This window comes from Dipodomys merriami, unplaced genomic scaffold, assembly GCF_024711535.1.
Source record: "Dipodomys merriami isolate MVZ:Mamm:240054 unplaced genomic scaffold, mDipMer1.0.p SCAF_17, whole genome shotgun sequence".
In the NCBI taxonomy this organism is placed as follows: Eukaryota; Metazoa; Chordata; class Mammalia; order Rodentia; family Heteromyidae; genus Dipodomys; species Dipodomys merriami.
The window spans coordinates 36,108,346-36,252,524 of NW_027203048.1; the positions used below are offsets into that span (position 1 = coordinate 36,108,346).

The following is a 144,179-nucleotide window of genomic DNA, read 5'->3' on the forward strand; positions in this document are numbered from 1 at the left end:
GGTTAGGCTCTCAATCAGAGATGACACTTCAGATACACCCTAGCCTTTGATCCATGCGGCAGAAGATAGGTGGTACTTTGCCCCTTGGCAGGAGAGTCATAAGACCTTGAGAGAAAGCTGTCTTTCACCACTACCCTCCAACAGAGCAAGGACTAAAGGAAGACCTCCAACCTTCTACAACAGCCACAGCACACCCTGAGCAGAGCAGTAGGTAGCCATTTAAAAGATGAGAATGTGATGATAGATTTACTTTTTAAGCAAAAGTCATCTCCACTTTTTTCCCTAAGACAAAAACTCATAAAGAATATGAGCCAGGCATTTGTGGCTCACACCTATAATCCTAACTACTCAGGAGGCTGAGATCTGAACATCACAATTCAAAGCCAGCCCGGGGAAGGAAAGTCTATGGGACTCTTATCTCCAATAAACCGCCAGAAAAACCAGAAGTGGCGCTATGGCTTAAGTGATAGAACACTAGCCTTGAGCTGAAAAGCTGAGGGACAGCACCCAGGCCCAGACAGAGTTCAAGCCCCATGGCCAACAATAAATAAATAAGTAAATAAATAAATAAATAAACCAATAAATAAATAAGAATATGGGTTTACTATCCAAAAGCAAAGGAAAATTTACCTTCTAGAATGATGGTCCACAACCCCATGTCTCCACAGCCCTCAAGACTGGATATCAGGGACTAAGGGTATGATTCAAGGGGTAGAGTGCCTGGTTAGCATGCATGAGTCTTAAGTATAAGTACCAGTACTGCAAAGGGAAGAGAAGGGAAGGAAAAGGGAGGGGAGAAGAAGAAAGGGGAGGGGAGGGAAACTGTATATCAGTACTCCCAATCTCAACACTAAATGACCCATACTGTGGGTTGTTTGTTGTCGCTGCTGGGTGCTACTAGGAAGTAGGAGGGAATGGCCCAGTCCTTGAATGGGGTGAAGTTTAGAAAGGGGCGGTGATGACTCCAGGATTGCAGTCCCCAGCTATGGCCTCAGAGACCAGCACCAAGAGCTCAGCCTAGACTGAAAAGTCTGAGGTCATTGGGCACATCAGCCTGTGTCAGAGCAGAAAGAAAGCACACATTTAGAGATGATGTAAACTAGAACCATAGTGGCTACAGGCAAACCAACACAATGGGGACCACTTTAAAGGGATAGCTCTTGTGTTCCTGAGTTCTGAGCATTGGGGTTGTTTCTAAAGAGGAGTATTTGCATTTTGGTTTCCCCTTTGTGTTTAGTTTCCCCTTTACAACAGGCAGAATCCATCACTCTGACATAAAGGCAGGAGCAACTGCAAATCCTCAGCCAAAAAGAAGATGAGCTCTGCAAATTTGCAGTTGGCATACAACATGTCTCTCAGAAAAGAGAGGACGCAAGGAAAGAGGGCCTAAAGGGTCAGAAAGAGCAACCAGAAGTACATATTCTTAAAAAAAAAAAAAAAAAGAGTCATGGAGAGTGTAAAGTGTTTATGGATGAAGGGAGATTGGACAAACTAACTACTTTCAGAATCTTCAGCAGAAACATTTGACTTCTTGCAAGGGTCTAGAAAGGCTGCCCATGATCTACATGCCATTCCATGGATGTTTGCTTGTTCTAATCAACTGCAGTACATAGCTTGCAGCCCCATTAGGCTCTAAGATAGAGTCCACCCACATTCTATCCAAGAAGTAAGTGTGAATCAAGGAGTGACTGGCAGCAAAAGAAATGCAGCTGAACACAGGAGATGAAAGAAAAGAGTGAGCAGAATTCCTTCATCTCTAAACAGGCAGGAACCCAATTCAAAGGAAAAATGAGGAAGGTTTTGTCTTGCAGAGAAAGAACTTGAGGTAAATAGTACATTAGATGGACCGATTCTTGGAACCCAGAGTTGCATGTAGGCCTCTCCATCAGCCTCTCAGCCTAGATCATTGCAACTTCACCACTTCCAAATTCAAAATTGAATATTCCCAGTAACAACATTCAGGTTGTGCTACACCCCTGAGAGGATGCAATGTGGCCTCGAAATTCAAATTAAGTGAGTGTTTCTCCTAAATCCTGTCTAGAGAATGGAACAGATTGTGAGATCTATTTAAGTCATTTGAGATGAATTTGGCTTGATGAGTAGCTTTTTTATGCCCTTTTAGCTTTAAAAGCCATCTCTCAGCAATTCTTGGTCCATAAGTTTATTTCTACCATTGGAGGAACAAATTAAAGAAGAATTCTTCCGGGAAGTGACCTAAGTATTCTCTGTCTTCAGAATCTTACTTAAAAACTCTTGAAATGTGGGACTGGCATTCATGCCACCATCTAGGACTGAAAAAATCAAACTAGCCTTTGATTTTGCTCTTAACTCCTTTCAAGGTGCACACTTTTTCTGCCATGATAATTTCTGAATTTAATGAGTCAATAGGAAAAGATTTACCACCTAAATTTTTCTGCCCACGAAGTAGGAGGCTTTGGGTTCCAGCTCTGCTCAGTCCTAAGGAGCTGGGTTTCCATCTTGGTCCTAACTTTTTTATAACATGTACTTGGATATTTCCTTATCTCTGGGCCTCTGTTGCCCAATATGTAAAATGAAGTTTGCCATGACTCCTTTCAGCTTTAGTCTATTCTTTGCCTACCTAATTTATAGAATCACAAGAAAAGTTGGTTGTATCATGTATATGAAAGTGTTTTTATGACCTTTAGGTATTTTCTGTAGTTTAGCAATGAGATTTGGGGGGTTGGCGGGGGGGGACTGGACCTGGGGCTTGAACCTAGGGCCTAGGTGCTATCTTTCAGCTTTTTTGCTCAAGGCTAGGACTCTACACGCTCTACCATTTGAACCACAACTCCACTTCCAGTTTTTGGTGCATAATTGATCTCATGGACTTTCTCTCCCAGGCTGGCTTTGAGCCATGACTCTCAGATCTCAGCCCCCTGAGTAGTTAGGATTATAGACATGAGCCACTGGCACCAGGCTAGCAATGAGACATCTTCATTTACAGTAAGATAGGGAGGAAAACAATCACTGCTTCTGGATTTTGCCAGAAGTGAGTTTTTGGCATGATGTAAGCCCAAAAATGTACAAACTCAAGAGTATTTCCACTGAGGAATCCAAGGGGGTGGATAGGGAACGTAATGCTAGTGTTTTCCTCCAACAGGATGAATTTTTGAAGGAATAAAGGTATGCTTTGAAACGTGCTTTTTTCTTATTCTGACCTTTCACCAAACTTGAAATTCCTTGTTTTCCCCCCTCAAATTATACCCAATAAGGAGCTGGAACTATGTGATATACTGCAGGAAAAGAACAAACAATATTCAAAATACCCTCAATTCTAACCTCTGCCACTACTTTCAAGACACTGATTTAGAAAAATAGGATTTTTAAAATAGAAATAAACATAATACTAATGGTTTTTAAATTCTATATTAATATTAATGGTGATCCTCAAAGTCATTCTCTAGCTATCAAAAAATAAATAAAGCTATAATTTTTTCCAAGTTTTTCCATTTCCGAAGTAAGCCAGGCCCAAAGAAACATAGGTCCCATGGTTTCCCTTATTTGTAATATCTAGTATATGTATGAGTCAAGCGGAAAAGGTCAGATAAATGTAAGGTCAGGAAAATGAACCCTTAGATATGTATTTTAATGTTTTTTTCTTTCATGCATGTGTTTCTAACGCATTTATAAGATTATCTCTTTGTTGCTTTGTATGTCCCTCCCCCACAGTATAACCCCTGCTTTCACTATATTTGATGTCAGTATAACTTGTAGAGGAGATGGGGAAAAACCAGTTGTTTAAGGTTACAGGTGGACCTGTTGCAACAATGAGAAGTACAAGTTGTCATGTCCAAAACAAGCTTTACAACGTCGGTGCGGGGGGGGGGGGGGGGAAGGGGGGGAAGCAGAAGGATTGGGATTGTGGGGGAGGGGGGAGGCTGGGAAGGGATGTGAAGGGTAAACAAAGGAGGAGGCTGCAATGCTTGGTAAGAAATGTACGCATTATCCTGCCCATGTAATTGTAACTCCTCTGTACAGTATGTTCACAAATAAAATTAAATAAAATAAAATAAATAAATAAATAAATAAAGCTAAAGCCAAATGCTAGTGGCTCACACCTGAAATCCTAACTACTCAGAAGGCTAAGAGCTAAAGATCAAGGTTGAAATCCAGCCTGGGCAAGAAAGTCCATGAGACTCTTATCTCTAATTCACTAGCAAAAAAAAAAAAAAAAAAAAAAAAAAAAAACATGTTTCAAATAACAGAGAACCAACTTTGAGCAGAAAACTCTAGGAAACAGCACCCAGATCCTGAGTTCAAGCCTCAATACCAGCATAAATCAAAACAAAAGCAAACCAAAATATTGATAAATACAATAGCTGATATTCCTGACCACTTGAAGAGCTTGGTTTAAATTCAAGTACTCTTGAAAACTCCAAGCTAAAGTAGCCAGGAAATATTCTGCCAGGGTTCAGAATACTCAGACCTCAGCAGAATCCAGACTTGCTCTCCTTGCCTAAGATTTTTCTTTAAATAAATTACTGGGGTTTGAGGGCTTTTCTTTGAAAGCACTGCTGACATTCAATAGGCTGCATATGTAGGGGTGATAGGGAATCTGAGGCACTCTCTACCATCATAGACCCCAAAACCTACAGATCTGCTAGTGTGACATCTGGGCAGGTCACAAAATTATGTAGACCAAGGTTGATAGGGTAAGGGTAAGGATAATGCTCATATTTGGTCTCCAATGTCACCAGCCTAGTAGCCAGCACTGTCCTCTAATCTGTACTCAGTGCATACCAGGCAACTCATTCATCTTTCTGCAATTTGAAGTTCCTTACTCTACAGAAGGCATTGTGAGAACTCCAGTTCCATTGGCCAGTTCCTTCTCCTGCTTGCACTGTTCTCAAATAACCATGACCTTGACGTATTGCACAGAAAGATGACTTCCCACATCACCAGTCTTTTGTGGGGTTTTGGAAATGACAGCCCTAGTATAATGCCATTTCCTAATGAATCTTATCAATGAACTTTGGTTTTTCTTTCGAGTAAAAATGGTATTAGTGAAGACAGGAGAGCGTTTTGCTTGTTTGAGTGATGGTGAAGGCTCTTTCTTCTCCAAGAGAGTAAAAGAAAATAAAAGGATATCCTTTGTATTCTTCCCTCTCCTCTAATAAAACCACTTCTAGAGATACCCATTTAGTTAGAAACTGACCCTAAGAAGAAATATGAGGTAGGAGTGGAAACGCAGACTAAATTTGAAACCATAGAGAATATCAAATGTATTTTTCAAGCCTGAAATTGTCTCCTTGTGGATATGGATCCACTCTTTCTCTGTATCAGTAAGGAGCTGAACACATTTATTTTTTGGGGGGAGTGGGTTTAACTGTATTTTTTTGTCTTTTCTTTTTTGGTACTGGGGATCGAACCCAGGACGTTGCACTTGCTAGGCAAGCGCTTTGCCACTGAGCTACATCCCAGCCCAAGCTGAACACATTTAAAGAGAATGCTATCAAATAATTTCAAATGGACTTACGTTTCCACAATACAGAGCCCAGGGCAGGGAGAGGGTTTCTTTTTTAAACAATTTCTTGTCTTACCTAGGAACTCTCAAGAACCTCTCACAAAGATCTGTACAATCAGGGTTATTTATTTGTCATCAAAAGCCACAAAGAAGGAAAGGGCGGGGGATGGGGGAGGGGGTGGCGCTTGATTCATAGTCCCTTGTGCAGTTCACACAGCTGTTGGGGAGAACTCTGTGGCTCTACCAATGGACCTCCTTGGGTCTTTATGTACATAAACCATGTGTGTTTGTGAACATGTACAGCTTGTGTGCTAACAGATGAAGAAGCATTCTTAAGAGAAACATCTTTGATCAGTTAAGCAGGGTTCCATGGGATTAGCTTTGGATTTGAAATCAGAAAACTTGGATTCTCTGCTTTTCTTCTTACTGACATGTGGCCTCAGTGAGCCTTGGTTTCCTCACCTGTACAGTGACAGTCGTGAGATTTGTCCCAGTAAGGGTTGGATGACACAACGCACATGAAAGCAGTGTACAAATAAGGTAGAACGCTATTATTTATGATGAATAAGCAGGATGGAGTCCAGATGCCAATTACTTGCTATCTTTTCAATAGGTTGAGTAATCTAGCCAGAGGGTGAATGGTAAAATTTTCCCCACTTAGGTTCACAGCCAATATGTAAATCTATGACACACAGGTGTCTGGGTTCTATTATTTATAAGACTATTTTTATATGCTATTTTGTTTCCAATTCTCTTCTGGATCCCTCAGCAGAAGAAAAACAAATTGAGAAAAGTTGTTGGCAAATTAACTAGGCCAAAAGGAATTTTTAATCACCTGTTTGTGGACCTCATTTACTTACTTGTGTCCCTAATTTGTAAGGTACAGGGTAATACTATGATTACAATGGCCTATTGGATGTGAACCTCTTTCCTCCTATCATTTTACCCATTTGTAAAATCTGCCCCAAATATAAGCTCTAAAGAAGTTTTATGTCTGTTTGCTTGTCTGCATTAAGATGTATTTGCTGAAGGTTTAAGAACCTAAAATTCGAATCTTTAATAAGCAACTACTGACATTTATCACTTCCTGTAGGATTTACCACTCAGACAGTGATGTTATCTTTTTTGAACTAAATTAAAAGACAAATTCAAATCCTGCCTGGTAGCTACCAAAAGCATATATTTGAAAAACGGGACTCAGAGTGCCATATTATGCATTATTTAATGGTATGCAAATTATAAGTCAGACAGTTAGGAAACCCACACTTCAGCGTTAATAAACAGCAATACTACTACTGCATTAATTATGATATCACTATGATTTATTCTCAAGTTTTGCATGTTGATTCTCCTTGAAAATGTATGCCATCTGATAAGCAATAACCTAGCTCCTCTGACACAGCCTACTCATTCCTCAAATGGGTCTCTCTAGAACCCTCCCAATGGGCATCTGCAGGAAATGGGTATAGAAATACAGTCCTAAGCAGCCGCATTGTCTTAGGAACATTAAAAATTAAAGAACAAGCAAACACCACCTAAAGCTCCAACATTTATTGTGTCAATGTTAAGCACACTTTTTAAAAGACAACATAGAATGTATAGAAACAAGGGGTCAGGAGGGGGGCTCATGCTCATTTCCACAATACGAGTAATTAGGTTAGCTGGTTTTAAAAGGGCAGGACATCGCTCGGGACAGCAATGGTCCGAGGACCCTCTGTATGGGATTGATTCACTGTTCCAAGGTGGATCTGTTTTTTTTGTTTTTACTTTTTATTAAAAAATATAAATAAAATGGCACTGCAGGCCCAGGCTGGAAGGACTCGGCAGGATTCTTGTCTTCGCACAACGGCTTCTTGGAGGCTACTGTCAGAAAACATCACAAACTAGCAGGATGACAAACCACGCTGACGTCGGCTGGGCGGCATGTGCCCACCCCGCCCCGGGGGTGGGGGGTGGGGGGAGGGCTTCAAATTTTCTCAGAACTTAAGGGCTCTCGAGCTTCCATCCGAAAACTGCCACACATCTTGAGCTCTCTGGGTACTACGCCGAATGGGGGTGTGTGAAGAACCTAGAAAGAGGTTGGAGATAGAAAAAGAAGGAGGGGGGGAGAAAAAGTACAGGTGTGACTTGGCCCAGTGATTTGTTTTTTTCTGTTCTCTCCCTAGCTTTTATTAAAATTATGACTTAAATCAACCACAGATTGAGCCACTGGCATGATTACAAAAACCATCTCCCCTCCCCAGATATCTGCCTTCTGCGTGGCTTCCCCATGCCACCCCCACCTTATATTCATTCCCCAGGAGACCACCCCCCAACACCCCATTATATGATAGTCCTAGAAACTTGGGACACACCTGGAAGGAAACACTTTTCCTTATGACTGAGAAAACTTAGTAGGAAACAATCCTTTGGTTGAGGAGAGCGGGAAAGGGAAGAGGGAAAGGGGGACATTTTCTTAAAATAATAATAAAATTATAAAGGAACAAAAAAATCAAAATTGATGTAAAAGCAGCACAACAAAAACATGAAATGTCATCAAGGTTCAACGTCAAAGCAGCCAACGATTTACAAAAGGCGAACAAATCTCAGAAGAGAAAATCAGAACCCAAAGTAGTTGCTCTCAAATTGCACCCCAAACTGCCTGTAGTTTCTTTCAAGCATGCAGGGTTTGTTTGTTTTTTCTTTTCTTTTCTTTCTTTTCTTTCTTTTTTGTCTGTCAGGGGGGAAGGCAATGGCGAAGGAAAGAAGGGAGGTTATTTTCCTCTGGGTTTCCTCCCTTGCCGTGTGTGGACAGTGACTTGAAGCAGCACAACTGCGAGTCCGGATGTGTCCAGGAGGGCTACACAGTGGCATTCCAGGCCTTGTTGCCATGGCGACTCAAAGCAAGGGCCTGGGGCCTCCTCTCCCCTGACTCCATGGGGCAGGAGGCTTGGGGTCTGGAGCTCAGCTGCTCTCATGAATTCTTCCCCTTCCCCCCACTGAGCAGTGGAGACCTGGACTGAGGGGCCTGCTGTATCCAGGTGGGCTCTGGGAAATCCCATTCCCAGTCCAGCTCTAACTGTCCTTGAGGTCCCTTAACTGATAACCCAACCACCACCAAACCCCTTTGTCTGTATCACTATGGATATGTAAAGCCAAAACAAAGTATAGCATGGACATGTATCACATCTGTGGTTATTTTAAAGCACAGTCCCCTAGGAGTCTGGGGGTACCTGCTTTAAGAAAACCCTTTAGGGAAATTATTTAATTTGCCTTTTCTGCTGTCTCTGTGAAAGATCTAATAGATATATGTGCTTCCCTCATACAGTTTTTGCCACGTTACAGAAAGGAAAAACAGTATTTGAATCAATCATTGTGTTTGGCCAAGTTTAAATTCTTAAGTTCAGTGATTCTCATGACCTATTATTGGTCTCCTTTCCCACTTGGGAGGAATTAACTGGATCCCATGATCACCGGCGATGACACTGGGAAAGAGAGAGAGAGAGAGAAGCAGGCCTGTCCCCCTGAAGGCTGATTCCCTGGCCATGTGCTGCAGTAAATGGAACAGCAGGGCTAATGGGGGAACAAGGTGCTAGCAAGTAGAAGTGCGCAGTCAACCACCGTGTCTCTAGTTTGTAGCTGTAGCAGCCCTGGAGTAAATGTGTCTGTGTTCTAGTGTCCATTTCTCCAAAAATGGCCTCATTTATTCTCCACTGGGAAGGCCCCTGGGCCTCAGGAGGCACTTAGGAAAATTTGCTAAGTGGCTCATGCCTTTTAAAAGCAATTTTTTCAAAAACAGTATTCCCAAGCAGGTTGAAAGAACACTGCCAACCCCATCCTCTTATCAGCAAAATCCCCACAGTTTGTTTGTTGTGTTTTTTAAGGAAGTTGTCTTTGAAAACCAAATTGGAAGGCTATATTTGTAAATAGGCTAGGCCAAGGGGTATGGGGTGTCATTCTTAGTGAAGAACAAACAACAGTCATCAACAAGTGTGTGTGTGTGTGTGTGTGTGTGTGTGTGTGTGAGAGAGAGAGAGAGAGAGAGAGAGAGAGAGAGAGAGAGAGAGGGAGGGAGGGAGGGAGAGGGAGAGGGAGAGAGAGGGAGAGAAAGGGAGAAGAGGTTGTTCTGTTTCTTCCCTCACTATGTGAGAAAAGTGTTTAAAGCCAGACAGGACAGACCCTGCAGCTTCCCAGATCCTTTTCAGGATGGCCCCAAATAATCCCAGTACCTTTCGGCAAACTTTCAGTGTCTGTGAATAAACCACTTCATTTCCTGATTTCTCCAGTTGAAATTCTAGCTAATTCACCCCTCCTCCTGTCCCTTTCTTTCAAATGCTCTCTTCAAGCATATGGACTTATTGCATATACAAAAAAATGGTATTTAAACAAACAGTTCTATCCGCAGAATGTCCTGGGAAAAACTCTCAACTACTTCATAATTCCTGCCATGGCTGGTACACTTGAAGAACCACATTTACCCCACTTCTTAGCAACATTTAAAACAAGTTCATTTCCATCCTTCTGTGGCCCCTAAACAAAAAGAGTTAACAAATGGGCTCGAGAAGGAGGCAGGACATATTTTTGCTGGGAGAGTTTATGAGTTAAAATCTGTGATAGCATTTGCCATATTCATGTGTATTACGATCTCAAAATAAAGATAAAAGTGAACCTCTTAAGCATCAATAAGTTCAAGTACATAGAGAACATTCTAGACTGTTAATAAAACTTAACTGAAAAATTAGAAATACTGTTTTTTAGTCATTTCCTCACTTTAAAATGTATCAGGAATTCATCTTAATATGGGAAATGTTTCCATATTATTTTATACTCAGATTAAACTTCAGGGTTCAGGATATATAATATCACTTATAAGTCATATTCTGGCGGGCTAAGTTTCCATGCTTCTATTGTTCACTCAGCTGAGAGATATTTTATCAGCAGGCTTCAATAAGTCAGGAGACAAAGTAACCTGAAGAACCTGTCTCCCAATAAATTTATTTAACTTTGCACCATGTAAATCAAACATAATCTATGATTTATCACCAGATGGTTGCACCCCTACCCATTCCCCATTTGATTTAAGAAATCTGAACATATAAGTATACCGTATCCCCCATTAATTCCGTCTGACAGGATGCAAAACCTAATTACACTAAGAGCATCATATAGTGAGAAATTAAAATGAATACTGTCTATAAAACCTACACAGTTATAATCAGAGCTCCTAATAAATGGGCAATAGGGGCACGCAGAAAGGCTACAGACATTTAATATAGTGTAGCACAAGTCACCATTTCTAAGACCAACATGGCCCCGGGTAATATTGGGATCCACCTCAAACAGCATATGGGATTCAGGTTTGAAGTAATCTAATCTAAAACACAGATATCTTTTCTTCATTCACTCACAAACATTAAGTACACCATGCCCCATCTCAGCTCCTAAGCAATGTTCTCCAAATTCCTCTCTTAGTGAATTCCTCTGTTCCCCACCCAACTTGGCTTAAAAAAAAAAAAAGTAAAGTAAAACACCTACTTTCTCTATATTTTCAAAAGATAATAACTCTCCTTGCATCAGATAAAAAGCATTACATGAAAAGGCCACCTCACAGGCAGTAAAGCCTAAGAATTGAGCGACAAAATGCTACTACAAGAAGACAACGAACAGTTTTTGTTTTGGTTTTTTACAAAACTAAGAACAATGTCGGATCCATTCATCTACACTGGGCACAGGGAGACAGTATCACAGAGGCATGTGCTGTAATAAAGCAAATTGATGCTGTAACATGCAGAATTTATAAAACTGACAACACAGAGTTCTAAGGAGGGCTTTATAAAATAGAACTAACTTGCTTTTCAAGGCATTTCATAAATCTGTTGGTTGGTCAAAAGATAATTGAAGGGTATCTCCATCCTCATTTTTTGTCAGTCAGGTAGACTCTATAAAAACAATCTGTAGCATCTACATCCAGAGAATTTCCACAGGTAAACTATGATGCATCTCAGGGAATCAGTTCTAGATTCCAGAGACTTGGCTATGTCTGGCTACCCCTGATTGCTACTTTCTGGGTTTTGGTTGGTTGGTTGATTTTGTTTCTTTGTCTCCTTTTTCCATCCCTCCTTTTCTGTTGTTGTTTTTCTTTCTTTCTTTCTTTCTTTCTTTCTTTCTTTCTTTCTTTCTTTCTTTCTTTCTTTCTTTCTTTCTTTCTTTCTTTCTGTTTAATCAGATGCCTTTGTTTCTGGAGTTTTAGAGGTGAGAGGTGTGTTGTTTTTGTTTTGAGGAAAAGCTGCGGTACAGAAACTAAAGAGCTGATTTTGTTTTTTAAAAAAATGCTTTTACATTACATGCTAAGATAGGGCAATGATGGGAGAACTGAAAAGAACTTTTAGACAGTAAGAACAGCAACAATTCTAAAGGAAATAAAAGTTTAAGATGCTATCACCAGCAAGTCTTTCCCTTATATCTGAATGGATTTCTGCTAAGAGATGAAGAGAAAGTTTTGAATATCTGATGAAAATTATTTTAGAACTGTAAAGATTATAAGCTAGTTCCGTGGTTTGAGGTATGCCTATTTTAATATAGTAAGTACTTTATGTTCCTTTAGGGTATAATACACACATCAAAATACCCATACAAATCACTCTGAAAAAGACTGACTGGCCTTCTATTAAAACCTGCTATTTTCTTGGAAGTAATTTACAGAGTGTGTCAAATGAGGACACAGGAAGCTTACGTTGTGTACTTTAATTTTTTTTATTTTTTTCAATAAAGGGACAAAATGGGTGTATGAACAGGTTAATGCAGACAACTGCCAAAAAAACACAGACAGTGGTTTTTCCAATAGAACTTAACAAAGACCAGAAACAAATACAATAAAAAGCCAGGTTGTAATGACCTTTGGTCATCCAAATAAAAAAAAATAATAAAAACAGAGAAAAATAAAAGATCAAATTAAGTGCCTCTGTTTTGAACAGGGCACCTAAGCAATAATAAATAGTGACTCCCATAGTAAAAGATAAAATTTCAAGTTACGACAAACAGCTTTCATTACAGGAATAGAAAAGGCCAATAACAAAATATTCTGCATTGCCATTTACAAAAAAGTATTGACTAAAGCGGGCTTTTCTCTTTAATATGCTTTGCATATGAAATTCTTTCCAATCTAAATATAAAGCACCATTTAGTTTTTGGCAATGAAAAAAACTGCAAAACATTGGTTTTATTTTTTTCCTTTTTTTTTTCTTTCTTTCGTTTACTGCATATGAAGATAAGATGCTGGAATGTAGGGGGGATAGAAGGAAAAGGGACAAGAAGCACACTACAGAACAAACCAACGTTATTAGCTTGCAGTACTGCATACAGTATGGCAGCAGGAAAAAGGAACAAAAAGGATATGTACAACCTCTATGACAGCCATCCGTGTGACATTCTAGCAGGCTCCCCCAAACTGCCATTATATGGCTTCTCATCTGTACAATGTCACACTTTTTTGTTTCTCTTTTTTTTTTAAGCATACAAATAATTTGCACTATATTATCCTGCCAAATTAAAAAAATATACTGTGGCAGCCTGTCTTTTTTTTTTCCACTACCAAAAAAAAGGTACATTGATACCTTTTAAGAGAACAAGCAACAGTTAAAAATACAAGCTTCAATATAAATACTATAGTGCCTAACACTAGATGAACATTTAATTCAAATACCATTCTAGAAATACAGAAAAAAGACCATAAATGTGTTTTAGCATAGGAATCAACATGAGTGTGCATTTTCCTATATTTAAGTACTATATAATCTTAAACCTTTCCCCGGTGTATGGTTATTTTTTTTTTTTTACAACCTGAAGAGCGGTGTGTAATCCAAGGCATAGAATTTCCACTACCATTTTTAAATGGATAACAAGTCTTGTAACACCACCAAGACAATGGAACCCTAAAATGTAGTTTCCCCCCTAAACATAATGAAGTGTTTTTTAAAAAAATTTTTTCTTAACATTTATACTTAAAAAAGTTTTGTACAAAAAAAAAATCCTTGCACTGTAGAAGCGAAAGCAATCATTCATTTCTATGTTAAGTGTATTCTGTTTCCATTCACAGCGCTTTGCAATGTTGCGTCCAAGTAAGTAAGCTCATTAGTCAAGTAAATGGCTGGCAGCGTTTTGTAAATTATTTTTTATGCTCATCAATGAGATTGTGTTCAATTTTTTTCCAGCATTCTTGCAACTTTTCCCTTAAGTATAGACCTGTAAACTGGGAAAATTGTACAGTGCACTTCATTGTCCTATCTGAGCAAGGTTATTTTATACTCAACCTCTGTATCTCTGATTAGAGAAAAGATACAGGTATCACAGGCAGAGTCAAGTGCTATTTGAACACCAACTGGGGCAGATGCTAGCTTCATTTTTAAAAAATAAAAAAATAAAAAATAAAATAAAATCAAAACAATGAATCTTCTTCCATGTTAACACAAATAGCACACAGTGTATGGAAAAGAAATGAAGTACAACTTTTAGGGAACACAGACATATATACTGCTACTCTTTCTCTTCTTTTGTTTTTTTTTTTTAAGAATGTCACATTTAAATGCAAGTCTTAAGAATTCATAGTTAATCATCATTGTATCAGTATTAGCTTATACACCTGTTCTAGTTTTAAAATGGCAAAGAGTACCACCTTGTGCTAAGAAATCACTTTTTTTCCTCTGTTCCCCTCTGTCAAACCTTCCTGTCAGCCTCTTCTTTTTAATATGGTATACAAGGTCTTACGCTTATCATTTGATTGTCCTCTTGACAACCAAGTGAATCTGGATCTATTTCTTTTAGTGCCAAAATATTTAAAAGATATTATTTAAAACAAATATCTTCATAAAATTAACTCCCTACTAATGTATTTCATCATATTCCAGGGCTTTTGCACATTACACATTCAATTTAATCATCATTAAAAAAAAATAAAACTTTGGGCAAAACAGCCCATTTCTTTTAAGCTCTCACCAGGAGCAAAGTAGCTTTTATACTGGTATAATCAGTTTTTGTTCACAAAGTTAAACTAAAGGGAAAATGATGATTAACTAGGACTTAATAGATCATATTTTTAGGTAGCCATTGTTGTGAGAAATACAATATAGAATTATTATATGCTAGGTCCTAAGGTTTATTACCTCACCCAATGCTGAATTCAGCTACAAGTTTATAACAAGTAGAAAGAACCATCAGTGTGGTTTTAATAGATCCAAGGCACTCATATTTTAAAACCAAATGATAGAATAAACTTGTTCTGTTTTTCTTTTCTGTTAATATGTCAATTCAAGGCCTTTTTTTCCCTTTCCAATTGATACATTTAACCCTTTAGAGACAGACATTTAGCTCATAGAGTTTTCTTTTTCAGTGCTATATATTCTGTCTATAGAGGATTAATCCAAAGACTGTTTTTCCTCCTCACGTTATAAAATAAAACTGTACATGATATGTATTACAGAATGTATGCAGCATGGTTTTTTTTCCTCTCTCTCTCTCTCTCTTTTTCTCTCAGAACGGAACTGGAAACAGCAACATGTTTGCTCAGCAATGAATTAGGGACAATTTAAAATAGCCATAACATACCATACATGCTGTCTAAGCTTAAAAAAAAAACATACACAACATGTAAATTATTGCACAAGAGAAAGGCTCAAAGTTTGCGTAAAATGCAATAGTATTGCCCCATACAGATCATGCATTCAAACGGTGAGAACATAAAGGGGGGGAGGGGGGAAAGAAAAAGGAAAAGGAAAAAGAAAAAGAAGAAAAAGAAAAAAAAAACAGGTGTGCTGGTGACAAGCACTCTCATAATCTTAGCTTTCCTTACTTCTGTTTGTTGTTTGTTTGTTTGTTTAAATCACATGGGACTAGAAAAAAATCCTACAGGGAGTGGGGTTGGAGGACTATGGGGAAGGAGGGGTGAGAGGGGGGCTTGTCAGGTGGGGCCGAGGGGAGGAATATTAATATACCTCTATTCCGTTTTTATATCATTATTCAACACTCGATCACTGTGCCATTTTTTCATGTGTTTCTCCAGGGTACTGTACACGCTAAAAGGCATCTTACAAATTTCACATTTGTAAACGTCCTTCCCCACCTGGCCATGCGTTTTCATGTGCCTGGTGAGCTTGCTACTCTGGGCACAGGCATAGTTGCACAGCTCGCATTTATAAGGCCTTTCGCCCGTGTGGCTTCTCCTGTGGACAGTGAGATTGCTACAGTTCTTGAAGACTTTCCCACAGTACTCACAAGTGTCGCTGCGTCTGCCCTCTTTTGAGCTGGGCCTGCCCGGGCCCGGACCACTAATATGGGGCGTGCTCCCTCCACTTCCCGTGCCGCTGCGCCCCGAGATCCCTCCGTCCAGCTCCCCGGGCGGCGTGGAGAAGCGCAAGCTCCCATTCTCCGAGGAATGCTCCGACGAGGAGGCAAAAGGCGATTGTCTGGAGTCTCCAAAGCTAAGGAAGGGATCCTTGAGCTGCCTGGAGGCCGCGTAGCCCGCGAGCCACTGGGAGTACACGTTCTCCGTGTTGGGCATCGCGGCGGGGGGCAGATCGAACTCCTTCTCCAGCTTGATGCGCTTGGAGAAGGGGCTCAGCGAGCTGGGGCTGCCCAGCAGCAGCTTTTTGGACAGGCCCCCCGAGGCCGACTCGCCCGGGGAGCAGCCACGGCCGTTAACAGTGCCATCGTCTATGCGGTCCGACTCGCCGGCCACCGAGTCTTCGTCGCAAGTGTCCCTGTGGCTCTCGGCCTCGGCCAGGTGGCCGCGCTTATGCTTCTCGCCCAGGACCTGGTGGAAGGCCTCGCTGAAGTGCTGCATGGAGCTGAGCACCATGCCCTGCATGACGTCGGGCAGGGCGCGGCCCTCGTCGCCCACCACGCCCACCACGGCGCCCCGCGAGCTGTTCTCGTGGTGGCGCGCCGCCTCCAGGCTCAGCCCGAAGCCGTAGTCCACCCTCTCGCTCTCCGTCAGCTCCTCCTCCTCCTCTTCCTCCTCTTCTTCCTCTTCCTCGTCGTCCTCCTCTTCCTCCTCGTCCCCGTTCTCCGGGATCAGGTTGGGGTCGTTCTCGCTCTTGAACTTGGCCACCACGGACTTGAGCGCGCTGCTGGCGCTGCCCACCAGGTCGCTGGTGCCGGGTTCCGGGGAGCTGGCGGTGGAGAGGCCATCGTCAGACTTGACCGTCATGGGGGACGACTTGTGCATGTGCGTCTTCATGTGGCGCTTCAGCTTGCTGGCCTGCGTGCACGCGTGGTCGCACAGGTTGCACTTGTAGGGCTTCTCGCCCGTGTGGCTGCGCCGGTGCACCACCAGGTTGCTCTGAAATTTGAACGTCTTGCCGCAGAACTCACAGGACTTGGACTTGACCGGGGGCTGGGAGGGAGGAGGGGCAGATTGTAGAGGAGGGAGGGGGGGCGTCGCCAGGAAGGGCGGCTTGCTACCTGGCTGGAATGGTTGCAGTAACCTTTGCATAGGGCTGGGCCGGCCTGGGGACAGCGGTGGGCTAGACGTGTTCCCTGCCAGCTCTCTAAGTCTCCTAGAGAAATCCATGGCGGGAGGCTCCATAGCCATTGGATTCAACCGCAGCACCCTGTCAAAGGCACTCGGGTGATGGGTGGCCAGGGCCATCTCTTCCGCCCCCAGGCGCTCTATGCGGTGGGGGTCCAAGTGATGTCTCGGTGGTGGACTAAACAGGGGGGGAGTGGGTGGAAAGCGCCCTTCGGCCAGGCCGGAAGCCTCTCTCGATACTGATCCTGGTATTCTTAGCAGGTTAAAGGGGTTATTGTCTGCAATATGAATCCCATGGAGAGGTGGCTGGGAAGGACATTCTGCACCTAGTCCTGAAGGGATACCAACCCGCGGGGTCAGGGGACTTCCGTGTTCGCTTTCTAAGTAGATTCTTAATCCATGAGTGTTCTGTGCGTGTTGCAAGAGAAACCATGCACTGGTGAATGGCTGTTTGCAAGTTGTACATGTGTAGCTGCTGGGCTCATCCTTACCTGCAAAATAATACAACACCAACATCAATGTTTAATCACGCAGGTGGACATCTGCAACTGCTTATTCATGTTCTACTTCCAGCTTTCCCCCGCCCCCCACCCATCAACTTCTCACATAGCTACCTGGCACATCTGGTGGTTGCTACCCAGTGAATGTGTCAGACTAGTTTTCCTGCCATTAAACTCGGTTCTGAGGATTCTGTATCCAAGCCCCAACCAGAAAACATCCTGGCCATTTCAAGCTCTAGGATGAGAGAGAAACTTCGTACTCGGGACCTGGGTCTTCTGAACATTTTGAGTTCATCCGTTGTGATTTGGGACAAACCACTTCATCCCTGCAGGCCTCCTCATCTGTTAGCTAAGGGACTTGGACAGGCAAACTCACTTTCTAAATCCTATCAACCCACTCTCTTCTTCCTGAGGTGGAAGGTGAACTTCCTAACTAGACAATCATTCCACAGAAACACCAAAAATTAAGAATAAGGAAATCAACTCAACTACAATTCGCCATGGATCTACAGAGGCCTAACCTGAAAACACTAAATGTGGAAATCATTAAAATGAGAAGGGACCAAAAACATTCTTCAGTGGGAGAGAGACTAGCAAAATTCTCATATCCTGCCACATGCGTGAGTTCTAAATTTGGAGTCCATAACAACTTACAAGGACACCCATGTCTAATCTCAAAGGATGTTGTGAAACATCTCAAAAAGAAAATGGAATTCAGAGTTAACCAAAAGGCCGTATGAAATCCCGAGGAACTGTCCCCCAGTGCAACAAACACAAGCCTGGAGAAGTTAGTTGGGAGTGGGTGGTGCCAACTTCAGCAGACACAGTATTCAGGCTGCAGGAACAGTTAAGGCAGCCAGCAAGCACCATGACAGGCAGCAGGCTGAGCAATGTTACCCTAGCCTCCTCCTCATTATTTTGAGAGGCTAACAACGTGAACCAAATTATACAACATCCTGCGCCCTCGGCTGAGACTCGGCTCCAGTTGAGAAAGAAACAGAAAGATACAGTTCAGCTAGTCGACTCTTTGGCCAGTAGCCAAGCCGTCTGGAGAGGGGCCCTGCTTAAGTCACATTATTTCTCTCTTGCTGAAAAGAACCCGAGAGTGGTAAAATGCCACGTTGGCAAAGAGGGGGCCAGCTTGACTTTACAAAATCATTCATTTCTGAAGATAGCTAAATTGCAACATATATGTTTTATATACATATATTTACTCCATCTACATGAAGTCACTAACCAACAGTTTACTAGTCAAACTCGAGCCTTTAAAAGGGCACAAGTGATAGTAGCCCAGGGACAAGGATGCGAGAAGATAATGGCCCTAAGGTTAAAAGAAAAGAAAAGGCTTAAAATGTAACTGAGAAATAAACTTTCTCCCTCCTTTAAGAGGGGCTGGCAGTGTTGCTCAAGCCCCCAGCTAGCTTTGTAAGTGGTTTAAAATGACAAAATTCACCAGGGAGCTAAAGAGTGGGAATGTGGAATCAATTGTATGATTCCTCCATTGAGCACGTCAGAAAGAGAAGCTGGCAGGGGCTTCTCAGAAGCCCTTTACACTCACATTCCAAAATAAGCCAGCCTCACTGCAGTACTAGTCTAAATTATGGACTCCTGTCCTGACCTTGTATTTTACAAAGCATTCATAATCTCACTCAATACACCCCACTCCTGGGCAAATCTCTTTAACACGATTAGATGATAAGATACCAAAATTAGGTTTGAAACATTTGTCTAATGTGGAAAGGTGGGGGGGGGGAGGAATTAAAAGACAAAGGAAAACACTGACATTATTATCACATTATCTGCCTATTTTTGTTTTCCTCCCCTCCCTCTTCAAAGGGAAATAAAAAGCTTCATTGAGAGTATTTTCATAATTTTGTTGTTGTTGTTGAACAATAACTTGGGTCCAAAATAGGCATGCTTCCATGTCATGACCCTCTGTGGCTTTTTTCCTTTGCCTAGGTTATCATCATATATTTAGCCTGACAATCAGAATTAGATGAGTAAAAAGGAAATTTGTCAGCTGAGGCCAATCCTCAACACTTTCATCATTCCAAATGCCTTAAAATAATATTTTACCCTTAGAATCTTTTCTGGAAACTCAGGACTATAGCCACAATTAGCGACTCTGGCTTCTCTTGTGCCACTATTTGGCCACTGATAAAATGCCGAAATCTGTGGCATATGAGACTGCATCAAGAATCCCATTTGCATCCTTCCCACAAAGCTTAAACAAGATAAGTCCATTTTATTTTGCTGCCTGAGCCTCCTAAAAAAAAAAATTTCTCAGAGGCAGTTATGTGATTATGCTACAGTATGTTAACACTCTGATGGTATCTGTCCCCCTTCATACATCAGGTCAGGGAAAATGGCATTTTATCTTATAATGAGCACACAACATACAGTTCTCACTATCGCATTTTAGTATTCCCGTCAACTAAATATTCTAGATCATGAGGGCAGCTAGTGTAATCATAATGTCAATGAGAAGGGCTGTTACGATTGAGACTAAAGATTACATGGAAAGAGCTGCTTTGAAACTGGTAATTATTACCAGTCCACTAATAGCAAATGATGCATTACAATTTCACCATATAATCTGTATTTCACTTGGCTCATGCCGGTGCACCATATTATATTACAGTGCTCACAGATTGGAAATTCCTAAACTGCACTCATCAATAAATGTGTTACTTGCCATAATTGGTGAAATTACTTTGTTCATAACATCTTGGATGGTTTAGAAAGACCAGAATTGATTTCCTGGGTGGCAAAATTAGGGCTACATTGATTTATTGACATGTAAAATATAATAATATTCTTCATTTACTCTGATGAAAATCAACTTCTCAATTTGAAAGCCTCATTGGGCATTCACCAGGATTGTTCTGATTTAAAGCAATAATCTGAGACCTGGGCCTCAAGCATAAGGAATCGGAGGCACTAGAAGGGTTAAAAGCAGTTGTTGCCCACCTTATTGGGATTTGTCTTATTTCATTTTCTCTTATGAGAAGAAATGACTTCCATACCTAGTGTGTCACCAATGTAAAAAAAAAGTCATGTGACTAGTACCTCCAAATATGGAAGAACAAGGAGGTCTAAGGCTGGAAATCCCAGCTCTGTAGTTTACTAGCTTGTGACTCTGAGATTGTCATTTAATTTTCCTAAGCCTTAGGATTCTTATCTGTAAAATAAGCATAAAAACAGCACCTTCAAAGAACTGTGAGGGTCAGGTGACAGATGCATATAAAAACCCTGCATAAACTATTAGGTCCAACACACATGCGCTTTTTCATTACTACCAGGCGTGATTAATTACTGAGGGTAATCACTAACCACATTACATGCCCAGCAAGGCTTGGAGAGAAGGTCCAAGGCAGGACTCACCCCAGGCTCTGGTTAGAGAAGGTAGGATGGAAAGGGAGGAGATATTAAGTCATTGTTCTCAGTTTCTCTATCCAGGGGCTCCCTAAGCTAAGGGCTCTGAAAGCCTAGAGCAGCTGGTCAATGCAGCTGAAGGGGGAGGGCAGGTGGAGATTGGCTTTGTCCTAGAGCTTTCTGGAACCCTACTGCCCATTTCCACATACCTTCCTCTGGTCACTCCTAAACTGGTCCTGCCAGCCTGGACATCAGCAAATTATGTACTATGTGGATAGGGAGGAAAGAATAGGAGTTCTCTATCAGGGTCCCACTTTCCCACCCATCCTATCAACTCCTTGTCCTCAGGAAAACTAAGCCCAAGAGAGAAGGCAAAACTGTTTGCCTGATCCATAGATCTGGGCTCCTCAGCTCCACCCTCCTCTCCAGTGCCTCACTCCCTCATCTCCCTTCCCTCCTGTGTAGCTCTGTAGCTCAGTTCCCACAGCCAAATGCAGGCCCCAGGCACCCCCAACAAAAGGAGGTGAGTACTCCCCCACCCAAACAGCAAGTAGGGACTGGAATCTGTGAGGCCAACTCCCTAAACTCTGCAGTCTGTGACCTAACCTAGGCTCAGTCCCAACCAGGAAGAGGGGGCAGATGAGGTGCTTTAACCCCTGCACCACCCAGCCCTCAGGACCCAAGGGCTTGTGAAACTCCTACAATAACTCTTTGTTACCTAGGATTACCTAGGAGTTAATGAAAATAAACAACTGGTTTTGAATTTGGTTTCAGGGTGTACCACCTGCCCTGAAAACAACAGTCCACAATATGAATAAGGCTACTTTCCCTCCCGTATTTTTTAAGGCCCCTTTTATAGCTTAACTCTTCCAGCTTTCTATTACTTTTCCCCTTCCCATGGCAGGTTATTTTTCATTTACTTTCAAAATCAAAACTAGATGTCACACATCCTTTTATCTTGAACCTGCTTTTTTTGTGTTTGGGGTAGAAACAGTCCCTCCCTCTAACATATTAGCTATGTGTGATTCATACCATGTGTGTTTCAACAGAGAACAGCCCACTGAGTTACTTTCTAAAACAATATCTTGCAGAAGACATGCTTATAAACAAACAAATCTAAATTTCATAAAAAGGTCCCCTTTAGAATTTGGCATGAATAAGTAAATAGATAATGGTGTGGGAGTGGAATCTTTACACTTCAACTTCGATGCTCTGCTTTTTACCCCAAAACTAGAAGAAAAGCAAGCAGAGATTGTGTGTATGGGTGTATATATGCATATATATGCACATATATAATGCTCCATGTGTATATAAAAATATACACATGTGAATGCATATACAACATGCATTAGAATAACTCCAGAGTAATTATATACTGACTCCTTGTAATTCTGGCCTCTACTAAAGATGTATGTCATTCATTGCTGGGCATCAGTAGCTCACGCCCGCCTGTAATCCTAGCTACTCAGGAAGTTGAGATTTGAGGATTATGGTTCAAAGCCAGCCCGGGGCAGGAAAGTCCATGAGACTCTTATCTCTGCTACCAAAAAACTGGAAGTGAAGCTATTGGTCAAATGTTAGGAGCCCAGTCTTGACTGAAAAAGCTAAGGAACAGCACCCAGGCTCCGAGCTCAAGCATTACTACCAGCACTAAAAAGTGCCAGCCTATACTGGTATATCCAGTCATCCGCCATGGAGCCAGAAAAGATTTTAAGGAGAAGATCCTTAGGGATGATGGTGCCATTAGCTCCAGGCCTCCAATGAGGAAAGAAAATGAAAAAGGAAAGGAAAAGTCATTCTCAGGGCTGAATGGGCCTGGGAATTGGGTGCCAAGAGAACGATGGAATAATACTGATGTGGTGCCAATCTATTTTGGAAGTAACTCCCTTCAGTACTTAAAAAGTTAAGGTAATTTCCAGAAACTCTCATCTCTAAACACATGGACATTTGTAGAAGAAAGAATGTTCAACTTACAAATACCCTGCGGGGCGTATTCTGCACTCATCCCAGGCGTGGGGATTAGAGCTCCGTGTGCAGATCGAGGGGAGGACAGGCCCCTCCAGTGCAGAAGTTTATCTGTGAAAGAAACCCAAAATCAAGTACTACAGCCATAAACAACGTGCATCATAAACCACAGGACATCACATTTCAATTCCATTAAAATAGATGAACATCATTACAACAGCCTTGCAGATAGTTAACAGGCCCAAGGCCTGAAACAAAAGAGTGGTGAGTTGTTTCCCACAGTTTTTGTTTTGTTTTTAATGGTGGTCTTTTTGGACAAAAGTGAAGGGGTATTTTTAGGGGGTTGTTCTTCATTTTTTATTTATTTGTTGTTACTTGATTGTTGTCTTATTATAGGTGATGTAAAAATATCAAGGAGGAAATTAGTAATATTATGAAATGGTATTATCTGCAAGGCTGGTTTACAACTATATACATACATATATGGGTGTGTATGTTGGTGTGTGTGTGTGTGTGTGTGTGTGTGTGTGTGTGTGTGCAAGCCCAAGCCAAAAGAATATTTAAAAAAGAAGAAGAAGAAAGAAAGAAAAAGATTACTAGGAAATAAATGGGTTTGTGAACCATTTTTTTACAGGACACTCCAGCTCTGCTTTCTCCCTCCTACATCTTTCTTCCATAAGATTATCAAATAAGGAAACCTCAAAACACTGAATATGTCCAGGCCACAGTCAAGAATTCTATCAATGGCCGGGCACCAGTGGCTCACACCTATAATCCTAGCTACTCAGGAAACTGAGATTTGAGGACTAAGGTTCAAAGCCAGCCCCGGGCAGGAAAGTCCATGAGATTCTTTTTAAAAAATTTTTCTTCTTTCTTAATATATATTTTTTATTGTAAAGATACTGTACAGTTTAACCACCAGGAAACAGGAAGTGACGCTATGGCTCAAAATGATACAGCACTAGCCTTGACCAAAACAGCTCAGGGACAGTGCCCAGGCCCTGAGTTCAAGCCCCACACTGACCAAAAAAAAAAAAAAGAAAAGAAAAGAAAAAGAAAAAGAAAAAATTCTATCAATGGGTACCCAGTATAAGAATGCCTACTTAAAATACAATGCAGTAAAAAATGAAGATTGGACTCTGGAATTAAAATAACTTTGGCTAAGTCCTACCCTTGAGCATGAAGAATCATACCATTAATTGACAACAGCAGCACCCAGAACCAGAGCCTATTTTCCTCATTCTACTGCACACCTGGAGAGGTAATAAGACTTCTCTCAGTAAATAAATCCAGCAGTCAGTTAATCAACCACTTCTAGCATTGGGATTTTTGTAAGAAAGGAAATTTGGTTTGTGTAACTGGAGAATTGTTTGGTTTCTGTGGTATGTGTCTTGTTTTTCCAAATTCACCATCAGCTAACTAACCAGGGAGACATCACCCCTGAGATGGAACAGAGGACAGATGGAGTAGAAAACATCCCATGTGTTCTAGAGGTTTGGAGTTTGTATTAATCAGGGGAAGCAGGGAAGAAAAAAAAAAAAAAAAAAAGGAGGTTCAACCCAGCCTGAGACCAGTTATGGAGATATTTCCTTCTCTCTGACCCCAGAAAAATATAAAACCACTGAATGAACCAACAGAAGTAAGAAGACTAGCCTCAAAAATTAAGTGTGTCTGCTTTTGATGGTTTATATTAAATGAATTCAGGGCTGGGGATAAAAATCAACTACAGGTTTAGTCCTAGTTTTTAAGGAGAAACCTGAGAGTCGACTTCTATACCTGTTCCTGTCTCAGCAAGTTTATTTGTTGCCAAGACTGAAATTCTTTTCTTCGAGAAGCCACACAACTCAGGTATTCCTGGGACCCCCCCCACAAAAGCAACAAGGCCCTTGTATACTTGCCGGGGGGGGAGTCTAATTTCAAACTCCTTGCCCCTTGCCACTTACTCTGAGAAGAGACCCTAGGGTGCTTTCAGAAATGGAAGAGGACTGCAGCAAGAAGGAGGGACCTGCTAGCTGGATTCTGTCTTAGCCACTTTCATTATGCGCTGTTGGTAAACTAATTTACTGACCTGTTACCACAAAGCAAACAGCTCAGAACAGCAGCCCAGATCCACAAGACAATGGTGAACTTTCATTGACCAGAACATCTGCATATCTAGCATCATAGTTTATTTGGGGTTTTCTTTTTGAGTTGTAAAAATCCTTAGGGATTACCAAGTTTATATCTTCATTTTACAGATAGGAAAAGTGGGGCCTTGAAATTAATGATTTATCCATGGCCAAGTAGATGGTGAATCACAAAGGGAAGACCAGAGTTAGTTTCTCAACTCTAAGTTCTTCCCTGGGACACCTGACTCCTCCCCTCTGCTATTCCTTCTGTGGTCTTTACTGCCCAAGAAGTGCCAATAAAGAAGGTTCTCTTCCTACCCACCTACTAGGCGCACAACCTTCTAGGGAAGAGTCCAGCCCAGTGCAGCCACATGGAGGGAGGATTTCAAAAGTTCCCATGCAACAACTAGAAAACAGAGCCAGCTCTGCATCCAAAACCTCCTGGCTTCAGCTTCATGGTTTTGTCCTCTATCTATACTTCCTGAGCTGAGCAGAACTGCTATCAATTGCTTTTAAAAAAAAAAAAAAGTACACTTGATCTTTGTGATAAAGATTGGGGAGGGTTGGGGGGGGACGGGGGGAGAGGAGGGGGGGAAGGAGAGGGGAAGACTGCATTTCTCTTCCTCCAGGAAAAGGGTCAAAGCCCAGCCAATTGGGAACCTGACTGATTCTGTCACTTCTTCTACTAAACATATCCTTAATATTCTCCTTGCTAAGAAGAATCGACATTCCCACAAGAACTAGAAATGCTAAATTGTTAATAGTTTCCCTAGGGTTTAACTTCTTGCTATGATGCCTTCAATTATTTCATCACAGCTTAGGCAAAGTATCACAATTAATGCTTCTGAGCATCAAACTCGAGGAGCAGCTCTACTTTTCTGAGCTGAGAGGGAAAAAAGTGGTTGTGGATAAGGGCAGCTTTTCTTCCTATTGCTTCTGTTCTCTCTGCAGAGAGTGGCTCAGATCCAGGTGCTATGGCTCACTTTGTAATCCTAACTACTGAGGAGGTGGAGATCTGAGGATTGCAGTTCAAAGCCAGCCTGGGCAAGAAAGTCCATGTGATTCTTATCTCCCATTAACCACCAAAAAAGTTGGAAGTGGAGTTGTGGCTCAAGTGGTAGAAGCCTTTAGGACAGTGCCCAGGCCCTGAGTTCAAGCCCTAACACTGACACAGAATGAGAGAGAAGGAAGGAGAGAGAAAGAGAGACCGAAACAGAAAGGAAGAGATAGGTTCAATCACTGGCTGAGAAGTGGTGGTCTTTACAGCTATACGGATTCTTTATTTCTTTGTTGGTACTCTCAGAGAAGTGGTTCCCAAAAGATGGACCCAGGCCAAGACCAGCATCATCTGGGAGTTGGTTGGAAACACAAAATCTTAGGCCCTACTTTAGATAATGAGTCAAAAACTGCAGGTAGGTCAGGGAGTAGCAGTCTGTCTTAAATACATCTTGTAGGTAGTATGATATACAATCAAGTAAGGGTAGGTAAGAAAGCTGGAAACTTTGATGTTCCCTGGGCAGAGAGTCATGGGTGATGAGGCTGCCATCCCTCTGCCAGGACCCACTTCCTTGAGGACTGGGGTAATAAGGCTCAGCTCCCTCCCTGCCACATTCCATCTTCTGCCCTCCATCTGCCCATCACTGACACAGACAGGGAACAGGTGCAGACTCATGATCCAACAGGAAGCCCTCTTAGCACCAATTACTATTGGGAGAATGAGGAATACAGTGTCTCTTTGGAGATTGATTATGGCTTGAAAGAGTGAACCTTTATACCCCTGAAAAAGAGTGCACACCCAAGGCAGGAGAATGAGCACGACTGCAAAACAATTACAGAAAGAAAGGTTTCACAATTAGCAATTCAGACTCATGGACTAGAGACAACATCCAAACTAGCTAATGTCAGGCAGGCATACAGTCACTGCTTCGCTACAAGCTAAAAGGTTGACGCCTGCAGCTGTAGCATGCTGCAGAGAGTATAAATTGGGCTCTCAAATGTAACATGTTGCCAACATCTGAATCAGTCCTTCCAAATGCCTATGCTTCCTCAACTGAAGGTAATTCCACCTGCCCTGTTTCAGAAAGATCTCTTTAGACATAAGTGCACGTGGGGGTGTCAGAAAAGCCTTGTGCATTGTTAACTTGCAAAGTTTCTTTATGGCTGCATAATGAAAGAGCGACTCTTACTTTTCAGATCTCATGAAAGCTCTGCACTGAATCAGGAAGGGGTTTGAATTCATGTTATACATGGGTTACTTTACATTTCTATAAACATTGGGTACCAAAACTTTGGACACAGTGGGATATCCCAGAATTTAAGATCATTAAATCAAGTTTTTGGCTTCCACAAGAATACCTCAAAGATTCCTTAACGGTTAACCTGCTGTTTCTGCAACTAATCATTAGCTGTCTAATACAGCCATATGAGTGTCTAATAGGCAACAAGTGATACTGCTTGTCTCCCAGTGTGCCGAAACAATGAGACACAAAGCGTTGTTGCCAACACACTAATGACTGCTTTGAAGCTCAGTTTTTAATCAAGTATAAAAATCCTAGAGCAATGGGCTGAGGATGTAGCTCAGTGGAAAAGTACTTGCCTGGCATTTTTGAGACCTGGGATTTGATCCCTACCATCAAAATAAATAAACAAAAAACTGGGCCTTTCCATAGGCATATATAGTTTACTGCTCACTAAAATCTTAAGCATAAATCTGTGATGTACACAGATATATCCACTTACATGTTAAATATACATATACATACATATATAAATATACATGTTTAGATTATGTGCCCACAAATGGGATTATCTTGTGACTCTTTAGCCTTGTCCTCATTTTGGACCTTAAAGAAGAGAATGGATGGTAAGTCACCAGGACCAAGAAGGGTCTTTTGGTGACAGTACAAATGAAGGGTATGTACAGTCCCTGCCAGCTCCATAGTTTTCAAACTACCACCCTCCTCTTCCAATTAGGCACCTTCTAGACTACATTTAAAAATGTATCCTGCATGTGAAGTTCCTTAAAGGAACCAATTCCAGCTCCAAATCCAATCACTGGATTCAAGCCACCCAAATAACAACAGTGCAGCTGGTCTAGAAGCTTCTTTATCTAACTGGAAAGCAAATCCTCTGAAATGTCCTTTGTGGTCAGCCACTTTGAGCCCTTGACCCTGCGTTTACCTTGGCTTCCTTGGCTACCAGCACTCCTCTGAGAGCTTCTGACTTATCTCAGAGTATTCTAGAGCAAACATTAGCCATGCCTGTGTCTTGAATTATGTCAATCCGGACTGAAAATGTGCCAGTTTTGTCAATGAGAATAGAATTCCTAATTAACCTTCTGATAATTGTCAAAAATCACATTCTCTTTTGTTCTAGAAAGGAGCATTTATATGACCATTTTTTTCCTTCTTTGTTTTTTTTTTTTACACTACCTAAGGTTTTGTCAAATAGAAATGCTATTTTAAAAAATACATTCTAGCCTTGTGTGGTGGCACATACCTGAAATCTCAGCACTCAGGAAGGGAGGGATGGGAAGGATCTCAAGTTCAAGGCCAGCTTGAGCTATACAACAAGGTCTGTCTCAGAAAACAAAAGCTGAGGATATAGCTCCATGACAGCTTGCCTATCATACACAAAGCCCTAGATTTGATCACCAATAATGAAAAAAAAAGAAAAAGAAGGAAGGAAGGAAGGAAGGAAGGAAGGAAGGAAGGAAGGAAGGAAGGAAGGAAGGAAGGAAGGAAGGAAAGAAAATTTTCTTCAAAAACAGAAGCAAGGATTCTAGATACCATACCACCATATTCCAGCATTTCTTTGCTGAAACTTGCTCACTATCTTTACATTTCTTGGTAGTTTACCAGTGATTTTAATTATTTCAGTCACTCATTTAAGTGCCTGCCACACACACGCACATACACACATATACACACACATGTACATGCACATATCTCTCAGAACTATGATTATTCAAACAGGATACTAAGTTCACCTTTTAAGAGTTCTCATTCTAGGGCTTCTCTTGACAAGGGAAGGGAGAGAAATGACATCTTTCATGCCCCTTTATCTATAAAAATGCAAAAATTACAAGCCACCAATCTGTCAGGCCTAAACAAAATTTTGTGCAATCTGTGTCTTTAACATAAGCAAAGCATATAATACAAAAAAAAGAAAGAAAGAAAAGCTTGCTTTTCTGAAGAATAACTAAACCAAAGACATTGTGTTCCATCTTGTGTTGAAATGCAGATTTCCCACTAAAAGGCAAATCCTTCATTTCAAAAGGTTGAATAGGATGGTACTTTAAAAAAGAATTCCAGCTGGTTAAATTTAGGGTGTTGAAAAAAGTTCACTCCAATAATATTTTTTGGCTCTGGGCCCAAAGTATTTTTACTTGATTGTGAATTAGATAAATTTTTATTACACTTTAAGCGTTTGCCTTAGAATGGTGAGGACTTACCATGTAGACTAGAATGGCAGCTACACAACAAGATAAATTGTCTTTGGCCAATTTTTGTGGTTGTTTTCTATTTAACCATGTACCTTGCTATTCAAAAATGTGTGTGTGTGTTTGGAAAGCAGTATGGAGGTTCCTCAAAAGACTCCACATAGAGTTCCCCTATGACCCAGCAATCCCACTTTTGGGCATTTACCCAAATGATCACAAACAAGACCACACTAAAACTATGTTTATTGAAGCATTATTTACTATAGCTAAGATATGGAACCAACCCAGATGCCCCTCAGTAGATGAATGGATCAAGAAAATGTGGTATATATACACAATGGAATTCTATGCCTCCATCAGAAAGAATGACATTGCCCCATTTGTTAGGAAATGGAAAGTCTTGGAAAAAATTATATTAAGTGAAGTAAGCCAGGCCCAAAGAAACATAGGTCCCATGGTTTCCCTTATTTGCAATAACTAGTATATGTCTGAGTCAAGCAGAAAAGGTCAGCTAAGGGGATGTTAGGGAAATGAACCCTAAGATATATATTCAAATATTTTTTTCTTTCATGTGATTATTTCTAACACATTTATAAGATTATTTCTTTGTTGCTTTGTATGTCCCTCCCCCACAGTATAACCCCTGCTTTCACTGTATTTGATGTCGGTATAATTTGTGGAGGGGAAGGGGAAAAACAAATCATTTAAATAGGGATACAGGTGGACCCATTGCAACAATGAGATATATAAGTCGTTATGTCGAAAACGAACTTTGGTGTGGGGTGGGGGAGGATTGGGGGGAGGTGGGGGAGGATGGGAAGGGATGGGAAGGGGAAACAAAGGAGGAAGCTACAATGCTTGATAAGAAATGTACTCATTATCTTGCCCATGGAATTGTAACCCCTCTGTACAGTATTTTCACAATTAAAAAAAGTCTTTAAAAAAAGTGTGTGTGCGTGTGTGTGTGTGTGTGTGTGTGTGTGTGTGTGTGTGTGTGTGTGTGTGTGTGTGTGTGTGTGTTCTCTCCCAGGACAAATTCCCTTCATTCAATTTCTTCCATGCATTCATTCAACAAATATTTACTGAAAACCTACAGTATCCAAAACAATGGTCCAGTCATTGTGCATAAGGCTGGACAGATAAGGCTGGACAGAAATTACCCTATTCCAGCACAGAAAATGTGTTGTAAGAAAGGCACTGTGGAAATCCAAAGGAAAACAATTATAGTGAGTCCTTGATATCTGTGGGGAGTTTCAGGACCCCCTCAGATACCCAAGTCTACAGATGCTCAATTCCTTCATGCACAGCAGTATATTCTTGAATCATCTCTACATCATGACTCACAGTATATAAAGCAAGGCAAATATTTAAGTAAGTAAACCATTGTATTGTTCAGGAAATAATGACAAGAAAATGTCTGTACATGTTTCAGAAATATTTGAGAAATATTTTCAATTCAAGGTTGGTTGAATCCTGAATACAGAATTGACTACGCTCACCTTTTGAAGGGAGGACAGAGACCTCAGGAAGGAGGTCACTAATGAGCTAAACTTGGAGAGCTAAGAGGAAAGCTTTCTAGACAGAAAGAAAAAGCAGTATGGATGCTTCTCAGAGAGAAGCAAAGCCCAGAGTTCAGAGTAAAGGGGTCTCAACAGGCAATTATATTCAAATCAAGTATTGTACAGACATCTAGCCAGTTGAAAGCAGTGACTGTGGTCATCTAAGTAAGTCCTCTGGGGATTTTTATGAAGTCTTTAGCTTTTACAAGTTCATATTTTCAAATACCACATTTCTTAAAATAAGCAACACAGCCATGTGGACTATTGCAAAAATCATCTGTCCTGTTTTTTTTTGCCCACCCCCCCCCCTTGAATTTTCCTTCCCCTGTTGTGTGGTGGGTGGTCTGCTAAGGCAGAATCCACTGTTTTATTCCTCTGAGTCAGACAAACAAGTGTTGATAGCCATGTTCTTCTTTGCAATACTGCCTCCCTGACTTAAATAATCTATTTCAGATGTATCACTGCCAGTTTAAGATGGGCTTGTTCTTGCTAAAACATTTTCAACAAATGACTGGGCGAGAAATGTTGAGATTTTCCTACACTGCTTTGTCTTTTCTATCATCAGCTTGACCTTCCCTCCAAATTTCCCCCTTTCTTCTCTTCAAAGCCAAGGGAGGTGGTAGGAATAGTGGGGAACCTTACTTAGTTCTGAACCTTTATTTGAAGTGTGTGTGTGTGTGTGTGTGTGTGTGTGTGTGTGTGTGTGTGTGTGTGTGTGTGTGTATTTCGGAGCTATTTTTCATCTTGTTTGAGGAAACTTGGAAACCAGTTTTAATGATACCATTGCCCATGCAATAAATCTCATCACTCCCCCTCCTCAGATTCTTTCCTTCCTGAAGCAAAGACAAGAACTTTGGGTTTTCAGTCCTAACCAGCTCTGCCAGACCAGCTAGTCTCAGTGTGAGTAAATCTCATGCCCTTTCTGGCCTTAAGTCTGTTCTACTTTAAAAGAGAAAGCTGGATCAAGTGGGTGACCTCTCCCCAGTTCCTAGGCCAGGCCAAATCTCCTTGGCCCATGCTAGAAGTTGTTGGGGATGGGCAGATTACAAGGGATGCCAGGCCAGGATTGATAGCTGTACTAACTATAGACTGTGACAATGAGCCTGATGGTGGATTTCAACTTCTTAGGGCCTAGATCTATAAAGTTCACCTGCCTGAGTTTCAAGAAGGAAATCAGGTAAGTCCTAAGCCAATGAGACTGAAGGTCAGAGAACCAGGAAGAAACTTCCCACACACCCAGGCTAAATGTCAAGGGAAAAGGTCTTTGCAGCTCTTGCCAGAAGGCCAGTGGCAAAGCTCAGCCTTCTGTCAGAGACTGGCACCACTGCCCACGAAAGCACATACAAGACTCTAAGAAACCCGAGTTTTCTCCCCAGCTACATCTTCTAACCTAGGTGGCAAACCCCAAGAAACTGTAGTCCCTGCCTTCAATCAGCTTGGAGCGTTCCTGAAAAGCCCGTGGTGTAAAACAAATTTCTGTTAACTGAAACACATTTACTAACTGACATAACTTCAGAGAAGTTTCGTCATCCTCCCTGGCTCACGGAAAATTGGCAAGGCTTCTAACATGTTACCTTTTAAGTCTGTCCCTCCCCTCCCCCAACATCCTCACTGTCAAGCAGTTAATGATCTGTAAACAAACACTTTAAATTCAGTGGGGGAACTCACTATTAAAGGAACCCTGTGGTGAAACCTTTTGAAAAGTTAACAATCTTTCTGTAATGTGAAAAAGCACCCTCTAATTTATCAGTGTCTATTGATGAAGTTTTGGTGTTTATTGGGTTTTCTGAAAGTGGGGTACAACTGAAGGCAGTGTCTCTGTGAGTACAAAAAGAGGTGAATAGTAAAAGAAGTTGCCTTGAACATGTTTAGGACACCCACATCATCCCGTCTCACGCAAACAAGTTCGAAGACACTCTCCCCAAGAAATTAAAAAGGGGGGAATAGGAAATCGCCCAGGTAAGTAGTAGATGCCAAAAGAAGGTGGAATGTACACTTTCAACTGAGGAAGAGGGGAGGAAGAGAAGTATGGGCTGTGAAGATGAATCCATGAAGAATGAATGACCATTTGCTTAACAAACGTTATGTTCTGATAACACCTGCCAGGGCAATGAAGAGTTTGTCAATCAAAGCCAGCAGAACACACAACTCCCAAATTACTTTGAAGCAGCCAACCCTAGCCTTTTTATCTGTATTAACTCATAACAAATGCTATTCACACTTCTGTATCACCATTTTGAACAATATGAAATAAGCTAAAAGAAAAACTAAACTTACAAGAAGGATGACCCTTACGATTTTGGACGCTTACTGAAGCTGAGGGAAATATGGATAGGCGATAAAAACAGGGGCAGATAGCCCATGTAGCTGAGGAGTTTCCATTCACAATCTGGGCAGTCCTTCAATGGATAATGAGGGCCAGAAGAATGAGCAGCCCTAAGAAGTCTCAAGCAGGTCTCTTCCACTGCCAACAGGTCCACAGAATCCTGCTCCCAAGGCTTGCCCTTCTCAAAGCCCATCTCCTGGCCTTTATGGGAGGCTTTATATCCTTTCCCCTTGCCAGGGAGGAGATGGTAGTCCTTAGAATTGTCCTGCAAGTGGTAAGAGCAAGGCTGGATGGCAGAACTCAACCTAACTACTCAGAGACCTCTTTCACTCCTCATCACCTTAGCTCCCAAGAAGGGCCAGAGAAGACTGCTATCATGGCCAATTAGAGGCAATCACTTGATCTTCTGGGACTATAATGTGGGGTGTGTGTGTGTGTGTGTGTGTGTGTGTGTGTGTGTGTGTGTGTGTGTGTGTGTGTGTGTGTGTGTGTGTGTGTGTGTGTGTGTGTGTGTGTGTGTGTGTAGTTCAGAGAAAATGGGGAAACACGGACAATGGTTTTACTACTCAGTGACCTTCTTGGCCAAGGGATTCTTAGAATTAGAACTGGCCATTCTCCAGAATTAAAAACCTATTATGTTCTATGGTTAACACAGAACTACTAGGGAATTATGAGAACTAATTTAAGGCTTCAAAGCTCAAAAAAAAAAGGTCTAGCAGGTCAGGCTCTGACATTTCTTCAGGAACAAAACTAGGCTGCCCTCTCGCCTGAGGTGAGGTTGAATCAAGGAGGTTCTGATGCTTCGAGGCCAGACCTTGTCCCTTGACAGAGTCCTTCTTTCCGAAACAGGCCTCTGACAGGGATAGGCAGCAACTGCTACATCTCCAGTCCCTGAGCACCTTCTCGCCTCCCAGGCACACAGCAGCCCTAATCTCTGTGACAGAGTTCAACAGAACAACAGACAGGCATAGTTTCTTGGCTTTGTGCTTAGTTCCCTGGCTTTTTGTCCAATTTCAAATCCTTATTTATATCACCCACCAATCTGGACAGAGTTCCTTGAACAAGAAAGACATGTCCATAGATACAATCTGCAAGCATTTTTAGTCCCAATCCACATGTGCTATGACTGTTCTAGGACTTATGAACTCTGCCAGTACAATGGGAAGTAGCATCCCAGGGTCCCAGATGACTCCAAACTCTCAAGCCAGGGATGCAGCATGGTCAACTCTTTTCTATCCATGAGATAGGTCCATTCTGGGTTTCCTTGGTGGAGACCTGACCTCTTGGGGCAATGGGGCCATACTCAACAAGCATCAAAGAGTCTTCTTCTTCTTTTTCTTTTTTTAAAATCATCTCTGAGTCTGGTAGAGGAATATGGCCTGAGAGGTCTAGCATTCCAGAAACCCTCAAATCCCATGTAGTCCTAACCGGGAGTCTGACTTGAGACCACCTATGTCAAGATCTCTCAGGTTTACTAGGAATGTCAAAGACTCCACTCTCCCTTAACAAGCCCCTTGGGATGAAATCCTTTTGCTTCCAGAGCCTCAGCGTTCAACTGCTGGGTAGAAAGCCCCTAGATCTGTCACCAGTCCACAGATCTCTGCCGCCATGGCGCTCAATCCCTGTCAGCCAGTGGGGAGTGTGGACAGCGGTTTCAAAGAGGCCGACCAGGCAAGAACCGTCCTGTACTCCTGCCCCAGCTCTAACGCAATAAAATGTCTTTTATCAATGTAATTCAAGGCAAAGAGTCAAGGGTCTGTCACCATTTTAAAAAGGCTTATTACATGGCCACAAAAATTTGCCTCAGGCTCAAACCTGGCATGTAAGGTATCAGCGTGGGACAGGTTCTTTTGATTTGATTTTATTTTCTTACAAAAAAAAAATCTGAAAATGAAATGCTTCTATCCCTTCCCTTCCACCAACCGTTTTTTGATTTATGGAGAGGAGGAAAGAAATGTGAAGTTGACAGGTTGGGACAACTCCACTCAGCTTTCTCACTCAAAAGCCGCTTTTGTTAAATCAGACTTTGCATTTATGGCCTGCGGCTCTTGGCTCACTCTGGCGGCTCCTCCAGCGTGGAACAGGCTGTGTGTGGACTTCCCCAGGAGAGGCCCCACTCCCACTCCTGCCCCCACCTCCAAACCCAGAGTGGGAGCCTACCCAGAGTCCTGGAGCTGGAGACAATGAAGGCCAATGGTTAGACAATTTAAGGAACTGTAAAGGATTTGCTTTTTTTTAGTTCTGACCCCCCACCCCTTGCTCCCACATGTCTCTTAGATCAAGGTGTCATCAGCTAGTGTCTACTATTGGTTCCCAAGCAAAAGTTCAAGACTTCTGATAACCACAACTATACTGTCTACCTCTGATGGCCAGAGGTAAACACTTAGAAATCCAGCACTATGCTATGGACTTCTCTTCCTGTTGGCAAGGTATTCTAAACCAGCAGCTAGACTGACCCAGACACAGAATAAGCAGTTGACGGAGGGGAAACCTTTCTTCCCTGAAGGCAGAGAGGTCTCCCTAGTCAATGATTCACTCACCAAGGAGCCTCCAGGTCAGCCTTGAACCAGGAAATGATTACAGCCCCTTGGAAATGGCTGCTGCCCCATCAGTTCACTGTACGATTTTGGCAATCTGTAATTGTATATTTACTCAGTGGTTGTTATGGACAATCAGGTTAATAATTCACTTTTCAAATGCTGTATAATTACACAGAAGAGCCCAATCGATGTCAAATTTCCTTAAGTCTTTGATAGATTCCTCCCAGTTACTAGTCTGGGTCACTTTCCTCTCCCCCTCTCATTTTTTAAAGCAATCCTCCATATGTCTTTTTTTTTCTATTCTCATCTCCCATCTGCACCCCCACCTTTTTGCCCCCAAAGTTGAAACCATGCACAGTCTAAACCATACACAATCAAACAGTCCTGTTTGGACTAAATAGGACTAAATAGTTTCACTCCACTAAAGGAGTTCACTCCACTAAAGGAACTTTTTTTAAAATAAGGGCAGAAAGCTGACCGTGGAAAGTGCATTAAAGGCTGGCTGGATGCCCTCACCCTGCCTCAGATGCAGGTAGAACAACTGCAGAAGCCTACACCTTGTCACTCAAGTTGCTCCAGATCCTGGCACAGCCTGGTGGTGACAAAGTACAGCCAGCCTCGGAAAGAAAACACACAAAGCCAGGGTATGCGCTGGGAGGTCGGGGCTGCCCAGTTAAATGACTGCCAAGGGGCCTGGAATGGAAAACACTGCTCTGTTATGGGAGACCCCTTTGGCAAGATTCCTTTCTCCCCAGGCCCACACCTATGCCACGCCAGCCACACCTCTGCTCTGGACATGCTAGAACATATGAATAGAAAAACATGTGCATCCACTTTTGTAAGAGCCAAAGCAGAACAAGAATCCCAGAAAAAGTAAAAACATTCAGAATCTAATGCCTTACCTCTGTCTCCTAAGAGCTAAGCCGAGCCTTTCACACCTCTGTCTTGTAGTTTCTACACACTATATCTCACTCACCACAACCATATAAACATACTTTCAAGGGTCAAAGTAATTTCTGCCCCAAATAGGGTATGAGATCAAGCTGGCCCTGTGGTCCCTGGGGCTGCAACTGAGGCCACCCAAGCCATAAGCTGGGGAAGGGAGGATGTCTCAAAACACAGCTAGTAAAACAGGAAACGAGACAGGTGGCAAGCCTGACCCTTACTGGTCTCTCACAAATGTGTTTTCTCCATTTTGATGGCTCATGGTTTGTCAAGTCATTTCTTTTTGGCACTCGACCCTTCTTATTTTTCTCTCTGCCATATTCTTTGACACACACAACCCAGGTCTCAAGTATGTTCAAAGCCTTCCTCTTCTTCTCTTCCTCCCCCGAGATGAGATTAATAGACTCCTAATACATTTTGTAAAATAGTGGGGGGAAACTTGGGACCACCAGCGTGCCCTGGTGTGATAAGAGTGAGCTCTGTGGATAACGAACTGAGAAATGCCACAGACAGACAGCTCCCACAGAAGATTCTTGAGGGGAAACACTGGGATCTAGAGACCTTTCCGGCAACATCTGGTCAGTTCTATCTAACCTTGATCAGAAAGATGGGGGTGAACTGATGATCTTCAGCTGAGGGCATGGTTGTCACCTCTGGATCTGACATCCAGCTTCAGGGACACTTGGGACTCACAGAAAGAGACAGACTTAGTAAAGGGGGATTTTCACATGCTCAGTCCAATTAGGGCCATGTTCTGAGTCGTTTGGAGATTTTGTTGTTGTTTGTTCTGGTTGTGGTTTCTCTTCCTCCATTAAAAAAAATAAAAATAAAAAGTTGGAACTGCATTTTTGTTTCCTGTTCATGGAGCGGACAGAAGGAGGGTGTGCAGTGGAGGAGGTGTGTGGGGAGGAGGCTGAGAGATGGAGCAGGGCCGAGAATATCCGGAACTGGAGAAAAGTGAGAAATGGAGCTTTTTCTTGGCTTCCAAACAGTTGTAATTTCCACGCCACTGCTTAGTTCCTGGGCACCAGGCATAGAGTGGGAAAGGGGCATGTGACAAGTTTGCCACAAATCAAGGTTTGGCATTTAAATCCACAGGAAGCAAGAAGAATAGAGGGACAGCTTATTTATAGATTTGCAGATGAATTGAACGAGATAACCAAAATGCACTTCTCATGTCTCTGAAGGAGCAATTCCATTTTCAGACTTGGAAAGTTCCCATAATTGAGTACTGCCCGACCCCAACAGCACACTCCATCCCAAGGTTAAGATCAGCTTCCTGAAAGCAGGGCAGAAGGCTGCTGCTTCTGTGGTAGCTCAAGAATTCTACTTTGAAGGACAGGTTGGTCCCACACTACATTTAACTGGATTCAGTTCATCTGATTATACAGTGCCTAGCTTTCTGGAATATGTAATCATCTCTTTCTGATGACATTTTAAATATCCAACTAGACAAATAATTGCAGCAATAATTGATAGCAGAGTCAAGCTGGAAGATCATTGATTGGCAGAGTCCCCACCAAAACAAATCTTCTTTCTTTCAAACCTTACAGGAATGATGCTTAAATCTAACTTTTGCTGATAAATGCTTGAAATCTGATTTACTGATAAAGGCACTGCAAAAAAAAAAAAAGAAACCTGCACTTCAGCTATGATTACTTTGTGAGATGCTTGAGAAGAATCAGGCAGTGTGATTTATATTATTTTATTTTCCATGAATAATTATAAGAACAGAGTGGGGTGTACAGAAAGAAGCAACACCAGAAGATTGCTCCTTAATGCTACACTCCCTGCCAATGCTGGCCAATAATCAGGGCTCTCAGCTTTTTACCCCCTAATGTATAACCTATAGCAGAGAAATGGTCTCTATTGATGGGGGGACAATGCCCAGAAAAAGATGACACACAATTGATCAGTTCCATTCAGGCTTTCAGAAACTAGTTAAATCATGCCTTAATTAAACCAGGACTCAAATACCCCTGCTTGGTAAAACAGCCTCAACCAGGGTGACAAAGCTTGAATCCAGGCAAGTCCCGAATGCTTTCAGCCAAGTCCTGAGGTACAGCATCTCTTCATTTTAGACCCAGTCTAGTTCTCCACTCTAAGTAAAACCAAAATCAATTGTTGTCTGTCTCATGTGTTCTGATTGTAATATTTAAGTTGGCACACTATGCTCAACCATTCAGACCTTGTGGAATGTTACAGTGGTCAGAAATAACTCACAGAGGATGCTCGTCTCCAGGAAACATCACATGAATGAGCTGGTATATTAGACGATGTAGATTACAGTAAAAAAAAAAATCTAAAACAGAAGAGGTATCAGAATGCTTCGGCTGGCAACAAAGGAAAGAATTCAGGGAAGGGCTCTCAACATTCACCTCAAGCATTAGAGTACAATTGCTTTTCTTGCTTCCTGCCTATTTCTTTTCTTTTTGTTCTTTCTTTTCCCCTTCCTTCTTTTTCTGTCTTGGTTGGTTCTGTTCTCCCCCCTCCCATCCCCCTTGCCACTGAACTGCATTATAAGTGAGTTGGTCTGGTAGCTTCTGCTGAAAATCAGAAGCTTGTTAGATGTAATGATTATCTGCATCCTGACACTTACCGTGTGTGAGGGGGCTTGTCGAGCCGAGTTACTCTCATTTAGAGCTCCTTCGTTAATTAGGAAGCCCTCAGATTTTCTGCAAATGCAGGTCACTATCGACAGCTCATGCTTTTGATGCTTCGCCTGTGACAGTTGTTGGGTCGCCCTTCCAGGAGCTGGCAGGGTTGTCCAGACTCTGACAGTGTCAGAGAACTCAGTTGCCACGGCCGTTTCACAGGAAGTTACAAGAAGGTCCCACAGTCTGTTTCCCCACAGCCATGAAGCCTGATGAAGTCAGCCCTCACGTTCGGCTGAAAATAGCTCATATTCTTATGCTCTCTCCTCCCTCTGCCTTTTCACTCTCCCCTCTTCTCCTTTTTCCTGTACTCTTTCCTACCATCAACCTGTTCTCACTTCCACTCCCCTCCCCCCTCCACTAAAAATAAACAAAACAAAAACAGCCAAGGGTACTTTGCTATGAGAAATGAGCACATTCATCAGAAAGGGAAGTTAGTTTTACAGATAAACCAGGCTGCTTTTATTGAAGCAACAGTGATTGTGGAACAGAAACTGTCCTCCTACATCCTTTTAAAATATTACTTTCCTCTTTTTTTTTTCTCTGCAGTGGTCAGAGCTGCACCTGATAAGGTTAAGGTCAAGTATCTTCTGCCAGTATGTCTCACACAAATTTCTTTCTTAAGGGAAGAAAGCCTTGGAGGGACAGAATAAAGGGAAGAGAGGAAGGAGAGATAAAACAAACCAAGCAAAACATGTACCTAGGCCTGAGGTCTCGTGTCCTCATCACCAGATCAACCTAAAGCCTTAAAATTAGCAAATCCTTACTTGGTAGTAGCTTTAGTGTAAGATGATGTGCTAGGGGAAGGAGTGATATGTCTACAACCACATGTGTATAAACTTCACAATTTAATCAAGGTCAATCCCCAAAGAAATCCTCTATGGCATTGGTTCAGAATGGGGTCTAAGCCAGGTGCAAATATTCACACCTATAATCCTAGCTACTCAGTTGAGATCTGAGGATCATAGTTCAAAGCCAGTCAGGGCAGGATTCATGAGATTCATCTCCAATTAACTACTAGAGAAACCAGAAGTGAGCTATGGCTCAAGTGGTAGAATGCCAGCCCTGAATGAAAATGCTAAGGGACAACACCTAGGTCCTTAGTTCAAGACCCTTCCACTCACCCACCTCAAAAAGCCTATTCCACCACTACCAACAATAAGGCACAACCCCAGCAAAACAAACTAGTGCTTGTGGCCAGAGCTCTGAAATAGAGTCACCACACCAAAGCCAAGTTCCCTATGCCAGGTCTTTCCTTCTTGAGGTCTTGGCAAACCAACAGGACTCCAGGCTGGCAAAAGCTGGTTTTGGATATGCAATGATGGGGGAGGGGGGAGCATGGTTAGAAGTTCTAGAGCCTCCTCTATGCATTCACACAAGCCCTGAATTTACTGTGTCATAGGTGTATGCAAGGTGAAAGAAGAATGGTATAGACACTCTCCGAGCTGCCGCTGTGGGCCTTGAACCCTAGCACAGCTATGCCTCCTTGGACATTCTGTGCTGCCAGCTTGGCCATCTATTTCTAGGCTCTAGTCCCAGAAAAGCCCTCGGTGCCTTTAAGCTAATGAAAATACAAACCAACAAACATGATTGTATATTAGGGCAGATCACTCATCTTTTAGAACCTGACTATGAAAAAAAAATGAACCTAGATCCAGTAGCAAACCCTCATCAATTCATTTAAGAAAAACTGTCCATCCAACGTCACAGAGCTGCTGAATATTAGGTTCCTAGGAATATGTCCCAGCAACCTAGATATGAGAAACAACTCTTGCTATTCTGAGGTGAGAAGTGAAGTTGCCTTTCACTGGGGACTGTCACACATAGTCTATAAATACCAGCCATGCCCCTTGTGAACAATGGGCTGAGCTCAACCTAGAGAAGGCAAGTGTCTCCCTAAAGCCACACAGCAATTACACATCCTCCGGAAATACCCTTTTGTCCTCTTGGAAATACATGAGACTTACATTTGAGTCTCATTTTCAACGTGAAGATAAGGACTGAGATTGCTCATTTGAGTGTTTCCTCTCCCACCTGCATCCCCCCCTCCCTGGGCTTTTTTTCTCCAACTTTCAGCTCTGGTTCTCCTCTCATGAGCAAAAGAAGTAGATCCGTTTAGTATATTCAGGGAACTATTTCTGTATCTACTTAAAGACCTTTGTTTTATCATCAAGCCAAGAATAAAAGAGACAAGCTCATCAATATTCTGACATGGGTTTGAGCTGAATGACTGTTGGAAGCAGGAAGTTCTGCAGGGGCTGTCATGGGGCTCTCTGGGTCCTTGTTCTGTTGGGTAGACCTTGTGATTTGTTCTCTCTCCCAAACATCATATTGAAACCTATCACAGTTCTACTACTCCACCTTTCCCCACCTCCAGCTGACAACTGTGCCTTTTCATACAAGGGAGAGGAAGTGGTACTGTGGTTCAAGTGGTAGAGCGCTAGCCTTGAGCTGAAAAGCTGAGGGACAGCGCCCAGGCCCAGAGTTCAGGCCCCATGACCAACAACAACAAAAAAAAAGTAGTAGTTCATACAAGGGAGGAGAAGCCTAATTCTAGAGCCCATTTTATTCACATATATAGTCAAACACTGAACAAGAAACTATTATTAGACAAATACATACACACATGCACATATGCATACACACATACATATCTAAGAAATAATTTCTAAAGATCTATCCATCTAAGGTGTTAAAGAAATTGGGAACTGACCACTGATATCTCATACCTATAATACTAGCTACTCAGGAGGCTGAGATCGAATGAATCATGATTCAACACCAGCCCTGGAAGAAAAGTATGAGATTTCATCTCCAAAATAATCAACAAAAGGTCTGGCTAGAGGCATGGCTCAAGTGGTAGAGTACCAGCTGTAAGCAAATAGGCTGAAAAAGCATGAGGCCCAAGTTTGAAACCCTTTAGTTCAAGCTCTAGTATCAGAAAAGCAAAGAGAGAGAGAGGGAAGGAAGGAAGGAAGGAAGAAGGAAGGAAGGAAGGAAGGAAGGAAGAGAGGGAGGGAAGGAGGGAAGGAAGGGAGGGAGGGAGGGAGGAAGGAAGGAAGGAAGGGAGGGGAAATGAGCATTGGGCTCAAAAAAAAAATCTTGATATTACCACAGTCCCCAGTGTATGGCTCGGTGGTGGACATGAGAGCCTCAGACTTTACATACACACAGAAATTGGCAGCATGTTGGATTAGCTAGTAGATTAACCATGACACGTAGAAAGTCCAATCCAACATCAGGATTGAGCCTGGACCTTCTTTCAGGAAGATCTTAGTAGCAGCAGTTGACCAAGGCATGAGAGTATAACAAAGAAGTAGCCCAGTCTGAATGATCAGACCCTTCCTTTCCTAAATGACACTTCAGCAGTATCCTGTGAATGCTACTTATCAGCAGCATAAGATGCATCACTATGTCTCTCAAACCTGCCCCTATTCTGCCTCCTACCAGAGTTAGCCTCTTTCCCTGCTAATATATATGGAAGCAGGGCCAATTAATATTTAATTTCAAGATGAATATTCCATCAGAATGAAAAAGACTCAGGAAATTCAAGGCTGAGGCAAACAGCCCTCCTACAAAGCTAACTTGGGTATTTAGACATTCAAAGCTGGATGAACACTTTGCCTGCCTTCAAACCGTTATCTGCCACAAGGCAGAAGGGGGAGAGACAATCTGACACTCCTAAGTGCGCAAACTTCTAACCTTTTACCCATGTAGTAATGATCTACTTAATATAATATTTTGTCTTTAATCAGAGGAAGTGTAAGATAATTTGATATCCCACAAAACTCCCTAACCTATATTTTGCAAGTCAATTAGTCAAGTTCCTCGTGTGAATGTCAGCGCAACCATACTGTTCCTCCAGCCAGTCTTTGGGATCTCTGTGCCCCATGACGCCTCACATCAAGAGTGTAGGAAGAAAACTCCAGGAGGGGTGGGGAAAAGCAACAGTGCAATGGGCAATTACATTTTTTGTCATCTGTATAAAAATCTCAAGTAGAGATGATCTTTCCCTGGGATCCTTCTGGGAAGCTATACATAATAGAATATACTAATCATCATTAAATATTGTAAAAATTAACATGGAATTAGAAGAACTAGATGATGTCCTTGTAAATAAAATCAAATGTAAAATGGGCATAAAAAAAAAAGCATCTTAACTTATTCCCCTACTGTCTGGCAACCAACCCAGCCTTTAAGGAGGTCTTCTGAACAAACAGTTTCTCACTCCCTTATTTATGAGCAGTGGAATGTAAAAAGCAAGAGGTTTCATGTTAATGCAATGATATTCCCATCAACCATTCTGTCTAAGAAAACTGTGGAGAGGTGAAGCTGGGAACTTAGGAAGCTTTCATAGAGAGCTGAATAAGAAGTTGGTCTACATACATAAGGAAGGGGAGGAAGAAGAGGAGAAGGAAGAGGAGGCGGGTCATATGGAACAACTCCAGCTTCTGCATATCTGCTTCTCAAGGCCAACTCCTGACTCAGTTATCCCCCATCTCTAGAATGGAGTCCCTAACCAAGTCTGTGGAAAACAACTAGATATTAAAATCTTAGATCCTTCTCTTTGCTATTAGTGTGTGTGTGTGTGTGTGTGTGTGTGTGTGTGTGTGTGTGTGTGTGTGTGTGTGTGTGTGTGTGTGTTTGTATGTGTTTGCCAGTACTAGAGCCTGTTCTCAGAGTCTAACACTCTTATTTAACTTTTTTGCTCTAGGCTGGCACTCTATACCACTTGAACCATACATCTACTTCCAGTTTTTTGTTAGTTATAGATAAGAATCTCACAGACTTCGGCCTGGTCTAGCTTCGAACCTTGATGCTCAGATATCAGCCTCCTGAGTAGCTATGATTACAGGCATGAGCCATGTGGTTCCCAGCCTTTTGCTATTATTTTTGTCTTTGGTTTTAAAAACACAATAATAATATACAAAATTCATTCTTATTGGCTGTCTTGAGAGTGTTTCTTTTCTTCTAGGAATGCAAGGAGTTAATGTAGCCATTTCATCAAAGCCTGTAAAAGATATTTGAGTCATGATTTTAATTGGAGAACTTCTCCAAGAATTTAGCCTATGAGAGGGGAAAGACCATCTCTGTGGTGTGTTGGGTAATGCCATTGTATTCTCCCTCATTCTTCTCCTCTGTCCTTGGAAATCCAGTTATGATTTGACAGCATTTAAAAATGACAGTACTTGAGGTAATAGGACAATGCCATAACAGGATTACAGCAAATGTGAAAGAAAGGACACACGTAGGTACTGTCATTTAGGTAATGTCATCTATGATCAGTTTTTGTTTCATTTTTTGCTGACACAGAAGTCAGTATCACTTATACAATTCATTGTAAACTCTGTTAGGGCTGTAAATAGTTTGGTTCCCCCATGAAAAGAAACACTTATTACACTGCAGTGGGATTTAGTGAAAGTTCCTAGCTTATGTTGTTGTGAAAATAATAACAGAAAGATCTCAAATCAATACTCAAATACTTTTAATGGCCTAAATCACTGTCATTCCAAATGAATTTATTTGCAAAGAAAGAAGAAAAATATTCCTATCAGTCACAGACAATAGGTAGCCAAAAGAGTTCCTGCAACTATTTTAGCCCTCAGTGAAACAGCTACTTCAGAGAGTTTTCAGAAGACAAAGTAAAGACACCTGTCTAGATTTATGTTGAGGCAATTGGCTACCAACCCTACCTGCCACCTTGCTAGCCACACTATTTCTCATTTCCTCGATGCCATTTTACCCACCGCACATCCATCCACTACCAGCCTTTGGAACCTAGTACTCTATTATCTAAATTCTGCCACTCAGTTTTTCCCCAAGCCACCAAGTCTTCTAGAAGCCACTATTCCTTTGTAGTGAATACATAGCTATCTATGTGGCACTGAAACAACTTCCTCATTGTCTGGACAAAGTCCATACTTCACACCAAGTGATCAAGCACAAACGAAGCTCATTTGCTCAACACCTGTCTCAAAAGAAAATTCTGGCTAGAAGAGGAACTATGATAAAGGAGGCTAAAGAGAAGTTCTCTAAAACATTTTGGGTCGTTTAAGTTTTCTGCTTTCCTTATTCACTGGCTAATCACCTGAATTCTCAGGAACTGCCCCCTTTCCTTTTTTTAAGCCTTTTTTAAACCCCATCCAAAAAAGCTAATTCCAATTTAAGCCACCCTGATAACCCCAAGTAGGAGGATGCTACTACCAAACAGAGTTCATAAGCATGCAGATTTTGAAGCTTGCCTTGTTTCATAACGCATCATCTGAAGAATAATCACCATCACAGAAAACTATCCTGGCCCTGAACAAGTCCCCAACATAATGAACTGGAGGAGAAGGACAAGGAGCCAACGAGAAGCTTGATGGGTTTTTGCTTCTAAATTTCATTCCTGCCCACTCCCCATCCACACCAGGGGCGAAGTGAAAACTTTCTCAGATTGAAAAGTGCTAGTCTCCTACAGTGCTTGGCTCCATTCCACTTGGGAAAGGAAACACTGCAGTCAACCAACTCCATCGTCTAGAGCATACAAGTCAACTAGAGAGAACTCAGCATGACAACAGAGGATTTCAACAACCCACCCAACACCCTGCACAGAGTCCTCTGTGTGCATCTCCTGGAATGCTGCCTTTGTTCCCTGCTCAGAACATTTCAGCAGCCTCCCATGATCTACAGGATGTGGACCAACTCCTGCAGCTCCATTCCAGAACTCTGTAACCCATCTCCAAATCTCTATTCTGGTCTTAACTCCCTCTACCCATTAGTGACAATGTTCTGCTCAAGTGAAAATCCATTCCATCCTCACTTCCTTTCTGGCTTTTCTTCTTTTGCTCTAGCTTCTTAGACTGCTGTTTGTACAAGCCCGATTGAACATCTACCCAATGACCCTAGCACGAAGAAACAACCTTGTCCACAGCTAGAGCACTCAGGCTGTTTTTCATTCCTTCACTCATAGCCAGGCCAGGCCTTCTGTTGTGCTGACTTCTCTGCCTCTGGTTAATTCTGTGTCTTCCCAATGTACTTGTTATGTGCAGCCATTCTATCTTCTCCTTGTTTATATTTTATTACAAGTAAGACAAAATACATCACAGGACAGCTTATAACATATAATATATCCATACATTTAATAAATTCAGCAAAACTCTGATGTTCCTTCCTAAAAGTTACTTTTACAAATATCATTTCTGTCCAAAATGGTAATTTGAACCTTCTCAGCACCCACAAACAGTTCCCTTCTGATGTCTGCTTGAAGTTCAGATAAAAAAGGCAAGTAGCAGTAGCATGTTATGCTACACAAAGATTAGCATTAATACCCACCCTCTTTAAACAGCCACTCCACACCCTGGAGAACAAATGTGAAGTTCAAGGGCCAAGCAGACCCTATACCAGGTCAATGAAGTCTGACTGTTAGAGTAAACTAAAGGCCAACACCTTCTATATGTGAAACCCAGCTTCAGGGTTATAAACCCCATAGCTGTATTTCAACCACAGTTATCTGCAAAGAAGTTAGGCTCAATATGAGCACACCCTGAATGCCAAAAGCTAAATTCTAAAAATCTGCTTGGAATACTCTTTTGAACTTGGCATCACTAAAAAAGATGTCATATTGATGGCAGAGAACAGCAACCTTAGACATTCTTAGGTCCTACTAGCTACCAAAGCTAAGGCAATAGTCAATAATGTAGCCATTATTTGAAATGTTATATAACTGAAATCCTCCAGATTGGGCTGGCTGTCCACATCCATAAGCACTATGGACATCCTCATTACACTTTGTGAGAATGATCTGGAATCAGGAAGATGAATAGCTAGAACCCAACATTACCCATGCACAGTGGTTAGCACACAACCATATTCTGAAAATGTACTCCATACAAATTTGCCATTGAATGAAACTCAGATTCCACATTTACACTGACTATCTTGGAAACGCTACATAAGAGAATTCAGGGAGGAAAATAGGTATTAAAAACAAACAACAGCTACACAGTTGGGATTTTTACCCAAAGAGAAGATACATATCAAGAATACATCAGTGAATGGGTACTCACTCCTCTTCTTAATGTTTTGAAGCCCAATGACATTATATGAATTCTCTTTCTTGTCTTTCTCACATACACTTACAAATGCACACTCATTTTTCACAAACACATGCACTCTGTTCCCAGCAACAAGTCCATCCCAAGCTCACCTCTGTTACTCTCCTATGTGGTAACTAATTTCCCAAGAAGCCTGCTAAGAACTCAAAGAGCATTCTCATTTCCCTGAAATGTACTTTGGGGTCCCTCAGTCATAATGTACTCAAGGGTCCCTGAATCATAAGAAGATGACAATAATGACTGGCTAAACACTAACAGTCTTCCTTGCTAATCTAACTCAAATAGTGTTGTGTTTTGTCTTTTTAGCTTTATTGAATCATAATTTACATATAAGAGATTTAAGTGTATAGTCTGATGAATTTTGCTATACAGTCATGCAACCAACACAAAAATCCAAGAGACAAAAAAATTTCCATCACTCTCAAGTTTTCTTATGACCCCACTGTGGATCCCTTCCCTTTGTCCTCCTTAGAGTCACTGAGATACTTCCTGACAATACAGTTTTGAGTCTTTTACAATTTTGTATAAGCAGAATCATACAGAATATCACCTTATGTGGTCAATTTCTTTTTCACTAAGCAGACTCACTTCAAGATTCATCCATATTGTTGTGTATTACTATTTCATTTTTTTAAGTATTGAGATATCTTTCATTGTAGGGCTGTTGATTCAACTATCCACTGATTAACATTTGAGTTATCATTTTTGACAGTGGACAATGCTACAATGAGGTTCGCAGGCATGTATCTCCTCGTTTTTCTTACATAGATACCAAAGGTGTGTTGAGAACACAGCGAAGGAGCCTGTGAGTCAGGGAGCTCTGTTTTGTCATCCTCTGCCATCCATTCCATTCCCTAAGGAGGTCAGCTCCAAAGCCTGTGTTCTTGCCATCTGTTTACCTCAACAACCAAATGCCACCTTATTTACTGCAGAAACCTCTCTATTACACAAAGAAAATGATAAGAAGAGACCCCAAAACACCTTACAGTGGACACTGTTTAGACTGAGAACCCTTCTGGGCCAGAGATATCACATTGTATTGAGAGCCCTAAGAGGCCCCACCAGGCCAGAGTTGAGTAAGAGACTTCCCTGTTAGTAGGAGTGCTGAACAGCATCAGAGTCCTGGAGATGACTTCCACCTTGCCAAAAGGTCTTAAAAGATATCCTCAAAGTGTCAGACAACACCCCAGGGGCGCCAGCTGCTGCCCAGTGCAATGAAGAGCAAAGAATGATGCAGGAACTTGATTCACCCTGTGTCCTGCATCAGCCAGGACACAGCTGGATCCTGAAGGGCCTGGGGACTAGCAGTAGCAGAAGCAAATTAAGGAAATGTATGCGGAGTGGAGGGAATGTGGATAATAGAAAGGGGTGGGGGGAGGCATCATGTTAAGCAGAAATAAACAACTCAAGGGGAAAAAGCTGAAGAAACCAATATGAAGAGCCCTACCTGCAGAACAGAGAATGTTAAAGCCCCAGGGGTGAGACAAACCTTCATTACTTAAGACACATAGGGCAAAAGACGATTGAGCTAAATAGACTGAGGAGGCAAGAGGAAAGGAGATGATGGGGCAGACAACCCTCTAGAAGCACTGGACTATGGGCTGGGAGCCAAGCAGCTTGGCTTCTCATCTGTACATTGCCTCTGAGCAGCCGAGTGACCATGGCCATCTTACTGTTAAGGACCTCAGCCCCCTGCAAACAAGAAAAGCTTATAACTTTACAGATATGGGAAAGTAGGGAAAGGAGAAAGGTCATGGTCCAGAGGAGCTGAGACATGGAAGTGGAAGAAAAGCATTTGTTCCATCTGCCTAATTTCCAATTGGCAAAGCCAGACTTAGAGAAATATAGACTGATCCTGTGATGACAAATGATTCCAGGCTCACTCCTAGACCAAACCCGATTTCTTCTGCTGGAATTTAAGGGGGAGAAAAATCATCTTTAAAGTAAGTAGAATAATAACAATTATCTTCTTCATAGGATTGTTAGAAAATAAAATGAATACATATTTGTAAAGTGCTTAGAGCAGAGTAAGTGATTTGTGCTTTTAAAATAAAATATATGCTTCTGGGTATTTATATTAGTTACACCTAAGAAGAAATGAGGTTATTCACCCCTTTCCTAAGAACAAGTTTGGGTTGGTATGAAAGGGAAGAAGAGGAAAAAAAGAAATAGAAACCTTAGAAGAAAAAGGTCTACTGGTAATACAGATTCTAGCAAAGAAGTTTACCCCATAAAGTGCCTACATATAACAGACAGATGGACAGACAGACAGATGAAGAATGGATAGATAGTGACTAGATAGTGGATAAAGTACATACAACTTCTTTACAATCTTGAGAGAAATGATGTAGGCCATCCAGTGGGCATACAAATAATTTTTACTGGGGCTGGGAAAGTGGCTCAGTGGTAGAGCACTTGCCTTGCATGCCTGAGGCCCTGGGTTCGATTTCTCAGCACCACATAAGCAAAAAGAAAAAAAAGCCAGAAATGGCACTGTGGCTCAAGTGGTAGAGTGCTAGCCTTGAGCTGAAGAGCTGAGGGACAGTGCCCAGGCCCAGAGTTCAGGGCCCATGACCGGAACCCACCCCCCAAAAAAATAATTTTTACCATTGAGAAACAAAATCTAATTCTTCACCCAGCAAGTGGTCTTCTGAAAGAGACCACCTAAATGACAACAGACTTAGAGATGTACACTCCTCATATGCCCCCAATCAAAGGCCAAACCCTTTCTTGGGGCCTGTGATAAAAGCAACTGTCAGCCTTCACTAGAGGAGCTTCAGTTATGTTGTTCCTGGTACAGTATGTCTAAAGAGTGGATGAGGTCTTTTCTGGTCAAGATTATCACCAGGACCACTGGGACTTTGCACTTGAATCAACTACTTGTTCTTCCTCCTGTATACCTGGGCAGAGATTAGCCCTGTTAACTCCCTGCAACCATATCACTAGTCTCCAGGTCCCTGCCTAGTTTCCTTATCACAGGGATGGCATGTGGGCTCATCAAATAGGCCCAGACAGGTTGTTTCTGGGGCTTGGGATGCAGACATTATTGTGATGTATACTTGATTGTGATGTATATTGTATGTGGTCTCCTATGGTTTGTGAACTTCCTAAAATGAAAGAGACTCTGGATCTGCATCTAAAATAAAAGATATCTAATAAACCCTGAATTTCCTACTGCTCAGTCACAGGTACTTTCATGCCCTCCCAAACCCACAGCCCTGCCACCACCAGAGCCCAGGGAAGAGAGGGCACATTCTGCAGCAAATGCTAATTGACCATGCTCAGAAGCTCTAAACTACAGAGACATTTTCTTCTTCGTTTTTTGTTTTGTTTTTTTTTTTTTTTACATCCCTAAGAAACATACAGAGGTTGGGAAAGATTGCCAAAAAGGAGGGAGCAAACCAAAGAGAAGGTAGCAAAGGTTCCTTGATGATGAAGGCTTTTCGGATAACCAACAGAGAAGACGGAAAGCTATACATGGACAATGCAAGAACGGTAGAAGAGAATAGATTAGGAGACTAGAATAGATTAGGGAACTGTGGAATTAGGGGACAGGGCAAGAACTGACTATCCAGAGGTAGTAACTTCCCTGAGTCAGGGGTCCAGGACAGAGATACAATGCTAGGCTAGTACTGACAGTAGGTCTACCACTGTCCTTTGGCCAGTTCTGACCACAAGGCTGACAGAGAGCAGGAAGAGAGGAAGAGAGGATCCTCTTCCATGAGACCCAGAATTGAGCCAATTACCCCTTCTAGAAGAGCCAGTAAGTATATGGTTCCTGTCCCGTATAACATGACCTTAGCTGGAGCACGGACCACACACCCACATTCCAGGACAGCCAACCATTAGCTCTTCCTCTTACAAGTATCACCTTAAACCCACTTGGTGATCCCAAGAGGAGCACTTCCTATATGCAACAGTGGTGCTCCTGAAAAGCAGTATGCAGACTGAGTTTCTGTGAAGCGGGACCCACTTTCCTTTCAATGATTACGAGACATGAGAGAACACAACGGAACTCCTGATGTCTAGCTCTCGAATTACTTTATAGTAAGTTTAGATTCCCAAGGAGCTGTGGTTCCCAGTTGGAAGGGAGGCTCTCTCCGACCCCAGCACTGAGTGCACCCCAAGTATTCAGCAGACACCTGTTGGCTACCCATTCTAATTCTCTTTGAGCAGCATCTCATAATCTAGAGCTGAGTGTCTATTTCCTGCAGCCTTCCTTTTCCCTACCAAAGTTCTTTCATAGAGTAGTTAACAACCTGTAAACGTTTAATGAGCTAGAGAAACAGTCCATGAAAAGACACACCCCTGTGGATCCTTTCCTAAAGTAAAAAGCACCCTTTTGTCACACAAAACCTGCCCACTGTTGTTTGATACATTCAGCATCTTAAGAATCTGAATAACTAGTGTTCAAGGATATAAAAGTTGTCTTCGTCAGCCCAAAAAGCTAGCCCTCAAGTCAGCATTCCAGGATATATCAGAGAGCTTTGAAGCCTAAACTCAAACCTCAGCTCTTGAATTGATTTAGAATGTTCAAGGTAGAGAAATTCATAGCTCATATCATGATGACAATGATAATAATAATAGCTTCTACTGGATGGTACCTTGTAGCTTACAGCATCTTACAAACTACTTCCTTTGAAGCACTTCAAGACAAATCTTCTCTCCCCTTTCTCTGGACCATCGCCTTACTATCAGCACTCATTTCCCTGCAAAAGGTCTCTATAGATTTTTCTCCCATTACTCCCTATACAAGTAGTAGGAAAATGATCTAATAGAGAAATGATCGAAAGGTTCTTCTTCATTGTCGTAAAGGAAATCATGTTTCTTCTATAGGACAGCAATAGCTCAGTCCAGGGGCACCTGGACTTACCATCCCATCAGTCAGAGGCCACCAAAAATCCAGAAACAAGTGGGGTGCTAGTGGCTCACACCTATAATCTTAGCTACCTAGGAGGCTGAGATCTGAGGATCGCAGTTCAAAGCCAGCCCAGGCAGAAAAGTCCAAGAGACTCTTTATTTATTATTTATTTTTTGCCGGTCGTGGGGCCTGAACTCTGGGCCTGAGTGCTGTCCCTCAGCTCTTCAGCTCAAGGCTTACACTCTACCACTTGAGCCACAGTGCCACTTCTGACTTTTTCTGCTTATGTGGTGCTGAGGAATTGAACCCAGGGCCTCATGCAGGCAAAGCAAGCACTCTACCACTGAGCCACCTTCCCAATCCCCATGAGACTCTTATCTCCAATAAACCACCAGAAAACCAGAAGTGGCACTGTGGATCAAGTGGTAGAGTGCTGGCCTTGAGCTGAATAGCTGAGGGACAATGCCCAGGCTCAGAGTTCAAGCCCCACAACCGACCCCCAACTCCCCCAAAAATCCATAAATATTTGCATGTCATCGATTGCTGTGTACAGAACTTGGAAGCCAGTAGAGATGAGAAACTGGAGAACCACTCTTTGGGCATTCCCTAAGACATGGGTCTGGTGCTTTGGAGGACATTTCTTTGAATAGAGATGGCATGAGTTCAAGTTCAAGAAGATAGTGAAGAGAATTGGGTCAAAGTCCAAGCAAGATGGGCCTTTGGGTAGATGGGTGTGTGGCCTCTTGAAGGAATACCACGGTCCTGGGCAGGGAGGTGTTGAGTGTAGATAATGCCCATGGTGATAACCAGAGGGCTCTGGTAAAAGAGGCCCTGGACAGTTCAGTCTGGGCATGGCCTCAAGCAGCTCCTAGGAACTGCAGCAGTGGGATCCAAGAATTGTTCCCCACCCAAGACCCCTATCAGTGCCAAACAAGCACACAAGATGCACACCCAGGCTGGGCTGGACAGAAGGGATCCCTATAAGGTTTCAGGGTGTTCCCTAAAAAGGCAGGGAGCTTGCTTGTTAACAGACTTCAAGCATTACATCACCCTAGTACCAGAGAAGCAGTAGACTGCCCCATGCCCACTCTCAGACTTGGCTTGCTACACATTCTGGCTATCTTTGGCACTACGGTTTTTAAGTTTTCAACAGCAAACTGATTTCAGGTGCTGCACAGAGCTGAGCAGAAGTGAGCTTAGCTCTACCTACTCACCAACACAGACTAGTAAAGACAGGGGAGAAAAAAAGGCCAGAAGCTAGGAAGGTCATCTGCAGGTCACTTGCAGTTGCCTTCTTCCAGGAGCCTGGAGATTTTGCTGCCTAAGGAAGCCATACTAATATGGATGTGCCTCATACACTTACTTGAATCACCCATCAACCTTGGTCAACCAAAGCTGACTATGAAGCTCACCCAGAAACTACTAGAACAAAAAACAGGTATGATGGAGTGAAAAGCAGAGGCAGCATCTCTTCCCAGTTTCCCTTCCTTGGACTCTCTTCATACACAGACATCTGAAGGAAAACGCTCCAGCTCCAGCTCATGTCTGCCTTTCCTGACATGTCCTCTGGTACTCTGGTTTCTAGGGTTACATTATCTTCTATCTTTGGGGTCCAAGCCAATAAGCTGGAGGACGGTGTCTAGCCACAGAGGCCAGGAAGGCCACGTTGAGCACAGCACAAGCCAGCCACATGCAAAGTGAGTAGACACTGTCATTTAGTGGGTGATCTGGGCCCAAGCACAGTTTTCTTACCATATACATCCCTGCCCACAGTGCTTCAAGCTAAAGAAGAACCCTCATGCCTCATTCCTTCGGGAGAAGCTGCACAGTCTGGAACAACTCAGGTGAGGGTCTAGAGGCATGTTTCTTCCCAAGAGGAAGAAAGGGAGTTAGTCCTATTTTACAGGTAGAAGCCTAAGGCTCACCAGCAGGTGAAAAGTCAGGAGTCCTGCTTTCTCAATACAGAGTTTGCCACAAGCCAGGGCTGGCCAAGAGAACAGGCCAACAGATTACTCCAAGATCTCTGTAACTCCCCTACAGCCCCAGAGACCCTAACATGCCCTCCCAAAGTCCAAACGAGCAAGACCAGGGTAACAGGGTACAGGGGAAAAGGAGACATTCTGAAACAGCTCAGTGTTCTGCCATCTCAGTTCTCATTCTTCTCCTCCCTTCTCATAAGCAGTAGGCTTCAGGCCCTATGTGCAGCTCCAGCAGCTGGCAGGCATCAAGCAGGACTAAGACTTGAGAGAGCAGGTGCCAATCTGCCTCCTCCCAGGGCAGGCCCGCCCAGGCAGCCCCTCCAGCCAGGGCACCCACTTCACTGCCAGGCTATTTACTCTAGCTGGCTTTTGTCTCTGGTCCACCCTGCTACAGCTCCCTTCCCTCCTTCTCCTGCTGTCGGTCCTCTGCCCAGGCCTGTATGAGGCTGCTTGCCAGGGCGGTTCATGTCAGGACTGTGCCCCTGGCACTGAGGACTCCAGCTCCCAGAGTTCTGAAATAGTCTGGGGGCAGCACTTTAGGAGCACAGGGGCTACCTGTTAGAGAGGTGGCCTGGGAAAGAAAGTTCCCAAGTCCAATTCAGGCAGAGCGGGACAGGGGGACAGATGAGATTCCCTGAGATTTTCACCAGGCCAGGTTGCCTCTATCTCCCCGCCACCATGGACCACACCTTTGTGGGCTGACAATTCGCCTTCAGAGCCAAACAGGGAAGGGCCAGTAGCCTGGTCAGTGCAATTACCCAGGAATGAGTATCAGAGCAGGCACCCTAGGCAAAGCTAAGGTAGAGAGGCAGAAACTAGTGGATGAACCAGGCACTCCATCCTTCCCAACCCCTTGGGATGATGTACAAAGCCAGGCTGGAGGCTGCTACCTACAAAGACAGAACTTGCTGGCAGTTGACATGTAAGACTAATGGCTTTGAAGAGCAAAGCTAGAGCTCATTGTCAGAACACATGACTTTAAGCTTTGGCAGGTCAGTAGGGCGAATACTAAATTCCCATGGTAGGAAAACCCAGCTGGAAACTTCCTTTAGTGTCATTTCCTGGCTGTGGACTCTGAGCACCTTTCTAATCTTTCCAACCCTCAGTTTCTTTATTAGTAAAATCTGCATTATACTGCCAGTCCCCTGGGTTGGGGGGGGGGGGCGGGTGGTGGCGGATGTGAAGAACTCAGAAACCTAGCTGGGTGGGATGCGGGCAATTCTGGGTTTATTGTCCTCACCTGTGATATAGAGACAATGTTGGACTGCTTGACCTAAGTCAAGGTTAACAAATTTAAAACTGAGGGTCTTCACCTGCTGCTGAAGCCTCTCCCAAAGGAGATGGCTCTGCAGCACCTTCAAAACAAGTTTGTTTCTGGAAAGGTGTCAGTAAATATCCAACTTGACATTTGTTTCCATCATCATTTACCAAATGCTACCTTTATCCTGCCTGGTAGCCAGTGACAGCCAATCTCATTCATTTATTTCACACTTGTATTGGTCATCACTGGGAGATCAAAACAGCCTGATTCTCACTGCTTGCCCTTGGGTGCTCCCGGTGTGAGCTGCTCCACCTTCAGTGATCTGTCTCTAAATACACAGGCAAGCATCCCAGGGAGCTCTAGGTCCTTTCGGGAAATAGAGGATATGTCTGTCTTTTGACTAATCACTTCCAAACAACTTACCTGCCTTACATGTTCTCCCTCAGGTGCTCACCTAAGTGACAAGACACACAGGTCTTCACAATTATGGTCATGCTTTCTTATAGCCAAGAGCTCAAAGCACATAAAAATTTAAGAAGGGGTGCAGAAGACATATTCTGCCCTTGTGCCTTCCAGAATTACCTCTTATTCCAATTATTTTACTAGTGAAGGATGAAACAATGTAATGTTATGCTCTTTTCTACAACCTGGGTTGGGTAAAATCTCAGACTAACTGAGCCTCAAGAAGGAAAGACCAGAACAAAAAATATTGCTCACTCTGAAAAGAAGCTGGGCCACCAGAAATCCTGGAAACCTGACAACTTCACATGTTATAACAACACAACTGAAGACTATCAGGATCATAAATATTTGTACAGACACTTATCCAAGCAACAATCAAGGATCAGGTACAGAGGCAGCTACCACATGGGCTGATGGGCTTACATTTTATTGTCCTGATTTGTAAAAGCCACCAGAACAGAATGATGCACAGCAGATTTGCTAAGCTCTAAGCTAGAGAGAAGGCAAATAGCGCGCGCGCGCGCACGCGCACACACACACACACACACACACACACACACACACACACACACACACACACACACACACACACACACACACACACACACACACACACACGGGCATCCTGGTTGGCTCTCTTCTATGTGCTGCAAGAGAATGGGAAAATAAGCCATCAGAAAAAGTTTCAACCTAATAAGATTACACAGACAGGGCAACTTCTTCATAAAACTTGGGGAGCAGTAAAGAGGGTCAGGCCAATGCACCTACAAGCATGAGCTAGGCCATCACGCTCTGCACACAGCTCCTGGGGCTCGAGCCCCCTGAACTGTCCCACTGGTGTCCTCCCTTGGTTCCCTTCCTCCAACAACAACTAAAAACTCTTCATACCCATATGCATGTAAAACTAGGCTTGGTGGCATTCATCTCTAAAAGAGAGGCTGAGGTAAATGTGGTATATATACACAATGGAATTCTATGCCTCCATCAGAAAGAATGACATTGTACCATTTGTTAGGAAATGGAAAAACTTGGAAAAAATTATATTAAGTGAAGTAAGCCAGGCCCAAAGAAAAATAGGTCCCATGGTTTCCCTTATTTGTAATATCTAGTATATGTATGAGTCAAGCAGAAAAGGTCAGATAATGTGAGGTCAGGAAAATGAACCCTTAGATATGTGTTTTAATGTTTTTTTCTTTCATGCATGTGTTTCTAACGCATTTATAAGATTATCTCTTTGTTGCTTTGTATGTCCCTCCCCCACAGTATAACCCCTGCTTTCACTATATTTGATGTCAGTATAACTTGTGGAGGAGATGGGGAAAAACCAGTTGTTTAAGGATACAGGTGGACCTGTTGCAACAATGAGAAGTACAAGTTGTCATGTCCAAAACGAGCTTTACAACGTCGGTGCGGGGGGGGGGGGGAAGGGGGGGAAGGAGAAAGATTGGGATTGGGGGGGAGGGGGGAGGCTGGGAAGGGATGTGAAGGGTAAACAAAGGAGGAGGCTGCAATGCTTGGTAAGAAATGTACGCATTATCCTGCCCATGTAATTGTAACTCCTCTGTACAGTATGTTCACAAATAAAATAAAATAAAATTTAAAAAAAAAAAAAAGAGAGGCTGAGGTTGGAGGATCACAGGTTTGAGGCTAGCCTGGGCTGCATTCTGAATTCAAGTCCTTTATGTTTTAATGGCCTTGGTAGATTAAAACTTTGTTTTCAATAGGCATCTTGGGGGAGGGGGTAGAGACGCCTTTTAGCTCTGAGCACACTAACAATAGAGCAGAAAGTATTCCCCTTATGATTTAGCAAATTCTAGTCCTGTCATTAGAAACTATGTGATCAGAAGAAAGCTATGTGACTTCTAAGGGAGTCAAGCTTTACATTTTATAGTAAGCTTGGGTCAAATGAACCGGGGAAGGGGTAAGAGACAGAGAGAACACAACAATGGCTTTACTCTTCCCAACACCTACCTGTTTATTAGAACCTAGGCCTGTGTAGAGTAGATGACTACTAGCTTGGAAAAAAAAACCCGTGTCTGTCATATTACTACACATAGAACATGTTTAAGGCTCAAAGCCAGTCACGAAGGTATCTGTGGAAAGGGAAAAATGGGCCCTCTCACTCATTTACCTTGGTGGTAGAAGAGGCTCTTCCCAACCTAGACATGTGGCACCACACCACCACCATCATGTTGGGCCTCTTCTGAAGCCTTAGTAGTCTGCAGGTAGCTGGGAGGACACAGTCCTATCAAAAGGCCAAAGACAGATCAGGACAGATGCAAAGGAGCCTCCCCTCCTAGGGAGGCTGACTTCTTATTAAAGCCCTCACTCATACTACCTCATCCAGGACTTCTTCCTGGGGGCTGCTGGCTCTTGCTTCCTCTAAACACTGTACCCTCTCCTCTATCGCTCTGGGCACAGATATACACTCCCACAGACAGGTGCACTTGCCCATGAAATGCCCAAGTCTGGAACAAAAAGCGATGGAGCTTGGGTCTGAGTTCCAAACAAACTCCCAACAACAGTGGCCACTTTAGGGTTTACAAAGCCTTGGTAAATTCCACACCTAGCAGTTCTTATCCAGGACTGAAAAGCCTTCATTAAATACCCAGATGGCCCTTGTCTGGCCTCCTGGAAACCTCTAGCTCCAGCCAGGAAAATGTGATACCATGTGAGGATTAACGTAACCTGTCTGGAAGATCTGGATGATAAGACACAAGTATAACACCCATTAACAGGGACAATATTCTGGTTTGTCAAAGCAAATATATATATATATATATATATATATATATATATATATATATATATACTACAATTAAACAGTAATTTAAACTCATTTAGGCCTCCTGAAAACATTGGCTGTTTCATTGGTTCTAGAAAAGGGAAAGAAGAGAGACAAAGACACTGAGTGAAGACCCGACCTAAGGAAACCCCACACTTTGTGACTGCCTGATGAAGCATTCATGACTCTGAACAGCACAGTCTGAGAACTCTGGAAAGTATTCCAGTATTTAGTCCATAGTGTCCCTGTGCCACAGGCTCCCAGGTTCCTTTTTGTTTCACACTCGCCTGGAAGGACTGCCCCACAAAGCAGAGGGGCAGGGCCAAGAGTAAATGAGGGAGGAATAAGCGAACAGGGCCCACAGTTCACATAACAAACACAGTGTAGTTTTCCCAGCAACTCCCAAACTTCTGCCCCTGGCAAGTGTACAGGAGCAATGACGAAGAGGCCTGATCTTCCAGGTATTGTCTGGGCCCACCTTTCCCTTTCTACATCTCTGTGGAGCCTCACCCAGGCCAGCCACCCACTGCAAAGGCTGAGGAAGCCACAAATCTTGACTGTTACACACTTGAACCTGCCAACCTGCTCTCCCAAATAGGAAGGTATAATAAAACAAAACATAACCAAAAAAAGTCACCCTTGGACTACCTGTGGTGCCTTTAGATTTATACTAATGTTCTTCTTAACACAGGATTTCAACATCCTAGAACCCAGGAAAAGTCAAGTTCATTGCCAAAAACAAAAGGAAGAATTCATCCACTGCAATGTTCACTCTCTCTGGATCTGCCTTTTCCACACCCTCCTTTTCAGGGCCTTCTCTTCGCATTTCAGCAAGACAGGAGTTAAAACCAAGAAGCAGGTCCTGCTGCTCACGTGGAAAGTTGATGGACTTCCTGAGAAGTTCCTCCAAGTTAACTTTTCCCCTGGAACTTAGGAGCTACAGAAATACAGTCTCGAAATTATGGAGAGGCTGAATGTCAGACACATTTCTGTTTCCTCAAATTCTAAAGAGATCAAATCAATTCCTATCAACCTGCCTCTCCTACCAGTGAGCAACCTACCAGCTTCCTACTCCAAACTGTTAAAACAGATCTGCCACCAAATCAAGCCTTCTGCTGGGATTCCAAGTCCACCCCCATAGTTATGTGAAACCAGACATGCTACTGAACCTCTCTGGGCTTTTAGATACCCAGTTCTCCTTCCTCTTCACAAGGTAACTTGTGAGGTAAGGTTCAAATAGGACAAGGCTCATCACAGGGCTTACTCAAGACCCACAAACCCACAGTGTGATTTTATCTCTATCTTCATTAGCACAATGGGTATTGGAAAAAGATGGCCCCAGCTTTACATAAACCCAAAATGTGAAAGGGTTGGAGAGAAGGAAAGGAACAGGACCTCAGAAAATGAATGCTTCGAGGCTGTCCTTTAAGAATGCCACTCTTCCAGATTTTTCGAAATGCCTGCTACAGTAATAACAGCCCCCCCCCAAAAAAAAACACAGCACTTTGTCAGGGCTTGTAGGTGAAATATGCTGGAGCAGCTGTCAGCTTAGGGAAAATCACTCGTCAGGTAGTCAACCAAGTGGGGCTACATTCAGCTGGACAAACACTGCATATGCACCAGGAACGACAGCTTTCCTGTCCTTCCCTGGAGGCCAAAGCAATCTTCCTTCACCTTTTCATTCCTACCTGGGGAACCCTCTTCCCTCAAGCACACACCTTCCACCCTTCCCTCAGCTCTCATTCAAGGGACACACAGCCCCCTTCTGACCACTAAGGAAATATAATCTCTCTTCCACCTCCCAGGGACAGAAGACACAACTCCATGAAGAGAGTGGGTAACCCCACACACACCCTGCCATGAGTCTATAATTTTGGACTAAGACATCCATAGCTAGTGCTTACATGGGAAGGTCTGACTCTACCTGAGGAAGAAAGCAAATACCTTCACCCTTAAAAAAAAAAAAAAGATAAGCGGAAATTTTAGTAACCAGTAAATCCCCAGGAGCAATGGCAGACCACACTACAGGGGAAAGAGGAGAGCTGAGGTGGGGGGATGTGGAGTGGTGGTCTTAACCCAAATAAAGTTGTGCAGAGTGGGGGACAGCACACCAGGCTTTGCAGCTCAAGTGACACCAGATGGTTTGAAAAGACAAGGAATTACTCAGAGGTAAAGGACCTGTTGTTAGCCTATTTAAGAATCCTTTCCTCCAGCTGCATATTACCCTCCATTAAATCACAGAGAGGCAGGGAAGAACACCTAGATCCCAAATAGCTTGTCACATTAGCCAGTGCTGGCATGTCCTCTCTGTCTGAAGGCATTGGGGACAGTGCTGACCAGTGGCGAGGACTCTGGCCTTCTTATTTCATTCCTTCCCTTGAAGGAAACATGACCTTCCTATGGTCTACCCTGGCATCTCTTGGATTATAAGGCTCTACCGGAGGCTTCCATCCTGGTCTATAAAAACCCCAGAATCTTGAGGTGGCACTCTTCAGATTCAAACAGAGCTGGCTTGGAACACAGAGGTGAACACAAAGATGCCAACACTCAGAGCCTCCAAGGTGACAAAGACTTCACTGGACTGTGTCTCATCTTTTCAGTGAGCTGGCCCAAGCTGGCATTCTGCCTCACAGGAAAGCCTGGCCACACAAATGCAGCTCGAAATGCCTTTGTGTATGGCCTCTCAGAGGACTAAAAACAGAGGCAGCGCACTAAGAAAATGGCCCTGCCCAGCAGCTCCTAAACTGCAAAGGCAGCATTTACTACCACCAAGCAGCCCCCCCTCCATGTTTCCTTCTAAATGTCTGATATATAGCCATTTTTCTGTCAGCATCCTCAAATAATGTCTATAATGCTAAGATTTATACATGTGTACTTATAAATGTTATTTCATTATAGCCCCCGTAAAACTACCTTTCCACCTAAACATTCAATTAATGTAATTAAATTGCTACCTGATGGCATTATCTAATTTAACTTAGGATCCAAACTATTGAGAAGCATGTGCCTTTTAACACCCTGACTGGTAAGGCACGTGATGAACAGAGCTATAAACATGTTGGCGTAACTGAGCTGTTTAAAAATAAATTAGCAAACTATAAAAATAAACAGTAACATACATATGTACTCAATTATGAACTAACTCTAATTTTTGTTCTGAAATACTGTCTTGACCTTAGTCATAAACAAGCACTATTAAAAAAACATAATATCCCCACAGACAGGAGGCCAAGGATTAAATGCTCTTCCAGTTCAGCAGAATGCAAAATAAGACACCAAAAGTAAAGAGAGGGAGGGAAGGTAAGAGGGAGAGAAAAGAAAGAACTAGGGAAGGAGGAAGGGAGAGAGGAAAAGGAAAGAGGGAGGAAGAGAAGGGGAAAAGGAATGAGGGGGAGGGAAGAGAGAAGGAGGGAGAGGGGAGGGAAGGCTTTGTCTTTCTTGAAATGCAGAGAAAGTGTGTAAAAAGTTACAAAGCTGCTGGCTCTTGTTGACTTAAAGCTGCCTCTGCTACAGCCAACAAAGTTAAAACCTGGTGAAGTGTTTTTGCATTTTCAAATGTTTTGGAGTTTCTCAAGAAAAGAGGGCAGGCAAGGAAAAGAAGTATTTCCGAAGGCAGCTGTTTCTGCAGCTTACTGTCTGCGCAGCAAAGCCTCTGTCATGCTCTGCCTCTTCCCCACCTGAACTAAGCCACCCCCTCCCCACCGCCTCGAGGTCCTGAGCTCTCTGAAGGCATATGGCAGAAATGTGGAAATTGTCTTCCAAATAACACAAGACAAAAAAAAAAATGGAAGTGGGGGGAGCAAAATCAAGCTGTTGAAACTGTACACAGGACACGTTTTCACACTAGTCCCGTGCTCTGTAACAAAGGACAGCACACTCTGGGATAATTACTGCAGATTATTATTACAGTTTCTAAAGCAAAAGAAGCAAAAGAGATTTTTGTTAAAAGTTCCACAAAAGACATATTACACATACAGTTTTCCAAAGCTTTAAAATCCTATGGTCTTCAGTGTTGGTGCCTTTGGGGTGACAGATAATGCCCTAGCTGAGCAGGGCAGATGCAAATACAACAAAGAAATCACAATAAACCTGAAATTCTCTCATGTCATAATGCTTATTGCCCTTTATTTCACAAACAAAAGTAGCTGAGCAACTAAGTAATTATTCATCTCAAAGAACCAGCCTAAAATGCTGATAGAGGGTTGTCCACCCCTTCCCGAAAACCGCAAACTAAACAAGCAAAAACTAGGAGGAAACTCAAATTCATCCAGTGTTTGGTTCACAGTATGCAGAAGACTGGATGAGAAAAAGGAGCTAGAGATGATTCTTGGGTCCAAGGGCTTGAGACCAACCCAGACACCCTCCCTGCAGGGACAGGAGTATCCCCCCAGTTAGTCAGGGCATCCAACTCTTACATAGAGAAGGAGATTGCCTGCCAGCTGCTGCTGTGAAACAAGCATCCCCAAGGCACATCTGTAAAGGAATGTGACTAAAAGGCCTGGGAACACCACAACATGGCACTGCATTGGACTGTGCTCTTTCTCAAGAGGACTTGAAAAATTAAGTGTCACAGAAAACTGGACGCAATGGAGCTACGAGAGTGGAGACAGCAAGAAACTATCAGCACAACTCAGGAAGAGGATAACACTTAGCTATACTGCACCCTGGGTGGGAAGAGCTCAGATTCTTAGATTTCCCTGAGGGTCTCCTTGGAAACAGGGCTAGATCCTGGATGCCACAGAGGGAAAAGAGAGAAAACCAAGGCCTACCTTGAGGGATGCTATAGTTCCTCCCCTAAACACTGCTATGGAAGGTCTTTCCTGAGACAAAGGAAGGTGTTATATGTACGTAGCCACTATGGATATACCTCTAAGCCCTAAAGCCTGAAAAGACCTTCAGGCTTCTTGCCTGAAGATTGACACTGAGGGGAACAAGAACACAATCTGACTCAGGTCCTTGCAAATTACCCCCAAATAATTTCCTTGATCTCAGCTTTGGCTGGCTGGGATGTGCTGGCTAGAATGTTGCAAGGATTCCAAGAATTATTTCACTTTTCCATTAGAGGGCTCTCCACTCTCCTTTCAAGGAAAAATGTTCTATCTGCCAGCCCACATCTTTCCAGGAATGGGGGAAGCGGGAGAGATCTGGAGAAAGGAGGAAAAGGGATTTCCATAACATATTTCAGCCCCTGGGCTGACCAACACACCTGTACAAGGCACAGCCACAGCCTCTTCAGGAAGGGGTCTTCGGAGGTATGCGACAATATAGTGGTGAGGATTCCAAGAAGTCTGATGGAAAAGTGCTTACATACTCATTTACAAACCCATGGCTTGCCAGCCATGTCTGAGAGTTCACCTGAGCCCTGGGAAGGTAAGCTAAAGGAGAGAAGGGCAAGAAAGAAGCAGGCATTTCTGAGTCAAAAGATGAAGTTGACTTTGATAGCTAAAGATGCTAGAGAAGGACTGGGTACCAAAAAAAAAAAAAAAAAAAAAGATTGAGGAGGGAGAGCAAGACTTCCCTAAAGATTCTACTTAGTTTGACTGCAGTCACCTCAGCTGTGAGCAGTCAACAGGTCTTGGTAGGTCTCCAGACCTAGGAGAGAGGAGGTCCATTCTCTTGAGCACCTCCCACCACCCTCCTAGCCAAACACAATGAGGCTTAATTCTACCCTTCCAGTCACCATGCCAAATACCTCATGCTCACTTTGGTTTTTTCCTTTCCCTCATAGCCTGTCACCAAATCCTGTTGGTTTTACCTTCAGAGAATGTCCAGAATTCAATCACTTTCCACATCCTCACCACCCTAGCCCAAGATACCATTATTAAGCCTAGACTTTGCCTCCTGACTCCATCTCCCTCCATTTGCCATGTTCAAGTCCCAAAGCCCAACCAAGGTGATCTTCTAGATACCGTAGCCATAAGAAGTCACGAGCCACTCCTCTAGTAGCCCCCACCTCTCTTAGAGTCAAGCCTTCAAGCAGCTGGACCCCTGCCCTCGCTGACTTCAGCTCCCACCCCCCTCTCATGCTCCTTCACTCTCACTAGAAGCCGTCCATCCTCCAACAACCAGACACAGCCCAAGCACAAGGTCTTCATGACATCTGTTATTCACTGTGCCTGGAATGCCCCTCCCCAGAATCCAAATGGTCCAGCTCCTCACCTTCGTGGAGCCATTGCTGTTCAGTGGGGTCTTCTTTAACCATGCTTTTCAATGTGTGCCCACCACACTGTCCCTTATCCCTCTCTTCTCTCTCCTTAATTTTCTCTAAGGCAGTTTGACTTGTGCTATACTGTCCAATTCACATATGTATGCCTGTATTATCTGTCTCTTCTATTTAGAATGAGAGTGCCCCAAGAGCAGGGATTTTGTAATGCTCTGACCATTGCTGTACGCCCAACTCCATGAACAGTTCTCAGCACATGGCAGGTGTTCAAAGTATTTGTTGAAAAATGAATGAGTGAACCTTCACCATTACAAACTGCCAGGAAGCTGCTCAATACTATATCTATAAAACTGTCAGGCAGCCCAACCTGGGGCACTTGGCTTTGGAGTTTGGTTTGGAGCCAAATTCCATTTTTCCCCACAGGCCCTGAGGCCCATAGGAAAGAGTATTTTGCACTATAATATAAATGGAGGGGTTCATCTGGTTTGGAGAAAGGAAAAAATGTGAGAAACCTCTGACAGAGACCAATAAACACAAATTAAAGTCTTTTTTTTTAATCCCTAAGGCTTTTAAAGAGCTGTTAGAAGAAGAGGCTAAAAATCTAGGGAAGAGCTGAAGTCCAAGCACCACTTGAAAGTCCCAGTCTCCATTCCCACAGCCACCATGTGCCCAGGTACATTGGGAGTACATGCTCATACTCAGTGCTACTCAGGCCCTGGCCCCTGAGGTGTTGGCCATTGTGGTATTACTCTGCCTCCATTAGTGCTTTCAGACTCTCCCTCCTCTTGAGGGGCTGCAGTGGGGGGGATTGGGGGGAGTGGTGCAACAAAGTAAAGGGACATATTCCTTACACCTGAGAGCCCTGGATGAAGCCAGAAATACTATGGTGCCCTTTCCTACCCTGGCATACATTTTGACAGGTGAATAAATGTTCCCCGGCAGGCAATAACAAGGAGAAGTCTGAATTAAAAGAACTTGCCAATTTGGAAAGTAATGCCGTTCTATGTGACTCCATTCTATTCTCTTACCAATAAAACACTTAAAGATGCTATTCATGCAGACATAAAGTGCTAATGGCCACTTGTTAACATGTTTCATAATGCTAATATTTCCCTCTGATTTCTGACAGTTCTTTTCTTTTTTCTTTCTTTCTTCTTTTTTTGGGGGCTATTTTAAGTTAACTGAGCACTAATCCAATTCAAATCTGAAGACTTAAAGAGCTCTACATAACTGCACTATTAATGACAACCATTGCTTTACATGTTGCACCGTTGCATGAAAACAATCATCACTCAGTCAACGTATTTTCCAAGCCACAAAAAAAGCTGTACTAAGTTGAAAATGCACTAGGCAATAAGAAGCAGCTTGTAATGTAAGACAGAGGGAAGGAGGGGGGAGGAAGGGGGCAAAGTGGCATTAACTCTTCTCCAAGTTCTGTGCACTCTTTTTCCATGAAGGCAAGAAGAGGAATGAATGCCCAGAACAAATGGGTATAAAACTTTTTTTTCTGTCAAATAAAACCAACAGATCAATAAGATTGCAAAGGTGCTTCATGTACCCCAGTCAAGAGACATGTATGTACTGTCCAAATCATCCTTCCCACAACTGGGATAGGGAGGTTTTCAAAGGCAAAAGAGAGGGAACAAAAGGTTCAGGTCTTAGGACTAAGTGGGCCATACGTACAGCATACAGTGACTCCTTTCAGTGTCACAGGAATTCCCAGATGGGTAAGTGTGCAGCCACCTGAGCGTGCAGCCCAGGTCTAACAACTTGGAAAGTGAAAAACAAACCCACTAAAGCTAGAGAAAATGTTGTGTTCACCGCTCACCATCCCTGGAGAGCTGTCAAAAGAGGAAACCTGCTTACCTAGGATGTTTTAGAGAAGACAATTCTGAGTGCCCCATCTACAGCTCTGTTGGGGTGCTAATGTTGATAGCCTGATGTGCCAGAAAAAGCGTGGATCTGGGATTCGGCATCGGAGTTTATGTGGGTTTGTGACTGAGCTCTGCTTAGGAGTTCGGGTGGCTTGAGAAGTTACTTCCCATCCCTTTACCTGTGTACTTTAGCTTTTCTAGCTGCATGTCTTGCACCTGGGTAGAAAGGATTTACCCCTATTCCACCCCCAACCCCACACATTCCCATCTCTTAAATGAGACAGTCAGCTTCCTTCCCAGAAGGGGGCTTGCCTGGCTCACCTATCACCAGAGCGTCCATTATTGGGCTTGCCAAAGACTAGGCACCCAAGCTGAGCAAAAATGAAATAAAATCTTAGCTCTAAAAGAATTAAAGCCCCAGGAGCATCAAGTTGCTTGTTTCATTTAAGAAGTCTTCAAAAATTGTTGGGCCTTCCCTTGTTGCTAGAAGTTGGTTCACAGTCTGGCAATGTTCACAGTCTGGTAAAGATAGTTTATTCTCTTTTACTTTCTCATTTATGAGTCATCTTTAACAAGGGGTAGGAGAAAAGCAGGTTTTACTACAACACACACCTAAAGGGAATGAATAAACCTGACTATATTGTCCACCCACCTGGCAGCCACTTGGAGATACAAAGAGAGGAGTTTTACCTTGCAGACAGCTCAGAGCTTCATCTCACCCAGAACAGCAACTAACTGACAAGACACATTGGACCCCCAATGGCATGTCTGGTTAGCCCTGAGAAAGGATGCCAGACTGAGAGACTTGCACGCTAATTAGGTTCCAGGTGCACCCCTGCAATGTCCTATTCCTATCTATGCATTTGACACTGCTCCAAGATGGTTTCATGGAAGGGGGAATTAAGTCCTAGGAGTAGCAGTAGAGACTCCCATGGGTCCACTGCCTCAGGCACCAACACTGCTGGGTGATGAAAGGATGTGATCTCCACGCCCTTCCTTCCCCAGAGAAGCCAGAGACAGTTGCCCTATGGCCATCCACCCTATGAGAGCACCTTCACCAGGTGTGGGCACTCAAGCAGCCTTGTGCCAGAACTCCTGCGGCTTCTCTTTTGGGAGCAAATCTGCATATCCTGTCAGAATCTTTCCTCTCCCTTCTGGATCCTCCCACCCCATCAAGGGCAGGCTGCCTACTCAGTCTCCCCACTCACACCCACAACAGAACAGATGACTGAACAGAAGCAAAGAAAAATGCCTCCAACAACTAACACTCCCTGCACCCCACTAGCTAGGAACAAGAACTGAGATTTGGCTCTAGAACTGAGCCGTACCTTCAAGGGGTCCCATGTTCTAGCCTGGAGTCAGAAGGGTAGGTAGGTCCTCTGTTCAAAAAGCCATGATTGTCACCTTTCATAGACAGGTATCTCTGCACCCTGGCTTCTCTTAGACAAAATGCCCCATGCATTCTAGTTGTGCCAACTTGAATTCTGTAAATCTATGGCTAAGCATTCCCCAAAGAAGACACATTCAAGAGAAGGCACATGGCTACCTAGGCTGGGGCTGAGATTAGCATGCACAGGGACTTCCTCCCAGACTTCCCTGAGGGCATTTCTGGACAACAGTGATCATGTTCCTTTCTATAGATCTCTAAGAAGTCTTCCACACTGGTCCATCTCCAGCACACACATGAAAGTAGGTAAAAAAACTACAGCTTAGTCACTACTGGACCTTCAGCTGCCCAGTTGGGCAGCTCATTTGTGGATAATCTTGGACCTTAGAGAAGAATTCATCTAAAAATAGAATTAAACATGGAAGTTTTTTCTTTAGGAAACAGATCAGAGTTGTACAAATAAATCTAATCAGTCTGGCTGACTCTTCACAATACTCTGAATAGGGGAACACACTGTAAGAGTCTGTGCATTCCATTGATAAGAGAGGATTTCCCTACTCAAATATCAAAGGTCTTGCATACACATACACCAGAAAGGGGAGGGTTGAAAGGGAAAAGACTCGGCTTTTAAATGGAGCCCAGAGCTAATTAGGGCTACCTAAAGGGAAACCGTAGTCAGGCTTCTCTGAACATTTTTCCAGTAAGGTGGCTTCTGGGCTTTGTACAGGATGTGAGCCCAGCTTCCCATACCCCAGGGCCATCCCCTGCTTCCTAGACGAACCTTCCCAACTCTCTGGATGGGCAGTGGTAGAAGCTGCAAACAGAACTCATTGCTTGGCCATGGAGTGAAAGCCATAAAGACACCATTCCCATCAGGATCTTCCTGTTCCATCCCTTAATCTTCTCCATAGAACAAATGAGCCTAGCTTCACAACGACAGGGAGTCAGTGAATCCAAGGCAAAGTCAGAGTTCTAATATATCAGCTTACAAAGAACAGATGAACCAGCAGTCTGTGGAGCCTGTCCTCAAAAAAAAGGTTAAAAAAAAATTGAAGACAACATGGCCATAAGGCCATGTGAACACTACTAACCTCTTTTCACTAATTCCAGAACAAGGCCCCCTTAGGGCCCTGGAGTCAGGGGCTTGGACAAGCCCATCTCAGAGATTCCTGGTTTCCTAGATAAATAGCCTATGGAGACACAGAAGTAAGCACTCAACAAATGGATATGAGACCAGGCTTACTCTCTGAAACACAGCCGAGTATTAGACAAAGAGAAGAAAGTGGTGGTACACAGAGGAGCAGACCTAACTAGATTTGGATACTAATGAAATAAGAATCCTAAGAACTCTGATCACCCAGTGTCCCAACTTCCCCATTTCTGCTCCTAACTTCAGACTTGAAGCAGAAGTTCCCAGGCCACCCATCCCACTGTGAGGTCATCCCGTGGAGATTACCAAGTCCCAACTGAGCCAAGCAAGATAGGAAGTGAGCACGTCAACCCGAGAAAGAGTCCATCAGGGGATGTTCTCTGGGCTCCACTGGGGCAACATACTTGAAAGGATCATGGGTGCAAATAGCTTGGAGTTAGAAGGGCAGACCTTCAGTTACACCTTCATTGAACTGGGGTACAAGCAAGGGAGGCAGGGGTTGAAAATCTAGCCTCGTGGCTATAAGCTTGCCATTACTCATACATTTGTGTACTCTAAAATGCTTTCCCATGTCTGTAATGCTTTTCATACCATCCTACACATTCACTGTCACCTCTCCTCACCCCAGCACACAAAAAAGATTTACTTATTATGTTTACTTGGGTTTTGTTGTACTATTAAACACAAAGGCCAACTCCTATTATTTTAACACAGGTTTTGCTGGAAACTCAGAATGATTTGGCTGTGGCTGGCTCACAGGGAATCTGAGCTTTGCTCTTCTAAAACCTTTGTTCTCCAGATGTCAGTGGATAGTTATGAACAGCTCTCCCCGCAAGCTAAGTTACCTGGCTGCAATAAGTGAGACTGTCTCACTGGGAGAGGGAGGAGTCCCCTTTGAAGACACAGCATAACTCTCCATCATCCCATAAAGCAGAGAGGTATTCAGGGAACTTGTGTCGGGAGAGAAGAGTTAAGTTCAATAAGGACAAGGACATGAGAGAGAAATGAGGGCGAAATATGGCACCAACCCGGTTGGAAGGAAAAGTTTAACCTTAATCCAAGAAGGTTGATGAAGACTGAGGATTTCTAATAGACATAAAGCTGAGGAGAGGGCTGGGAAGGTGGCTCAGTGGTAGAGCGCTTGCCTTGCATGCTCAAGGCCCTGGGTTTGATTCCTCAGCACCACATAAGCAAAAAGAAAAAAGGCGGAAGTGGCGCTGTGGCTCAAGTGGTAGAGTGCTAGCCTTGAGCTGAAGAGCTGAGGGACAGCGCCCAGGCCCAGAGTTCAGGCCCCACGACCGGACCCAAAAAAAAAAAAAAAAAAAAAAAGCTGAGGAGAGATTACCAGTGAAGCACTCAGTTTTTTGAAAATCAAGCAAGATCTGAGAATGTAGACATTCAGGTATCTTGCCATTGTTCTCTGCAGTAATCAAGCTAGTGTCTGAGCAAAAGAGCTGGGAAGCCAGCAGGTTCTAAAGAAGGGTACAAAAATAAGAAATGGGCTAAAAGAGAAAAATCTATCCATTCATGTTCAGAGAAGAGAGATTATTCAGGAAGTCAGAATAGCAAAAAAGTGCAGCAAGAATTCTAAAATGTGAGATATTCTGGCCTAATGCTAGTGATGAGATACTTTCTCTTCTCTGGAGTAAAGAGGAAATGGCTTTAAATCGAAGCATAAGAGATTGAAGGTAGACAAAAGGAAGGATTTCCTGCTATTGATAGATGTCTTTAAAAATAGAATTATGAGATAAAGAAGAGGTTGAGCTAGCTGATTCTCAAGACATGTCCATTTCTGAGAGGGTACCGTTCCTCTACCACCTGACTCTAACTCTGTTTAGTGCATATGACTAAGGATCTTAATGAGGAGGGAGAGTTCTTATGGGGGTGGGGGGGTGCACAAGGCTAGCAGAAGAACAGAGGAGGTAAGATGGAATCACATGGAACAGGTACAGGTAGTTGAGTGTCTTGTTTAGAGTTTTACCATGGGATCTCTAGGTTAGCACTGCCATGAGAGCTCCAGGGTCTGCATCAGCAAAGCTATATCTCAGAAGAGTTCTAGCCATCTCACATAAAACTCTGGCACAAGTTCCTGGGCAAAGCACCAGCCCTCATTCCGGCTGGACATGGTAAAGTATATGCATTGGTTCAGCCAGGCAAGAATGAAAGCATGAAACCACAAGCCCTGGGCCAAATTCTATCACTGCCTAGCTAGAAGCCGCTGGGTATATTGTTCACTCAGCCTCAACATTTCTCATCTGCAAAATGAAAAGGTCAGTGATTCGACTTTATGATTCCACATCTACATGAAAGATACTAAGAAAGAAAAGGAACGAAGGAGGGAGGGAGGAGGGAGGGAAGGAGAGAGAGAAGACAGAAGAAGGAAAAGGAAGAAGAAGGAAGGAAGGAAGGAAGGAAGGAAAGAAGGAAGAAGGAACGAAGGAAAGTCAATAAACAAAATGTCTATGCTCAAAGACCTATACATACCCCACCATTCCTCAGATACTCTTGTCAATTACAGGAACAGTCATGACTGAAAAGTCAATTTTATAGGAAGACAGATTTTTTAATACTATAAAAATTAATAAGATTTTGGGCTGGGAAGTTGGCTCAGTGGTAAAGTGCTTGCCTTGCATGCATGAGGCCCTGGGTTCAATTCCTCAGCACCACATAGCAGAAAAAGCTGGAAATGGCACTGTGGCTCAAGTGGTAGAGCACTGCCTTGAGCTGAAGAGCTGAGGGACAGTGCCCAGGCCCAGAGTTCAGGCCCTACAACTAGCAAAAAAAAAAAAAGAGTCTCATGGACGTTATAAAAAAAATTAATAAGATTTACTATCATTGTTTTTATTCAGTACTCAGGGCCTTGTGCTTGCTAGGCAGGTTCTCTACCACTTGAGCCACTTTCTACATTAGTTTACTTTTCAGTTAGGGTTTGTGATTTTGCCCAAGGCTTGCCTTGTACTGTAATCCTCCAAACTCTGCCTCCAGAGTAGCCATGATTACAGCTATGAATTACTACTCTCTGCCTGTGTATTGAAATAGGTTCTTACTCACATGGAGGCAGAGAGTGACACCCTAGGCTGCTCTCAAACTGAGATCCTTCTGTTTCTGCCTCCAGAGTAGCTGGGATTTCAGGCATACACCACCATTTCTAGCCTGATTTAGTTATCTTAATTTCAAATGAGGCTCAATTTTTCTCTAGTCAGATTCTTTCCCAAAAACCTGGACCTGAAAGTTACATAATTTCATTCCCTCCTTCCTCTACTAAGCCCTCATATCGTATAAAATGTCCTGGGTAAAGGATGCATCAAATTAGACCAATAGTTCTGGTACAGCCTGTCATGAAGTAGATCCTTTCTAAATGATTTTGTTACTACTAAGTACTATAGTTGAAAAATTATTTACTTCGTAAAGGTCAGTGTTAGAGCATATTCAAGATTGTATCTGTAAAATGACATTGCAACTCAGCTGTATCACAATAAGCTTGCTCAAAGGGAGAGTGAGGGGACCTGGTAAAAACCACACTTAGAAGAGCATCACATGCAAATGTTGCTTCTTCCCATACAGGACCATGGGGAACAGGCAAGACGCATAATGACAGGTTTGAGATTCACCACCATAGAGAAGGGAAAGATCCCATTAGAGAATATCAAAGAAGTGAGAGTTCTGAGAGCCAACTCATCATTGTGGAGTTCCCATAAAAAGTCCATTCAGAATCAGAATGTAAGAGGGCATGCCAGAGGCATTCTGGGGAATGAAGGGGAAATTTAAAGTTCAAGGTGAGCTGGACAGACCCCCATCAGCCTGCTATTGTTCAAAATCCCAGGTGTAGCCATTCACAGCCATAATCTGGGGCTACTTGTTACTGACATTCTGTCATTATTTGAGATGAACCCTGTAACCACAGTAGGCACAAATTCTATCTCCCTAAACTCCACAGGAACAGGAAAGTTCATTCTTTAAAAGAGCTAGGGCCCACACTTCTCAGTGCTGGAGAGAAAAATTGAAGGGAAGTAGGATTTTTCAATCCCGATACTCACAGGGAACAAGGAGCCTTTGGTGGGCTATATTAAGCCAAGAAGCTTCTTTATAAACAAATGAACTGAGAGTTCCCTTTACATACAAGTGCTTACAAAAAAAAAAAAAAAAAAAAAACAGAAGGAAGAGGAGGAGGAACCCAGTGGCTGAAGGTGAAAGTCAAGCAGAAAGAAGACCTGAGGACTGCGCATGCTCCATCTAGGGGCCTCAACATCTTTAAGGCATTCTGCGGTCTTTTTGATTCTCTAACCTCCTTACTGAAAAACATAAAACACAAAACATTACACCTGTCAGGTGCTGGGCACTGAACTATCTCCAGGCAGCTGAAAGTCAGTACATCAGACTTTTAATGACGTGAAAGTTAAAGATTAAAAACATGTTGGAACACTTACTTTATGCAGTGCCAAAAATGTGTCTATAACCTGTAAGGAGAGATGGGTGTGGGACACTGGAGGAAAAAGATGACTGAACTTATGCTGCAGAGAAAAACTAAGGTTCGCACTTACTTTCCACCCTTCTTTCCTTCTTGCTTCCTTGCGAGGGAAATTGCTACTGAAATCTGACATGCGTTGCAATAGCAGTAAGTTGACCGCCGTTCAGAGTGAATCCTGTGTGGATTTCTGTTCTGACATGTGACGGTGGGAACCACTCATGTAGGCGATCACGTGGGCATGGGGACGTGCCTATTCAGACAAGGGCTCCAGGTCATATCCTGTATTCTCCTGAATTACTCCAATGACAATAAAAGCAAAGAGAGACTTTTCTTATGGATTGGCCATTTGCCAGTCCCTAACTTAAGAATTATTGGTTACGCCTGACTAACTCTTTTTTGGCATGAAGCGTTAAAAGTTTACACCTACTAATTTGGCCCCCTCTAACCCTGTCTTCTATAGGGATCATGGCTGTGGTAAGCATTTATAGTACCCCCTCAAAAGAGCCTAAATTGTCACGTGGTCGTAGCTATCTATGCATAGATGTGTGTATGACATCGTTATACCTTCTTTTTTCCAAAACCTGAAAAAAATTCAGAAAGCCAAAAATTCAGATAGGCACATTGCATAGGTAGGAGCTGAAGGAAAAGAGTTGCAAACTTATTTGTGTAAGAGTATTAAGTTTTTCCTCAAAAGTTCCCAGGCAAATGGGTGCCTCTTTAATTTTCACCCTTACAATAAACTCTTCTGCAGGTTTTGTTTATTTTGAGGAAACATTTCACTTCTTTTTTTTTCCAAGACATGAGGTGTGAATGATGCAAAACAGTATTTGGATATGTAAACTGAATTATTTGCATAATGCATTACTAATCAGTTAGTATAAATTCTGGACTGTGAAGCACTGAAATCAAGTGCCACAGAATTTTTTTTAATCTAGATCATAAAAGTAAAGAGCATAACCCTTTGATGGAATAATGTACACATTTGCATTCCGTTTATGAGAGGGAGAAATTATCCCTACAGAGTTTTCTGAAGAATTTTAAGTAAGTGGCCTTTGATGTACACTGCTTTGCTCTGACTCAACATTATGAGGCAGAAAGGTCCTAAATTCACAGAACACCAAGGAGAATGAAGATATTTGCATCCACAGGAACAGCAATATCTGGGCCTCACCCTGTGTTGGTACCCTGCTGAACCTAGGGGATTCTGCTACCTGCATCATCCCTCATACCAACTTGGTCACCAGGTCTCAAGGAGCCAGAAACCACCTATACCGCTCTCAGGTTGATTTCCACTGGGCCTTACATGTAAGTGTAGGCCCTCTGCAGAAAATTAGAAAGAAGACAAAATTGCTCCAGCTCGGTATATTCCCTTTGTCACCAGGCATAAAACCTAGTTTGAGAAACTATGTGTCTGAACACACACCTTTGGGGAAAGGAATGAATGGAAAGCAAAAGAAAAGGAGATGGAACCTAGTGGTCAGCCCCAGACACCGGCACATTCCTATCCCCATAATACTGGGAGACAGGTTATTCTTTGGAGGCCCTTAATCTCCCCAAGAGTTACCTGCATGCTCAAAAGTCTCAAACACAAACATGAGAGCACATATAAACCACACAAATACACACACACACACACACACACACACACACACACACACACACACACACACACACACACACACACACACACACACCCTTGAGGATGCCAGGTTACATTTCCACAACAGCTGTTCCTATTGTCTGCCAGTGAAGCCAAACCAGCCTAAAATTTAATTTAAGCTGCTGTAAGCCCAAGTGTCAGGCACTTAGATGGCAGCTAAAAGCGCCACTCTCAGATAACTGAGTGACACTTGCCAATAATAGCCACTGCATGGAATGAGCAAGCAAGGGCAGACATTTTGTGAAACCAGAAGGCCCTGGGCCTGGGAAAGACTCAGGAGGCTGGCCTCAACTTCCAGGCCACATATAAGTTCTGAGAGCAAGTCCCCCTGGTTACTTTGTAAATAGTTGCACAAGATCCACAAGTGCCTCAGCTTTCAAGCTTGGCAGCACCAAAGGGACACCAAGTAAACCCTTTTCAGTTCTTCAGTCACTACCCTGCTCCCCTCACCTTCCCAGGGCTGTGCCCAGTCCTTCCTGGAAGGGGATGCTATAGAACACTGTCCTCATCTTAAGCTCAGTCTTTCTCTAAGGCTAGAGTGCCAACAATCTTGTTTTTATCAACCAGTAAGTGATTGAATATTTCTCACTTCTCCTAACACAGCAAAATGAGTAGAGAAATGTACACTGCCACAGTCCAACTCCACCTCTAGCCCTTCTCACTTACTACTGAAGGCCTGAGTCTCTATATGCTTTCCATAATGGAACAGTGTACACAGCAGATCTCAGGAGCCATCCTGTCCTATCTCTTGTCCCTTAACCATGAACTTTCCAGACACAACGTTGAGTTCAAAGGCACTTTCTTCCCATGAGACACCTGTCCCTTCCCTCTTTCCCTAAATCCAATCCTTGGCTTAGAACTAAGACTCACTGCACAAGGCTATTTTGCTTCTCCCAGTCAGTTATCTTTACGTTGGGGGGAAATCTCCAATATATGCAAATGTAAAGAGAATGGCAGGAGTCAGTGTCCCAAGTACAAACCATCCATCTTCAACTCACAGTTGTACTTTGTCTTATCTCTAACCTTATCACCTCCCCTGCTCACTGGATTATTAAAGTTGATTCCTGCGATCATATCATTCCATCAGTAAATGCATCAAAATGTATTTTTAAATGATAAAGATTCTTTTTTTCCCTTTCAATCACAACCACAAAACCATTATCACACCAAAAAGAAATAAAGTGATAATTCCTTATTACAAAATATGGCAATGACTTTAAACTCAGAAACACTTCCCATCTGGGTTATGCTTTGGAGGATCCCTTAAAACGACGTTCAAGACTAAAGCTTCCAAAGACATCATTCAGAGATCACATATCTAAAAGGACCATGGATCTTGGTTAAAGCCACCTTTTCCAACAACTCAAACTCCTTCCCTTTCAGGCCTTTGTTCTATTTAAGGCTGAATGAGCTCAGTGGTCATCCTCAGCAACAACCCTCACTGCTCTTAACTGCCCAGGAGGGCCTTGAGTCTCCATCATTCCCCCACCAGATAGCCCATGAACACATCAGACAAGCAGGTGCACTCCCAGTGTTCAGATCTGGTATTTTATTTTTCTTTCAAAAGTGTGTTCTCCTGGATAGTTCAGCACAGAATTCTTTCACAGAGCATGTCTTGGATCTACAGCTGACTAGATATGTCAGTTATGTTCCAAATGGGTTTTCACAGGTCAAGGTTCTGCAGGCAAGAGCAAATACTATTTTTAGACAGGATAAGGTCACAATGCTTTTAGAGACAGTGAGGTCTACAATAAAACCTATTGATCAGCCTCTGGAACTAGTGCTCCAGAGAGACATAGAGATTGAAACAAAAATTGCCTGGCCACTTTCTCTGTAGACTAGGTGGGTAAAAGCTTGTTGGACTTAATATCTTTCAGGATATGAAATAAGTAAGAAGTAACTGGATACAGATTACTGAAGTCCATTTAACCAGATGCAGAGGCCTGTCACAGGAAATAACACTCATGGCAGGTGTCTCAAGAAGGAAGATACCATGTTGAAAGAAATTATAGAGAAGAGATGAGCCTTCTCAACTTGTAGAAGCTGCCACATAGGACTTCTATCTGTAGCTGTGTCCTTAAATTTATAACCGTGACCTTCAATCCAGGCCTATGTGGGTAACAGACAAATAGTATGAAGATAGGCTTGCTAAGTAGTATCTTTATGAACAATTTTTTTTAAATGACTATTCTGACATAATGAAATCCTGGTAAATTTTAAAGACCTCCCTATTCCTAGACTCTCTTCATAGATAGATAGATAATTACATATACATATATAATATATAGTAATATATTAAACTCATCATATATAATACATAGCAATATATTAAACTCGTATATAGCAATATATTAAACTTATATGTATGTATGTACACACTCACACACAACACACACACAGTGTTGATGTGTTCAGAGATTTTTTCAAGAGACAATAAGTCTTTTCTAGGTATACCTTCACTTAGACTTCAATGAGCAAAAACATTCCTTACCAGGTGAACTTGAAAGATAAATTTAGAAATTGTACAGACACATAGGAGCCCAAGTAAATGAATTACCAAGGCATAGATAGCCACAGAAAGGTATTCAACTAGTTTACCAAGGTTTTAGCAACAAACTCTAAATGATTTAAGCCAAATAGGAGCTTTAAGCTAAGATATCAATGTAATAGATTATCACATCTTTTCTCAGACAGAAACTTAGAAGTCAGATTTGCCCCCATAAATACCTCTCTGTTATCAGGGGTAGTTTTATTGTTTTGGAGTCTCAGAACCACAGGAACTAGTGTGAAAACTGTTGGGTCTCTTCATTTATCATCTGCTCCCATCTCATAGTCCAGCTCACAAACAAAATATGCCATGGTAAACATAATCCATATATCACATTGTGACACAGGCGACCCCATTAGTGAGCCAAGACTGTCCCAGAAGCACTTCCTATCATACATTAACAAGACCACAGCTGATACATTTGCACAATACAGTAAGGGGTGGGGGAAAAAACAATATCAGGCTATGAAATCCTGAAGCTGATGTCTGAATACATATTTAAGTCACCCATCTCTTGAGCTTGAATATTACTTTGCTTCCTTTTTGGGTTAATAACTGAAAGGGAAAGTCAAGCGTCCAGTAGGGGACATTCATTTGGTCAGTCTGAAATGTTCTTTCAAATTGTTATTGTTATTCTTGCTATCTGGGTTGGTAGGTTTGGGTTTTTGTTTTGTTTTTTCTTGCCAGATACATAAGAACATGTAAAACCTGAAAGAGCTGATTATTAGCACCCTTATAATGTAATCCTCATAAAAATCCCCCAACATTATAAATTAAAGAGGCAGTAATTTAAATAAATTACTTTCTTATTGAAGCTATAGATCTCAAGAGTGCCTGTGTCCTACAAGGAACACATATTTCACAACCAGTTCATTTTCTCCTTATTCTGAACCCATGAGATCTTAAAGTTTTAGATAATCATTACCCAAATGATAATTCTGAGTGTTCCTTTTCAGCTTCTGAAAACATCATCTTCTATTTAGTTGAATGTCATGTATAAATGGTGTTTTTCTGGATGGTGCGGAAAACGGAAACATGCACACTCAAAATAAGTGGTAAACACTAAGCTTAGAGAACGGATTGTAAAGATCACATGTCCTTCAAGAGGCCATATGCTTTTACCTACAGGATGAACTAAAATTAAAAAAGGGAAAAAAAAGAACATTTTTCCTCAATTCATGCTGTCTTCCAACACTAACAGAGGGAGAAGTCTTTTAAACATGTTGCATTGGATGGCTTTAATGAGGAAGAATTTGAAACTCCAAGAACTCAGCATATGCAGGCTATGTCCATACAGAGAAACCAGCTTTTAGGGCAAGGAAGGAGCAAAATATCACCGAATTCAGACGGTTAATTGAATTTAAAATACCTGGTTGTTTGAATTCAACTTACTTTTTTTTTAAATGTAATTCTATTTTCATGTAGTTACAGTTGCCTTTTAAAAAAAAAAGCAAAATTTGGACACAGTACACATTACATGCTTTGGAGTTTATAAAAAAAAAAAAAGACAGCTTGCAACAATTAAAAGATGGAGAAATCTTGTAAGCTGGGAACTTCTGTGAATTATCACCATTCTATTGTACCATGCTTCAGTTTTGCTTCCAGCAATTTAAAAGATCCTATTAAGCTTTCTGCTAAGGGATCATAAGTCCAAGGCTCCATCTCTACTGTAGTGCCCTTCTTTGAGACAAATCAAGTAAATATGCTGTTCTCTTTGCAAGTAAGCCCCATTCTGCAGCTCAATTCCAGAAAGTGGGGGGAATAAGTTGACCAGGAATATTTATAGTTTGCTAGTACACAGCAAGAGTTTAGAGATCTCCTCAGTTCAAACAGTCCATTTAACAGATGAGAAAACCAAGATGTGTAAAAGTAACAAAAACCCTCAGTCCTCCAGCATGACACAACCAGGATCAGAACTCAGAGGTCCTTGTTCTCAGAACAATGTCTTTCCAGTATCATTAAAACTTCAATATTTCATTTTAGAAAAATCCAAGGTCAAAGGCCTCAATTCACCACCATTCCCAACCAGTCTTAGTAATGTTTCCATTGTTTTCATGGAAAGGCAAATGTCTAGTTGTAAGAACTTTGCCTACTTTTATATGGTCTTCTTTTTACTTTATTGTTTGATAATCAAAAAAAATCAATTATCATAAAACTTTCCATGGAAATATCTTCACAGGACAGGCAGATGCTGTTATTTTCTAGTAGAGGATCATGTAAAATAGGAGACAGATTTGGGGGTTTGTTGTTGTGGTAGTGGTGGTGGTGGTGGTGGTGGTGGTGGTGTGTGCCAATGTTGGGGCTTGAACTCAGGACCTGGGCATTGTCTGAGCTTTTTTGTTCAAGGTCAGCACTCTACTACTTGAACCACAGCTCTACTTCTGGCTTTTTCCTAGTGAACTGGAAATAAGAGTCTCAGGACTTTTCTGCCTGAGCTGGCTTTGAACCATAATCCTCAAGTCTCAGGCTCTTGAGTAGCTAGCATTATAGGCATGAGCCACCAGCACTCAATTAGCAGAGCTTTTTTTAAACACTATTGGCTTCTTTTCTATAACAATGATTTCACATTAGAAGTACAAAATAGGCATGGTTTCTCATATTCTTCACTTCTGCAAATCTAGATTAATTCAGAAACCAGTGATTTGATCAAAAGCAGAATCTCATATTTTAGGAAGCTGTGTCCTAGCAGAAAGCTATTGGCTGGCTATATTTTGCTCTTTCTTCCCCAAAAGAGTTTTAAATAGTTTTCATTTTTAAAAGGATTTCAACTTTGGATTGTGCCAATGCCAAAGTCTCTATACATCTAATCAATCAATAAATAAGACAAACAAAGCAGCATATGTTTATCCTTTACCCTTTGGGAAGTGTACATTAATTACCACAGATTGTCTCCTATGCCTCCTCCCCACTGTGGCAGACATCAGTACTCAAAAGGGTCCGCAAAATAAAAATGTATGGGGTAATTAAATGGATATTTATAATTAGAACTTAATAATTTGCATCAGGGACAAATGAGCTCTGATTTTAATCTGCAGTGCATTTAGATTAGCCTGAAGATAGTGTAATTTGATGGTTTATAGGCCTCCTCTTGGATTATGAAACAATACCAAGCCTTCAAATGCAGTGGGTCTGTGTCAGGAGTGTGTTAAAGAAGAAGATGCAATGAAAGTGTTTGACAACGTGAAAGCAGCCATAAATTACATGACAACTGTGTAAAAGTCATGATGAGACAAATAAAGGGCTGACCTATAATGCGTCTGATTCATCGTGACACACACAACTCCCTGCACTAATCTCTGCCCAGCCAACGCATTCTTAAGCAGCAAACTACTTAGCGCCAGGAACATTGTAAATTATCACTAGTCAACAGCATTGATTTTTAGTCGACATTTCAATCAGGTTGAAGTAGAAATACTACCCAGTTCATCCAACAGCCTCTTAACCAGCCCGCTGCCCCTCTGAGGTCTCTCCGTTATGGCTTTGTTAAATTTCCATTGCTCTCACCATTCGATATTTATTGAAGCTTTGCCACATCCAGGCACTTGGCCTGAAGGGTCACTGGCCTGTCTCTTGGGACATTAAATTTGTGCTTACCTTAACGAAGGCAGAACCAGAAGAAAAAGAAACAAAAGGCTACCATCAGAGAGCTGCCCTGATTTTCAAGGGAATAAAAGAACAACTGGGGAATCAGGGAGGGGAATGAGGACTCTCCAGGAATGGCATTCCTTTTAACATTTCAGCTTTCCAGTCTAGAGTCCCAGCAAATAAAACCAAGAGCTTCTCTCCTGGGGTGATTCAGGAAGCCCCGTTACACTCTTGAACCAAGGGTACATAGACACAAAGTAGAAAGCTGAGTAAAGAGTGAAGAAGGAGGCAGGTACCTGTACATAAGCCATCCATCAAGGTACAAATGCCATCTCCAGGCAGAGTAAGAACTAAAACTAAAGCTTTGGGGTTCTTAACCCACCTGTATTCATAACAGCCACTTTTACTCCTGCCCAAACTCTAATACCCCTTGGGTCCATGCCAATGACAACCCCTCAAAGGTGGATCTAAACAGCTTCCTTTGGGAAGAACAGAATTTTTCCAACCATACATCACTTCCTATGGTCAACCTTCTATTCCCTGTCCCCTCTACTCCCTGCTACACATAGTAGGCATCTCTGACAATGATGTACACAGTAATATATTATGCAATTGCTCTACAAGTATCCTCAGGTCTTGCTTCAGCAAATATTAATGGTGGCAGAGCAGCCTGCAGAGTGACTGAGGGAGGGCACCAAGCAGCTGAAATCTTGCTTGGGGGAAAGCCACATGTGCATCCTATAGATCTGTTGACTGTCCTTCCCATCCAAAACTTCCCCCAAGTCTCCTAGCCTGTCTTCCCCATTTGCCTTACCACAGCGCTTCTTCCAACAGAACCAAAATCCTCTTTGAAGAAGGTCATTGTGTCGGGCACCCATAGTCTCCAATACTCTCTCTCTCTCTCTCTCTCTCTCTCTCTCTCTCTCTCTCTCTCTCTCTCTCTCTCTCTCTCTCTCTCTCTCTCTCTCTCACACACACACACACACACACACACATCCAGTTACTCTCTCCCTCAGTACAATTCTGACTCTCCATGCCCTTTAAAGGTGTAGCCAGAGAACGATTGACAAAGGGACAATATGTAGGGCTGCTGAAAGGCAGACTTTCCCAGCCCTTAATAATCCAAGCAAGCATAGTTTCTTGGTCAGTCCTCTGCTGTCTCCTAACCTAGTCACACACAAATAATAAATTCTGCTCCCTCTACTTCACATGATCCTGGCTCATTCTAGACAGATGGAGAAATAACAATTTGTAAAACAGGATTCCTTACATTGCAATTGTTCCACTGTCTCAAGGCTTCTCCAATGCCCAGGACATGCACCCAGAGGCTAGATGGGAACATGCTTCTCTTACCCACAAGGCTGAAAAGCTTGCCCACCAAGCCAGGGTGCCCCACAGAGCTGGGCAGCCCTGTTGTTTGTTTAGTCCTACTAAAGGAGCACAGGGGGCTAACTAGAAGCCAAAGGAATGATTTTTGTAATCACTGTGGCCTCTCAGGGAAATTGTCCAGTTCTTGGTGAGCCTCAGTGTCCTCCTTTTACCCAATGGGCCTGGTGGGAGTAACTCCCTTCTGGGGCTGTGGAATGGGGAGAACAGCATTTCTTGAGACAAAGAGGTGGCAATAGCAACTCGTGTGCCTGACTGACAAGTGATTAATGAGCTCTCCCTCGTGTACCCATCTTGCTGGCCCTACGAGGAAGGCACCTCACCAGATCTGCAAAAGCTACTGAATGGCACCATACAAGAGCCTCTCCCAAGACTCAGACAGAAAGAAGCCCACCTGAGCATAGCAACACCATATACTCCTTTAGAACCCACCTGTTCCATTCCTGCTCTTCTCACTTGTTCACCCAACACAAAGGGAAGACCCCAATTCTTGTAGAAGAAAAAAGCTGCAAACCATGAGTTATGAAAACACTAACTGGTCTTTGTTAAGTGCTTACCCTGTGCCCAGCACTGAGCCAGCATTCACAAAGGTGCTCATAGGATGCTCACATGAGCTTCATATGAAATGTCTCCTATGATTTCTTCCACTTAGAGATATAATCTGCCCAAATTCACACAACTAGAAATGGTAGTACCACTTCGCCTTCAAACCATTATATTTCATGTAATCAGAGGCTAAAGAGGAAAAGAAAGGAGATGAAACACATTTTTAAGGGCTTATTTCCCCTTTCAGTCCCTCTTCCTTTTTTTTTTCCTAGTGCTGGTACTAGGGCTTGAACTCAGGTTGTCTCTGTGATTTTTTTTATTATGAAAATACTGTACAAAGGGGTTACAATTACATAGGCAAGGTAGTGAGTACATTTCTTATCAAGCAGTGTTGCCTCCTTTTCCCATCTCCCACCCACCACCACCACCACCCCCTGCATCCCCGCCTGGCCAAAGTTGTAAAGTTTGTTTTTTGACATAACAACTTGTACATCTCATTGTTGTAATGGGTCCACCTGTGATTTTTTTTGCTCAAGATTAATGTTCTGCTTCTACCACTTGAGCCACAGCTCCACTTCCAACTGTTTTGGTGATTAATTAGAGATAAGAGTCTCACAGACTTTCCTACTCAGGCTGGTTTCAAACTACACTCCTCAGATCTCAGCCTCCTAAGTAGCTGGTACCAGCTCCTTTTCCTTTTCTTATCAATTCAGGTTACAAAGATACTGAGGTAGAAGAAAAGCCTGTGTTGAAAGCTAACTTTTGTGGGGTATCTTTAGGATAAGCCCAGAGGCTACCAAATTTTCCTGATTTTTATTTGCTACTAAATAAGAATTAAAAACAAAATCTCTCTCCCATAAGAGGCTTTAGCCTGCAGACAGAAACAGGATTTCATCACATTTTATAGGGATATTCACAATAGAGTCTTTTCAAGGCTATGGTGGGGAGAAATACATGATTGTGTGAACAGCAAATCAGACAAGTCCCCAAACCACTGGGAAGCCCTGGTGTCCCCTAGCTGGAATTCTATGAACCTGACTTTAGCCCCAGCAACCTCTTCTCCAGTATATAACAGGGAAATTCAATTGCCTCCGCCACTGGTGGCAGGAGGGCCAAGACTGCACATTAAAAGAGCTAAAAATGTCAGGAAGTTATTGGGCTGATGGCTCGTGCTTGCCAACACTCATATGTGGAATGCATAATGTCACAATAAACTAAAAAAACACAGAAACAGACTGAAAAAGATAAGATAATCAAGAACAAAACCAGCCCAAACACATAGGTTTGCCATCAGTCCCACACAGGAAATGCTGCACTGCGAACAAGGGCAGATTTCCCCTTCCTTGGCCTTTCCTGGGCCTTTCTTGCAGATTATCTTTCACAGCTACCAAGAGATTAATTCACAGGTGCTTTCCAACGAGTTAAACTTCAGCCATTAATAAAAAAAAAAAGATGTTTCCACCAGTTTTCTCCCTGCGCACACAAGCCCACCAGCCATGTCCTGCCCACTGCTGTACCCGCATGCTTGCCCTCCCCGGCCTACTGCACACAACCAACCCTGCCATCCTGGGCCCTCCGGATAACTGGCGTTATCACAAGACTTTTTTTTCCCCAAGAGCAAGCCAGGAAAGATGATAGAAGATGTAGCCAAAAGACTTGCCTCAACTGGTCCAGAGATGGAAAAATATTAAGCTATGTGTCCTTTTATTCGTTTGTTTTTTTATATCTACTTACCTATTTACTTATTTTTTTTTCCTTCACCCAAAAAATAACCCCTAAGAACATTTGATATATAGTCATCAGGTATTTTTTTAAGAAAGAAAAAAAAAGGGAGGGAAGCGGGGAGGGAGATACTGAAAAGGCTTGGCTGCACTGAAGCTCTGATACACTCTCATCTAAAGTCTGGCCCACGGCCAAGTTCATCTGTTAATGGACAGCCACAACCAGGGCCTGCCCCTCCCCCATCCCCTCTGCCCCTCCCTGAGTCTTCTCTGTTCTCTTACCTCTTTGGAGCTCCTAAAAACTAGACATCGATTATGTCTGTGCTTTTCCCTTTCTATTCAAGATAAACAAAGTGCTTCAAGTTCAGGGCGCACCCTGGGACCCTTGACAAAACAATCTATCATTCTGTCTGCTAAACCAGTCTGGCTACACCAAGGCCTCCACAGCCAAGGAGAGCAACACTCCCAACGTACAATTTTCCCTTTGTGCTCCCTCCCTCTTTCCACTAACCTCTTTTCTTTGCCATCTTCTCTGGAGCAGATGGACTTGACCACTTTGCTTAAGCTCCTCCTGGCAACCTCAGAAATTAAAGAAAAGAACTGAGTTCCTGGACACCCCTCCCCCTTCACAGGTTTTCCCTCCCCCTCTTTGCCCTCAATGTCCTGCGTATACACACACGCGTGTGTGCACGCGCACACACGCACACACACACACACACATACACCAGGGATCCTGCTAGAGACCCACACAATCCTTTCCATCCTCTCCCCACTGACATTCACCCAGAAAATAAATTAAATTCAGGGACTGCCCCCTCCTTTGCTCCCTGCAAGAATATTTTAAGTGAGTTTTGTTTTAAATCATATCCATTAATTTATCCTGACTTGCAATTAAATGCAAGTACACTTTTTACAACCAGTACGGAATGTATTAATTATAACTACAAATGGTCAAATGAGAGCGCAGTCCCTCCTAAAAATATTAATAAAATACATAATAAATAATATTAATGAAACAAAAATAGATTCATAAGCCTTGGCCAGAGCTTTTATTATTTCACACAAGGGGAAATGCAGCCAAGGAAACTTGCTCCACACACTTTGGCAGAACTTTGACCAATCTCCACCATTAAACTCTATAAAGCATTTTGGTTGTGCCCGGGGTTGTAGGGAGGGTTTGGACAGTGCCATTATGAGAAGCTGGTGGGACTGAGCATCCAGGGTAGGATTCTAAACCTCTCACCCATGTGGCCTGAAAAAGTTAATGACCAACAGCTTCCTCTTTCTAAGCTCTATGTCTACCTCCCCATTATGGACAAATGAAATCCCCAGAGCTAGCTAACTAAAAAGCTCTGGAATCCCAGCAACATCAGCTTCTGGCTTAAGGCACCCCACACTGCACCAGCAGCTTCCAGGCGTCTTTGTTCATGCCACTCGACAGTCCCTGCTAACCTGACTCCCTCCCCAGCCTCACCCCCAGAACTCCCTGCCCCCACCCCTCCCCCCAAATCCAACACACCCACTACACAATTGAATCTAATTAAGATCAGGATGAAATTTGCATTTTCCTTTCACTGTACCCCCAGTAATCACAGAAGTTCTTCAAATTTTGAGAATTTTGTTCCTCTGCTAATTATTTCCCTCATTTTGCATTTCAAGGCACAAAGACAGTCTATCTCACTGGTGGTCTATTAATAGCTGAAAGTTTGGGGTGTCAGAAGGTAGGGTTTTTTTTTCCTTTTGAAACTATGCTGTCATTTATTTAAAAATTTTTTAAAATGTCTGATGGTGGTAGTATTAATGTTTCTTCAAATGTCAGTTTCTGCACCATTCTGCATAGCAGAATTTGGTTCCCCCTACAATAGTTACTCTCTGCCTGCCTAGTTTATTGATTTACAGAGCCTTGGTATGTGAATGGCAAAAAGAAAAAAGAAAGAAAATTCCTTGGCATCAGGATATGTTTGCTGATCAAATTTCAGATCATGTGTTGTTCATTATTATGACTGTACTTGAAAAACAGTTTGCCCCAGTGAGATGCATTTACTTTTTATGCCTCTACCCCTCCAGTCCCTTTAAGCACTTTGAAAAACAGTACAATTTTTTTAAGGTACATTTAAAGCATGAACTGGTTTGGATTAAAACAATGTTTCAACATCTGTAAATCCCCTCAAAATACATTTTCCAAAGGCAAAAGCCACACATGATTTGGAGGGAGCTAATGAGATTGTCCCACCAACAAAATTTAATGGTGATTTAAGAAATTCTAATACTTTTCATTTACTTCCTGTAGAAATATTTGTGTGCTTGACATTTATACAGTTTCTGCATTATATAACAATCTACCCTGGGTACACTAGATTATGCCAATCTATTAGGATGAAATTTGTACTCCATATAAGCAGAAGTTTCCAGTGGGTTTTGACTCGCCATTATGTTTCAATGTTAAAGTGTGATTATAGCTGAGTATAAAGCACAGCTACTCCATGCTCACGTTTTTTAACTCTAATACTGTAATCTTTCTTGCTGCTTCTAGGGCTGTGTCAGTATTTACATTCCTGGAAAGTTAAATAAACCGACATGGCAAAACTCCTGGATAGTCTGAATAGTAACGCCTGTGATGACTAAATTGTTTACTTTTTACCTTGTTAGGTTCCCTTTCTTGTAAAGTTTAGGGGAGAGACCATGAGAAGGAATGAAGGGGGTTGATAGGAGGGAGAGATTTTTACACTGGCTTCCATATGTCACAAAGACCTTCCTATCCACATCCAACTCCACTGAAGCCGAGTGCACTAAGTTACTCTTGCCTGCTCAGTTTTGTTTCCTCAAATACCAGGTCACCTGAACACCCCCTTCCCCACTCCTTAACCACCCCCAACATAAAGTATGAAGATTTTTTTTGCCCATTTTCAAATAGCAAATTATCCATTAGATTTCATCATATCTTAGTAAAGCAATTACATCAAGAAAATGATAGTGCGTGTGGAATCAATTATGCATGCAGTTGGCCGGAGACCAAAGGCTGTGAAGTCAGAGAGGGCAGAATCGCTCGACACACACAAATAAAAAGCCCCTGGATCTCACAGATGGACCCCATCAGTTCATCTTACTGCCTAAAAAGTTCATGCACTTAATAATTTATTTGTGTTCTGGATACTGTTTCCCAGCTGAATATTAACAACTTTGAACTGAAGCATGGTTTTAGCATGGTATGGATGGAAGTCACGGTAGGGCAAGGCTAGGTCCCTCAGAGGTTAAAAATATAGTTATGTTTCTTACACACTGTTCATTTTCCATCACAATTTTATTTTCTTTCATTAAACATTCTTTTTAATCAGAATATCAGTTACAGCGTTCTGATTGTGCATGTAAACCAGTGACAAACACATAAACCAGAGGTGAACATCAATAATACAGCACAGGCTCTTCCACAGCAAAGGCAAACACCAAAATCACAGGCTCTCCAAAATCGGAAACCGTTAGTTAGCACCTTGTTTTCACAAGCAAGGCACTCATCTACCTTGAGGGAGGCACGGAGGAGCCTGGAGACCACAATTTACCTTGGCAACTAGAAGAGGACACACTAGAGCTCAGAACAGAAAACTTACTGGACCTAGAAGACGAAAGAGTCACTTAAACCCAAGCCCAACATGCTGTTGAGGTGCTGGTCATTTATTTTACAAAACCCAAAGCACTGCTGGAAAGAAAGCTTTATAGCTTTCTGTCTTCCAAAAGGAACAACCTGATGTCTTCATACTGGGACATACAGGCCTCCCTACCATCCAACCGCGAACAATGAAGCTGCCCATCAGTGTCTGTGTGCAAAAAAGAGACAAGCAATCCATATTTCTGTGTGTGTCTGGATGTGCCTCAATCATACACTTAAATTTTACAGTCTTCTCCCCAAATGAGAACGATTTCCAGCCAACACGTCCACAAACTGTACTTAACGTTAAAAGAAAAACGGATAAAACATATGTAATTACTCAAGGTTAGACTTCTCATTCCTCAATTCACTAAAGGAAACTTGGCAAGAAGCTGCATCATTTTACTCCTTTCTACTGGGGCATATGAGGAGGAGAGCCACTGAGGCAGCTAATACACAAAACATGATCAAAAGTGATTAACAACAGCTTCATATGCAAATTGCATTAATGAAGGAGTGCAAAGTCATCATGTAAATTAAATATGTCAAATCTCTGGGTGAACTTTCAATCTTGAGAAGAAAAAACACTGCTTTAATTTTTTTTTTACATCATCAATTTTGCAAGATTGAAAAATCTAAGAATCTTGGTGCTATAAACAATTTTCACCTTTTTTTTCTCCTTCAGCAGGCTGACAGGCCAGCCTGATGTGCACCGAATGTACATGTTAATAGGCCAATCAAAAATGCAAAACAATTCGCAATTACTGGAAGGACCTAATGGTCATTAGAATTTACAACTAGGTAATGAACTGAAGTCTGCCCACACCATGCATATTCATAAAGCAATTTAGCCTTTGAAGATTAAAGAAGTGCTTAAAATTCAAATGAGCTTTAGCAAATTATCAGTAAGATTCATCCAAAAAGCAAAGGGTTTTTCTTCCTATGATTTCCTCATTTTTTTAATGCAAAATTGTTATATCTTCCAGACTGAGCTTAAACTAAACATGGAGCTTCTAGTCAAGCCAAAGGGGCTGAGAGACAGACAGAGGCTGCAAACATCGTTATGGACTTTGTTCATAAAACTAAGCCCTTAAGAGCCAAACCTATCTCTAAACATGGTAATTTATCAAAAACAGTGCAGAGTTGCTCATAGGCAACACCACACAGTCCTCCAACAGCACAGATTAACACGCGTCCCTCCACCCTCTCAGAAAGGTGCCTCCCCCCCACCCCCCCTTCGTGATGTCTCTCCTGTGTAAACATCCACTATGGTAGAAAAACAGCTTTTTCATTGGCTTGGAGTGGCATTCATTTTGGTAGAAGTTTCTGCTTTCAAAGGGAAAAGAGTTAAGAAAGGAGAGCAATGGAAGAGGAGGCAGGAGTATGGTCTGATTTACTTCTGAGGAATGAAATCCTGTCCTTCCAGGATTTGTCATCCTGATTTCCCCATCTGCACTGGCAGCACTTAATCCAAGAGAACAGGGGTCATCCAGGCATCAGCTGACATTAGAAAGTTGTGCTGTCCACCTACCACCAGCATCCCACCCCAGTTATTAGACGGTATCGTGGGAATTTGGATTTTCATGCTCCCCAATTACCAGTCTGGAAAAGAATCCTTTGCTTGCATGCTGACACCTTACTAACCTACTGACATTTTAAAGAGTCTAGTGACAGAATTCCCAATGAACCCCTTCTCTTCTCCCACTCAGCTGAAAGTACGGAAGTATATGGAAGACCTGCCCCAACTGGTATACAAGTCAGATTGAGAATAACAGCTTTGAAAGGGCCACGTGTACATACTGAGCACTCCACCACTAGCCCAAAAGGCTCTGTGCTGTAGAGATTTTGTTTGAACTCCTCTTGGAAAATATCTCAGTAACTTCTCTCTGCCACCCTTCTCCCGCTGCAATCCCCCAGCCTCAGACTTTTTATAGAGGAAATGTGGGTGCATTGTGAAGTAATTAAGAGGGGGAAGAAACTCTCAGGTACTGCCCCTGATACTTCAACTCTCATCCGTGGACCCCACTTAGAACTGTGCCATTTTTTAACATTTATTAGGAAGGATGGGACACAGAGCCACATGGAACCTGCATCCACAGCCATCTGTACCAGCCACAGGTCCAATTCCGTTTGACACTAATGTTACTCTACATGAGTAGAGTTCAGTGAGGGTTGATATGAGATGTGACAGGGTAAATCAGAATTAGATTAAAAACAAAAGTTTAGAAACCAATGCTGCACTGCAGAGCAAATGGGACTTGAAGGCCAAATTTCCCCTAACTGCCTTCAAGTCATTTTCCCTATTAGAGCATTTGCTTACCATCCTCCTGCTGGCAATACCACAGTCACAGAAGAGAGGAGAGTGGAATGCATGTAGGACTATGGATATTCCTCTTTAAATAAAATACCTATATACTTAATATATAGCAATTAACTTGTGGTCAGGTGTCTGCAGGCAGCAGGCTGCCCAGAGCAGATAGGAGGGGAGGAGGGCCCAGAGCGGGAGACAAGCACAAAAGACAGGTCCAACAACAATGCCTGCTGTCAGCAGCTGAATTATTTTTATACAGGAATTTTTATCTCTATTGTACAAACAAGTACGTGTCTGTGCTGACTTGTTAAGCAATCCACTTGTATGTAGAATAAGATTTTTTTTTCCTGCTTGCTACCAGTCACACAGTTCTAAGATCAGAAGAAATACATAGTCTTTGAAGCTGCTCAAATGTTTTAGTTAAAAGGACAGCAGTTGTTTTCAAAGATCCAAGAGTATCTTTATCAGAATTAAATTTTTCCTTATTGATTTTCCCCTTAACATAACAAAAACATTACATGAGGAGGTGATGATTTAATATTAAAATTATTTTCAGCCTTTAAATCATTCTTCAGTAACCAATGTTCACTTTTAAATGTAAAAAGGAATGTATTTTTTTGTAATTCTTAAAGTAGGATGCAATAGAAGGAGAAACTTCTGAGACTTAAATTTTAACCTTGGTTAATGCATTGCTTTAACTTTAAACTCAAAGGATTTGGGGTGGGGGTTAAAATGGACAGTAAATGGTTCATGGTGGAGGGATTCTCCTTAAATATAAATATATTATGAAATTATGGTATGACTTGAGTTGGTGAAGGAAAATTCTTCAGGTTTTGTTTGAGAATTGAAGGGGGCTGCTCTTTTGCCCAAAGAGAAAACTCCTTATTTGAAACATAAAAGATCAGACTTGGCACACAATGCACTGGTAAGAATCCAAGTAACTTCTTATTTCCCTAAAAATTAACAGATGTGCTTTTTTTTCTGTAGCTTTCTTTTAATGCATCATTACATATCAAGAAAATGAACAACTGATGAGTATAAATTTAAATGCCCTGATGCTTAGCAGGAGGCTTCCTTGTGTGTGTTAGAAAAGTTCAAAAAGAAAATAGAAAAAAAGCCGGGAGGTGGGGGGGGAGACACCAACCCGAACCTGTGATCTTTTTGAAAGCACCTTTGCATGTTTCATAGTAACTCCATTCTTTATTTTAATGGGAGTTTTTAATCAGTGGATTTGCCTCTATCTAAAACTGAGATCGAATTGTAGGTGTAATTGTTCAGCACCAATGCTAACAACAGTGAGGACACAAACAAAAACTCATTGTGAGTGACCAAAGGTCCCCAGGTATCCCCTTCATCAACATACCTGCTCCAGGTTTCCACTGGGAATTGCCTGGCAGAGAACATTTACAGTTCTGAATAATGCACTGCTAACCCTACCTGGAAAAGTGTGCAGGGTGCTTTCTTGGGAAGTTTAAACCTTATCATTTCACCTTTAGGTGAATATAATTTGTTGTTTAGCATTCTAAGAACTTCATATTTTGTCTATCTAAAGAGATCAAAAGAAAAAAGAAAGAAAGAAAGGAAGGAAGCAGAGTGAGCCAGCTGAGGCGGAGCCTACCTCTGGTGCACACGTCAAATGCATACAGCTCCTTGCCTTAGAGGAAAACCTGCCCAGGTAAACCTTCCAGCAGCATTGCATCAGATCTGCTCAGATCAGTCTCTAGGGCAAACTGAGAGATGAGACACTTCGGTTGCCTGTCTGCAAACTTCTAATTTGCCAGTTCTTGGCAGCTTATTTTTCCAAGTGTTTTGTTTCAGGAAATGTGTGTATTTTCCTTTGTACGTTTTGTGGATTTACCACAACTGGTTCTGACAGCTGTTGATTCTGTTAAATGAACACATTATAAAACTCCTCTTTAAAACCTCAAGCAATAGCAGACTCAAAAATACAATGGCAAAATATTTTAATGGAGTTCCAGTTGAGAGGTAGTTTAAAATAAAAATTTTTTAAAAGGAAGTACAAATGAAGGTACAGAAGTCCTTTAAGTCAGCACTACATTTAAACTCTGTGTGTGTGTGTATGTGTGTGTGTGTGTGTGTGTGTGTGTGTGCTTAATGGGGAAAAGGGGGTGTTTCAAATCACCACAAATATTTACACTGTAATCCCTTTGTTCAAATCACATACTTTTAACAGGAAAAGCTGGAACTGTGGCTATTTAAAATTTTAAATATTCAAACGCCTGTAATTAACCATATGAAACAAATTATGGCGCATTTCTCCATACCAACACATGAAAAAAAAAGAAGAAGAAGAAGAACAGAAAAGAAAAAAATCCTGGTGGTGGATAGGGAGGTGGCAGAGTTGGGAAGAGAACTTAGAGAGAAGGAAAAAATGATGTTTTCGTTTTACTATAGATCAAAGGAGAACAAGACGGGAACTGTGGCAGAGCGAGCATTCTTCCATCGCTGTCTTTCACACTGGGCTATCTAAGTTTATACAATTCCCCAGACTAGCTGCATATTAAGCTTGCTGTGTACAGCTTTATTATGGTGCGGTGGTGGAAGAAGCATTAATATTCCGGCTCTGCATCTGACAGGGCATTTACATGCGCCCATCTGAGCAGCACCTGAGAGCCCCTCCAAGGTGCAGTAACTGTGCTTCTATTGTAAAGGCAAATGAAGCTCACCTATTCCCTGCTGGGATCAGAACTGACCTCACCACCCCCCATGCCTCAAATCCTTCCCTTGCCAACCTAACTCAATGCCATCGCAGAATGACGAATGAGCTCAGAAATAGACCCCAAGTTACTAACCCTGCTATGAACAGCAAAAGCCTTTGCTGAAATGTTTTAAAAATGCATAGGGAGTTACAGCTGGCCAGTAAAAAACAGGAAGACAAATTCCAGTGAACCCAATATGGAATATGCTACATTCTAAAACTGATTAGAAATACAGTCTGATGTTCACTGGCTTCAAATTGAGTTTGGCATCAAGCATATTGGCTTTAATAATGTCACATTTTGTTGTTGTTGTTGTTATTATTATTACTACTACTACTATTATTTTAAATCTGCCTTTAGTCTCTAGGAACACATATGGAGAGCTAAAGAATTGTTATTCATCAGGTTACATTTCCTGGAAATTAAGTTTGTGACAGAAAATGACTCCAGTAGCAATAATATGGTTCATGCTCAAATTAATTAGGTCATTGTTGTAAAAACTACATGGCAAATTACAAAGGTAAATCTACTGGTATTGGCCAGAGCTCTATACCCTGGCAGGGAAGGAAGAAGTGGTTAAGGGGGCTTATTTACCTGGGCAGGAGAAAAGAACAGAGGAGAGAAGGTATGAGGGTTGATTTTCTATTTGTATTACAAATAAAAATATTAGTCATTCTCCACTAAATTATACCATCTGAACATATTTCATGAATTTTATTAATGACCTCCAAATTAGCACATAAAATAAAAACCTGCTTGATTTGAAATTATATTAAAAGTGGGTCTTAAGTTTAAATCTTTAAAAAAAAAATTCCTTGCATTAACAACACTGCTGACATAGCCATGACCCAAAAGAAATCTGAACAAGCAGAAAGGTACTAAAGATCCTTGGTGATTAAATCTCAAGCTTTAAAAAAAAAAAGAAAAGAAAAAGTGGCAAGATGCCAGGCTGGGTCCAGCTTGATGCTAAGTGCTTTTTATTGCACAAAGCTCATACTACTGTGTGTAAAAACAGACTTGGGCTTGGGGTAAATTCTGTCAAATGATTTCTTTGTGCAGTAAAGGATTTGAACAGACCAACGAAAGTAGATTAAGTTAACATCCAGTGACGCAATCGCAGTGCATCTCCCTAGTTGGGCTTCTGCTTCACTTAAATCTAGTATTTTCCCCCACAGGACAAGCAAACTTTTCTTCCTTTGCGCATTGACTAGTGTACGAAGCCACCATTCACCTCTGTTCCTTTATTAAACACTACCACCAAGAAATCATGGAAATCTAAAGGATGTTTTCTTTAGAATCTGCCTGTTGGTGATGTACCCCAATTTAGTCCTCCCACATTGGCCAAACTATACGGAGGCTGCAGTGTGAAATTAATGATTTTCCAGGACTCTAAAACATGCCATTAATATGCATCCAACTAGCCTCTTCCTTGAGCAGAAGGTGTCTATCCTGACCCTGCCTGACTTTCTACACCCCATTGTATTTTCCAGCCCATGGGCAGCTCCACAATTAAATACCACATTCTCTGGGAGAAAGGTGTGCAAAACATATTTCAGATCCTTTAAAGGAAAACGCACAACCTGCACCACAACAAGGAGTAGAGTGATTTGAGAAATTACAGCACTGTTTTTTTAAGCTTTCACAGAATAAACACAAGAGAATGGGAGGCAAACTTTGTCCCCCTCTGCTCCTGTTCTTCAAGTGAATACATATTTGTGTTTCCAATAAAAGGCCATTTTTACATTAACTGTCTGTAACAGCAGGAGACAGAAAAACTAACACAATCTCCACATCACACACAGGATGATCTTCATATCACGTGGACCTATTCTCAAAACTATTATTTATAAAAGACTACCAGGAAAAAATGCACAATGCACATTTTCTGTGTCACCAAAAGGGTAACATCTGAAGAATTTTGGGATCTTTGGGATCATCCACATTTTAGTTGTTGTTGGTTTTTTGGTGGGGTTTTTGTTGTTGTTGTTGTTGTTGTTTTGGGGAGGGGGTTGTTTTTTGGCTTTCCCAAGTAAATTTAGCAGCCATGCGGGCCACTGTGTTTAATTAAGCTTTCAAAAGTCCTCTGACAATGCCAACAATTGTAGGGCACTTCTGCGGCTCAATCATGCAATCACTGTGACAGTTCTATTTACAATTTGTCTTAGAAAGAGTTTCTCTGACATTGTACTTTGACAAAACATCCAAGCTGCCAGTTCACAACCTTTCTCTGTCTTATTTACAAATACAGCTTGTATATAGGACTCCCAGCTTCATGCACTGAGTCTTTGGGTAATAGCCTCACAAACCTAGGCTCCCTATGAAAATCCCTAGGTATTTACTAGGAAACAATACTCTCTACTCTTTCTACCTCTTAAAGGTATACAAAATGTTTGCCAAATATTGGGTTTGCTTTTGTTTTTATTGTTTCGTTGTTGGATTTTTTGTTGTTGTTTGATGGTGATGTTTTCTGATTTGGCTGCCAAACGGAAAAATCCACCTCAGAGATCAATAGTTTTTATTCCAAATCACACAAAGAGAAATGAAAAATAAGTAGTCATTAATAATAGGATACTATAATTTACAGTCTCAGCAACAATTATATCATAAAGTGTACTGGTATATCCTCCAGTTCTGTCTAAGCTAGGAAAGAATTAGAATGGGCACAAAAACAAAAGGCAAATTGATTTCCTAAATTCTGAAAAGCATTAAGGATGTTATAATTTTACCTATAAGTAACATGCTAATGTACTTCCATTTTAAGTGAGTATTTCTCCCTTCATTAAAGGATCTGTCTTACATGTCATTATCTAGATATCAGCTGTACTGTCTAGCCAAAAACCCTGATATAAAAGTCTGTGTTCGTGATTTTAAGGAGAAAACAGTATAACATACCAGTAGCAACAGACTTCACTGAATTCCATAGGATGTGTGGTATTTTCCTCTATTTTCTCCAAATGCTATGATGAGCCAACCCTAATATAGAGATGTTTATGTGCAATAAGCCAAACTTCAAATCTGACACTGTAGGATAATATTTTTGGCCTTTACTATAAGAAAAAACAGTTTCACATTCACTAACCTTCCATGACTAATTCCCTCATCATAAAACAGGAGCCTCAAAAACAAGACAAACAAAACAAAACCCATATTAAAAGCGCTGCCTGCCAGTCAAAAGCCGTTCATATCTGATGGTGGGTATTTGACACACGTGTTGATGAACCACGGCCCACACAATATAAGCTGCTAATGTCTAGTTCAATTAATACTATATCAATGGTTTCCAGGGATCTCAATCACACAATACTTTGGATATCTGAATAAAATAGAAAAGGCAACCTGATTAATATCTGTGGATAGAGCATGGGAATACACACACACACACACACACATACACACACACACACACACACACACACACACACACACACACATTTCATTACCAGTTAAAATGCATCACCTAAAAAAAATAAAGTTTTGGGCATGCCATTTTACTGCAGATCTACCTGATTCTCCTATTTGGAATCCCCGAATTCTAAGCTTTATATATCTTAGGAAGATCTGTCACCGTTTTACTCCTGCTTCCTGACTATAAAATGGCATAGAATACACAGTGAACTCAAACCCAATTCACATCACTTTAATAAAGCCTTTCCTACCCAGCATGCTTAAATGACTATCTTTTATGTAGTTGCTAAACATATTCTTCTAGAGATTCATCAATACATCTCTTTCCTATTATAGAGCATTGCTTCTCCTTTCTTTTTGTGACACACAATCCAAATTATCTACTGAATGATTACTGTTATTGTTTCCTTCCTCATCATAAAAAAAGACAAGCAGGCTTAGAATTGTGGAAATGCACTTTAGAGAAATGGGTGGCCAGTATATAGCTGTCTTTCCCAAACTTTACTTCAGGAGCACCTGAGAGCCAGAGCATCATAATTTATGTACAATGATAGAAAGCTAATTTCACCATAGGAAACTCTTAATTCATTACTGTAGATGATGAGAAGTTATGAGTCTAGCTGCTAACATTCACTTTGAGATGTGGCCACACTATTTATGGACAGACAAATCCAGGTTAGGAACAGGTGATTAAATACAATGAAAGGAATCAAGACTTTGTAATTATTTGTGCATGAAATTTTTACCTCACCTAGGTTGCAACACCTGTGCACCCCCTGAGTATCTAAACCCCTTAGAAAGCTTTCCATCTCAGTGAAATAATATAGTATGAGCCCAATACAATGTCATATTTGCTCCCCATCCACTTTTTTATGGCTTCTTTACACTCTGCTGTTGTACTAATTCTTAAAAGAAAATAAAGAAATAACAACAGAATCATTATGACAACCAGGGATTTAAAGCCAATTTCTTTCACTGTCTATCTTAAGAGGATTCATAAACATAAGAGTAAAAAGCCTTAACTATTTATAAGGCTCTCCTCAGCCTTCAGATTCCTCCCTTAAATACAGAGGCCCAAAATTTGGATCTGGTTAACCTAAACTGAATAACCTATTTGGGACCTCAGGAAGAAGTGTGGTTTTAATTCTTGCTTGACAGACACTGTGTTTTGTCTTTTAAACGAGCAGCTCGATATGTAAATACGACGTTACATCACACAAGCGTTACTCCATATTTGGTGATTGAGCAAGGCTTCGGATCTCCAAAGACGACAAATCCCCTTCCGCCTGCTCTTGCTTCATTAATCATGCCTTACACTTCTGTTCATTTTCCTTCCAGACACAAGACAGCACATGGAAATGGTCATTGCCATATCCTACTGGGGGTGGGGGAAGATTGAAATAAAAACCCTACATGTCACATAAACAAAACGTGGTGGATTCAAGAAAAACTGCACAGGCAGCTTCCTTGGTAACACACTTCTCCTTTCACTAAAGGAAAAGTATGATTGTTGGCTGCAGAAAACATTTTTATAAAGAGAGAGAGAGAGAGGCGCCACCTTGGGTTGTTGTAGTGATCAAGTTCTGGAGGGGAAGAGGAGAAATAATATGATATTTAATTCCCTCTAGACCACTGACCTATTGTGGTTCAACTTCATGGTTAAACTAGGTGGGAGAGAAAAGTTCCAGTGGACCCCCCCTCCCCTCCCCGCCCCCCCAACAAACAATTATATGAACTACCTTTACTATTACTGAACAACAGTCTACCTTTAGTAGAATAGGAAGAGGGAGCTGGAGAAAATGATCCTTTCCTTTGACAGGTAAGAAGTTTCTATCACCACAGAACCTGCATTCATTTTGACTAAAGTGCCAAATCAAAAGTCCTTTGAAAGATCACTATAGATAGTGTTGTTGTTTATCACTCGGAGTAGGGAATTTAAATCCCTCTATTGGCCTTTAATTCCTTCTCTCTTGAGCTGCTGAGGAGCGCACATGCCTAGCTACCTTTCTGGTAAAATTAACTGAGGGAGAATGAGCTGATGAACCTGTGAATCTTATTTGGGTAAGAAAAATTTTATGTTGCATTATAGCAGAAACAGTGGAATCTGGACTGGACATTTGTAAGGGTGACATGTGGTTCTGTAAACCACAAACAAAATCAAGATACATCTGTCAAAACCACATCAGAGACAAGAGAGAGCACCGAGAAGCATTTATCATTGAGCTGAGGAGGCAGGCTGCAGGGAGCAGCCATTCCTGTCAAACCAACCTTTTGAAATTTCCAACATGCCCTTAAACTTTTCGAGTAAGCATGTCTGTGCGCTTCAGCAACTGCCCTCTCTACTCTGGCCTGGCCAGTCGAAAATGGCATCTTAAAGTCAAGGTCACAGTGTCATCCCACCACGGGGCTGTGTTTAATTACAGCCCCATACGGGCTGACAGCCAATATGGATCCAAGGCTAGCCCTGAAGCTCAGTTAACTCTTTCCGCCCCTTCCAAACCACCCTGGCAGCCCATCCCACTTCTGGGAAGACTGGAGAACTCACTACACCTCAAGGGAGGCCCAACCAGACATACTGAGTAAGACAGATCATTGGCTCAACTACAAATGCCTATGTGGCCACTTTGCCTCTGATTATGTCCCCAAGGCCAGAAATGGACATTGGAAACTGGATGAGGTGTAGTAAAGTCCAATACTTTTAAAGGAGAAGGAGGACAGGGGGAAGAGAAGAAATTCAGAATCAGCAGGTGGAGAGAAAGGGTGTCAGGTGTGTGTACCTATTCCACCTGCATCTGACTCCATGAGGTGGAAAGTATTTATTTTCTGTGTTCTGGACATAAAGCAACAGGAATGATTATTTGAACATTACAGGCTGTCATGGACAGTCACGTGGAGAAATACAGAAAGCACTTCACCACTCCTTACAGCACCTCTGAAAATGAAAAGAAAACATGCAAACAGCTTTTCTCCTTGCTTCTCATTTACCTGCTATGTGTTCCTGTTTGGGGCAAATTCCTCTAGATGACGTTGATAAACAATCGTCATCCTCTGGCGTGACCTGGATGCCAACCTCCACAGGATTGGATGCTTTTTTCATCTCGATTGGTGAAGGGGAAGGTGGCTTATCCACAGCTTTTTCTAAGCAGAGGCTGCCATTGCATTGTTTCCGTTTGTGCTCGATAAAAATAAGAATGTCCCCCAATGGGAAGTTCATCTGGCACTGCCCACAGGTGAGGAGGTCATGGTCCCCTTCTGGAGCTCCCAATGGGCCGTGGTCCGGTTCATCATCTGTAAGAATGGCTTCAAGAGGTTCGGCTGTGACAAGAGAAACAAAAGCACAATTATTAGAAAGCCAAAAAGGAGAGAAAAGGAGAAACATATATTTTGAACCCCACCCCATCTCCCCACATTAGGGAAAGTAGCTGTAACCTTCTCCAGAAAAGGAGACATATAAAATGTATAAGAATGTGGAGGTGATCAGCAAGAAAGTAAATTTATCAATGAAGCAAGTTATCACATATTTAAAGAAATCTATCAGACTTGCATAACTCCAGATTGTGTGTGCATGCACAAACACACACACACACACACACACATACAAATTCTTCCTTTAGAAATAATATGACAAATAACATAGAGGACATAAAGATACTTTAATATTAGCCACAAGAAAAACTGGCAAAAACATGGATGCAATCCAAATTTGTCTCTTTCCTGGACAGTAACTTGCCTATTGTGCCGAAGAATATGAGGTGAATAAGCACACATTCCCTTTGTGTGTGATGTATATATTCATAAGGATATAGACATAGCATCATAAATCAGAAGGGTACTATATCACACAAATATGTGCCATACTCTCATACCCTGCCGTACTAAGGAAAGGACTGCATTCACCTGTAAAACGTGTCTAAATAATCATAACGCAGTAGAATTCACTCTGCCAAAAACCTTTCTGATCTCACACTTAGCAGAGCAACAAAAAAAAAAAAGAAAGAAAAGAAAGAAATATCAAATTCACTGGCAATTCTTCTCAGACACATTAACTAAATGGGATACTTTTGAGTACTTAAGAAAATAAGCCAATTAGTCATTTTTTTTTCATTCTGGAGAAAGGAATGCCTAAAATATTCTAAACATGTTTGCACTTGGTGGCATCCATGACAGAGAAATCAGAATGGTCAAGCAAATGCCACATTTGAGAATGAGGCTGAGAAGTCCTTTCTTTAGATGTGAAATACTTCACCTAATGTTGTCAAAGTTGACTAATTTTCTGAATGAGCTCCAAAATGCTTCATTATGGGACTATTTCTGCACACATAATCACCAATAGATGGTATAACAAGGTAGCCACGTCCTTCTTTCCTCTTTGCTTTTTTTTTCTTAACTTTTGTGCCAAAATACTCTAACATTTATTTGAACAGCTTCTATCATTTTTTTAACCTTTCAAATGAGGAAAGGAAAGCTAGGAAGTCTTTCTCAGGAAACCTTATACTTGCTCTATCAACAAAAAAAGATCACAAAATACAAAACATATCAGGATGCTTCCAGTTAATAAAAAGTGAAGCAAAAAATGTACAAGTCTTAAACAGTTAATCAGTCTGACCTTCTTTAGCAAGCTGCCAATTTCACATTTAATGAACTTAAAGCCACAGAGAATCAAAAAATAGATTTTAATTTGAGTGTAGAATATTGGAACAGATTTTGATAAAGTGCAAAAATCCAGTGAACTCAGGTTAAATTTATTTCAACCCTACCCAGGATGAATATTGAGGGGGAAGATCTGGAGTAACTCCCAGATGTGCTGGGTGAAATAATGTTGAGAGAGCCCTGCCTCGCTGCACCTGTGCTCAAGTAGGACATGTCATAATTTCTAGCCTTTGGTACGCCTCCTAATTTAACATAAGGTCATCACAGGAATATGAAGGTTATCTCCCTACTAATAAAGACAGCAAAGTAAGCACTTAAACGTTGCTTTGCCCAACATCCTGACTCAAAGATAAATCCAGACTGCACAAGCATACTTTTCAAATAATGGGAAACGGACGGAAGTGCTTCTGCATTGTGCCTTTATGTCATTTTTTTTCCTCCTACATTTGCTTTCATTTTGACCAAGTGAGAAATGGAAGTAGGCAAGTCATTCTCCAAGATTCCTGCTATTTGAATTAAGGATCTTAAATACACATTGACAAATGGAGCTGTTTTTGATTGTAGCTTTAACTACAAGTTCTGAGGTTTGCAGACTGAAGGAAGCAAGAGAGGGGGGAGCATTCCTTTATTTTACTAAAGTTAAAACATTCTTGAAAATTCCATTGAGATTCGTTTGGGTTTATCTGTTGTTGCTTTTTTAACTCTGGAGATCTGATGTATTTCTGAATGTGGGAACGTTATTTAGGAGATAAAGGACATATTCTCCTAGGTATCAAATAGTTAAAGGTAATTCCGTACAAAACAGACTTGGTTAAAGTCTTCTAAATGTAGTGACTGAACTGATTTACAATCAAAACCAGGAAATGAAGTGGTAATTCACAGGTTGCTGATTACACCTCCACATTTCACCTAATTAATTTTATAGGAGGCAAAGTTCTTGAAAATAACAAGATGATCAAATGTACAGATATAAAACCTGTAACCTCAACATTTTCTATGCTCTTAACGTAAATTATTGCTAATTAACAAGAATTATATCCTAATGTATGAAATACGTTTAACATCGGGCTCCTTGAAAAACATTTGGCTAGTAATGTTCAGAGAAATATCAAAATGTGTTTTTATTATTGCTGCTGTCTTATTGAAAATCAGACCAAGTGGGGCACAAAGAAAATATGAAAATACAATTCTCTAGTAGCAGTCTACTGATTTGCATTGACATCTTTTCTCAGTGGCAATCAACATTTCCTTTCTGGGCATAAGATAATTTCTCTGTATTTTAATGCAAATTCCTCTTTCTCTAAAAACATTCCTAACCTCAGCCATTTCATTCCCTCCCTCAATTCAACACCATCCTAATTTCCCCCCACAAAACCATCCTTTCTAAGCTCGGGCCTAACTCTGGCTACAAAGCGGGGAGTCCTCCATTGAAGTGGAAGGGAGTGGACAAATAATGATAATAATTAGCCGCAAATTCTCTCTACAAGGGAGGAAGAAATAAAAAAATAAAATGCTTATGCGTTCAGCAAAACAGAGTGAAATGTCTCAGTGTCCCAGCGGCAGGCTGAGATCTCTTTCTTCTCTCTGTAAACAGTTGCAAAAGAATCAATTTGAAAATTTTAAAAATCCTGAGAAGAAATGGGAAGGCGCAAGGAAACAAGAGCTGCTGCGGGAGGGGGGGAGGGGTAAAAGGAAATGTGTCTTCAAGTTTGCTTTCCAAGTCCTTCTGGATTTTCTTAGCAGGGTAATGCAAGCGAAGGCTAATAGAGGGGAAAAGCAAAGAAACAAAAGCAATGCCCAGGGCTACAGGCCCCAGGGTCCGGGGGCCCTTGCAAGGGTGTGCCTGCTAGAAAGTGAAGTTGGGCGCCAGGACTAGAAGGCACAAAGCAGGCTCCGGACTGCAGGCTCTGGCGGTGCTGGCTGCAAACACGTGCAGCGGCAGCGGCCTAAGGGCTGGGACTCCGGGCCCGAGGCAGTGGGGAGCCAGGGGCCTCCACGGCTGCCTCCAAGCCCAGCCAGTCCAGCCACAGGATGATGCGGGTTTCCCGGACTATTAGGCCCAGTTTTTATTTAGTTGATGGGGGGAAAAAAGAAAAAAGAAAAAAGGTTTGGGAAAGTCGGCTGGTTAACCCGGTGGAGTCTCAGTTTCATCACATACACCCCAAGCTCGAGTCTGAAATCCATTCTTGTTGTCCACACACAAACACTTTTTTTTCTTTTTACTTTGGAGGATCTGTTCAATGCTTTTCACTCCGCAATTCTGGACACCGGGTGTGCGCCAGGCGGCGACCACGGTTATTCATTATTAATGACGCTGCTTGCCCGCATCATTATGATGATAACTATTACTATTGTTGTGATTTCGGGCTCCAAGGCGAGAGCTGCAGGAGGCAGGGACGGGGAGCTTTGGATAGCCGAGGCGCCTGGAAAGCCTGCGGTGACCGCGGAGATGGGGGGGGGGGGAATGACCGGGTGGAAGTGAACCTGGTGACCAAGTGCTAACTTGCCACGTCCCTCTCTTCGACCTTGATCAAAGCCTAAGAGCCCGCACCCTCCTTTCCTCCCTACCAAAAAAGAAAGGGGGGAGCCTGTCCCCAAAAGAAAACAAAAACTGCACCCCGCTCTGCGCCCGGCGCGCCCCAGGCTCCACAGCTCGCGCCCAGGGAGTGTCGGCCGCGCGCCCGGGCGCTTCTCCGTCGCCCTGGCCAAACGCTTTTTTTAAGTCAAAATGAAGAACAAAGACATAAAGGGTGCTGGTTGGGGGGGGGGGAGAGAAAAGGAATTCTGCCTAACCGTTCGTTACCCCCCCACCTCCCCCACCCTCGCAACGCTGGTCCCTCCCAGGACGAGAAAGCTGGGCAGGGGGTGGAGGAAGCTCTGGTACAGGTTCAAGTTCGCTGAGCTTTCTTGATCTTGTTCTGCCTCCTAGCGACCGAATGGCTCATTCAACCCACGTAGAGGGCGGGGGGGGGGTGCGGGAAGGGGGAGAGGTTAATCCTGTAAACTGGGAACATTCCCGCCCCCTCTGCACACCTAGAAAATGAAAGGAGCGACCCCTGTGCTCCCCCCCCTAAAAAAAAAGCGTGCCCCCTAACCGAGTGTCCGCACCCGGGACACGATGGGAGATACTAACCCTCCCAGCCTGGAGTATCCTGAAATGGACCAAAGAGGGGGGAGAACCCGAGAGCAGCTCCAAATAGCGCGCCCCAGTCTGTCCTTTGAACCCCCACGGCATCCTTCCGAAGAGCCCGGCTTTCCCGAGTCCTGCGAAGAACATCTGCCCTTCCTTCCCGCCGGTACCTGGCCGGGCTGTAACTTCACACCGCCGTGCGCGCCGCGTCTGCTCCGCATCCGGCGCGGCCGGGGGAGTGGGGGGCGGGGGAGAGCGGCGAGGGAGGGATGCGCGGGGGTGGGGAGAGGGAGGGCCCCGCAACGTGCTGGGGCGGGGGAGCTCCCCCAAGTGTGTGACAAGTTCCAGGGCCCAGTGAAAAATTCAGTTCCCGGTGCTCCCCCCCCCCCCACTCGTCTCGAAAAATACAGAAGAGAGTATATAGGTGGTCCTTTAAACTTGCACCAAAAATTAAAATAAGAGTCATGAATACGGGGAGGGGGTCTGCAGGGGGCCCTTCCACGCCTCTTCTCCCCCGACTCTCAAAGTTTCTGAAGTGTCCAACACCCGCCTTTCCGAGGCGCGCCTCAGTTGGAGATAACCACCTAGCCGCCGGACTCGCAGGGACCCCTGACCCAGCCAGGCCCAGGAGAGCACGGACAAGAACCCAAGAATGGGCGCAGAGTCCCAGGAACTAATACCTTCAAAACGCATACTCGAACACGCTTCTATCCTGCCCCCCTCCCCCCACACACCCACACACACACACTCACACACACACACACACCTGGCCTGGCCGGGCTCGCGTTCAGAAGGCTAGTGGCCAGAGTGGGGGGAGGGGGGGAGAGGGAAAGCACGTGGTGACCTCCCCGCTGTCCCCAGCTCTGGACCCGAGAAGTCGGAGAAAGAACCTGGGGCAGCGTGGAGGGGGCGCACAGAACGCGCTTTGAGTGTTGCTTTGCAAAAGAAGAAAAAAACTGCTTGGCCAAACCGAGTTTCGTGTGGCCGATTTTGCAGTCTGGGAGGTCGGGAAGAGAGATCTGGGCATTGTGCTGGGGGTAGACACAGACCGCAGGCCGGGCTGGCTCCGGAGCGGCCACCTTCGCCTGGCGGCCGCGGTGCCCCGCGGGTGGGCGGCGGGCGCGGGGTGGGCGATCCCGGGCTAGACAGGGGCGCGGCGAGGCCCCGGGAGAGGCCAGGCCGCTGCTACCGCCCGCTCCAGGACTGCGGCGCCGCGCTAGGTCCTCGTTCTGTTTGTTGGCAGGAAGCTCCCGCACACGCGGTGCTTGTAAACATTCAGACACGAGATTTTTCCCAATCAAAATCCACTTCCACTTTTTTTGAAAATCTTCCAAAAAATAGTAAGAGGAGGGAGTTCCTCGCTCCCTCCGTGCGCCGCGGGCGCGCTGAAGTTTGCCTCTGAAGCGGTTTTGGGGACGAGAGTGATTGTCATTTTATTTTCTCGAGTAGCGATGGTGAGGGTTTGTTTTTTCTTGCGTGGGGGGGGGGTCAAAGAAGGCACGCGCTGGGAAAGGGGGGGAAAAAAGGTTGGCGGAGCGTTTGGCTACTGTTTAGGAGCAGAAAGAAAATGGTACATTCTCTTGCCTGGTTTAATGTTTTTAATTTTTTTTCCTTTTATTTTGCACGTCTTCTTCTCGTCGCCTCTAAGATTTGGCCAGGAGGGGAGGGCAGCTGCAAACGCGGCGGCGGCGGCCGGAGTTCCCTCCCTCCCGCTCCCGCGTGCTCCCGGCCGCCTCCTCCCCGGGTTCCAAGCTCCAGCCCTACTGCGGCGGCGGCGGCGGCGGCGCGGGAGGGCCAGCGCGAGGAGCCGGCACAAAAGGCGGCGGGACAAACACCCACCTCGGGCCGGAACAAAAGGCCGCAGCGCCGGCCCGCGTCTCCGGTCCTTGCCGGTCCCCCCGGTTCTCCCCGGTCACCACCTACTCCCCTTCCCCACTCGGCGGACCCCGGAGCGCCGGGGAACCCCTTCCACAGTGCCCTTTCGCACTATTGTGGGGACGACTACTTTCGGCCGCGGCACACTTGCTCGTGCGCACGTTGGGGTGCTAGGGGCCAGTCTCACCTCTTTTTCTCCCCCCAGAAAGTCTTTTTTTTTTCTTTCAGTCTTGGATTCGCTCCCCCCCCCCCACTTCCATGTTCCTACGGTGAGTGGAAGCAACCCCCCTTTCCTTCCAGTCCCACCCCCAGGTTTGCATGTGAGTTGTTCGCATCCTTAGCATTGTTCCTTATTTTTGCAAAACTAGGGGGGGAAATCATTGCATTCCTTTCTGAAGGGAGGAATGAAGCGGCGGAGAGGAGGGAAGGAGGAGGAGTCCGTTTTTTGTAGAATTAAATAAAATTAAAAGGTGCGTGCCCATCTCAAAAGTGCACACGAGGCTGCGGGTTGAGAGGGGCTGCGGGGCTTCTTTCTCCCCCTTAGTCTCTTCTACCTCGACTCTCAAAGGTTTTTCACGTGAAAAAAAAACATTTTTTAATGCGTGCACACACCCCTCTCCCCCTCGCTCTGGCTTCGTGCTCGTCCTGCGCGCTCCCGTGATTATTAATAATTATTATTACTATTATTGGGTTACTTACGCGAGAATTCCCGTTTGCTTAAGTGCTGGGGTTTGCCTTGCTTGCGGCGAGACATGGTGGGCTGCGGGGCGGGCGGCGGCGGCGGCGGCGGCGGCGGCGGCGGCGGCGGGCGGACGACGGCTCGGTTCACATCGGGAGAGCCGGGTTAGAAAGAAGGAGACTCCAGAGAAAATATCTTCATCAGTGCCTTTTGACATCCAAAATAAATTAGAAATAATACAAAGATGGCGCAGGGAAGATGAATTGTGGGAGAGCCGTCATGGCTTTTTTTTAAGCAAAAAAAAAAAAGAGAGAGAGAGAGAGAGGGAAGAGAGAGAGAGAGATAGAGGGAGAGAGAGAGGGAAGAGAGAGAGAGATGAAAAAAATGGCAAAAGCCCCCCTGAGCTGCAAGTTCAAGTGCGGACGTGACGTCCCTGCGAACTTGAACGTCAGGAGTCTGGATGGACAGAGACACACAAAACATGGGCAGGGCGAGCAGGAGAGAAGGGGAGGAGGGAAGGGGAAGCTCACACCAATGGACACACATCAGGGGCTGGACATGAAAAAGAGACCAGGACAAGCCAATGGCCAGTGCGGGGCGGGGGAGGTGCGGGGCGGGGGGCTCCGCAGACGCCAGACGCGGCCCCTGGGGGAGGGGCGGGCGGAGGGGAGGGGGCTCGGGGCCGCTGGCTCACCAGTGGCCGCAGCGAGCGCCGCGGCGATGGCGTGGCCCGGGGAGAAGAAAGGGGCGGCAGGGTGGGAGGGAGGAGGGAGGGGGGAGAGCGGGGCGCAAGACTTGCACCCCGCTCTCCCCCCCACCACACACACACACACACACACACACACACACACACACACACACACACACACGGTCCCTAAAATGGAAGATTATTTAAGAGGGGGGGGGGGAGAAAGCCACAGTGCCGCGGGAGGCTGCTGGCCAGGACTGGGGGAGCGCGGGCAGAGGGAAGCCAGGTAGAGTTGCTCCCGGACACCCTCTTCCGTGCGCACACCCACTTCCCCTCCCCGCCGCCGCGCCGCCGCGCCGCCACCGCGCTCGCTGCCCGCCGGCCGGCTCCCGGGGCCCAAGTGAAAGACCCGAGCCCGCGGCAGCGCTCGGGAAACTTTGCCCAAGGAAAGGATAGGAAGGGAACGGAGAAGAAGAGAGAGAGAGAAAAAAAAAATCACCCGAAGTTGAGAGCTGAGCTGCTCTAAGTTACGAGCTCGGCGGTGCGCGAGGGGCGCCGGGAGGGAGCGCGTGGCCAAGCGGAATGGAGCCCAAGTTTGGAGGGTTGCGGATCCGGAAGGGCAACGCTTGGGGCCTCGTGGAGCCTCGGTGGCCCACAGAGTTGGGGGTTGGGGCGCACAGGCGGCGTTCGGCTGGGGCCAGACGCGGGAGGACTGGGAGGGCGCCCCCAAGGCCAAGCCTGGGAATCTGAGCGCCCCAGCCAACGGACTGCGTGCGAATGGAACTGGAAGCACCCAGTGCCCAGCTCCCCGGAGCCGCAGGAGAGAGAAAGAGAGTGGCCGAGAGATTAAAAAATAAATAAATAAAATAAACCGTGGAGCCCGAGTCCCGGGAGAGGAGCACCGGGGGCCGGAGCGCGAGAGATGCCGAGGCGTCCACCTCTCTGGGGAGGACCGGAGGACAAAGCGCGGGCAGTCCCGGGACTCCGGGGGCCCTGGGAACCTGTTCCCGGCGCCGCAGGAGGTGTCCCAGCCGGGTCTCCGGGAGGGGACACACCCCCTTCCCACTTCCCACCAACTGCCAAAAGCATAAAGGGATGGAAAAGAAAAATGTTTTCTTACGGACAGAGCACAAGTGTTCCTAATCTGTTGCCCGAAGAAATGGAGAATTGGGGAAAAGAGTAAAGCAGCGGGAGGGGGTGGGGGGAGGCCACGGTGGGGAGATGACCGCCCCGGGGTCAGCGGCGCGCTCCCCAGGAGCTAGCGGCCATGGCGCACACCCCGGCGTCCCCCGCTGCACCCTCTCGCCCTTCCGCAGTCCTTCCCTGCAAATTAGGGAAGACCTGTTGGAAATCAACCCCTGTCTCTTTAATGCATACACGCGCGCGCTGCCGCTGTCAAAAAGCGGGCTTCACTCTGGCGTGGGATACTTTCAGTTTTACGTAAAATGTACAGCAACAGCACCCCCTGCGATTGGAAAGTTTATTCAGAAACGTGCCTGCAAAGTCCCCCCGGCGTCTCCCGCCTCCCAGTCTCTCTGCCTTGCCTGCACCACTCCAGCCTCCCGCACCGGAGATCGAGCTGCGGTTCCTTAATCCGGGAGGAGTGGGGGATGGGGAGGGGAGGGTGCAGAAGTGCGGGGTGGAGACGGTTGGCCCCGGCCCGCAGCCCCCACCCCCAGCCCCACCCCACCCCCGCCAGCTGCAGGTGGACATGTGTGTCTGCAAAGCGAACAGCCTCCTTTCCCTTCTCCAAGCCGCTCCACATCCCCTCGTGTCTTCTCAGACCCCCCCTCCACACACACACCCCACCCCTGTTCAGGAAAAGAGGTGTCGCTTCCGTAAATTCACCCACCCGGCGGGGGGCTTTATTGTTTAAAGCGTGGGCCTCGGGCTTGCACGCGCTTACCCACCTCCCAGCCTCACCAGCAAGCGGCTGTTTTATTCCTATGTCTTCTTAGGAAAGTTTCAAACCTATGAGAAAAGGGACTGACTGGCTTGCCTAGCGCCGCGAAGCTTCGCGCCCCTCTAAGGAAGAAAAGAAGGTTTTGATGCCCAACATTAGGAGAGGTTTGGGCTGGACGGGGTTTGCGTAAATGAGGTTCGTGGTTTTTCCTCCGCTTGGGGGGGGGGATCCTCACATTCTGTTTAAGCAAGAAGATTCACTAGCAGAAAAGCTCGTGTGAGTGACACCATTTCCCCTTTTCACTGAGTTCTTCAGAGCAGCGCAGCCGCTCTTCTTCCTCTAATGTCTGTTTTTTGTCTTGCTAAAACCAGCCTCCCAGCGAGCCTCGGGAGTGAAAGTCAGAACCTAGGGAGGAGGGGAGGCGGGACCCGGAGGTGGACGGCTGTAGGGAAGGTAAGAAGAGGGAAGAAAAAAAGTCAAATTGGGAGGCCTTCGGAAAACTAAATAAATAAAATCCCTTTCAGGTAACACTGGGAGCTAGAACCGTGCTGTTCAGATTTGAATCTTGTTCTCCTTCATCCACACAAGTTGCATATAGTGAGAAGATAAATACATGGAGAGAGTATGTTGAAGAAATAGATACTGTAGATGTGTGGGATTTATAGAGAATGGTATGTATAAAGCTTTTCAGGGTTGGGTGTAGTGTAAAAAGTAATGACTTTATTACCTCTGAAAGGCTCTGTGGTTCACATTTAACAGTCTTCTGAATTACAATTCATTACACAATTGTGTGTTCTCTAAAACCAGCACCCTATCAAGACTGCTATCTGTGGTTATTTCCAATAAATAACTGGCAACATTTTATCGATTTTCTTTTTTTAAAAAAATCATAGGAAATTAAGCACTTAGTTACAAGTAGGTCTGCTGTGTTACAGTACTTGTTTCAGATTGGGGGATGGGGGGTTTCTTCCTAAACCACATCTTAAAACATACATTAAAGAGCCAGCTTTTGCAGCTGCTTTCCCTGGGTGCCAATGGAGAGGTAAGCAGCGACGTTTCCACCATTAACATATATTTAATTTCACCATCATAAAATGCCCAGGGTGAAAATGGGAACTGCCCTCCGCTCCCGCCCCTCCCCCAGCCAGATTTCACCCAGTCCAGAAACCCAGGCAGTGCGTCGGCATTTGATCTCTCCTAGTCGCCGACCCCCCTCCCGGGTCCCTTCTGCTCTCTATGCGGGTGACGCCCCTTCTCTGACACTGCTGGACGCTCTCAACGGCGCCCAAAAGTGGGGGAGGGGGAGAGATCGTCTGTGTGTTTAAAGAAGTAAAAGAAAAATGTGTTGTTCTAAGGGATTTTAAAATATTACTTAAGTATTGATTAATGATGCAGGTGGTTTGGCAGAGGGGAGGTGAAAGGTCACTTGAAACGCACACATTTGGATACACAATAAGTATATTTACCTTTCCAGAAGTGGCTTTTAAAAAGTAATAAATTATGACAACGTTAAAATTATTTTCTGCCAATTCAGTTAACTTCGTTTGGGGCTGTGGAACCTTTTGCTGCTTGCATTGAAAAGGTAATTACACTGCGTGAGCTCTTCCCCCAAACCCGGGTGACCAGGGGGTGAGTAAACTCCAGGCCAGCAGACGACCTCTCCTCTCCCCTCCTCCTCCTTTTTATCTTGCCCGCAGAAGAGACTCCCCAGTACTTCCTGCAGTATGTATTCTGCCTCTGATCTCCGTACTTAATAGCCAAGTCCTGGTTTATGCTTTATAATGTGTTGACAAGTTTTCTAACAGACTTTCTGAAATAATGCACATATATTCACGTCGGTTAGAAACTCACCGTATTTTTAGAGCTGGGTAGATCTATACCCTAATGCAGTGAGAGAGTGTAAATCATAGAGGATTTCATAGTCCTTTCAGTAGTTTTCGGTATGAAGTATGAGCCGCGTGGCCTCCAGACGTAACCTTTTAGAAAAAAAGACAGTGCTTTTATTTTATGGTGTAAAGTGCTTTTAGCTCCAGGGCTCTGAACGTGAATGTGGTCAACAAACAGCTCGAAGAGAGAGACTTAATACAGCCCTAGTCCGAGGATCTCCTGTCGCGGGAGACTTGGGCTAAGCCAGAGAATGAATGGTTAAAAGGTCTGTCTCGATGGAAACTACAAGATTAAAATATTCACTGTCTGAATTTAGGGAGAAACACTTTTATAGATTTAAAGATAAATAAATGAATGAATGATTTAAAAGGCAATCTGTCCCACCTTGCTTTTCCTCGTTTTTCTCCCCCCCCCTCTGTTTTTCTCTATCTCTCTTTCTCATTCTCATTATTTTTTCCCTCATCAACAGATTAGAAAATTGGGAGTGGGAAATCCTCTTCATAGAAGTAAAACTTAGGTTTGGATCCTACACTCAATATAGGTTTCATGCCTAAGGCTGTTGAAGGTGGCAGCCTGGGTGCTGTTACACAATGGAAAATGAATTTTAAAGGGAAGAAAATTGTGTGTGAGGAAGGGACTGTGACTCAGAACCTAGACCTAAGGAGGCCCCTGGTCTGGGCAGTGTCTATACCTTCTGCAGAGGCACAGGCTTCCCCCCACCCCCAAGTGGTTCCTGGGAGAACCATTAAGTCAGTCTGCCATCATTTCCCAGAGCCTTCCTGAACTATTGGGGTTCAGGGGGGCCTAGCAGGATGCTTCCTGTTCCAGATGGACCATCCAAAGGAAAGGAGAAAAGGGAGGGAAAGAGGAGAAAGGGAAAAGGAAAGAGAAGGAAGGAAGAGAGAGGAAGAAAGCTGAGTCTGCTGTAGTCTGTACTTGCCTCTGTACTGGGCTGCTGTAGTCTGAGTCAATGTATGAAGTGTCATCATTTAAGTAAGGGGTCCCTTTGAAGACACAAGGAGATCTGGTTAGAGCCCATCTGGGTGCAATACTTAAACTACCTAACATAGACATAAAAAACACTTAGCTGCAGGGCATTGCTGCCAGTCCAGTGACTGCATTAACCAGTTAGTACTCCACACGTTGTAGATGCTCAATTAATGGTCCTTGAGTGAATGAACATCTTCATACCACATTCATGAAACCAACATGGCCATCCAAACTGTATTCATTTTCTCAGAAACCATAAGGCTTTGATTAAGGACCCCTGCTATAAGAGTGCATTTAAGCCTAAAAGTGATTCCCACCAAGGACAGAGAGCTCAAAAAAACAATTACTCCAAATATCAGAGCAGCTGAACAATTAACAATACCAGGCAAGATATTTCCATCATTCCAGCAGCCTACATTATCACATAGCTTCCAAATTAGCCAGTATCAAAAACCCAGTACCAAATGATTCATTTTTAACATTGCTTTCTGGATATGTACAAATCTGCTTTCACAAATGAGAATACTTCTAAAGGAAAAAAATGCAATCAAAACAACCAAAAATAAAAGATATTTTGGACTTTATTCTGTGCCCCTCCCCTATGGATCTTTTGCTTTTAGCAAAAGAATAATTTTTTCAATGCGTGTTTTTCACACCCAGTCTTAAAAAAACAACCTTCACCTATTTGCCTCTTTTTTTGTCAATAAAAAGAAAACAACACACACACACACATACACACACACACACACACACACACACACACACACACACACACACATCTGGTCTGACATTTTGTACAGCAAGTTTCAGCCCAATGTGATTTAAAACAATGTGAGTTAAAAACCTCTTAAAATTTGGGTTTATAATGGAAACGCTGACAGACTCTTAATTATAGCAGCCTCACCAGACACTGCTATAATGAAATAGTTGTGCTTTCATTACTATAGAGGCACTATAGTTAAGGGTCTGTCAGTGTTTCTATTATAAACCCCAAGTTTAAGAGGTTTATAACTTGGGCTATTTAAATGGCACTGGGTGGAATTCAAGTTATCAGTCCAGATGTGAAGTTGTTTTATAAAAGGCAGAATAACTCAGCTGTGGAAGATTTTGGTTTTGGATCTCTCTCTCTCTCTCTCTCTCTCTCTCTCTCTCTCTCTCTCTCTCTCTCTCTCTCTCTCTCTCTCTCTCTCTCTCTCTCTCTCCCTCCCTCCCTCCCTCCCTCCCTCTCTTCCTCTTTCCCTCCCTCCTTCCCTCCCTCCACTGCAAAAATAATTTTTAGTGGTTTTTAGATGGCCTTATTGCCAACTTCTAGCTATGACTTCACTGTCTAAAAGGAAATTTTACAGGCAGTTAGTCCTTTATTTGGATAAGAATCCCTTGCTATTCATATAAATTTTTATTATTTTGTTGTCCTGCAGTATATATGTAGAGTTTCTGTATATGTATGTGTGTATACATGTATGTGTACACAGAGAGAGAGAAATAAATTACTTAAAAAATTAAAACTAAATGCCAAAAATGGTGCAACCTCAGATATATATTCATGTATCTGTTATGTTTTCATGAAAACATGAATTTACCAAAGAATACAAAGTACCTCATATTTTTCTTTATTTCACTTATCAACTACATGGTAAAAACAAAAGATTTTTTGACAATTTTATATATATATATATTTGTGTGACATTTTGATATATGTACACAATGTATAATGGTCAGATCCGGTTCACTGGCATATCTATCACCTCTGAAACAATTTCTTTGAGCTGTGAACATTCAAAATTCATTTAAAACTTTGAATAATTCAATATTATCTAAATTTATATATTCAATTAATTACTGTGGACCACAGTTATCCTACTGTGTTATAGAATATTGGAAGTTAGTCTTCCTAACCAATTGCCCTGTACCAGTTATCCATCCAACTCTCTAAGTCCCCTCCAGGATTTAGTAACCTCTAGTATATTTTCTACTTCTACGAGACCAACTTTTTAGCTTCTACACACAAGTGCAAGTATGCAGTAATTTTCTTTCTGTGCCTGACTTACTTAATATAATGTCTTCCAGTGCCATGTTGATGCAAATGACAGAATTTTATTCTTTCATGTCTGAATAATACTCCATTGTGTATGTGCACTGCATTTTCTTTACCCACCAGTAGGCACATAGGTTAATTTCATATGGTGTCCATTGTGCACAGTGCTGAAATGAGTATGTAAACACAAATGTGAAATTAGTACTAACATTCTATCTCATAGATGCTGACGTTTTCCTGGTATCACTTGGTTTGTTCAAAAAGCAACAACCAGAGCCAAGTGTGGTGTGGTTCATGTCTATAAACACAGCGAAAGCAGGAGACTCATAAGAGGCCAGCCTAGGCAACTTAATATAAAATTTGTATAAGTTGTGTAAGTGTCAGGGACTTAACTCAGTCATATAGTACATGCTAGAAACCTTGAGACTCTAGGTTCAGTCCCAAGTATGAAAGAAAAAGAAAGAGAAAGAAAGAACGAAAGAACGAAAGAAAGAAAGAAAGAAAGAAAGAAAGAACGAAAGAAAGAAAGAAAGAAAGAAAGAGAAGGAGGGAGAGAGGGAGGAAGGAAGGAAGGAACAAAGGAAGAAAGGAAGGAAGGAAGGAGAGGGGGAGAGAGGGAGGGAGGGAGAAATTCCCCATGACTGTATACAAATACTCTGTATTTCTCTTTTTGACTTTGTTGATTGATGAAGAAATTACCTTAGATTATCTAATGGTCCAGAAATACATATATATATATAAATATATATATATATAACTACCCTGTTATCTCACCACCATAATATGCAATTAATATTTATTAATGGTGATATGGAAATGCTGATTCTGTACATGAAAAATTAAGGATGACGATGGTCACAGTTTTGGTAAATGGTACTGATAGCGTTGATGACAGAGGCAGTGGTGGAGGTGATTGTAGTGATTGTGGAAGAGATGGTCATAACAGTAGTGAGATGATGGTAATGACAACGATGGTAATGACGATAAGATATGATAGTGACAGTGGTAGTGGTGGTCATGGTGGTTTCTCTAGCTAAGATATCCATCCAAGAATAGTAAAACTAGGATGAAAGACAAGGTTAGAAATTTAAACTCTTGCTTCCCCAATTCTTGTTGCTTTAGGTGGACAAGTAGTTAAAAGGGCAGTTTTCAAATGCTACAACTCTGTACTCATTACCAAGATGTGGCCTTGGCTAGACATGGCCAGCAGCCTGACTTCATCTAGAAAGACCCATCAAGAGCTGCACATCTGCAATTAGAACCCTTTTCATGTCTAGCAGAGCAGCTCCCTTTCCTGTTCTCTCTGCCAACTCAGGTCATTCTCATTTCATACTAGCTTCAGTTGGTCTTCCCTGGAATTATCTGGGTGATGAAAGAGAAGCAGTCATCAAAACATGTCACCAAGCTCAATTCCTTCTGGGCCAGCTTCTCATAAACTTCACAAATGCCTAATCGACAGCCATGCCAGCTGCATGCCAGTCATTCCCAGGAGCACTGGCTCTCTGCGGCTAATTTGTCCCTTTTCTGGAAGTTAGGCAACTTATTCTCCCCTCTAAGAGATATATATATATTGTTCATTTGCTTGTTTGTCAGTTGTGGGGCTTGAACTCAGGGCCTGAGCACTGCCCCTGAGCTTTTTTGCTTAGGGCCAGCACTACTTCTGGTTCTCTAGGGGTTAATTGGAGATAAGTCTCATGGACTTTCCTGCCCAGACTGGCTTCCAACCATGATCCTCAAATCTCAACTTCCTGAGTGGCTAAAATTACAGGAATGAGCCACCAGCACCTCGATAACTTACCTGTTTTCAATAAATAAATTAATAAAATAAAATTTTATCCATATACCAGTGGCTCACACCTGCAATCTTAGCTATTCAGGAGACTGAGATCCAGAAGGTCTCAGTTTGAAAGCAACCCAGGCAGAAGAGCCCACAAGACTCCATCTCCATAATAACTAGCAGAAAACTGGGCTAGAGGCATGTCTCAAGAGGTAGAATATCAGCCAAGCAAGCAAGCTGAGCAAGCTAGAGGTCCCAAGTCCAAATCGCTGAAGGAAAAAAAAAAGGTTTTATACAAAAGCAGTCATCTAAACCACCAGATTTTAATAAAATTAAGAATATGAGATGTGAGGATCAAGGTCTGAAGTAGCCAGAGCTCAATTAACCAGAATTTAAAAAAGAAAAAGAAAAAAAAAGCTGTAACTGGAGGTATGTCTCAAATGGTAGAGAGCCAGCTATGAGCAGAAAAATAGGGCAGAAGGCAAGGCCCTGAGCTCAAGGCCCGGTACTCCCATGAAAGAAAAAGAATGTGGTCGAAAGAACTGGTACTCTTTCTTATTTACAGAGTATGCATTGAGCAAAAATGGTTTTGTATGTTTCTTATTTTTAAGGCACAAGACATACATACACAGACACTTCATATTACAAGAAGCTCACTAGTCATACATGCTAGACTACTCTTGGCAAGTAATTGTGAATTTACCATTCTAAACATGACATTGTTTCAGTTTCCAAATACAAGGTAGGTATGCAATGCATTGTTGAAATGAGGAATGTTCTCTACAAAGATAGGGTAGAAAAGACACAGGACACAAACTTCATATGGTGGGAAAATGTAATATTTCACTTTTCCCCCCAGTTCTGGGGCTTGAACTCAGGGCCTCAGCACTGTCCCTGAGCTTTATTGTGCTCAAGGCTAGCACTAGCATTTGGGCCACAGTATCACTTTCAGCCTTTTCTGGATGGTGATAAGTATCTCACAAACTTTTCTGCCTGGGCTGGCTTCAAACCATGATCCTCAGATCTCAGCCTCTTGCATAGCTAAGATTACAGGCATGAACCACTGGCACTCAGCTAGTATTTCACTTTTTAAATAATTAACAGGTTTGGAGCATTTGCACTGCTAGCCAACATAAATGTTCTAAACTACATGTCCATTTACATCAGATGGGAGCAACTGTATTTCTCTGTATATTTTATGGAATACAGTAATTTATCTCATAAAGCCACTAAATTACTCAGGTCCTGAGTGTTTTGAGCTTATAAAAGCCTGTGTCATTCTCATCTTTTTTTTTTAAACCTCCTCAACACAGAGTAGGACCTCAGGAAAATATCTGTCATGTGAATAAAATGATATATAAAAATAGAGCACTTAGATTCCCAGAAAACTCAAAACAGCCTAACTACCATAGATTAAAATGCCTTTCTTATTATTCTCAATTTTCAGGTTTTGCTATATAATAAAACATTCAAACAGCCAAATTCCAAGTGCATGGTAACCCAGAGTAACTCTGAAAGATTCATTCTGAAGCCTGATTCTCCAGGCACTGCCTTCTTTGAATATCAAGGCCTGTTCTAGCTGGTTCTCTAAGGCAAAGCTCCCAGAACCATATATTGAAAATCCCTCACTTACTCATCCCCATCCTTTGATGTTTTCAGGAAAGGTAGGACCTGGCTTAGGGAGCATGGGAAATAACAGTATGTCCTCTTCAAATGTGATGGATCTTTATCCTATTAATTTAATTTAAAGGTCATTTAATCATGACCCATTCTCAAAATATTAAATCTTGAACTCAATTAGTAAAACATGAAATTAGTGAATTTTCAAAATAGATTCAGCTTCTGATTGTGAATATATTAGGAAGAAAGCATATATATTGTTTTAATATTAAACACCTAAAGAGATTTGCTTAAGATTATAGTCTTTAGCATGTATTCATTTACAGGTTCTAAAAATTTTTAAATATGCTCATTTTAAACCGTATATTTTATAAGTCAACTTCCTGAACAGAAACTTGCAACTCTTTTTTTAAATTTTATTTTAGTAAAAATAAACTGAGAAGCAATCTCAAACCAAAGGGAACTACTTTTTTCTTAATTTGACTTTAGCTTCAGAAGTATCTTTAGAATTCTAAGACGAACTGTTTTTCTTTCACTGATCATCACATTTAAGAATTTCAATCTCTTAAAATTAATATGACAAGGAGAAATATTTGTAGCGATATCTAGGCTGCTGTTTCGTTATTTTACCCTAAGTCAGACTTGCATGATACTTGATATGTAATAATGTCCAAAATTAATATATTTTATGACCATGCTAAATAGTTGTGATTTATTACTTTCCATTTTTAAGTATTCTAGAAGGAAGAAAATTTTCACTATGGGAGCTAAAATGGGCCAAAGAGCCTTTGATTTTATTTGGTAACTTCACCTAATTTTTTAAGGATAATAAATGGTCCAAGGAAATATATATATATATATATATATATATATATATATATACACATATATATGTTTTTCAACATAAAACTAAATGCCTAAATGTTGTAAGTAAACTTACACTGAAATAATAAGATGATAGCAGTAATTATTTTAATGAGAATTTTCCCAGCCAGAATAACAAACAGATATATCACCTAATGTTATACTGAAAGGTAGTATACTGTATGCATACTGTGGTGACTAATGTGTGGTAAGAGAATCCTTCTGCTCGCAGTGTGGGCATTTATGTCACCATCAATTATTGATAGCACATATTATTTTTATACATGGTGTCTTTATTACATAAAGCCTAATTGCAAGAAAAATTATTTTTATCCTCTTGGATTTGATAGGCATTTCCATAGAAGGAGTGAGATGCTGAGAAGGGCTGTGTATTGTGGCAATCCACGGTCACTAAGAATGTCTGCTGATGATTGCTGATACCAGCTGTGGGAAGGAAATAAAGTACATGAGACCTCTGATAAAGTAAAGATGAGGTTCTGATGAAGATACACAGAAGCAGAATGACTCCAAATTAAAGCTTCATTCTCCATCTTCCCTGATTCTGTTTTTAGGTATCACTAGCTAAAGAGTATATGAAATCTCTTGCTGAACTAAAATCCTTGATAAAACAGCACTTTAACTGCATCTTGGTCCTGAAGTGGAGATGAGATTAGATTTTTCTGGGTGTAATTTCAATTATGATGCTTACTTTGGTAGAATGCTTTTCAAGAGAGCACACAGAGTAACAAGAATCTAGCATCCAGAACCCTACAAGCCTGAGTGTTTGGACCATGTAGCTTCCACAAAGAAGGTCAAAAAGAGTGGGAAGGAAAAAAAAAAGGTGTATCAAAGGTATCCTTGGAACTCAGAGCAAATAAAAATGAAACTATTCTCTTCTGAGACCTAATTAACTTTTATATCCAAAGGTACACTGCACATATTTTCATTGCTGAGGACAAGGACTAAAAAGATATATGTCCATGGAACTAGGCTATTAAATGATCTATTGGGTGGCTTTCCTTGCCTGAAACAAATTTTCTGTTCTTTAGAGGTAGTCATTCAATAAATAAATCTGTTAATTTTCCCAAAGCATTAAGTATTCTCCTATATCTATTTTCAAGGAATCATACCCTTAGTCCTATAACTTCCAGAATATTCCCTTCAAATCCTAAAACAAAAACAAAACAAAAATGTTCAGGAACAAATTTCATGCTACAGGCTTTGCAAGGATTAGTCTCCTATTAGAGCCACTGTGCCTATATGATCCTTTTTCATGTGTTAAAGAAGGATATATATTTTTCTGTTACCTTTCCTGACTGTAAAGCAATCACAGGAACCTGCAGGAGGCACCATAAATATGCAAATTTCTGAGAGATAACTGTTTTCAGTGGTTATGCCTCCAAGTAGTATGGGAAGCCAGAGAGCCCGATCTGCCTACTTCCAAGTAATTCGTATGTTGGTGGTGCCCCCTGCTGCAATCACAAGTTGTCCAAGAAAGGGAAAAATAAAATTCGGAAACATTTAGATCTGATTAAATGTAAAATGAATGTCCACTACCCCAGTTCTGGGAGCAGTCACTCTCAAGTTCAGAATTATTCTTACCAGACACAATTCCACCTTAAATACTTTCCCAGCCTCAAATTTGGAAAATGCACTGTTATCACAAAATCTTTTCATCATCAGGTTGCACAAAGATGGATTTTCTTTTTTAAAAAGTCAAGATCCAAAACAGCTTTTACAAAGAACTAAGTATTTCTTAGATGTTACCTAATGAAAACAAATTGTGAATTAAAAGAATTACTTATCACCCCCTAGGATATTAAAGCAGAAGAGGAAAAAGTTAGTGTTAACAGCATGTAAAGACATTACACAGCTTCAAATGTCTTTATTTATTACAGGGAAATTTTGTGATCCATTAGCTCATAGTATGTAGTGGACATCTTAAGATTCAAAATAAAATGAAATAAATATGTGAAACATCTAGGTTAGGAACACCGGAAAACAGATCACAGTAACTCTATAGTCATTCTATTACAGATTTCATATTAAGATGGGGAGGGGGCAACCTGATAGAACAGAATAACCAGAATAACATGATACAATTCAGGCCTGTGACGGTCTATTGAATACGTAATATGCATTTTTAAATTGCCTGGATATATATTCACATGACAGAATCTAATGGGTTTAGGAGGAGCCCCTGCTCTTGATCAAATCATAAAAACTGTTATAAACTTGTCCATCATATATTAAATCACATACATTTCTATCAAAAATTGGTTGATTTTGGTCTTCTTGTTTAAATACTAGAGTTGGAACACATAAGAGGAAATTCGGTCTGAGGGGGTGAGGATGGGGGTTGGGGAGAGCACTCAATTTAGTAGACATTCTAACCTCTACATTACAGCCACCAAAGCAAACCTTGAGATAATTCAAACTTTTTCTGTTGGATCCTCAGTCTACCTCAATGTCCTAAACCCTCCTGCCCGCAACTTTTGCTAATTTTTTTGTAACATCAGTTTCAGAGCCATACATCTTCTCCTAGTGTAAACATATTTCACAATGGTTATGTGCTGGAGTTTGAATTTCAACTTAGCTTTGAATCTCGTTTCCATATTCAGATCTTCACAGCTAGAGCAAAGCAGAGGACTGAGGAAAATTACCTACATCATTTCAGCAATGAATTGCCTTTATCTGCATCACCCAGGAATCTTGTATCCTGTCTGCTGAGCTCTGGACCTGAGAGCCCATGGAGAGAAATGAGGAGAAGGACTGGTGGCTGCTATTTACCAGGCAGAACTAATTAGAAATAGATCTTGTTATTAAAGCTTTCCATCTTTTTTTTATGCAAAACTCAAACAAGCACCCCATTACTCTATATGATGAAGAGGATTTGTAAACCCCTACTATGGATTGTTATTGCTACAGAAGGTGAACTGTTAGAAAAAGAAAACCAGTGTACAAAACAGCAGTTGGGAGTCGCAGCCCTCTTTGCCAGAACCCCTGCCATATATGTTCTGTCATTCACCTTCTAGACTCTCACTACCACCATTCAATCTATTGAATCCAGAGACTGTTTGATCTTATCTGCATCTGTGAGCTGACTGTCAACCTGCTTAGGCTGCATATTAAATCATCTATAGTAGCTGTATCAAGCTGGGATGATCTGTTAATTCTAAATTTATTAACCCTTGGAGTGCAGTCATCATGTTTAATCTAGTGTAGCCCGCATTTATTTTACAAGACTAAATCCTTCTTTAAGATATGGCGGTGCTGTAGGTTAAAAACAGCTAATGTGGGTTTCATTATGATAATTGGAGGGAGAGACTGTTTGAAAAAAATTCCATTGTGGTTACTCAGATAGGCAAGTCCCAGACTCTCTTCTAGGCTGAGGTTTGCCTGTGATTCTCCAGAAACAGTTGTCTCTAAAAAGAATGCAAGAGAAGAAAGAAACGGAAGAAAAAGAGAAAGGCCTCTGACAGATTTCCAGTGGTCCAAAGCCAGAGAAACTGATTGACATGGCTGTGTCAATATCTAATGGAATGCCTGAGGAATAAATTTCCAAAGCCACACACCTGGCCAAAAATGCCAACAAAATTCCTGAAGTGAATCAAACTTCCGGATCAATAAAAATCATCTTTCTGTATTGAAAGATTTTTTTTCACTCTCCTCTCACAAATAATTCTAAGCAATTCAAAGTATAGGTAGTCCTGCTTTTAAAAGGGGGGGCGGTGGATTGTATGTGTTCATTTAATATGTTAATCTGGCTTCAAACAAACAACAACAACAAAAAAGATATTCATCTCTTCCACTTGCCCATTACTGATGTTATCAACATATTCATAGCTTTTCTTTCAGACACAAACTGCTAGGCATGCTCCCTTTTTTGGTAACCACGTGCCTGATATCTCTCTAATGTAGCCTAATAACAATTTTAGCATTCAGATGAAGCGATTTCATTCTGTGACTGCCTTTTCTATTAGATTTGATTTTGAGAAGCCCCAGTGGGTGCCTTCGAGGCAGAGATCTATCTGTGAGGCTGCTACCGACTCAATAGCAGCCTGGGCTAACCTTGACCTTTCCCGAGACCCTGCTCCATCTGGTGCCAGCCTGCTTTCCACCCCCCCTCCCTCCTCTCTGCCTTCATAGTCAACATTGATCAAGGCAGAACGGAGCGCTCCGTCTCCTGGAAGGGCTGAGCAGACTCAGGAGGACAGCACATTTCAGTATATGGAAATGATCAAGCCTCTTATGCAATCATAAATCTACATAGGAGTCTTGTGATTTGATATTTCATTCACCTCCAAAGATTTTTTTTCCCTCCCTCCCAACAGGGATTTATAAGCTCTGTAAGAGCTCCTGGACAACGGCTATCCCCAACACCTGGAAATTATCAAGCTTGCTGCTTGCTGAATGATGCTAACAGCTCTAATGCTGCAAATTCATTTTTAACAACTCACTGGCTTTTATCTAGGGGTGTGTGTGTGTGTGTGTGTGTGTGTGTGTGTGTGTGTGTGTATGCGTGTGCATTTGTGTGTGCCTTTCTTTAAGAAAAAAATCTACCAAAGCAATGGATAGTATCAGAGACACAAAAATCAAACATGCCTTGAATATCCTACATCTCCACACCTACCCCCATTATGTATTGGGAGACAGAGGCTTTTCTCTCTGTGTATTCTGTCCCCATTCTAAGCCATTAAGAGGGAAGAGATAAAGAGAATACGAGGAGAGCAAAGGAGAAAGACAGACACAGAGACAGAGACAGAATCAAGAGAGACAGAGAGAAAAGAGACAGAGAAGCCAAACAGATAACAGGAGGAAGAACACCATCTCTCCTTTTCCTGAGCCACATTTCCCCCTTTCCAAAGACCCTCACAAATGTCTCTTTCTCCAAATCACCCACTAGAATACACAGATGTCTCCTGCGCCACCTCACATTCTTTCTTTCCCCTCTTCCCTCAGTATCGGGGGTTGGGTGGTAAAGAGGCTGACTGAGGGGGAGTCACGTGGGCAGCCCGTGGGCAGCGGCGGCGGCAGCTCAAAAGAAATTGACTGACTGGCCGCTTGGGCGCATTTCAATATATGGAAATGACCAGAGGCTTCTGCAATAAATCAGCACTCAACACTTTGTCATTTTTCTAGTTCTGCTTCATTTTCCTGTTTTTCTCTGCTCCTCACAGAAGCTTCATTTCTTCCATTTTGCCCTGCCACATCTTTGCCCATCTTCCACCTACACCTTCTCCAAATTTTATCCCACCCTTTCCATTTGCCCCCCCACCCCCCCACACACCGTTTGCTTTCTGCTCTCTGGCTCCCCTGTAATTGGAAACGTCCGGTCGACGGTGGATTTTTCTTTTCTTTCCTTTTCAAAACACAATTTTTCTCCTAACAAAAATCAGGCAGTATTTGCTGTCGTGCCTCGGATTTTCTAAGACAAGAGACACCCCAGATGCGTGCCTGTGATCTCTAGAATGGGACCTCAACCCCCCCCCCCCCCCCGCAGTCTACAAACACAGAGACAGGAAAAGCCAGCCCCGTCCTCTTGGCTTCTCCCTACCCCAGTCTCGCTCCCAGCTCCAAGAGTTGCCTTTAGCAAACTTAAAAAGAATACCAGCAACAACTCGTGCGACATAACGTCCTGGATCGCTCTAGGTGGGCACCCAGAAGAAAAGGGAGGGTGGAGCTGGACTGGCTGGGTGCCCTCCACCTAACCCTGCCCTTGCTCCTCGGGTCTTTTCTGAACGGAAGCTACTTGAGTCCCAGCAAGCTGCAATTGCTCTGGGTATTTCTCGAGAACTTAACGCTGCCTGATTTTGGTGGTGCGTGCAAAAAAAAAAAAAAGCGAAATTGACACACACGCCCTCCCCCCCCCACCCTGCGCGGGGGTGGGGAAGGGGCTTCTGGCGGAGGAAAATACTACCTACCTTCCTCCACCCCCTCTCAGTTGCTTCTTTCAAATCATTCAACTTGGGTTCCCCTCTTGTCCACTGGGCAGCCTCTCTCTCTCTCTTTTTTTTCTTTCTCTTGGAACTGGGAACAATAGGCATGTAAAGGGTCAGTGGGCATCACCCTATAAAGCTCAGAACCTAATTAATTTTATTAAAGGAGGATCTGTTTATGCAATATGACAGCCTGGGGGAAATTAACCATTTGAGAACCCAGACGCTGTTCACACACCAGACACTCCCTGCTCACATCGTAAGCATATACTTCCTGCCCCATTTGATCCTGGGCTGCACAGGGATCTCGGTCTGGTTTTTCTCTGACCTTCTGAAAAGCTAATCTACATGTAGGTGTGGGGGGGGAGGAAGGGGTGTGCACAATTGGAGGGGCACTCCAAGAAATCCGTACATTCTCAGAACCACATGACAGGTAAAGTAACTCGCCCATTCACTGTATTGAAAGTGTTTGAAGATGAGTGAACCTTTGAGGCAGTCCTAAAGTGGGTATTTGGTGCTTGGCACTACTGAGAAATCACGGTTGTATGAAATCCAATTTGCCTCTTCAAGAGCTAAGGAAAATGTAACTGTTTTTTTAAGTTATTGTTTTTTTTTTAATTTTTTTCCTGCCACTCTGGTAGTTTGAAATACATTTTTAATAACCTCCTGGAAAAAAATTTAATAGTTCAGACATACTGTTCTTTGACTTAATATCCCTGTGTGTTCTTTAATTGCCAAAACAAAGTTTATATTCATTTACAAAGGCTAACTTTATATCTCCTAGGAATTCTAATGTCATAGTCCTTTTTTTTATCATCACCTTGGATTTTATTCAACAGGGATCTAGAAATGTATAGCATATGTATAGAAATAGATATGATAAAATATTCAAGAGCTCACTGGAGGGAAATGTGCTTGAAAATAACCCCCTCTTTTATGGAATTTGTTTTGATTTAGATCTATAGATAGCAAAAAGAATGAAAGAAACTGTGAATTACACTGAATATAAGATGTTTATCACTTTAATATTACACTTCCAAGCTTCTGTATTACAGAGCTTTAGAATACTCCCCAAACTTTCAGATTGAAGCTCTGCCTTGTAGGGTCTGAGGTTGGTCTGGAAAGACCTGCCAGCACATGCCAACTAAAAATGAGTGTCAATTAATAATAATATAAAAAAACTCTCATATTTCTACACACTCATGTAATTTAACAGGTTTGGAGAAGAACATAGGACCACAAGAGTTGTGAGAACATTCCAATATATGCCGCTCTAACAGCTTTCATTCTAAGACGCCAAACCTTCCTAAAATAGAATGGCTTAACATTTCTTTTTTATATTAAAAGTCCAATCTACACTTCACATAAAATGTTTTTTATCACAAAAAATATTTGTCTCTAACAAAATGCACTTTTTGTTCCACCAAAAAAAGCAAACATCTTGAAACAGATTCTCCCAGCTTCTTACAACTCCCCATTGCAAATTTTCTGTACTATTTTCAATTGTCCCCTCCTCCACATGAGATACTTTGAATATAGGAATAAAAGTAATTATTACTGAGATATTCAGCTAGGATGCTCTGGGTTCCAATATTGCTAACAAAATCTCTAATTTTCAAACTGCTCTCTGATGAAGCTAAGTAAACTGGGGAACTTACACTGATATTTCTAAGTGCGGTTTGTTGTTTTAAAAACATATTGTACTGATTAATAAAAAATGTGAAATAATTTGTGTTACAAATTTTGAACTACGGATCGCCATCTGCTCAAATGGGGGAAAACCAAAATTTGCCGAATATATTTTCTCACCTCTTCTTTTTTTTTCATGATCACATAAACAACATTCCTGAATAATTTAAAAAAAAGAAATTGACTACACTTAATGTATTTTTATAGTTCAACAACTGCTTGGTGAGTCCACTTTCTCAAACGTGCAATTATTTTTTTTCTTAATTACTTACATATGTTCTATTGAAAGATAGGTCCTAGTGCTTCTCCTATGTATTGGGCAAATCTGTTTAATAGAACTGCAAGCCCCTAGGTTGCAATGCTAACGTGGACTTCATTGTATAGTAAACCTAACTTGGCCCTAGCTATCAACTATGTCAGAGCCCTGTGAGAATATTCTGTGTCCCCTGGGGGATAAAGAGAAAAGAAAAAAAAAAAAAAAAACCTCCATGAACCCAGGCTTGGTGGAAAAATTGTACAACCATTGAATAGCTGTACAGATAGAAAAAAAACTATGAGAAACAAATCTTCTTATCTTACATGAAAAACAAAATAGGTAGATAGACCTGCCATCTATTGCCATTAAAAATTGTTGCTGATGGTCTAGCTTCCAGGACCCAGTGAAATTCACTATTCCACTAGCAGAAACAGAGGTAATTATCTAAAATGTACTGAATTGTTGACATTTAAAGCATGAAGATGATAAACCAAGAGCCATCAGTGTAAGGAATCCAGCAGGATCCAATAGAGTGTCCAGTGGGCTACATTTTAAACATTATCCCAAGCTAGGTAGGACAGATAAAGCAAATGGATTTTCAGTTATCCTAAGAATGAGAAATCGAATTCTATTAATCCTAAGATAATATGACACATCATTCCTTCTTCTTTTTCTACTTTCCCTCCTTTCTTTTATTTCTGAAAAGCCTGACTATGCTGGGGGGGGGGTTGTTTTGATAGAGAAACACAAACTAACACTTTATAGGTGGTGTGTCTGCTTTCTCAGCCTGTGCCTAGGTGCAGAACAAGTGACCAACCATACATGCTGTCGTGCCCACCACCATCCATGTCCAGTTTTAGTTCAGCAATAGCAAAGGACATAGGATTGAACAGAAGGCAATAGCAGACTGGCCAGAAAACATCTTCAGGTGACCCTGAATGTCACACCCTTTCCTTCTACTTAAAGTTCAATTCCCCGACCATGGCAACTGCTCCTTTTGTGTTGCTTTTCATTCACAATTGATTTCTCTAACTTATAGAATATTGAATACCACTGTGTGTAATGTGAATTAGGCAGGCTTCTTATTTAGAACCAATTTTAATAACAGGTGATGTTGAGTGTCAGGGAACTATGGTAGGTGTGGAGGAGGCCAAAGACAAAAAAAAAACAAACAATTTAAATTTAAAGAGATCTATGTCCTGGAATAGATCAAATTGGGGGGGAGGGGGAGAGGGTGCATCATATACATTTTGCTACAAAACAAAATAAGCAGGACAGGTGTAGCATAGACTAAACACAGGGGACCCTCCTTATGATGAGGTAAGAGTTGACAGGAAGATATCTGCAAAGGAAGGTTGAGCAAAGTTGTGATGGTCAGGAAACATCAATCACCCTTTACCATCTCTTGATTTTACAGGCAGAAGAAAACCAGGTGACATTTTGGAAGAGGGTTAGTAGGTGACAAACTCTGGAAAAATAAAACCTAGAAGCAATTTGGAGAGTGATTTGGGGCAAGTTGTTCTCTGCCATTCAAACTATGTTTCTATTGACCAGTCTGCAGAAATCACGGTCCCTAATATAAAGATGAAGTGACTTAGATTTTTCTAGGTAAATGGAGCATTCTCTGATTTCTCCTTCATGATTGAAGATGATGCTTGTGAGAGTGATTTCTATTTCCATGCGCAGGATGGCTGAATCTGGGAGTCTTTACATCGAACGTCTGTTCTTTGAAATGCTTCTATGTTTAGAAGTCTTATGTCCAGGAACCTAATTCATTTTTCCATGTGTTAGTCCAAAAGTTTCACCATCAGCTCTCATGCCTCCTTTGACCCAATTTACCGAAAGCTAAGATCCACATTCATAAAAGAACTCTGCTACTCTACCTTAACACACTGGAAGATATCTAAGCCTTCTAAATACAACCACATTCATTCAGCATCCACCATACTCATAGCCCTTTTCTGAATCCTCTTCTTAAAAAATAAGCGCAAACATAGATATTAAGAAAAGAAGGAGGGGCTGGGAATGTAGCTTAGTAGTAGAGTGCTTGCCTAGCATGCATGAAGTTCTGGGTTCAATTCCTCAGTACCACATAAACAGAAAAAGACGGAAGTGGTGCTGTGGCTCAAGTGGTAGAGTGCTAGCCTTGAACAAAAGAAGCTCAGGGACAGTGCCCAGGCCCTGAGTTCAAACCCTAGGACTGGCAAAAATAAAAAGGAGGGGAAAAAAGACAAGAACAATCGATATATGACATTCTAAGTGTTTTTAAAATAACCTAAAAATCAAGTGACTATGATCATTAACTTGTTGGACAGTGAACTGGCTTTTAGCAGAATATTCCTGGAGCAACAAAGCTAGGTTTCATACATTAAAATCTCTTTAAAATAAGGTTCTGTCATTCAACATATATCCTATAAAATTAAGAAAAGTGAGGGAAAGAATGAGTAAGGATGGATGACTAAGAATATTGAAAAGGATGCCACTGATCAAGATGCATTGTTTTCATAGACTGCTTCGTTAAATGGCAACTGCATTGTACAGCTTAAAGATAATTAAAAAATTAAAATAAAGTTCTGTCTACAAAAGCAGGAGAGATCAACTTCTAAAACTTGAAGTGTGAGATTTTGTGGCTTTGTTTTACTCTTCTAGCTCTGTCCAATAGAAAATAACAGTATGGAAAATGGGATATCATGCTGCATTTCAAATAGCCTTCTGCTAATTAGAAAATTACCCTGTATCATAGCAAGGACTGCCAGTATTGTTTTAATATGGGTCTGCTAATATTCCATTCTGAAGGCCCTAATTTAAAAATCTTGTGTCTTGGCTGCTAAAACCACTGCAGGCTGAATCTTGTCAAACAGGAAGAGAATTTTGTTTTCAATTCTGGACATGGAACATAATGGTGTCATTTTTTAATAACTGGTGTGTGTGTGTGTGTGTTTGTGTGTGTGTGTGTGTGTGTGTGTGTGTGTGTGCGTGTGTGTGTGTGTGTGTGTGTGTGGAGGGGGGTGGGTCAAGAAAACTGTCCTTAAATGCGTTCCTCTCAGCATATCCTAGCTGCAATCACAGACTTGAACCTAATTTTCTTGAGAATGAAGACTGCTTTGACATTTCTAGAGAGGAAAATCATGAACTTCTTATACAGGATTCAGCTACAATATACACAGATTTGTGTGAGATGCCAATAAAGTATTTCTACTATACTGTTTACCACTATTATTTGTTTCTCTCTTAAGTTATTTGTTTTGATTTATATAGTCTCTTTTCAATAAGAAGGCATAAAAATGAGTGGATCCCAGTTTTATAAACATGTATTCACATGGATATTCACAATTTTAGGAAATACATGGACAGTGGATATGGTATATTCACTTGAAGCAACTTAAAAATTGGACACTTCTAATAAGACTTCAGAAAACTGGGCTGGGAAGTTGGCTCAGTGGTAGAGCGCTTGCCTTGCATGCCTGAGGCCCTGGGTTCGATTCCTCAGCACCACATAAGCAAAAAGAAAAAAGCCGGAAGTGGCGCTGTGGCTCAAGTGGTACAGCACTAGCTTTGAGCTGAAAAGCTGAGGGACAGCGCCCAGGCCCAGAGCTCAGACCCCACGACCGGACCCAAAAAAAAAGACTTCAGAAAACTGTGAGGAAAATCAGACTTAAATCCTTTCTTCTATTCTTAATTATTCTAATATGACTACACCATTTTTATATGATTCCTTACTTCAACTATCAGATAGTAAGCATTTAACTCATATTACACAGCAAATGTAAAAAGAATTATAGCATAAGAAAGCCTTCAGTCTGAACTCAAACATCCAGCTTCATTTTTTCTGTTTAGAAATTGATTTTAATTGAGATGAGTGTATGGATGTATTGTTTGTAAAGGAAAGTGATATAAATAGCTATATCCTTAGTGAAAATCTAACTCAGAAAACTAGTCTTGGTCTTTTTCATTTTTCCTTGCTAGCTGTACTTTCCATGTGTATCATATACACAATTTCTTTCTGGAAACACTGAAGTTGCCTTTTTAATGTTTATGGTTTTTGTTTTGTGTTTTGTTTTGTAGTGCTTGAGTTTGAACTCAGTGCCTTGCACTTGCTAGACAGCCACTCTACAGGCAAGCCATACCTCTAGTTCTTATAGACCACTTCTAGTTAAACATAAAAAAATTATTCCCTTGAGTTATGCTTATTTAAATTATAGGCCCATAAGTGTTGCATTTTCTCCTTGGCAAGAATTAAAAAGTATCAACTTAAAATGTGAAAGCATCTCTATCTAAGAAACAAGTTTAATAGTTTATAGTATGGCAATTTGAGAGTGATGGCCACTTCTGAGCTCTGTAAGCAGTTCATTAGCTCAGTTCCCTCCCGTTAGCTGCAATAAAAATAATAATATTTGCCATTTAGAAGGGGCTTTTCACCCTCAAAGGGTCTTACAGACATCAAGTGGTTTATTTATTAATAATTTGTTTCTGCTTAATAAACTAGATTTCTATTTACAATCAAAGGAAAAAATAAAGGTTCTGCTTACAATAAGTAAAAGGAGTTGCTAACAGACTACCAAACTACATCTTTATATTGCCCTAAACTTAAAAAAACAAGTTTCTACTGGCCAATTAAAAATTTCAAGGTCCTAGGAAATGAAATACAGAAGTCTGTTTCATGTCTGTTGATTTTTCTGATTGAGGAGGAGATACGTTATTTTCGAAGTTTGAAGCCCCCAGTTTATTCATATAAAAGGAAACTGGGTTTCAGATACTACTGATTAGACACCAAAGAGATCTCTTTTCATTTCTGTGTATAAGAATCTATCAGCAGTTCTGAACTAGGAGGTGGATGAGGGGAGGGGAGCCCTTAGGGTGTCAGCTTAGAGGCCCCAGTTCTGTCCCAATCTGAGCAGGAATTACGAGAAAGCAGTCTAATGATCTAGACCTCCAGGACTGGTTCTTGGGCTCAGGCTTCAGGGCTGCAGGTGGGGGTGGGCAGGGGCTAGTCTAGCCCTGAAGCAGGTGGTCCCCCCAGAGAAAATAAAATAAATCGGCTGGAGAGGAGGAGCTTAAGTGACAACCCAGACCCATAAAGGCCACCCCTAACACATGCCCATGAATCTCAAGTTGACCTTCTCATCTCAAGTCATGCTGTTCCCTGAAAACTGTTTAGGGGGAACTACTTATGATTCTATTTTGACTTTATCTTCATCCTGTGTTCTCATGAGGGATATCTGAAATGCTTGCCAGTATCTGGAGATTCCTTTTGAGGTAGCATTGAATAAAAGGAAGGTTAACAAATAGACTGGTTTATACAGGGGTTTAAAATGGCTCACTGTCCTGTAACTTAAGACACATTACTACAAGAAGCAACAGAAACCTCAAAGACATTAGGAAACAATTGGACCAGTATTCTGTCTTTTAAAGATGGGATGAAAATTAGGAATAATTATCTGATATGCAGTTGTACTTTTTGCCATATTTTCACATAGATTTTTTTCAATTAAGCACGCTTTCATCTGCTTTCACATTAATTTTGGCTTGTTTGGTCTTTAATATTTTTGTTAGGTTCCTTCTAACTGCTAAGAACGGGGGTAGTATAAACAGTAGCCCAACATATTTGAATGATGCTGCCTTGTCATAATTAAGTATATTTTTTCCAAAGGTCTCTAATCCAGTTATAAAAATTTGCTCAGAACTAAGCTTAGAATGTTGGGGTATTAGTCTGCAAGCAAATTCTTTCAAACCCCATAATACCCTGACTTTTGGGGTCATTTAAAAGCATACACACATGAAATGTAAACTCAACTCTGGGGCAGAATGACTTGGTCTGCCTCCCACTCTTATTTGTACAAAGAATGGATGGGTTTGAAAGTTAATGTTGGTCTTTAAAATGGTTGAACAGAAGCAGCACCAGGGGCAGAAATAGGCTTTGTGATTCACCTTCAGTTTAAAAGCTCTAATTTCTGCCAGAATTCTGGGTGTCTTTATAACCATGTGTCCCCCTCTTCCGCAGGGAAGACAACCTCCAGTGACAGGGCAAAGAGGAAAGAAGCCAGTGGCATCATCCAGCCTCCATCCCTCCCTCAGACCCGTCCCAGAAGGAGACACAGAGTAGCAAGGTGCAGAATATCCACAAGGCAGAACAGGAGTGGGGTGTACCCTGGGCTTACAGGTCCTTCTTACCAACACACCTAGAGATAGATGTCCCCACATAGCACAGGACCATGGCTTACCTTCCCCAGCCTGATAGAAACAGAAGACTAGATTCTAGGGGACCCCATCTCTCTGAATAATGAGTAGTGTACTGTCTCTCCTTCCCAAAACAGCATTCACATAAAATAGAAATGCAAGGTTGGTCAGGAGTAGGAACAAAATTGCAATTCAATTGCTTAAAAAAAACATGTTGTAAAATAATGGCAATAAATTAAATAATCAAAATATTTAGCTGCATAAACTGGCTTCTGCCACTTGTACAGTTACTTCTTTTCATGAGGAAGATTGCTTTACATACGAATAGGTGTTTTTAAAATTATCTCAATGTCTATTTAAACATGCTGCACCAGGAAGGTCTTCTGGTTATTTCTTTTTGCAGTAGAAATTAATATTTGCTAATAAAAGAACTGTCAGGATTTTGAGGTAAACACTCATTTATGTACTCAAAAGAATAGAATGTCTCCATTTCTCATTTATAAAATATCCCTCTGCCCTGGTCAGCCAGCTACCCAAGGAGACTGTGGTTTAGGTGAGGGATAGCTGGACACTCAGCTCAAGACATCAAATCAGTGAATAAACACAGCCACCTTCTTGAACAAGAAACACACATTAGTGAATTAATTCAGTTCACCAGACCTGTATAGTCTTGGCTAAAACAAAGACAGTGTGAGAGAGCTGGATTTTGCCTTTACTCATAAAGTTGACGGTGTTGGCTCTGAAGAAGACTGTGGAAAGGCAACTGTATCATAACCCAAGAGAATAAAAGGGGGAAGGGGGAGACTCTGGAGGAAAAACTCAATCTCACACCTACTAAATTTTCATATCTATTTCAGGCATAAATGGATTCTAAAAATTTGTGGCTTAAAGAAGTTCAGTGAACACAGCAGCAACTGCAACGCAGAGATATTTCAACGTGGAGATCTAGAAGCATAGAGATGATGGTGGATACCACCTGAGTAGTTTATGATCACCTCCAAATCGGATGTCACCGATGGGATTATCAGCCAGCAGAGGCAAGCCTGAAGGTTTCTCTGTGCTGTTGCTTAGGCTGGACCTCAAGTTCTATACAGCCTGGGCTTTCTCTAGCACCTTCGCCCTTCCTTTCTCAGGAAGGCCCACCCAATCATTGAAAAAAAAATACAGAACATTTTGTAATACTTTTCAAGGATTACCAAATCAATGACTAAGACAGAGCAAAAGAAAAAAGAAAAGAATTGAACATGGAGGGACACCTTCAATTCAAACAGCTCCCAGAGAGTTAAAATTCTATGTGAAGAACAGTGTGTGTCTACATGTCACTGGCAAGCCCCTGGCAGTTTAAGGCAATATTTTGGTCAGCCAGTATAAGACCCCCAAATGAACAACAGTTTAAGACTTGGATTGTTAAGAGGCACAGGCATGTGCCGAAATTAAAACAAGCATTCTCTGGCCATTATTTAACATTCTACATATGTGAGATACAGAATGAAAGAATGAGAATTATCTTAAAATCCCTGCTAAAGCAGGGCCTGCTTTCTCCAGGCAATCTCAAGCTTTAGTAGTTCAGACAGATTCTCTAGCTGACAATTAATATTAATGGGTAGATTTCACAATGTGGCATTATCACACGGGAGATGGGTGGGCACACCATCTGGGTTTTGGCAGGTATTAGATGTAATCAAAGGGATTACTTGGCTCCGAGAGAAATAGAAAACCTTGGGTTTGTTTCGTCTCTTTCCTCTTTTGTTTGGATGCAGCTCTAGGTGTGCTTAACTGTTTTCCCCTTGTTCTTTATTTGTTTTGGGAACATCTTGGGGAGGGGGAGGAAACAAAAAATAAGATAAAAAAGGATGGACAGACCAAAAGAAAAGGCAGTTTGGATATGGAATCCTTGTCCATTTTCATTTTCCACGTGAAATTCATGATATATTTGTTGAATCCAGCCAGAACACTTTGGTGGACTCAAGGTATCATCCATAATGGATCTATTCCTGAATACTTCAGGTTAAAAAAGCATTCACCGTGTCTGAAAGGATAATACAAGCTTTCAGTCTTTGCCTCCCCACCATCTACCTCCACAATTAAATGCACTCCAAAATGTTTATTAGAAGATCAAAAGGGAATATCCATCTCAGATTTTAGAAACCAATCACATACTTGTATTGCTCATGGAAACACTCAAAATCCACAGAAGGCACACTTGTTTCTTTTCAGTAAAAATAAATAAATAAATAAAGCCATTGGTTGATTCACACTCTTGAAAGAGAGGTAAATAGGCAGCCTTGAACTATCTATGAATGGCAACTACAGGTAACTTATGGGATTTTACTCTCAACTTCTGATCCTGATATAAATGAGAAATAAACTGCCACCTAACACACTCCAAAACAGGGAAAACAATTTAGGTGGGGGGGAGAGGGTCCTCAGGGCTTGAACTCTGGACCTGGACGCTGTCCCTGAGCTTCTTTTGCTCAAGGCTAGTGCTCTACCACTTGAGCCACAGCGCCATTCCCAGCAATCTCCTAGGTAGCATATTGGAGATAAGTGTCTCAGGACTTGGCTACACAGGCTGGCTTTGAAGCCCGCTCCTCAGATCTCAGCCTCTTGATAGCTAGGATGGCAAGTGTGAGCCACCAGCGCCTGGACAGGCAGGGAAAGCATTTCTAATCTCCAGAATTGCCTGGCATTCCACAGAGGAAGCCCTCCTAACGCACAATGATAGTTTGTTTCCTATATATCACATCCCAGGGAAAAGCATGAGCTGTCAGCAAAGGCAGATACAAGCCATCCCCCCTCGCCTCCTCATGAGCGCACAGGATGGCAGAAGATCCCAAGTTCTGTCAGGGTTGTCCCTGGTCTGATTATCTTGTCCCAAGCAACCCAGCATGTGGGCTGTGTATACTTAGCCACTTGCTAGATCATGGTGATTATGCCCCCAAAGTTTCTCTAAAGATAGATCAAAGATGGGGCAGCCCTATTTGCAAGAACAGCAAGACTATGTAAGGATCCATTTCCTTCCCGCCTGCTTTCCCATGTGACCTAAAACCCTACAGTTCTCTGAATTTAGAGCCGAATTGCCTTCTCCCCCCTAAGCTATACTTCCAGACCTATTTTTCAGGAGCAACAGGTACACACGCCTCCTGTTTATATGAATCTTTTCAAAAACGTGCGTCTCACACCAACTACACACTGCCCAGATCAAATCCTTTAAAGCTGTGTAGCCCAACCAGATAGCGACGGGCCACACTGAAATTCTAGTTCCCTAAAATCAAATAGGATTTAAGATGCATTTCCCTGGCCACACTTCAAGCACCGGCTAGTCGCTCGTGGCTAGTGGCTAGCCTCCTGGAGAGAGAAGATACTCAACCCCTCATCACAGGAGGCAGAGTCTCCGCGGCCCTTGGGAACGTCAGGCCCAGAGCCCCACTGGCTTCTGGTCACTCTAAGTGGCAGGGTCCCTGTGCCCAGGACCCCCGGATCCTCTTAGTCTTCCAACTGAGGAATGGCGAGGGGTGGCTAACAGAAACTCGTGAATTCTGGGGCACACGCTGTGCTGGGGCGGGGGGGTCCTGGCAGGTGTCAGGGGGCTGCGCCCACTCTGGCCCTTCACCGAGGCTTGCAGAGGGTGCACGGGTCTACAGCGGGTGCCTGGCTGGCCCCCCGCCGCCGCCTGCACCACCATCCTCTCGCCATGTCCTGTTAGACAGGGGCGGGCAGCCCAGGACAAAAGGCTCAGGCGGCAGCTGCCCAGATCGGCGCGCGCAGGGACGGCCGCGGCCACCCGGGGCGCCCGCCGCACCCCCCGCCCCACGCCAGCCCGCCCCCCATCGCCAGGCAGGGGAAGCCTAGTGCCCGCCTTTGTCTGCACCGCCTCGGTGGGCCGGGTCCGCAGGAAGCGGGCGCCATCGTGCGGCCAGAGATGGGCACTGCGCCCCCGGAGGCGCGACGCGGGGCGCGGGGGCGGGGGGGGGGGGGGATAGCGGAGCTGGGCTGAATCCTCGCTGGGGACATTACGCTGTGGCGACTGTATTGTTAGCTGTGTGTTCTATTATGTATGCTGTGTGTTGTGTGAACACATAAGCATTTCTAATAAAGGTAACTACGCCAACAGAAAACAAGTAGAAGGAAATGGCCATACTTGTTTGAGAGAATGAATTTTAAAAAGCCATTCTCATGATCAAGAATACTTATTAATATTGCCTGAATCACATGAAATGTAGGATACCACAATAGGAAGTTATTACAGTGCTTCACAGGTGGCCTAAGGGAACAAGAGTGTCTTAGATACAGAGTAGAGAGAGGTGATTGCTGATTCTTTTGACTTTTGTACAGTGTGTATTATTACCTGTTCATAAATGAAAGCATTTATAAAGATATCTGTCATAAGATTTAATAAAGATATATGTAATAAAAACATTTAAAGCATTTAATAAACATCTATGTAATAAAAGCATTTGAAGGATGGATTAAGCCAGGCATCTGTGCCTCCTACCTGTAATCCCAGCTATTCGGGAGTATTACATCTGAGAATCAAGGTTCAAAGCCAATCCAGGCAGACAAATGGGACAATCTCTTATCTTCAACTAACCAGCAAAAAGACAGAGTGGAGCTGTGGCTCAAGTGGTAGAGAAATAGCCTTAAAGGAAAAAAACAACAACAACTAAGAATGCGAGGCCCTGAATTCAAGCCCCCAAACCAGCACAAGAAACATGGATCATGTAAAAAAGTTGCCAGAGTTGAATAAACATGCCAGGTCCCTTCCAAGGTCCTGCTTCTGGAGACTTTGAGTACCCAGATGGTCTGACACATGACAGAAATTGAATTAAGTCATATTTCATATAACGTCAGTGACCCTGCTCATCTGGTGTGGCTTCTGCAGTCTTAGGAGAGAAAATGTGTTGATGTCCCCAAATTCTCCTACCAAACTCTTCTATCATTACTTTTGCTTCAGAAAATGTTTACCTGGGAAAGATAAACAGAAAAAGGGCATTTTTGTCTCTGGCTTGTTTTAGAAGCCGGAAGTAAAGTTGAAGTGCTCAGAAATGGCACTTCATCTCCTTCCAAACCAACTCAACCTTCTAAGCATCCAACTCTGTCTTCCAGCATGGGTACAAAACTTCCCAACAAATTCAGCCAAGAGCATTTAATGAGTCAGAGCTGGTTACATTTAAGTTACTTCCAATCCCCAGAGCCTTGGTTCTGTGATTTATTTGCAGCACTGGTTTTTGTGAGAAAGACCTAGTCCTGCAGAGAGCCCCTGGTCATTAAATCTGGTCCAGGCACCAAGGCATTTACCGCCAGGGAGGCAGGGACCACATTATCATCTTCTTTGTGACCCACCAGCACCTGATTGGGTGTCTGGCACTTTTTTGGACTAAACTTTAAATCTGTTCATGATTTGCCTGGAACCTCTGTAGAGAAAATGATGAAGCTGGAATATCAGCACCCCTGCAGGTGGACTGGAGGAATGTAGACACCAGAGACTGCCTTAGGGCCAGAGTAATTATGCTTATAAAGAAGACTTCATACTATGTGGTAAGAGGAAACAGCTAGAGTCTTGAGCACAAGGGGAGCCAAGAACTATGGAGAGCCTTACTCAGGAGGAAAAAAAATTCAACAGGCCTCAGAAGCTATGGCCCTGAGAAGAAGGGACTTTGGGCGTGAGCATCCTGGTTCACACACCTGCTCTGAACATAGGGTCTGATTTGGGAGATAAGTGAGTTAAGCTTCTCTACTGATGTTTAGCCATTCACCAGTCACAAGGGCCAAAACGGGAAGACCTAACTTTAATTCTGATTCTGGATCTCTGATGAATGACTGAAAATGGGTAGAAGAGTTTGGGCAGGGCAGGCAGGACATGCCCTGCATTCCCTTCCCACTGAAGGGAGACAGTGCAGGTGTATGTGAGAATGCCATGAGGCATGCTGTGAGTTGGTTGGTTCCTAGCTTCTTTAGAAGTTAGCATACGTGCAGCCTTCCATGGTCTCTGCTCCTGCCATAAAGCCTCTCTTGGACCTGCCTTGATTGTCCAGCATCTTACTTCTGACGGCATACACAGAATGAATTAGTAGTAATAAGGAACCAACTTCCTGGGGAAATCCCTCAGTATCTATAGGGGGATTCGCTCAAGGAACCCCTGTGAATAGCAAAATCCAAGGGTATCCTAGTCCCTAACATAACGAGGCAAAGTATTTGCAGATATCGATGCACAGCTTCCCATATTGCTTTGTGTCTGGTCTATGTTACTTGCAATACCTAATGTAAGATAAATGTTTTGTATGTAATTATTATGTTGTACACTTTAGGAAATGACAAGATAAAAATCTATACAGTACTGACATAATTTTTATAATATTTCTGACTTCCAGGTGGTTGACTCTATGAATGCTGAACCCACTGGGAATAGGGAAGGCCCCACTGTACTTAGAATCTAAACCATCCACATGGAAAGGAGATGGAGTCAACATGCAGCAGATCCTGGTGCACTGTTCACATATGAGTGCTCACTCTGTGATCTGCACTGTGCCAAACACCTTCGAGCAGAGCATTATCTTCCACTGGTTGGTTGGGATCCCTGTGACCTGATAACCTATCACTCTGGAGAAGAGAGCGTGTCCAGCGGCACCAGGTTGAGATGAACAGCATCCTTGGCAATTGCTGTTTGCTCAGGTCTTCAGCCCTGGTAAGTGGTTGGTTACCTCTTGCATCAATTAAGGCTTAGTGAACAGGTCAGGAGCCACCCAGCTGTTTGTCTCCCCCCTTGCCCCCATACCATTTTCCCTCCTCTCCTCACAAAAACACAAAAGATTACCACCCTGGCTCCTTGAGGAAGTTTGGCCTCTTTGCCTCGTCTTCTCATTGGGGAAGCCCTTGGCAGTCTCTGTGGGGGAATCCATGAAGTTTCCAAGCCTTGCCGTGGGGTCCCCTTGGGCTCCTGGCTCGTGGGAAGCAGAGGTTGGTGAGAATTAATTGTGAAGTGCATTGAGAGGCACAAATGAAAACCAGTCCCGCGGCGGAGAGATTATTACTGTTGGCAATTTGGGTTTTCTGAAATAGCTCTTAGGATGTGACTGTGGCAGCCCAAACCCCAGAGGTGAGCTCAAGGCTGATGGATTTTCGGAATGGCCCCGTTTTGCTTCAGCCTTCAGCTTCCTTTCCCTCCAAGGCCTTGCGGGGGTGAGCAACGCGGAGCGGGCCCAGGGCTGGAGAGGCTGACCCCCCTCCAACCCAAGACTGCAGAGGCGAGGGCAGAGAAGGGTGACCCCCACGTTCTTGAGAGAGGGTCCCCAGACTTCCCGGCATAATTTCCTTCTCACTTCACTGTTCCCTTCTCTGTCTGAGATGGCAGGTGACCTAGGAGGGAGCGGTGTGCAAATTGATTTGGAGGCGATCAATGACTCGGGGCGCGGCCCCGGCTCGCTGCCGTGTCACTGATCTCCGAATCGATTCACACACCATTCTTCCTCCACACACCTGCCATGTCGGATGGAGAAGGACGCGTGAAGTGAGAAGAAATTACCTGTTCGTTAGGCCGCCGATGCCGCCGCCGCCGCCGCCGCCACCAGGGCCACCGCAGCTCCACCACTGCCAGCCGCCGCCACCTGTCGCTGGCATCGGAGGAGAGAGGACAGGGAGGCCGCCAAGCCGCAAAGGATCCTTGCGTTGGCACGGCTGGATTGACAGCTTCCAACCCAGGCAACAAACTAAGACGTCCACCCTCTCCACATCACGACCCCTTCGGGCTTTTGTTTGTTTCTTTTCTTTCAAGACTCTTGAGAACCAACTTAGAAGCAAACAACTTATTTTGATAGGTCCTGAGTAGTTAGATATTTGCACTGAATTCATTCAAATGAGCCCATCCATCCATCCATTCATCCATCCCTCCATCCGTCCTACCCTGTCAACTAAAAATTCAGCACAGAAGAGCTCCCCAATCATGGCCTACTGCTCAACCTTCTGAATAATGACCAAGATGAATGCCTTTGGAGAAGATTACAGAAAGTTCACCAGAGCTCCCAAGGATGAATGGATCAATGGATGTAAAGAGAACAAATGAAATCACAGCAAGTTTCTGTAGCCGTCTAAGACAGCTTACCGCTGTTATGTCAGTTCACAAATCGTTTGTTACGCTGGGAGCTAAGACACCTCCATCAGATGTAGACAGACCGCCACGAGCAGTGTTTTCCTAGTAAGACTTTCCTCAAAGACGGAAGCACTGCATTTTGCATTCTGATGCCAACAGTTCCAGGACTGGCAATTTGCTTCAGGACCACCTTCTTCATTGGTCACAGTAGGCATATTGCCTAGGCTAGACAAAACTTTTAGGGACTATGATCATCTAAATAACACTTCTCATCACCAAAGACATGTACTTTCTAAGCCCCAGAAGCTGTGGGCAAGGCAAAGCAAAAGAAACTTTATATGTGATTAAAAAGTAGGGCATAGAGCACTTATTCTGGTTTATCTAGGTATGCACTGATAATAATCATCACAAGGGTCCTTCCATGGGAGAGGAACTAATCAGAGATGGAAGGTGACCGTGACTGGAACCACATCCTGAATCAGAGAGAGATTTGAAGGTGGAGGAGGAGCCACAAGCAAAATGATGTAGGCAGCCACTGAAAGCTAAGGAAGGAAGAAATGGGTCTTCCCCTTGTGATCCTAGAAGAAACCAGACATACTGAAGGAAATCAACTCATGGACACCAACTTTGGACTTCCATCTTCCAGAACCATCAAATCATTCATTTGCGATTGCTTGAGGTTAGTCATGCTTTAATCCATACCCATAATACATTCTTCTTTACACCAATATTGTTATAAAATGGAATTTTTAAGTTTTTTTTAACGGAAGAAGGGTCACAGGAAAGCAAATGCACCAAGGGCCCACAAAAGCCACAGTATAACCCTGCTTTAAATAGCAGACTCTTGAGGACCCTTCTCATCTAGCAGTTCTAGGATAAAAGTACAGATCTGACATAGAACTGAACAATCCATTTGATCACCAATCTTGAAATGGCTTTTCTGTAAATTCTTCCAATAAATCAGTATCTTTTAACAGCTTAAAAGTGTGCTAAATCCACTCACTGAAATACACGTAAGTGGCTTATTTATAATAAAAGAAAACCTGGATGCCTGCCTCCTGTTTCAGTAGTCCTCATTTTGCAGAAGTGTTATGATTCTTGGTGCTTCCCCCTTTATCAGTGAGGATTCCTTTTGTTTGAGAAGCTCTCTGGGAGATTTCTGGAAGACTCTGAAGCTACATAAACTAAAAAGTTTTTCTTTTTTTTTTTTTTTTAAATCTTTTAATTTGGCTTTGGCTTGCTCTTGAGCTACTGAAATCAAGATTCTCCCACAGGCAGAAGACCAAAGTGATTCCTCTGAGCAAACTCTTTGACTTCCTGTCCAGGTTCTGACACGTTCCTTTGCCAACAGCAAATAAGTGAGAATTCTTCCAATGAGCAGTGGCACTTCTCATTTGTAGAAGGGAGTGTCAGCCCGAAAATAGTGGCCAACTGTTTTAACGTAAAAAAGCAAGAATTTCAGGCCAACTGCAGCCAAGTAGGCTATTCTTAGATGTGCATAGGAGGCTGAGAGGTCCCTGTGTGGGTTGTTGGGAAATGGTTAGGGATTTGTGACTTTTTAAGTAGATCTTGAAAATGTTTAGAAATGAACAAGCCCCTGCAGATCTTGCTCTTACAGACACTCCAAATCCAGCTGACCTTTGTGGACCTTCTCAAACATCAATGACTTTTTGAGATCTGTTCCAATAAGCCAGGGATCTGGATGAATTGTTCCTGCCCTCTGTAGATCACCTTTGTTCCCATTGATGGTGCTGTATTTATAGTCAGATGGCAACCTAAGTGGTACTTGGCTGGCCCCTTCACAGAGTCATTTTAACAGCATCTTCATCCTTCTGGGAGGTAGTGGATCACTTCTGACTCCTCATCCTCCTCTTTCGTGGACTACTGTGACACCATGGTTGGCTAGTCCCTTTCTAATCTGCTTTGTTAATTCCTCCTTCTCCAGAAAACCTGTAAATGTTAGTGTCTCAGGGCTCTCTTTTCTTCTTTGCATTCTCTCCCCAGATGATCTTATCCTGTCCTATGGTTTCATGAGCCATGGCTGAACCATGACTGCCAGATGCTCCCTCCAGCTTGGACCTCCTCCTTGAGTTCCAATTCATTTCCATCCACTCTTTCAACAGCTCCACATGACTATTGTAATGGATCTGTAATGTGTCAACTTGTAGCTAACTACACTTCCCAGAATTCCCTTTCATAGGTCTTTCCAGTTCAGGTAGGCAGCATAGGAACTCTTGTGAGATTCTGGAAGGTAAGAGGCAAGCAGCAGCATTTTGTAGCTCACAGGTTTTACTGCTGACCTGCTGGCTCACTTCATCAGTGTGAAGCAGCAAATGGCCTGCAACTGCTCTACTTCCCTTTCGGATCTTCCTTTAACACTTCAGAATCCCAAGTAAAGAGTGTTTATTTCCACGACAGAGTACCATGGTTGCACCCCCAAAGGAAAATACCTAAAAGACATCTCAAACATCATGTGGTCCAAGCAGAATTGTTTTGTGATTTCTCCCCAGTTCTCTCTATAAATG

General features: G+C 42.7%; 1 protein-coding gene across 7 annotated transcripts; it reads right to left on the reverse strand.

The window, feature by feature from the left end:
* Nucleotides 1-7,021: 7,021 nt before the first annotated feature.
* On the reverse strand, nucleotides 7,022-109,628 carry Bcl11a (BCL11 transcription factor A). Of its 7 annotated transcripts, none has more exons than XM_070025688.1 (6): nucleotides 109,552-109,628; nucleotides 107,764-107,950; nucleotides 100,395-100,724; nucleotides 22,835-22,936; nucleotides 15,579-17,476; nucleotides 7,022-7,553 (listed from the first exon to the last, which is right to left on the reverse strand). In XM_070025688.1, exons 2-6 carry the CDS (start codon nucleotides 107,816-107,818, stop codon nucleotides 7,452-7,454), a joined length of 2,487 nt encoding a protein of 828 aa, XP_069881789.1. In that variant the 5' UTR covers nucleotides 107,819-107,950; nucleotides 109,552-109,628; the 3' UTR covers nucleotides 7,022-7,451. The 7 variants fall into 7 exon arrangements, with proteins under 7 accessions (XP_069881789.1, XP_069881793.1, XP_069881790.1 ...); XM_070025692.1 differs by lacking the exon at nucleotides 109,552-109,628 and adding an exon at nucleotides 108,438-108,454 and having other exon boundaries at nucleotides 17,334-17,476; XM_070025686.1 differs by having other exon boundaries at nucleotides 7,466-7,553; nucleotides 15,451-17,476.
* Between the last annotated feature and the right edge of the window lie 34,551 nt (nucleotides 109,629-144,179).

What these genes read in the sequence shown, in the direction of transcription:
- Bcl11a (XM_070025686.1), bottom strand. Translation starts at nt 107,818, where the DNA reads ATGTCTCGCCGCAAGCAAGGCAAACCCCAGCACTTAAGCAAACGGGAA. An exon ending in AAGCAAACGGGAATTCTCGC is followed by an intron (nt 100,725 to 107,763) that starts GTAAGTAACCCA and finishes CTCTTGTCACAG; the next exon opens with CCGAACCTCTTGAAGCCATT. An exon ending in ATACGCCCCGCAGGGTATTT is followed by an intron (nt 17,477 to 22,834) that starts GTAAGTTGAACA and finishes ATTATTTTGCAG; the next exon opens with GTAAGGATGAGCCCAGCAGC.